The sequence below is a fragment of the Phyllostomus discolor genome, chromosome 1, assembly GCF_004126475.2.
Source record: "Phyllostomus discolor isolate MPI-MPIP mPhyDis1 chromosome 1, mPhyDis1.pri.v3, whole genome shotgun sequence".
In the NCBI taxonomy this organism is placed as follows: domain Eukaryota; kingdom Metazoa; phylum Chordata; class Mammalia; order Chiroptera; family Phyllostomidae; genus Phyllostomus; species Phyllostomus discolor.
In genome coordinates, this window is record NC_040903.2 from 146,057,682 (window position 1) to 146,183,760 (window position 126,079).

Consider the following 126,079-nt stretch of genomic DNA (forward strand, 5'->3'; position numbering starts at 1 on the left):
TTTCTGGAGCCCCGAGATCTCCCTGAAGGGAACAAACCCATTGGTTTGTTTGAATCCACATGCGCCAGAACCCTCTCAAGTAAAAGAATGTGTATGTCCCATTTTACTGCGACTATAGTTTCTAAACCCAACATTGGGGTGTAATTATATACCACAACAGGACTTGATATTTGAAAATTAGATGTCCTTTAAAATCCTGCATGGCTAGTCACTGAATTCATATTATATATTAAGTGGAAAATGCTCTCAACTGTTATATGACATTCTCTCTTTCATGGATTCATTGTGTGCATTGGGAAAGTTCCCATTCTGCTTACTAACATGAGATCCAGGGTTTCCCAGGAGAGTGAAAAATTATTTAATGGGCCTTGTTTGACTTCCCTACACCATGTCAAATAATGAAATAAAATAGAAGTGGAGGAAATGCCATGGCTGGTGTGGCTCAGTGAACTCAGTGCCAGCTTATGAACCAAAATGTCACCAGTTCCATTTCCAGTCAGGGCACATGCCAGGGTTATGGGCCAGGTCCCCAGCTGGGGGCATGTGAGAGGCAACCAATTGCACATAGGTGTTTCTCTCCCTCTCTTTCTCCTTCCCTTCCCTCTGTCTAAAAATAAGTAAATAAAACCTTTTATTTTAAGTGAAGGACACCACCCTGGCTGGTATAGCTTACTGGATTGAGCATTGCCCGATGGATTCCCAGTCAGGGCACATGCCTGGGTATTGGAGTCAGGTCTCCAGTAGGGAGAGCGTGAGAGGCAACCACACATTGAGGTTTCTCTCCCCCTCTTTCTCTCTCCCTTCCCCTCTCTCTAAAAATAAATAAAATATTTTTTTAAATGGAGGAGATTATTAGAAAGTATAGAAATCATCCAGAATACAAATTTCCCAGAGAAAGCATGAAAACTCAACATACTATTTTCCCAAGTCAAAGTGACAGAGTTATAAAAACTGGCATTTTTTTAAAAATTTATTTATTTCTTTTTAGAAAGAAGGGAAGGGAGGGAGAGAGAGGGAGTGAAACATTGATGTGTGAGAGAAACATTGATCAGTTGTCATTTGCACACCCACAACCGGGGACCTGGCTCACAACCCAGGCATGTGCCCTGACTGGGAATTGAATTAGCAAACTATTGGTTTGTGAAACAATGCCCAACCCACCGAGCCACACCAGTTAGGGCAAAATTGGCCTTTTTTGCACCCAAGATTGCCTCTTGCCCAAGCTACTTTACAATGAGTCTTGGGTCTTCTTTCCAATAAGTTTTATTGGATGATCTAAGCAGAGATAATGTTATGGAGCAGACTGGGGCCCATTCATGGGTTGCCTTGGTGTAAGACTGAACAATTAATGCTGGAAGGAGCAGATCTTTATTTACAATATTCCAACCTTGGGAGAGCTTAGAGCACCTCAGCTTGGAGCCCTCCTTTCCCACTAGACCCAACACTTCCCAAGATCTCCACCAGCCTACTAACCGAAAACATCCCCAAAAGTGTACCATGTTCTTATCCGATCTTAATCTAGCTGCACAAACAGTTCTCCAGTCCTTCTGGGAGAAACCAAAATCACCATCCTCATAGAGTAGCTCTCTCCTTCAGGATCTGGGGTATGTGGTTATCAGCCTCCATGTAATAGTCCACAAAACGCACCAGGTAAAATCCAGGTGTAGCAGGTCAAGATCTTGCAAGGAAGCCCTTCGGAGCTTCAGAGTCAGCTAAAGCAGGAATGATCACAGCAGCAGCATCGCTTTTCTTATTAGTCCAGGCCACATGGCCTCCTTCCTCACTATGAACTATATAGCTGCTTGCTTACATAGTTTAAGCAAGCCCCTTCTCACTTCTCTCTTTCAAATGGCATGGTTAACTCCCCTTCTCCTTCCCAAGCCATGTGGCAGAGCAAAAGAAAGTGAGAGAGGGAGAAAGCTTCATGGCTGTTATATCATCCCTCCTTCATGGCTCTTCTACTCCTTTGCAAGCCGCATGGCATATATCCCTTACTATAGATAGCATGCCTCCTCCCTCACTACTATTCTTCTTGTGGTCAACAGAGTGAATGGCTGCCCTGCCTAGTTCAAATCCCAGCCCCAAGCTTCAAACACAACCCCATTTCCAACTCCTTCCACAATGGGGTACATCTGCCCATACCCTATATCTTCTGCCTTTTTCTGGCTGCCGTTATTAGTCTTCACTGGCATGGCCCCATGAAGCAGAGCGAACTGCCTCCAAGCTCTGGTGCAGGTGCAGCAAGCCCCTAGCTACATCATGCATTAAAGTCATGCCCATCTCCCTGGCCCCCAGCACCGCTATTTAACATAACTATGAAGCTAGCCAGGTTGCCATAGATATGCAAAATCTCCCAATCCCTGTGCTCCATTTCTCCCATCCCCTAAACCAGGTTTATGGGGAATATTCTCTGAACACCATTACAATAGTGCTGCCCAAAATTATGAAGTAGGCCAAGTTTGTGCTTGGTAATCTTGCTCTCTCTTTTCTGAATCTATGATTTTTGTTTATTTTTTAAACATTTCCTTTTACCCCTTACAGGCAACCAGTTACTTCCTATTTTATCCTTGACTTTGTCATTACATCTTAGAGTGAGTGGAGAATATTTCATATTTTTTCCACTGGGCTTAATGTACTTTATAGAAAAGCAAAATTTGCCACATTGAAATGTATCTCTCTGGAATGAGAATTATTTTATTTTATTTTTTATTTTATGTTCAATTTTTTAAATTTTATTAACTTTTCTGTTATGTTTTTAGTATATTTTATTGATTATGCTATTATAGTTTTCCTATTTTTTTCTCCCCTTCATCCCCTTCTGCCATGCACCACCCTCCTTCCAGCATCCCCCTGTTTTGGTTCATGTCCATGGGTTGTACATACAAGTTCTTTGGCTTCTACATTTCCTATACTACTCTTAACTTCTCCCTGTCTATTTTGTACCTACTATTTATGCTTCTTATTCCATGTACGTTTTCCACCATTCTCTCTACTCCTCCTCCCCACTGATAACCCTCCACATGATCTCCATTTCTGTGATTCTGTTCCTATTCTAGTTGTTTGCTTAGTTTGTTTTTGTTTTTGGTGTGCTTGTTAATAACTGTGAGTTTGTTGTCATTTTATTGTTCATAGTTTTGATCTTCTTTTTCTTAGGTAAATCCCTTTAACATTTCATGCAATAAGGGCTTTGTGATGATGAACTCCTTTAACTTGACCTTATCTGAGAAGCACTTTATCTGCCCTTCCATTCTAAATGATAGCTTTGCTGGATAGAGTAATCTTAGATGTAGGTCCTTGCCTTTCATCACTTGGAATACTTCTTTCCAGCCCCTTCTTGCCTGTAAGGTTTCTTTTGAGAAATCAGCTGGTAGTCTTATGGGAACTCCTTTGTAGGTAACTGTCTCCTTTTCTCTTGCTGCTTTTAAGATTCTCTCCTTATCTTTAATCTTGGGTAATGTAATTACAATGTGTCTTGGTGTGTTCCTCCTTGGGTCCAACTTCTTTGATACTCTTTGAGCTTCCCGGACTTCCTGGAAGTCTATTTCCTTTGCCAGATTAGGGAAGTTTTCCTTCATTATTTGTTCAAATAAGTATTCAAATTCTTACCCTTCCTTTTCTCCTTCTGGCACTTCTATGATTTGTATGTTGGAATGCTTAAAGTTGTCCCAGAGGTTCCTAAGCCTCTCCTCATCTTTTTGAATTCATGTTTCTTCCTTCTGTTCCAGTTGAATGTTTATTTCTTCCTTCTGCTCCAAATCATTGATCTGAGTTCTGGTTTCCTTCCCTTCACTATTGGTTCCCTATATATTTTTTCTTATTTTGCTTTATATAGCCTTGACTTCCACACTCAATCACTTCTATGAGCATCCTGATTACCAGTGTTTTGAACTTTGCATCTGATAGGTTGGCTATCTCCTTATTGCTTAGTTCTTTTATAGGAGTTCTGACCTGTTCTCTCATTTGGGCCATATTTCTTTGTCTTGGCACAACTGTTATGTTGTAAGGGGTGGAGCCTTAGGTATGAGCCAGGGCAGGGCAACCCACTGTGCAGTGTTGTGCTGTCATATGTGGGAAAGGGGTCAGAGAGGGAACAATGCCACTTGCTTGGTTCTTGTCTCAATTTTAGTCACCTCCACAAGCAAATTGGGCCCTTCTGGTGCTGATTCCCTGATGTTGGGTTTTGTGTACATTCTAAGACACCATGGGTCCATCCAAAGGACTCTCCTGTGAGACTGGGAGTTTCTCCCACTGTCACAACCCCCACAGGTTTTGCAGGCAGAGGTTCTGAGGCTTTAGTTCCCCATGCTGGAACCCTGGGTTGTGTGGTCTGTCTCACTCCCCAGTTTTTCCTCCCAGTTTATCCACACACAAATGTGGGACCACCCAGTCTGCCAGCCACTGCCTCACCTGCCCTGGGCCTCTAGCAGCTACCTTGCTGTGCATACTCTCTGCCCCAGCTGCCCCTCTCCACCCCTCCTACTGGTCTGGATGAATATTTCTTCTTTAACTCCTTGGCTGCCAGACTTCCATATAGTTCAATTTTCTGGCAGTTCTAGTTATTTTTTGTTTTTAAATTTGTTGTTGTCCTTGTTTTGGTTGTGCAAGGAGGCAAAGTGCATCTACCTATGCCTCCATCTTGGCCAGATGTCCTGGATGATTTCTATTTTGGCTTTTATATATGTTGTATTTTATTTATTTATTTATTTATTTATTTCCTCACCTGAAGACCTTTTTTTTTTTTTCATTGCTTTTAGAGAGAAAGGAAGGGATTAAAGAAGGGAGAGCAAGAAACACTGAGAGGGAAGCATCAATTGGTTGCCTCTTGCACATGCCTAGACTAGGGATTGAACCTGCAATTTAGCTATTTGCCCTGACTGGGGATCAAACCTGCAACCTTTCAGTTAGGGGACAATGCTCCAATCAACTGTACCACACTGTCCAGGGCTATATGTTGTAAGTATTTTAAAACAGCATGGAAAATTTTATATCATAGATCTATGCTGCTCAACACAGTAGCCATTAGCCACATGTGGTTTTTAGACCCTCGATATGTAGCTAGTGTAACTAAGGGACTGCATTCTTAATATTATTTCCTTTTCACTTTTTCTTGTAGTTTTAAAAGACAACTTTACTGAGGTATATTTTACACATACTCATTTCAAGTTTAAAATACAATGATTTCTTTTAGTAACCTCACTGGCTAATGCAACCATCACCATAATTCAGTTTTCAGACATTTTCATCCCCAATTTTATTTGCTTTAAACTTAAATTTTAAAGGAGGGGGGTGGGGCGATAGGAGAGGGTAAAAGGAGGATAAATAGTGACTGAAGAAGTCTTGACTTTAGGTAGTAAACGCACAATACAATATGCAGATGATGTATTATAGAATGGTACACTTGAAACCTATATAATTTTTTAATCAATGTCACCCCAATAAATTCAATAAAAATATTAAAGAATAAAACCTTTCTACCATTGCATTATTTTAAAAATTTAAATTTTAATACTAATACTTGATTCAGTTATTGGAAACCTTTACTCACAGAAGCTTAATAAGGCTTTCTTTTGCTCTTCAGCATTTGTTAGAAGGAAAGGGACTTAATGGTCTCTTCTTATTGTTTGAATCTGCCAATTGAAATGCAGGCTATCATGTGGTTTACCTTTCTTTGTGATATTATTGTCCCAAATTCTGCATTTTATACATTCCCAAAGTTTACCAGCCTTTGACCTTTTGCTATACCAGAAGGGAATGGTAGTCAGGGTTCTTTGGACCTGAGGTAGTAAGCAAGAGAGTAAGTTCTGAGGTTTTAGGCATCTGTATATACACTGAGATGACAAAAAGGCAGTATTCTGGGTGGAATTGTGGAATAGGTAGTAACAAAAGATAAGTTATTCTATTGGAAATATTTCTCAAACATTAAGACGGGTGTCCAAAATTATGTATAAAAAAGTCCCTGTGTAAATTGTATAATGATCAGTCATGTGAAAGATAATTACTATATGAAATGTAATTTCGTAGTTGAAAGAATCTGGGCCAGATAATTTATATATTATTTTTATAACATTTAGATATTTACTCAAAAGATCAATTTATTCCATAATAGTAAAATAAGCACTAATTATGAAATGTAAGACTTATCAACTGAAAAGCACTTTGTAGCCTGTACAAAGATTAGCATAATGAAAAATGACCCCAGGATAAAATCTTATGCTTCAAAGCCAGAAGGAGAACAGATGGCAAGTGTGTTTAAGAAGGCTTAACCTATAAGAAACCAGATTTAGGTCATTACTACAATGAAAATTAAAAGGTGAACAAAGAGACAAAGGAAAAAATGGAGAAAAACACTAGTAGTGTTGACATAAGAACTGTCCAAACCTGTAAGAATTTTCATGAGTTTCTTTGAGCCCAACTGACAACATTTTCTGGGAAGCAATATCTTAACAGATTTTGAAAATGGCAGTTTTACCATTTATTTTATACATCAGAATCAGAGGGTAGTCTGTAAGGGGGTTAGATGAAATTGATTGATGATACATCAGAGAGGCAGGAGAAAGCAGAGCAGGGAAATTTACAAGATTGGATAAAAAGTTAATAGACACGTACCCTTTTTACAATGGTGGATATAGGACAGGTAACAATGAATATTTATAGCACATAGCCTTCACCAGGTAGCTCAGTTGGTTAGAGTGTGGTCCTGATATGCCAGAGTTGCAGGTTCAATCTCTGGTTAGTCATATATAAAAATCAACCAACGAGCTCTGGCTGGTGTGGTTCAGTGTACTGAGTGCTGGCATGTAAACTGAAAGGTTGCCAGTTCAATTCCTGGTCAGGACAAATGATCAATGTTTCTCTCCCTCTCTTTCTCCTTCCCTTCCCCTCTCTCTAAAAAATAAAATAAAATATTTTTTAAAAAAAGAATCAACCACTGAATGCATAAATAAGTGAAACAACCAATGGATGGTTCTCCCTTCCTCTCTCTCTCTCTCTCAAATCAATAAGCAAAAAATATTTTTGAAAATTTACCACACATAAAATAGGATGAGGGAGAACAAGATAATAGGAAGGGGTTCTGTGGTCTCCAGTTCTGGTTGGAGATTGTGCCTTGAGGGGTCTGGAAAAGGGGATTACTTTGACAGGCTAAAGGTATGCTATGTTAGATGCAAAAGACAATACACAAGCTCAGTTAAGGTAAAGATTAACCATTGTCAAAAAAGATAGATACCTAGGACTAACTACCTGACAGGACCTGCTTTTATTAAGAAGTTTCAATTTCAGACCATTCTCTGTTGCTACTTTCAGTCCCTGAGTTTGTAAGGCCTGCCATGCAGGCCTCTTCTGAGCTTGTCAGATTTAGTATGTGGCCCCTTTTTCATCCACAGTAGGAAGGGGTAAAAAGAAATTGAGGAAATAAAGAAATAGAAAGTCTTTTTAAGTAACTTATTTTTATAATATCTCTTTGAAGGGACAGGGGCCTATGTTACATGTCTCAAGGCACCGAGGGAGGAACAAAATTTCATCTACCCTCAAGGTTCTTCTGGCTGGTCTAATAATCAAATAGAAAGGAGAAAGATTAGCAAGAGCCAATAGCTAAAGTTAATACATATACATGTAAATTTAATACATACATGTGTATACTATGTAAGACTGAACATAATGTAATATGGATGTTACATTATAGTTGCTTCACTGCTGATTAAGGAACACATTTTTTAAAAAGATTTTATTTATTTATTTTTAGAGATGCAGAAGGGAGGGAGAAAGGGAGAGAAACATCAATGTGTAGTCGCCTCTCGCATGCCTCCAACCAGGGACCCAACCCACAACCCAGGCATGTGCCCTGACTAGAAATTGAACCAGTGCCCATCTGGTCCGCAGGTTGCACTCAATCCACTGAGCCACACTAGCCATGGCTTTATTTATTTATTTTTTATAGAGAGGGGAAGGGAGGAAAGAAGAGGGAAGGAAATATCGATGTGCGAGCAAAACATCTATCAGTTGCCTCTCGCATGCCCCCAACTGGGGACCTGGCCCACAATCCAGGCATCTGCCCTGTCCAGGAATCAAACTGGCAACCTTTTGGTTCACAGGCTGACACTCAGCACTGAACCAAACCAGCCAGGTTGGAGGGCATTTTTTACAATAGTTTGTTTCACATACATTTTGCTGCTGGTGAAACTCCGACCCAGTCAAACACATAAGTAAAAAATACATTTGATTTTTCCATTAGTTTTTAACTAAGCAATTGAAAACATTTTGTTGTTATCTATCCTGAATACACCTATTTGCTTGTGCCAGAAAACATTGTATATGTAAATGACTGTGAAATAAGAAAAGATTTTTAACCATGGGAAGAAAAATAATTAGGATTTTCCACTTGGGAAAACCTTATATTTATTAATAACTGTGTAATGGTTACATGTATGCACTCTAAAATTAGACCTCCTAGTGTTAGACTATTTAGCCCCACTAGATGCACTGACCTTAAGCAAATTAGTTCACTGTGCTTTAGTTTCCTCATCTTTAAAATGGGGATAATAAGAATTAATCATAACTCATGACACCCTGGCTGGTGTAGCTTAGTGGATTGAGCACGGGCCTGTGAACCAAAGGGTTGCCAGTTCGATTCCCAATCAGGGCACATGCCTGGGTTGCAGGCCAGGTCCCCAGTTGGGGACATGTGAAGGGCAACCACACATTGATATTTCTCTCCCTCTCTTTCTCCTTCTCAATAAATAAGTAAATAAATACATAAATAAATAAATAAAATTAAAAAAATAAGTCATGACACCATAAAAGTCCTGGAGGAGAACATAGGCAGTAAAATTCCAGGTATTCCATGCAACAATATTTTCACTGGTGTGTCCCCTAAAGCAAGGGATATAAAAAAAAAGAATAAATAAATGGGACTTCATCATATTAAAAAGCTCTGCACAGATAAAGAAAACATTAGCAAAATAAAAAGGGAACCAACTATATGGGAAAATATATTTGCCAATGATGCCTCAGACAAGGGTTTAATCTTCAAAATATATAAAGAACTCCTGTAACTCCACACCAGGAAGACAAAAAACCCAATTAAAAAATGGGCAAAGGACCTGAATAGGCACCTCTCCAAGGATGACATACAGAGGGCCCATAGACATATGAAAAAATGCTCAACATTACTAGCCATCAGAAAAATGCAAATTAAAACCACGACGAGATATTACCACATACTTGCCAAAATGGCCATTATTAATAAATCAACAAACGACACCTGCTGGCAAAGTTGTGGAGAAGAGGGAACCCTAATGCACTGTTGGTGGGAATGTAGACTGGTGCAGCCATTGTGGAAAACAGTATGGAATTTCCTCAGAAAACTAAAAATGGAACTGCCTTTGGACCCGATAATTCCACTGCTGGGATTACACCCTAAAAATCCCGAAACACCAATTCAAAAGAACCTATGCACTCCAATGTTCATATTAGTGTTATTTACAATAGGAAAGTACTGGAAATAGCCTAAGTGCCCATTAAGTAAATTAGTGGATCAAAAAACTGTGGTACATTTACACAATGGAATACTACACAGCAGAAAGAAACAAGGAGCTCCTATGTTTTGCGGCAACATGTATGGAACTGGAGAGCATTGTGCTAAGTCAAATAAGCCAGGCGGTAAAAGACAAATAAATACCTTATGATCTCACCTATAAGTGTAACCTAATCATTGAAACAAAAAAGCAAGCAAAATAGAACCAGAGGATCAGAAACAAAGAACAAACAGACAGTGACCAGAAGGGAGCGGGGGAAAGAAGGGGAAGGGTCAAGTCAAAGAACATGTATAAAGGACCCATGGAGAAGGACAATGGGGAGGGGACCAGTGAGGTGGAGAAGGGAAGAATTGAATGTGGGAGGGGGACTGGATAGGGCAAGGGAGAGCAATGAGGGAAAATGGGGACAACTTTAATTGAACAACAATAAAATTTTTTTTAATAAAATGGGGATGATAAAATTACCAAATAAACTAATTTATGTCAAATACTTAGAAAAGTGCTTAACACATGATATGTCCTCAATGAAAGTTATCCATTATCTTTATTATTATTAATATGAAGTGGTCAGTAATACTTATAATCAAATACTACTCAACCTCAAAACCACTAAATGGATGTCCTGATTCAGATTTTTTTAAACACTCTAATTTTTTAAGCTTCATAAATAAAGACTTTTTTGTTTGTTTAATTTTTAGTTCTTTGTAAAAAATATTTTACATATTTATTTTTAAAGAAAAGGGAAGGGAAGGAAGGACATATTTATACATGAGAGAAACATTGATCTGTTGCCCCCCAACCAGGGACCTGGTCTGAAACCCAGGTATGTGCCCAAACTGGGAATCAAACCTATGACCTTTTGGTTTGGGGTGCAATGTCCAACCCACTGAGCCACAGCTGTCAGGGCAAGCTTTTGTTTTTAAGCTCAGAGTTCTGGTCATTAAGAAAAAGAGATGAATGCTAATATTGTTCACACTTCTTCTGTCTCATTGAAGGATATCAATTTTCAGAGAAACTCTGATAACATGTAGTTAATTTTTAGCATTCATAGGTACAGTTATAGAGGCCCTGTATAAATCACTGTCTTCCAAAATATCAATTGATAGAAATATTTAATACTCCCAGATAGGAGTTTGCATTTTCACTTAAAAGTCACTGAGATTAAAAAGCAAAATTCAACTGAGTAATATCTAATTGGCTTTGTTAAACAATTCACAAATGAGGCAGTGCCTCCCACCTATCAACTAGAAGGGCTTATGGAAGGGGTGTACAAAATGGAAGTTTTTATAGGAGAAAGGCTGGGGCAAGGAAGCTATTAACCAAAAGAAAAGAACAGATAATATGTGAGCTGGGACATCTTTTCTTTGGGAAAAGAAACCCAGAAGGCTTTTTATCATGCAGATAGCCTCTTCTTTTTATGGGGATGGAGAAGAACCCTGTGACAGATTACTTTACTGGTACCTCAACAGGATAGTCCATACTGGATGAGTAAGATTATGTTTCTTGGAGAGGTTGAAATTGCATTTAGATCAAGTATTAATTCTAGTTTTGGTATCATGGGCTTTTAGCACAAGTGACATCATTTTGGGTCTTTGTGGTTTTCTATTTTATTTTATTATTTTATTTTTATTATATTTTGTTTTATTTTTAAAGATCCAATTGGTTTTATTGAATGTTTTCATTAATTGGGAAACACCCCATCTAGTAATCAGAAAAGTGTTCTTAGGTGTTGTACAAAATGTATGTGTTGTTGGTGAAATGGCTGTGGTTTTCTCTTTAATAAGACAATAGTGAAACCCTGGCTGGTGTAGCTCAGTGGATTGAGTGTGGGCCTATGAATCAAAGGGTCACTGGTTTGATTACCAGTCAGGGAACATGCCTGGGTTGCGGGCTGGATCCCCGACGTGGGGCACGTGAGTGGCAAACACATATTGATGTTTCTCTCCCTCTCTTTGTCCTTTTCTTACTCTCTCTGAAAACAAATAAATAAAATCTTAAAAATAAGACAATAGTGAAAAACTAAAAACAACCACAGAGGATTGGTATTTATTATTTTAATTTTTAAATTTCTTTAGCTTTTTATTTCTTTTTTCTTACATTATTGCTATTACTTTTTTTAAAGATTTTATTTATTTATTTTTAGAGAGGGAAGGGAGGGAGAGAGAGAGAGAGAGAGAGAGAGAGAGAGAAACATCAATGTGTGGTTGCTGGGGGTTATGGCCTGCAACCCCAGCATGTACCCTGGCTGGGAATCGAACCTGGGACACTTTGGTTCCCAGCCCGCACTCCATCCACTGAGCTACCGCCAGCCAGGGCTTATTGCTATTATTTTTTAATCTTCATCCAAGGATATTTTTTTCATTGTTTTTAGAGAGAAAGGAAGAAAGAAAGTGAGAGACACAAACATCGATGTGAGAGAGAGGCATTGATTGTATGCCCTCTGATTAAGTGCACACTGACTGACTGAGGATCAAACCTGCAACCTAGGTTTGAGCCCCGACTGGGACTCGAACCCCTGACCTTTCAGTCTATGGGACAAGGCTTCAACCAACTGAGCTGCAATGGCCAGGGCATATGAAATACTTTTTAAATAAACTGCAATGTGACAGTTGAGCTGAGCATTAAGCATGTTAAGGATATTTTCCCTCTGATTACTTATTCAAAGTTGACAATTTGGAAAATAAATAACACAAGGAAAAAAAAATCACACGCAGTTTCTCCATGGGGAGAGAACCATTATTAACACTTTAGTATACTTTTTCTTACATGCTTTTCATTTTTGCTATTTAATTTAGCCTAAAGCAATACTCACAGGCATGAGGCAAAACAAAAACAAAAACAAAAACAAAAACCAAACTCAATAACAGTATAGAAATGCATACAACTGAAAAAAGCTGTTACCCAAGTTCACTGCCACCAATCCAATGCCAACAGGATGCCCACATTTGGGGTGTGGTGAAGGGGAATTTTATTCAAGTGAAGCTGCTCAAGAGTTACAGCTTCTGCATTACAGCCAAAGAAGGGGAAATACAGTTTAAAGTGTGCTCCACAAAGACCTTGGTGAGGCTGGCTTATATAGAATGAAGGTCCTGCCTGTGGTCCCTGAATGATACATTTCTATGCAAATGAGGCCTCCAAATTCAAACAGGTTGATTGGTCCAAATAGCACTATTTGCAATTGATCAGAACTGCTCATTCTGATTGGCCATTACTGGTCTGCTCAGATTAGTCTTTATTGATGTGAATAAGGGTATAGCTGTGAAGTTCCAATTAGATTGAGAAGATTTTAGTCTCATTGGTTCAAACACAATACCAGGAGCTTCTTTATAAGGGTCAGATCAGATGGTTAGGAATACAGTGCAAGAGGCTTGACTGCCCAGTTTGTGGTTTTTCTCTGAAATGCAATGTGGAGTACATGAAAGGCCCTCTGCAAACAACAGCTGCTAGACCCTGATTATAAATTTGGGACCAGTCCACCATAAGGAGTCCTTTTTTCTTTTTAGTTTTGTATTGATTTTTTAAAATTTATTGATTTTAGAGAGAATGGGAAAGAGGGGGAGAGAGAAAGAAACATTAATTTGTTCCTATTTGCATTCATTAATTGACTCTTGTTATGCGCCCTGACCAGTGATCAAACCCACAACCTTGGCATATGGGGATGATGCTCTAACCAACTGAGCTATCCAGGGAAGGCCGACAAGACAAATTCCTTCTTAGGGCTCAATAAAGTAAACATTTTACTCCCCAAATGTATGTTGAAATAAATTTGTAGGCTCAAGATGGAGCTGCTCCTGCCAGGGTGTCCCCTCAGCAAACCTGAGTTTCCTCTGCTTGACCAGAAATCCAGTCCTCTAATCACCAAGGGCCATACAACTCTCAGCACTTTGTTGTTCCTTGATTTTTCTAAGATCAGATAATCAACTCCAGACATTATACCCTGTTTCTGCTTTGCCCTTTTTTTTAATTTATATTTTTATTTTAATTGTTGCTCAAGTACAGTTTTCTGCCTTTTACCCCCATCCCAACTTACCCCCCCAGCCTTCCCCACCTCCCTCCCATTTCCACCCCACCTTGTAATTGTCCATGTGTCCTTTAGACTTGTTCCTGCAAACCCTTCCCCTGAAATTCCCTCCCCCACTCCCCTCTGGTCACTGTTGGCCTGTTCTCAATTTCAGTGTCTTTGGTTATATTTTGCTTGTTTTTTTTTTTAATTAGATTCCTGTTAAAGGTGTGATCATATAGTATTTGTCTTTCACCGCCTGGCTTTTTCCTTTAGCATAATGCTTTCCAGCTCCATCCATGCTGTTGCAAAGGGTAGGAGCTCCTTCTTTCTTTCTGCTGCATAGAATTCCATTGTGTAAATGTACCATAATTTTTAGTTTCCTTGCGAATCTCTCTAGAATTTGTAACTAATTAAAAACTAATGCATCAAACTGTATGCACATATACCTATATCTCTTAAAATGTATACAGGTATATTTGCATTATCAAATGTTCTGCACCTTGCTTTCCCTAACAACACAGAAATCTCCCTCATTCCTAGTAGAGCTGGTCCTATTCCATTGCCTGTACAACTGCTATAATATAACCAGAGGGACTAGCAGGGGACAGACGACCTGAGTGAGTTGGTGGGAGACAAGCCATTTCAGGATGAAGGAAATCAAGTCCACAGATTGAGGTGGGGGAAGGGGGAGACAGTAGGCCAATTTGATTGCCATGTATAGGATGAGGGGGCCAGAGGATGGGTATTTCAGGCTAGCATTTTAGATTTGCTTTACTTTTTGTACTGGAGAGGAATAGGGAAATTAGTAGGTTTGGGTGAGATATGGGTTGTCTTAAGATGGGCTTGACAGGCCAAGTGAAGTTTTCCAGGAGGGAGTCTAGAACTGAGAAGAAATGAGGTTAGAAAAACTGCAAGGCTGATTAGTTTTCTACACATGGCTGTGTCTTCACCATTCCCTCCTCGCTCTAAGAAAACTTTTTATCTACACCTAACGATGGAAGATTCGCTGGGTGACTCTCCTTACTCCTAGGCCCTAAGCTAAGGCAGATCTTCACCAGTCCGCTAGCTACAAAAACCCCACCCTCCTTCCCAGCCCCCGCGCAGCGGGAATTCTAAGATTTGGGAGGTCCTTCTATACAGCGCTCTAAGGAGCAAAGATAGGATACCGCAGCCGCCAATCAGACCTCCCAGATACCCGGATGTGAAGAGGTACGCGATACAAAGGCGAGTTTTTACCCTGCGCTTCCTCAAGTGCAGTGGCCAATAAGCATGTCTTAAGAGATGAATGACAGGAAAAATAACCAGTTATAAACTGGTTTTTCTCACGCATGTGGAAATTCTTTTGCTTAGCCTAACCCACTACTGTTGTGATTGGATAGAATTGTGAAGGGCGGCATAATTGTCTAATTAGAAGCGGGAGCGAGAAATAGTACAGCCAATAGGAAAATTCCCAGTAGTGGGGCGGGGATTAGGCCTTCTCCTCGGCGGCAGAGGAGACTCGGGGGCCATTTTGTGAAGAGACGAAGGCCGAGCAGTTGTGGCCGCATTTCTGACCTCCATCAGCAAACGTCTACTCCACGTAGTACCCGGGAGTAGGAGATTCCGAATCGAATCTCTTCTCCCTTCTCCCTCCGGGTAAGTGGAGAAGACGGAAGCAGGGGAGACGGCCTGGATTTCTTAAGGGGGGGGCGCTAGGGGGTGTTCAAGGAAGACGAGGGAACCTTCCCCTCGGTTATCAGGCCTCCATTTATTCTATTTTGCAGTAGGGGATTAGGTCTTATGCGGAAGACAGTTTTGTAGGCCTCGTCCCTTGTGTAGAGTTAACGTAGTGTGCTCTAGGCCACCACCAGCAGGGGAAATGCCTTTTTTTTCGTTTTCTGTGTTAACGGCTGCTTCCCTTTCGTGTTCTACGGCCATGAGGACTCGAGAGAGATCACGAAAGGGAAGATCGAGACTGGTTAATGCAGTTGAAATTCATATAGGGCTGATGCCAATTTAAAAATTGGGCGGGGTTTGGGGAAAGAAAATTACCAAGTAGACGTTGCACCGCAAGCCTCTAAATTCTAGAGCGTACCGCAGGGCATAAGAATAATATAACAATAGATTTAGGTATTTTACTGATGAATCTTTATTTTACTTCTCCCTCTGAGAAAATGATGGGCTCCAAGTTGTTTTTAACTGTTTTTTCAAAAGATTGTAATCTCATTTCTATATTAACAGTAATAATTAAAGCTGACTTTTTATCTGCAGGTTACAAATCACTTGAAACATAAGTTAGTGGAACTTTGCTTGAGGTGGGTATTACTATCTTTCTAAGACAGAAAATAAGGCATAAGGTTGTTGGTTGCCAAGGTCGTATTAAATCAGGAGCAGAACTAGTAAGGACTGTGACCACTACGTTAGTAGTTTTACTCAGCTATTGGAATACTAGGCACTGAAAGTACTGTATTTGAATCCTTACAAGAAGTTGATTACAGCAACCACTGGCAGTGACTGGAAATTTCCAAACTGCATTTGGGAAAAATGTTTAACGAGAATTATATTTATTAGTATAAGGTCCTAAGATGATAAGCTTAAAGTTTGATTTTCAGGATATTTTGGCATTAATTTTCCAAACTACCTAAATTGGCAAGATTCATAACTGTACTTTCAATTAAGCAAGTATCATAGTGCCTACTTTTTGCTAAGTTTATCAAAATCACAGAGGTTACTAAGTATCACATTCCCTTGTACAAGAAATCATTTTTTAAAAAATCATTGGGTAAGATTGAGTTGATTCTAATTTTCATGTCTTAGTTTCACAAATAATGTTATTAACAAGTGTAAATCAATACTGCAAAGTAAATTCACCCCTTAAACTTAACTTGATGAGAACTAAAAGTGCTCTTTTTCTAGATAATGTAATAGGGATCAAAAGCATTTCCTTAAACCTCAACGTGTATATTATTACATGGGCTTAAAACTAAAGTTTATTACTGAAGAATTGTTAGAAATGAGATAAGGGTGGTAATTGCTTAATTTAGGTAATTGTTTACCTAATAAAAGTAATGTTACAAATAAAGAGTATTGTCAGGAATTAATATTTAAGAGCAGTTACTGGTGAGTTGAAATTAATTGATGGGTACTTTACTTGCCTTGCTTGAGGTGTTATATCAACATGTACCAAGGTAACAATTCCTTTGAGTTAATGTCCACCTGGAATGATATGGCCACAGACTTAATATCTGAAACAATTCTAGGTGTTTTCAAGTAGGTGTGCATTAGCAACATTTACATGTTGGACCTAGAGGAAGGGTTTAAGAAGGATGACTAAATTACAGGTCTTCTGACCTTTCTGATGCCACGGGAATGCTTGGTGGTGTTTCCTATTCCTTCTGTAGAGAATTCAAACCTAGCTTATATTTGTAATTAGGTCTCCAGAGGGTTTCAGATAGCATGCAACCTTGTTGTGGATGGAATTACTGTTAGTAACAAGTAATAAATTCCAAAATAATTACGATTATTCTAATCATAAAGATTATTTTAGCTGGTGAAATTGTGAGATGTTAACTGGGGAATATAACAGTTGAAGGAATCTTGAGCTAGGAGTTAAGATAACTGAATTTTATTCCTCCCCTGCTGATTATCTGTCAGGCAAATGAGTTAAACTTTTTGGATTTCAGAGATAGATAGATGTACCTGACACAAATGAGTTATAGGTGTAAGAGATTAAAATAGAAATTTAAGCAATTTCTTTTTTAATTTCTGGTTTCTATAGCTCATTTGTTGCCAGAAGGCTGGAAATGATATGAAATAATTTTGCTATCAAGGCAGTTTTTGTATGTCATTAATAACTGCCTTTAATAAAATTATTTCAGTCTTTAATTTTATTAGTAGTTGTCTTTGGGACAACTTTATAAGTATTTGGTCATATGTAATATGTATATGCATTCATTCTCATTGGGATCAGGGAAGATTATGGTTTTGTACATAATTAAATTTGCTAGAGAATTGGATTGGTGAGAACCAGAACTACTAGATGCATGACTGCATGTGTTCTTTTAGATACTGGAAATTTGGGGGTTATATAAAGGGGAAAAGGATTACTATTGGTGTATTTACCATGATAGGTTATAATTTTCCTGGATTTATGTGAATAATATCAGGAACACATACAAAGCCTTGGTGCCCAACCCTGCTGTCAGTACACTGGAAGAATAAGGCACTTTGTTTATAAAGAATTAGTCTTTAGGTTAATAGAAGTTCCTTGTTAAAGTCTTCGCAGGTCTTAAATATGCACTGACATCAGAATCAGCAAGAGGACTAGTTAAAATATTCTGGGCTCTTTAGCCCCAGAGTTTCTAATTAAGTCAGTCTGGAGTGGGCCCTGAGAATTTGCATTTCTAATAAGTGCCATGTGATACTAGTTGGCAGACCTCCTTTTGAGAATACCCCTTTAGAAGGGATTCAGACCTCCCAGAGGATTGTCAAAGTACAATATAACTATAACTTAGGTATATGGTTATTTACAAGCATTGGAATTATGAGCTAAAGTAGTTTGTTTTTTCCAATCTCGCCCAAGGATACGCTTTTAATTTATTATTAGAGAGACAGGAAGGGGGAGAGAGAAATATCAATTGGTTGCCTCCCATATGCACCCCAGGGATCTAACCCAAAAGCTAGGTGTGTGCCCTGACCGCGAACCATACCTGCAGCCTGTAGGTATAAGGCATGATGCTCCAAACAACTGAGCTTTCCAGCCAGGGCAAGTAGTTGGGTGTTGGTTTTTTTGTTTGTTTTGTTTTGTTTTTGTAATGAGTGGTAGCTCATCAATTTATCGTAACATCTTGGGAGACAAGTTCTTGACTTTGAAAGATGTCAAAATTTTTTAATATTAACTGCTTTTTAAGTTTATGTCTTGTGATGCATGTGCAAAGAATTTGTAGATGAGCCACAGAGTGAGTTTACATATTATGAAAATATTAAGTACCTGGTTCAGGCTATGACTCCAAGAAAGGCCATTGACTAGACATTCCAAACACTGACTTGAAGGAGTTAACATTCAAAAGGGTGTCCATTTTTCTACAACTTTTTCTATAGTTTGTACATTTCCAACTTAACACATCAATCCAAGTGTAAAAGTAACTTACATGTTAGGCCTAAACTGGTCTGCTTTAAAAAAATTTACAGTTAGAATTTTAGACTTAAAGTATCTATTCCCATTGCTGTAATTAAATTTTTAAAAAATTTTTATTTATTTTTAGAGAAGGGAAGGAGAAAGGGAGAGAAACATTGATGATCTTTTTCCTCTTGTACACAGCCTGTACAGGGATCATTCCCTGACTAAGGACCAAACCCACAGCCTAGGCACATGCCCTGACTGGGAATCAAACCAGTGACATTTCACTTTGTGGGACAACACCCAACCAACTGAGCCATACTAGTCAGGTCTCAGCTTAAAATTTTTTAGTTTACTGACATTTGGAGATGAGGATAAAACCTCATGGCTGAATATTGAAATGTAAGTGCAAGTAGTTCATTCTTATTTACTCAAAGACCTACAATCTCACTGTATGTAAATCTTGTTTTCACTGATGACACAGCCAGTCTGTCATGAATGTTGTCTTATAATTCATTCTTGGAATTAGCTACATATACTAGTCTATAATAGTGGTACCACAGAAACAAGAAATTTCTTAAGGAGCATAATTTATTTTTCAAATGTTTTATGACATTAAATATTTAGTAGCCATAAAGTTTTTTTCCCCCTTCATCTCTGGTTTTTCGTTCAGTGAGTGGGATATTGTGCTCCTTGTTTAAAGTATCTTGTTACTGTAGAGCCTATCAGGTGTTGTGATTTGTTCACTGATTGGATTTGAGACTAGATGGTATCTTATGCATCTTCATGGTAGGACATTTTCCTTCGGTCTGTATTGTAGGGAAAACTACATGGACTTAAAAAAACCTGTGAATTTGCTTACCTTCACTAATCTTGATAAGCTCACTTCTTTATTTCTGTTGGCCTGGTTTTTCTATATTTCCCTTGCCCAAACTCGGATCAAGATGAATGTTTGAACTAAGACCTTATATGAGACCCTTAAGGGAATACATGTGCATATTTTAATTTTAGTTACCTGCTTACTGATTTTGGAGAATTGTGGAGACAGTCCCTGGTAGAAGTGATTCTATAGAGGCTCTCCCCATCCCAGTGAATGTCATGCTTTACCAAAATGTGTTAGATGCAGTCAGTGGACAGATGTTTCTGTCTTGGGGTTTAGGGCACAACATTTCTGAGGAACTCTGACTCAATCTGTCCCTTCTCCTTTCACAGGGCAGCAAGGCGAACCCCATCCCTACTCACTGGAGCTCAGCTTTGATTTTTAACCTCCCTATCCCACCCTTCCAGAACACACACATTCCCATTCCAAACTGATTTTATTAAAAAAGACAAAAATCCATTTTAAACATAATGATGCAACTTGGTGTGCACTACGGCAAATTTACAGGTGTTTTTTTTTAATTGTTTCCAAAAACGGGACTTGGATTTAAGATGTAATTTTTAAAATTTCTATTTCTATTTTTCTGCAGCAGTTGGGTTAGAGGAGGAGTCTTTTAGCCTCTCATAAACTGACCTCTCTACTTCCTCGTGTATTTTTAAGATTGATTGATGATGTGGAAAGGGCTTTGCTTGTCTGCTACTGAGAACTTTACCCTTGCGGTTTTTGTGGAAACTGCTTTTGGAAAGAGAAAAGAAATGAACTTTACTGACTTGACATTTTTGCACCTCCCGTTTTTCTAATCTGGGCTATTTTTATTTTTGTTTTTTTACAGTGAGATTTTTTTGATCTTCAGCTACAGTAAGTTATTCCAATTTTTTTTTAACATTTTTCCTGACTTTCCGCTGATTTCCTTTTTATTGTTGTTACTAGTTACTATTATTTATTATTATTATACTTATGATGGTGATGATGGTGATGATAATGACTGATGATTTTTAACCCGATTAAAATCCAGTTTTTCTGAATGTTCATAAGAATTTCTCCGGCCTCCTAAATGACTTTGGAGTTTTGCATCTTGGGAGAGAAAGTGATGGCATTAGCATTTTTAAGTGGATTGATCACATAAACCTTTTCTCTCCCAACCCCACCCTTGCCCTCATCCCCTTCCTCACGCTCGAAAGAATTTTACTGGCTGTTTAAGTCTGTGATCTTATTTTTCCTGATCTTTAACTTAACTGTTTTAGAGCATCTCTGGACGTCTGTATTTTTAATTTTTTTATTTTTGTTTTTTATTTTTAATCTTTCATTTGTTAAATTTTTAAACTGTGCTTCAATAAAATGTGTGTGGTACTACTTAACACCTATGAAGGTGATGGCATTTTCCCAGAAAGCCATCTTCCTCCTGTTTCCCTTGAAATCCCATCCTGATTTTCCTGTACACTACCCCTTCACAAACCACAAGCTGCAGCAACATGGATGCCCAGCCTGGAGCAGCAGCAGCCAGGATGACCTGGAGCCAGGGGGGCCTTCGGAACAGATGCACACCCTTCCTGGGTGATGGTAAGAGGTGTGAGGTCCACTGGTTTCATTGTGAAGACTGGGAAATAACACCAGTGTAAGTTTAGTTGAGGTGTAGGTGATAGCTTCTGGGAATTTTAGGGTTAATCCCTTCGTGTGTTTGCGAGTATCTCAGACATGTTTCCAAGGGAGGCCACTACAGTTTTTTTGTAAACTAATGGAATTAGGAGTATCTAGGTAACTTGGGCTGACTGAGAATTTTTGATAATTGAAAAAAGCAGCTGCACGTTTACATATACTTAATGAAATGGCTTGTTTTAATGATTAGCAACAAAGTGGTTCTTTACTGAACCACTGTCTTACTGTTGCAAATTAATAAAAATTTTCTGTCATTTAGAGTATTTCTTGGGTTTGTGACAACAATTTTGGATTGTATTCTATTGAGACTACTTATTAAAATTTAACAGGAATCAAACCACAAGCTTGCTGTAATATTAAAATGTTGTCTCACTGGAAGGTTTTTAAAAAAGAAAAGGATAGGAAGGCTTTTTAACCTCACAAAGCAGGGAAATCCCTTTAATCTTTGTATACAAATCTAGGAAGATCTAGAGTTGACCTCTTGCAGTAATGACTTGTGGCCTAGCTAGATAATGGGCAATAAAGTGTGTTCCTGAGGGTGATAGGAAGGAGTGAATTTGGTCTATTCACAGGAGTATTGTAGAGATTAGTAAGAATGTGGATAGCCAGAGTTAAGAATTTTTGTAACCTATAGTATTTTACTGACAACAGTGGAATATTTTGATATCTCTAATAGATTTTGAGCTGGGGCAGAATGATTTTTAAAGGCACATCAGTGCTGTGGTACTAGAATCACGTACTCCCCTTACTTGTACTGAAATGGTAAAATCTAGTTAAAGTGAACACTGAAGGCAGCCTTAAAGGGAGACAGAATGGAGGAAAAAGGTTAGGTAAAATTTCCTGAGGTTATCTGGAAAAGGAATGGAAATTTATCTTTTATTAGGACCAAGTTTTATTAATACTCTCTATTCTATGAAATCTGTTAAGCCGTTCTCTGTTATTTTGTGGCTGCTGTTCACTATAGGTTTAGTTTAATTTAGTCCTTCCTAATTCTACCAATGCATTACTTTATGGGTCATATTATTCTGGTTTTGGAGAAACAAAAGGCGTAATAGTCTCAGACTCGGTCCTAGGGAGGGAGACAAATGAGTGAGATTTGTCATATGATTGGAGGTAAATACAGAACCTATAGAAACATGCAAAAATGGGTGCCTAATTATTAAGAGGTCAGGAAACACTAAGAGAAAGGGAGCTAAAATGAGTTTTAGAGACGGCCAGATTATAAATGTTTTAATGTTGTGCCAAGGAGTTTCTATTTTATCCAGGAACCAGTGGTCAGCTATTGAAAGATTCTAAACTGGGGAATGACATTAGATATTTTGGTGTGGAAATGGCTTAGAGGAAGAGTAAGATTTGAAGTAGGTGATAAATGAGGAAGATACTAAACTACAAGGAAGAACAATGATCCCAAAAGCAGTGGTATTTGGATTAGAGAGGATGAGTAACTTCAGGAGGATCTGTGGTGGGTGTGATACGAAGAGTGGGGGATTTGGCTTGAAGAGTGGGGGATTTGGCTTGATGGCCAGCGTTGCAGCTTCTGGGATGAGGATAGTTGTTAGGTAAACAAAAGGGTTAGGGTTAAGAGTAGGAGAAAGCTGTTTAAACAGTGATCTTTGAGATGTTCATGGACACTCAAGTAGAGATGTTACATTCATTAAACATGTGAGTGCTTATTCTGAAAATCATTAGGCATGTAGAGATGACCAAAACATACTGTCCCCTGCCCTCTTTGGTATTACAGACCATTGAGGAGAGAAATAGTGAAATAACACTTTCATAATCTACTGTATTTTGCCATGTATAACCACTCACCTGTGCATAACACACACCCACATTTTCGTACACATTATACATGGGATTATTGTACCCATGTATAGTGTGCTTCCTTATTTTTTCCTCAAAAAATTGGGCAAAAAGTGCGCATTGTACCTGGCAAAATACGGGTAGTTCCATGAAGTGGAAGGACAGGGTGAAATGATGGTAGGGGGATCAGATTTACAATGTGGAGGTGTGAGTTTTCCACCAGTGAAGAGACCCTAATGGAACTGATGGAGAAATTGAGATCTGTAAATGGATTACCATATCTGAATGCATATAATGAGAGAAACAAGCCTCACAGCAAGAAACACTGCTGGAGAATAGTTGCTAAAAATGCATAGGATAATACCAGGCATAGTGTACAGGTCCTAATCAGGTCCTGTTTAAGATCTAGGTTATCTGTTGAAGGACTTGGGATAATGGAGAGATCTGATACCTTTGGAATTTGCTTCTGGCTGTTTTCTGGAGATTGTTAGTAATAAGGACAAAGTACAAGTATTACAATAAGTTACAAGACCTACTGGAGTAGTTGATCGCTTGAAAGTAGTGATCCTAGGCCTGAGGTTACTTGCCCTTATTTTTCAAATGAGTTTTCTTTGTCTGTATTAATTAGGGAACATAATTTATTTGAAGAGGATAGGTTGGTCAGGCTGTTTCTTATTATTGGTTGTTTCTCTGTTGGGTGTCAAATTCATTTTCACCGAGGGCCACATCAGCCTCATGGTTGCCTTCAAAGGGCCAAATGTAGAGCCTCTTGCCCCTAGTTGAGTAGTTACACTTAAACAGTCTATTATTTCGGCCCTTTGAAGGCAGCTGTGAGGCTGTTGTGGCCCCCCTGTGAAAATGAGTTTGACACCCCTGCTCTTAACTGTTGGATCGGGTATGATATAATTGTTTCCCAATAGAAAGGAAAAATGGGGTAGAACTTGAAATCCTTTCTTTTGGATGTAATAATCTGGACATTTTATGATGTGTTCACTTAATCTGCATAACCTTATGTAAATAATATTCACATTCTGGAGATGTGAATGTTGAAGTGCAGAATTTAAATGATTACATAATAAATGGTAAAGCATGGGTTCAGTCCAGACAGTTAAGCCTGGAGATTTCAACTTTTAATCATACTTGATTGACTAGTTTACATATGAAGTATTTAGTACCCCCCCAAAAGAAACTGCTTTGGACTTTTAAAAAATCTTTAAAGGGTTTTAAACTAAATATTGATAGCATGAAGAAGTGACAGAGGTGATAAATTATTGAGGCTAGGTGGATGTAGCTTTGTGGTATAATTTTATAGAATTTTTGGATTTGACAGCATTCTTTTAGAGAAGTAAATGTATCTAAACATTTCTTTAGTTAATTGTATTTATGGGTTTTTGCAACAACCCCAGAGGGATGTTGCTAAATCCACTGGTCATTTTTTAATCCTCATCACTCTTGACCTGTTGGTGTGACTTGACTAGTCAAGTCACTTTTCTCCCTGAAATATATATATATTTTTTAATATTTTATTTATTTATTTTTTAGAGAGGGAAGGGAGGGAGGGGGGGGAGAGAGAGAGAGAGAGAGAGAGAAACATCAATGTGCGGTTGCTGGGGGTTATGGCCTGCAACCCAGGCATGTACCCTGGCTGGGAATCGAACCTGGGACACTTTGGTTCCCAGCCCGCACTCAATCCACTGAGCTACGCCAGCCAGGGCCTTGAAATATTTTTTACCTTCAGGTTTTTCGTCTCCCACTTGGAGTTCCTTCTGTGGTTCAGTACTTCCACTTCCCTTTTCTGTTCACACTCCTTGGGTCATTTCATTCAGTCACATGATTTTACATACCATCCGTAAGCTGACGATCCATCCGTTTTATCACCAGCTTGGGTTTCTATTTTGAATAACGCATAGACTTATCCAGTTACTTATCCATAAGTATATTAACTTAAAAGTCCAAAACTGGGACTCCTGCTCTTCCTTCAGACCAATTGCCTCTGTGTTGTTACCCACTTCAGTTCATGAAACTGCAGTTTTCATGACATTTAGGCCAGACTTTGGTTAGCCTTGACTTTTTTTTTTGTCCAATGCCTCATCTTTGGCCTTGTAGAAAATCTTGTCAGCTTTTAAAATACAACGAATTCACCACCTAGACTGCCATTGCTTGTTCCATTTTCAAGCCACCATTGTCTTGTGCATTGTTGCAATAGATTTGTTTCTTTTGCCCCTCCCCACCAGTGTAGATCAATCCTGTTAGAATGGAATGCTTGAAGTTATGTAAATGTCTAATCACTGTTGTATACCTGAAACTAATACAATATTGAATGTCAGCTGTGCTTGGGGGGAAAAACGGGAAAAGGTATTACTTGCCAGATGTATTACCTGAAAGAGTTTCTGCTTGGAACTCATGTAATAGCTGCTTATTTCAGCCTTACAGTCAAAATTTTTATTGTGATTATCAAGACACCCTATGTGATCCCTTGTGCCCCTCCTCCCTTACTAATAGTACTTTTTGCTCCAGTCACATGGCCTTTTGCTGTGTCTTGAACACACTAGATGTTCTTATCTCAAAGCCTTTCCTTGGGATTTTCTTCCCCCAGACATTCATAAAGGTTCTCCAATTTTAAGTACTTAAAAGCTATGCGTGATATTTTCCCTCGTAGTGTTTCAAGCTTGCCCCTGTCCCCAAACACACTAGCACTTTTTCTTTTTTTTTTTTCTTTTTAAGATTTTGTTTGTTTATTTAGAGAGACGGGTAAGGAGGGAGAAAGAGAGGGAGACAAACATTGGCCTGCAACCCAGGCATGTACCCCGACTGGGAATCTAACCCAACAACCATTTGATTTTCCAGGCCTGCTTTCAATCCACTGAGCCAAACCAGCCAGGGCTATACTAGCTCTTTTACTAGATCACCTCTTACAGAACTTTATTTTCTACTGTGTAAAAATGGGAAGCAACATTGATTACCTCTGGGCAAGGGAAAGGACTTAGGAAGGTGGAAGGAAACTTGCTCTGTGTGCTTAAAGACTGATACAATGAGCAACACAGTGTTATTTTGCTTCTAATTTAAAAATTTGTAGAAATATTTCAATTCTTTTAGTATTCTGGGTATAAATAGTATAACTGCAGGCTCTGTCATAGGGCAGAAGTTAATAGCAGTTTTGGTAATTTAAAAATAGCCTTAAACGAGGTTTGGCTGTGATGAAATGAGTTAACATTTGAGGGCATAGGCTACTGTGTTATGTGTGATGGGGCTGTAATCAAAATCTGGATGAACTTTTATCTTTTTTTAAAAATTACATTTGCCAGTGAGAATGTATAGCTGTTTCTAAGAGATAGCCATAACAAATTAGAAGGACATCTGACTTCTTTCTTCCTACCTAATATGATTTCCAATTTCACCAGTCTGAAATATTCTTCCTTTTTCCCATTTAGATTAACTTATGACTTTTGATTTGATTTTAGAAATGAAATACTGTAGCTCTGGGAGTTAATGGAATCAGTCTTTGGCTTTTCTGACTAGTTTAGAATAAAATTTAGGAATAGGTTAGTGGAGTACATGTTAAATGGAATTTTTCTAGTCCCCTTAGTAAAATTCTGTATTCTGCAAATGATACAATATTCATAGTGCACTATCATTCTTTGTATTAATCCTTTAAGCATAGTCATCTTCATGTATTTTTTTATTTTGGTATTAACTTTAAAAACTTTATGGCTAAAATCAGGGTAGGAAAGTGTGCCTTCCAAAGAAAAATGTTCCCATTTTCCTTGAAAGTGTGTTGGCTTCTTAAATTAGAATTATGTATTTATTTGTGCTTTAAGTTGTAGTTTTATAAGAGGAAGACTGATCAACTGACTTAAAATGATACGAGGTTTTAAAAGAAAGTACTCCACCTTTATTTTACCTTTAAATTAAGCAAGCATGCATGTTCATATAACATTTAGAAAATGCAAACCAGCCCCATAAAAGGGACATATTTCAACCAGCCAAAAGTAAAAGTTTGGGGTTTTTGCATTTATAGACTTTTTAAAAAAGCCATGTCATACAAAGTAGCGTTTTTTTACTTAACATAGACATAATATTAACCTAAGATCTCTTAAAATTTTAATAGCTACATGTGCATACATAGTGTACCATGTTGCCTACTTGTAGTACAGTATTTTACTTAACTAAAAGTCTATTGTTGAGTCCTTATGGTTTCCCACAATATTTCCCTTTTATAAACAGTTTCATAAACAGTTGTATAGTCTTAAACTGAAATTTTCTAAATGCTATTATTTTGTAATCCAGAAATAATTGTTCAAGGGCATGCATGTTCTAAAAACTTTTCAGTCTAGGTTGCTTTCTGAAAAGGTAATAAGTTTATCCATTTACTGGCAATGTGACTACTAATACATACTTTTTCAAGTTGAGGGGAATACACTTTATTTTTTATTTTTTATCCTCACCCTAGGACATGCTTATTGAGTTTAGAGAGAGGGTAAAGGAGAGGGAGAGAGGAGGGAGAAACACTGGTGTAAGAGAAACATTGGTTGTCTCTCGTACATGCCCTGACGGGGAATAAAACCTATGACCCTTTGGTTTATGGTGTGGCGCTCTGATGACCAACTGAGCCGTACAGCCAGGGCATTGACTACTAATAATTAATTTCTACTTTTGTGAATTATCTGGATCTTTTGCTTATATTTACAGGGTTAGACACTGAATTTCGGTGTCAGTAGTGTTTGATAAGTACAAATTGAAGTATAAGAATGTTTTATAGGTAACAGATACGCGAAGTGAAAAATTGTTACCAGGTTGAGTATATTTCTGTGTGTAGTTTGAGATTCACATTCAATTTTTATTCTCAGATATGTGTGTGCATATGTTTGCTGCTATCTTGTTTATATTGTGAAAAATTTCCAAACATAAAAGAGAATTTTTCATTCTTTAACAAGCCCTCAGTAATCTCGTTTCATCTATACTTGGCATCTACCCCTCATATTTTGAGGTAAATCCTTCATATATTTCATCAGTATTTCAGTATGTATTTTTAAAAGGTAAGGACTTTAAAAACATAACCACAATCATCATTTCACACCAGAAAACCCCCCAACTTTTAATAAATATATTGTAAGCCTAAGGTATTATTTTGAGGACTGAGTATGGCATTCCTAATTGTTTTATTTCAACAGGAGTGGTAATATGGATAATGATGGTTTTTTGCTTACATGTTTTTTACTTAGTCCTTTCTGGAATTTGGGGAGTTTTGTTTACTAGAGATAAGTTTTTAAATAATTGAGAAAGAATCCCTGACCAGGTAGCTCAGTTAGAGTATTGTTTGATATGCCATGGTTGAGGGTTTAATCTCCAGGCAGGGCACACATCCAAGAAGCAATCAATGAATGAATAAATAAGTAGAACAGAAAATTGTTTCTTCTAAATTCAGTTTTTAAAAAGCGAGAGAATTCTGGCACTGTTGTCTTCATATTGGTAGATAAAAAACAAGTTCAGGATAACAAAAGATAGAATTCTGCTATATATGCATTTTACTATTAACTATACGAGTTCAGAGTATAATTATATGTTTTGGCTGCTTAGGTCTGAGTGATGGAAAAAATACAGTAATTTAAGTTAGATTTACTTTTTATTTATTTATTTTTCTTTTTAGAGCTGTCAGGGAGCGCAGGGGAGAGGGGGAGAGAGGACATTGATCAGCTGCCTCTCACAGGCCTCCTGTTGGGCCTGCCACACACTTTGGCGCATGTGCCCTGACTAGGAATTGAACCAGTGACCTTTTGGTTTGTGATACAATGCCCATCTCACTGAGCCACACTAATCAGGGCTGGATTTACTTTTTAAAATTACTTGTAAAACATTTCTTTTAAAGAATTTACTTTTTTAGAGAGAGGGAAAGGGAACTAGAAAAGACATGGAGAAACATTGATTGGTTGCCTCTCATGCTCCCTGACCAGATATGAAACCTGCAACCCAGGCATGTGCCCTGACTAGGAATCAAACTGGAGATCTTTGGCTTTGTAGGACAGTGCCCAACCAACTAGGACAAACTTGTCAGAGCTCCTTATAGAATTTTTTGTTGTTCTGGTCCAAAATGTATTTGTTTCCTTTAAAGATTTATTTACTTTTAGAGAGAGGGGAAGGGAGGAAAAGAGGGAAAAACATCAATATGTGGTTGCCTCTCATGCACCCCCCACCTGGGACCCGGCCCACAACGTAGGTATGTGCCCCAACTGGGGACCAAACCAGTGACCCCTTGATTTGCAGGCCACTGAGCCACACCAGTGAGGGCACTGGTCCAAAACCTTTTATTCACAATTATGAAATTTAAAAATATATGGCAACAAAGTTTTTCATTAGTTTAATAGATGGGGAGACCAAACCTGACCTCAGTTGATGTGAGATTGTTTACATTTTAGTGGCTCTGCATATCTGTTATGGAAATGTTAATGTAAATGCTTGATTTGATAGTTGGGTGCCTCCCCAATCCCATTTGGGTGTCACACAGCAAGAAAGCATAATATTACATTAGTAATATATGAAAAAATTCTGATTTTTCTGAACATGTCTCCAAAGCACCATGGTAGACTGGAAAAGTATACATTGTTGGAGCTGAATACTCAGCTTAAAGGAGTTTACTGATATAATTGAAGCTTTCTACAAGATGTTAAGGAAGTGGATGTGTTGTGAATAAGTATTGTTGAATTTTGCTACTCAGAGTATGGTTTGTGGTCCATCATCATCATCATCACCATCACCACCTGGAAGTTTCACAGAAATACAGAATTTCATTCTTCATCCTGGAATTATTATGGGCACATTTTAAAGGGAAGCGCTGGTCTATGCCACTTTGCTCCTTTTTATTGGTTACTTAGGAATTACAAAATTTTGGTGGACTTCCTGGCAAGAATGTTTTTGATGTTTGAGTGAGGGGATTTTGAGGATCAGACTGTAGCCACATTTTGTGTAAATTTGAAATAATACTGTACAATATAAAAAGACAATTTTATAGCCCTGGCTGGTGTAGCTCAGTGGATTGAGCGTGGGCTGCGAACCAAAGCATCGCAGGTTCAATCCCCAGGCAGGGCACATGCCTGGGTTGCAGGCCACGGCCCCCAGCAACTGCACATTGATTTCTCTCTCTCTCTCTCTCTCTCTCTCTCTCTCTCTCTCTTTCTCCCTACCTTCCCTCCCTAAAAAATAAATAACTAAAATCTTTTTTAAAAAAACAAAATTTGAACTAATGACTTTTCCAAATTACAGGTACAATTAAGTAATTCCAAACAGGCAGACTGGATAAATGGTGATGACACTTAAGCTACTAATTGGGAATAAATGCCATGTTGAAATATGTGTATTTTGAATGTTCTGTGCTCTTTGGCAAATCATATGCAGTACCCGGTAAAATGTGATAATTTATAATTTCTTGGTGATAAATGATAGCTGGAAAGAGTCATATTTGAAAAATAATCTTGTAGTTCAAGTTGTGGCTGTGACTATAACAGTTATGACCATTTTTCCTTTTCCCCAACTAAAGAAAATTATCTAAACATAGAAAACAGTATAATGAATTTCTATGTACCTTCCACCTAAATTGCCATGTTTGCTCCCCCCCCCCTTTTTTTAAATTTTATTTATTTTAGAAAGGGGACAGAAAGGAAAAAAGAGGGAGAGAAACATCAGTTGGTTGCTTCTTGTATGCATCCTGTCCAGGGACCAAACGTGCACCCCAGGTGTGTAGCCTGACCCGGAATTGAACCAGCGACTTTGTGGACAGTGCCCAACCAATTGGGCCACACACTGGTCAGGGCTGCTTTCCTTTTGATGTATTTTGCTGAACTATTGAGAGGAAAGTGCTAATTTAAGACAAAGACCTAATTTTTTTTATCATCACCTAAGGACAATGCTTATTAATTTTTAGAGAGAGTGAAGGGAGGGGCAGAGAGGAGAGATGTATGCATTGGATTCTTTCTCCTCCTTTCCCCAACTGGGGAATTGAACTTGCAACCTAGGCATGTGCCCCGACTGGTAATTGAACCCTGCAACCTTTCAGTTTTCAGAATTTAGCTCTAACCAACCAAGTCAAAAAAGCCAGGGCAAAGAACTAATTTTTTTTTATCCTTGTCTGAGGACATTTTTTAAAATATATTTTATTGATTATGCTATTACAGTTGTCCCATTTCCCCATTCACTCCCCTGCACCCTGTACACCCTCTCCCACCCACATCCCCCCCTTTAGTCATGTCCATGTGTCATACTTGTAAGTTCTTTAGCTTCTACATTTCCCATACTATTCTTACCCTCCCCCTACCTATTTTCAACCTACAATCTATGCTACTTATTCTCTGTACCTTTTCCCCCTCTCTCCTCCTCCCACTCCCCTGTTGCTAACCCTCCATGTGATCTCCATTTCTGTGGTTCTGTTCCTGTTCTAGTTGTTCGCTTAGTTTCTTTTGGTTTTGCTTTAGGTGTGGTTGTTCATAATTGTGAGTTTGCTGTCCTTTTACTGTACATGTTTTTTTTTAACCTTCTTTTCTTAGATAAGTCCCTTTAACATTTTATAAAATAAGGGCTTGGTGATGATGAACTCCTTTAACTTGACCTTATCTGAGAAGCACTTTATCTGCCCTTCCATTCTAAATGAAAGCTTTGCTGGATAGAGTAATCTGGGATATAGGTCCTTGTCTTTCATGACTTGGAATATTTCTTTCCAGCCCCTTCTTGCCTGTAAGGTCTCTTGAGAAATCAGCTGACAGTCTGATGGGAACTCCTTTGTAGGTGACTGTCCCCTTATCTCTTGCTGCTTCTAGGATTCTCTCCTTCATTTTTACTCTAGCTAATGTAGTTATGATGTGCCTTGGTGTGTTTCTTCTTGGGTCCAACTTCTTTGGGGCTCTCTGAGCTTCCTGGATTTCCTGGAAGTCTATTTCCTTTGCCAGACTGGGGAAGTTCTCCTTTATTATTTGTTCAGATATGTGTTCAATCTGTTGCTTTTCCTCTTCCCCTTCTGGTACCCCTATAATTCGGATGTTGGAACGTTTAAAGATGTCCTGGAGGTTCCTAAGCTTCTTGGGTTTTTTTGAATTCTTATTCTCCATTCTTTCCTGTTTGGTGGTTTTTTCCTTCCTTCTGGTCCACTCTATTGTTTTGAGTCCCAGTTTCCTTCCGTCACTTTGGTTCTCCATGCATCTTCCTTCATCTCTTTTATGGTAACTTGCATTTTTTTTTTCATCTAATTTGTGCCCAAAATCAACCAATTCTGTGAGCTTCCTGATCACCAGTGTTTTCAATTGTGCATCTGATAGGTTAGCTATCTTTTGGTTGCTCAAAAGGATGAGTCCTGGGGCATTGATCTGTTTTTCTGTTTGAGACATGTCTCTCTCTCTTTCTCTGTCTCTTTTGTTTTTGGTCTGGTCACTCCTGTTACAGTGAGGGTGGAGCCTTAGGTGTTCACTGGGGCTGGGCACCCCAGTTGCCAGACTGTGACGTTGTATGTGGGGATGGGGGTGGAGGCGATGGCGGTAGCTCCGTTCTCCTGGGACCTCAGTCCCTTCTCTCGGATCCTGGGTTGTACACTGCCCCAGTCCACAATCGCTGCCTCACTGGGTCCGCCAGCTACCGCTGGCGTACTCAGGGTCCACCCGCTGGGATCTTGTGCGCCCCAGATGCATTAACGCGCTCCCTCCCCCTTGCCTTATGCACCCAGTTCTCCCTGTTCTCTGCGAGCCATGACCCTGCACCAGGCTGCTTGTCTCCGCCCCTCCTACTGGTCTGGATGAACGGGTCTACTTCAACTTCTTGGCTGTGTGACTTTCATTCAGATAAATTCTCTGTCAGTTCTGGGTGTTATTCTGCCTATAAATTGTTGTTGTTCTAATCTTGGTTGTGCGTGGAGGTACGGTGCGTCCACCTATGCCTCCATCTTGCCAGAAGTTGACATTTGTAATTGCATTTAGAGAAAGATACATTTTTATGAGAGAAGCATCAGTTGGTCGTCTCTGCAATCTAGGCATGTGCCCTCATGGGGAATCGTGATGCTCCAGCCAACTGAGGCACAACTGTTAGGGCCAAAGACTTAATTAGCTAACCATGAATATCTAAAGCAGGGGTGTCAAACTCATTTTCACCAAGGGCCACATCAGCCTCACAGTTGCCTTCAAAGGGCTGAATGTAAATTCATCTCCTTAACAATTAAGGAGTAGTTACATTTATATAGTTGTAAAATTATTTTGACCCTTTGGAGGCAACCATGAGGCTGATGTGACCCCCGGTGAAAATGAGTTTGACACCCGTACTCTAAAGAGACTACTCTTCCCTTGAGTAGGTGCTTGTACACTGACCATTTTGTTACTCTTGTTTACATGTTTTCAGTTATATTAGAAATTATAAATCCTTCATATATTTTTGTTTATTCACAATTTTTGTAAATTGATTAGGTCCTTTTAATTTCCATTCAAGATATATTGATTTTACTGAAGTAATTTTGAAATGTTGATTTTAGGGGATTTTTTCCCTGTGAGAAGCAGGAAATTTTACATGTTTCTAATGTTTATTTGGTACTTTAGATTTAGGTGTTTGTTGATGGGGAGTTTTACTATATAGAAGCTACTTCATTTAAGAATTTGATGGACTCTAAAATGCTGGGGGGGGTTTCCCCTAAAGTCTGATGCAAAACTGATAGAAATAGGTGACTAATACTCAATAACAGCAACTTGATTGTGAAGATTGAGAATGTAGAGAGAGATAGCTGTGTGTTAGGACTTTAAATAAATGAGAGACCCCAATTATTGAACACAATACTCAGCGAAATTTTTGGTGCCCTGGAGATGATTATTTTCTTGATTGTATATAGTTCTGAATTGCTTTTGAGGAAGGGAAGTGAGTGCTTGACTTTTCCACCTTCTGTTTAAGAGTTTATAGAAAAGCTTTGCAGACTGTAGTCCAAGCTATTTCTCATAATCATTACATTCCAGGGTAGCATTAAGCTGTCTTTGCATAGTGAGAAATTATAAAAGCAATATGTTATTAAGGAAAAATTTGGGGAAATGAGTGTTTAAACTTCACAATCCTACCACATCATGAGATACCTAACACTTCAGTGTATAATCATCTAGATAACTATATTATTGCATGTGCTCTGTAACCTCTTGAACATCTCTCAGTGTTAATATGTTGTCATTTAAAAGTAATTTTTGCTATTAGTACACAATTGAATTGATGTGCTGAAGTGAAATTAATTTAGCCAGTCCCATTGTCATGCACATTTTCTAATTTTTTACTGTTAATATGGCCACGTTCTTGTTTCTTTCAGATGAGTTCTCAAAAGTGAGATTATTCAGTTAAAGAATATGCAGAGTCTTCAGGCTTTTGAATAAAAAAAGTTCAGGTGGCCTCTGAAAATATACCAGTTTATACTGTCAGAAATAATGTATGAAAAGGACCGTTTTAATTTAAAATGGTTTTATTTGGTAGGTGAGAATGGTATTTGGTTTCATTTATGTTTCATTTATAGTGATGTTGAATTTCTAAAAATCTCCATGAACTTTTGGTATTACTTGTTAGTCACCTGTTTTTGTCTCTGGCCCAGTTTTTGTGGTATGTACCAATAATAGTAAATGATCTAGTAGTAGCAGCAGCTGCAGCAGCAACACTTGAGTTGTACCAGGCTCTGTGTCAGTGTTTTCTGTACCTTCATTTATACCCATCATGTGAGACAAATGATACTCATTTTACAGTTGAATGATCTGATTTTTGATGGGATTGGCTTGCCAAGGGAAGTGTTTGAGCTTGGAATTGAAACAGGTCTGTTTGACTCCAAAGTCTCTGAACCCGTAACTGTAAGGATGCATTTGTTTAATTTTTAAAAAAGATTTAAATTTATTTTTAGAGAGAGGAAGGGAGTGAGAAAGAGGGAGAGAAATGTCATTGTGTGGTTGCCTCTCATACGCCCCCTGATGGGGACCTGGCCTGCTACCCAGGCATGTTTCCTGACTGGGAATTGAACCAGCGACCCTTTGGTTCACAGGCCTGCAGTTTAATTTTCATATATAGTATTAAGGGCCTGAATTGTGGACAGACATATTGCAGACATTCATCAATTCTTTTTTCGAAATTTGTGGTGTATTTTAGTGTGGGAATGTTTCGAGTTCTTTTTAGGACCTTCTTAAGGTTAGTCATTTGTAAATGAAGTTTGGTCAGGTAGACATGGCTTGAATTTGTGGGGATAGGTAATTTTGTATCTATCTTTTCAGTTTAATTTCTTAAACAGGCTTTACCTAAACTTGTGCCTCATAATTTTTTACCTATTAACCCAGGTCCTGCTCAAAACCAAACCAGGGTAGACCTTTCACTGTATAGAAAATGTGTAGAAGGGCTCCTTAGTCTACGTTGTCATTAACTGTTGTTCCAGAACTAATATATTACATGAAAAAAAATCTGCTATTGAAGGAAAATTGTGTTGATCAAATTTAAGAAAAGTGACTTGGATGAGATTCCTCAGGGTATGTTGACCAAATCAGTAAAGGATATATAATTGGGAGAGACTGTTACTATTACACACAATAAAATCAAAGTCTGAAATTTTCTTTAAGCTAGAGCCAGGGAATAGGATAGATATAAGACAATAAAATGGTATTGGAAATGTAAAATTCTGTCCTGTGCTTGATGTAAAGAAACTCAACAAAATAGATGTCCAAATACAGGAACTTAACATGTTTTAATAACCGAACAAGAATTAAAGGTTTTACTTAAGAGTGATTTCTGCATGTGGTGACAGTGCCAGAGTTGGCAGAACTAATAGCATCTTGATAGTATCCAGAATGTGTTCCACTCCTGCAAGAGCAGCCACTTTGGACTGCTGTGTTCCAAAGGACATTAACAAATGAAATAAGGTGTAATAACTTATTTTCATAGAAAATGGTCAGGATAATGAACAGTTTGAATGAGATGTTTTAAACAAAGGAAAAATAATCCAATCGCTGATGAATGGTTAAAAGAGAAGAGCTAAGCCAATTAAGTTTTAGAATTCAGTTTTCAGGTTGTGAATTCCTTGGCTTTTCCTGGCATTTGAAGAGGCTTGGTCATCAGTGAATTAGCAGTGATGTTTTAAGGGAAATTTAACATTCTTTGAAGAAATTAGAAGGCACTGAGCTACATGATTTAGTTTTTGTATCATTGAAATTCTGGGAATGTTTTTTGTAAAGACCTTCATTTTAAAATTTTTCTTGCTTTGTATTACCCATTTTTACTTTGAAAGGAAGAGTTTTTGTGTTTTGTTTTTTTAATTACAGAAATGTTCATTGAAGAAAAGTTAAACCTGCAAGCAAAATATTTCCTTAAAACCTCAGCACTAAGCCCTGGCTGATGTGGCTCTGAAAGGTCACTGGTTTGATTCCTGGTCAGGGGGTGTGCCTGAGTTGAGGGCCAGGTCCCTAGTTGGGGGTGGTTGAGAGGCAACCATTTGATGTTTCTCTTCCTCTCTTTAAAAAATAAAACAAAACAAAACAAAAAACTTCAGCACTGAGAGATAACCACTATTAATATTTTGAAGTTTTGGTCTATTCTTTCTCATGGATAACTACTTAACTAATATGTTTTATACTATATTTTTACTAGTATGGAATTATTACTATATTTGTTTTAGAGCTTACATTGTAAACATTTTCTACTCAGGAAATTTATAACATGTTTCTAAGTGGCTTTCAAATATTTTTTTTTGTCACGGGATTTTCGAAACTTAGAGTCACAGTTTCTCTTTCTATGCCAAACATAGAATCACCTAAAATTTATTTAACGTTGTCAATTGCTTAATTAATACAAGTAAGTAGACCCTGCCTATTGTTTGGCACTTATCCTCTAAGAATTTCCATGTGAACCTACAGAAACGTGTACTAGTTTACTTAGTTACAGCAGTGGAAGTGCCTGTTCCCTTCTGCACACCATTCGATTTTCATTCTTTTGTTAGCAAATTTGACAGGGAAAAAATGTAATTTTGTTGTTTTCTAGGAACATGTTAAATTGTGTGACCTGTCATGCATCATTTTTCTATTTGCTATAATAGGATCTTTAAAACTTATTTGAACAGGTAATGTGTTATATGTACATATGTAAAATAACACCATTCCCATTTCAGCCTCCATGTTTTGGTAGCAGCTGTCTAGATTGGCGTGTTTGCTGTCTACACCTCCCCCCCCCCCCCATTTTTTTTTTTTTTCTGAGTGGTTTTAAAGTTACAGGCTTAGTATTTCACTTCGTTACTTCAACATGGTTGTCTCTCTTCAGGTACTATCAAAATAATTATCAAAACAATAAAAATTAACATTAATTCAATATTATCTTGAATGCAGTCCATGTTAAAGCTCTCTAGTTGTCACCAAAAAAAAAAAAGGTTTCTTTGTGTTAATCCCGTATCCAGTCAGGTTTCACATATTGCTTTCTTAATCTAGTAAAAGCCCCTTACTGCCTTTTTGAGGAGTTGCAACCACTCATGTTATATAATGTCCCCACAAACTTGAAGTTGTCTGTTTTGGGGGGTTTTTTGTTTGTTTTTTTTTTTTTTACTACTACTTTTTAGAGTGAGGGAAAGGGACAAAGAGCGTCACATCACATGTGAGAGAGAAATGTCGATCGGGGCATTGCTTCTTGGACATGCTGTGCCCAGGCACCAGATGCACAACTCAAGGCACATGCCCTGACAGGATTCAAACCGGCAGGCAGTCTTGAGCTTTTCGGGACAATGCCCTACTAACTGAGCCACATAGGTCAGGGCTGAAGTTGTCTGTGTTCCTGTATGTATATTCAAGTCAAATGTTTTTCCAAATATCACAGAGGTGGTAGATATTTCTTATTTTTTCACATTAGGAGGCATGTGATGACCTCCAGGTCCCCATTCCTTTATATAATCAGTCAGTAATTTGTTGGGTAATACTTTGAGATCATATAATTTGTTTACCGTGACACAAACTTTCAGTCAGTGATTTTAGCATTGACGTTTGCCTGAATCAGTTCTTGATGTGATGTTTACCAAACATTTTTAAGTGGTATTTTTAAATCTTTTAATTTCAGTATTTTCTTAAAGCAACTTTTTGTGCTTATGATTTGTTTTTTATGCCTTTTATCTGTTATTATATCTTTTCGGGGACTCCTGAGATTTTTCTTTAGGGTTTAATGTATGTTTTTTTACATTTAAACTTTGATCCATCTATAAATGGTTCTGGTGCACAGAGTGAGATTTGAGATTAGTTCCCCACCCCCCTTATTTTTGGATGGCTACTTGGTACCATTTACTGAATTAATCATTTCCCCTATTTATAATATTTTGAGTATTGTCTTAGTTTTATTAAACTTTTTAAAAGGCTTTATTTACTACAAGAGAGGAGGGGAACGAGGGAAAGAAACATCGATATGCAAGCAGTTGGTTGCCTCTTGTACGCCCCCAACTGGGGATCTGGCCTGCAACCCAGGCATGTGCCTAGACTGGAAGTTGAACCAGTGACCTTTAAGTGCACAAGTGGGCACTCCGTCCACTGAGCCACACCAGCCAGGGCTTAGTTTTAATGATTAAAATGAGCAGTTAACATAATTTATCTAAAAATTGCCAACTTTGGTGTGTGTGTGTGGACTGGAAATGTCCTAAGAATACAACTGTACTCTGTTTTCTCATTCTGTAGTCTTTTTTTTTTTTTTTTAAGATTTTATTTATTTATTTTTAGAGAGGGGAGGGAGGGAGAGAGAGAAAGAGAGAGAGACATCAATGTGCGGTTGCTGGGGGTTATGGCCTGCAACCCAGGAATGTACTCTGGCTGGGAATCGAACCTGGGACACTTTGGTTCCCAGTCCGCGCTCAATCCACTGAGCTACGCCAGCCAGGGCTTCATTCTGTAGTCTTAGCATGATATTCTACCTTGAGATCATGTCTGGGTTTTGTTCTTTCGTTCTTTCTTTCTTTCTTTCTTTCTTTCTTTCTTTCTTTCATCATATCTGTGTTTTGATGAATAATAAGCTTTCAGGATGGAGCAAATTAATATACCTTGTTCTTTTTGTAGACATACAGGCAGGTCATTGCTGGCCTCTCTGAAGAGGCCAGAAGGAAATAGTTGATGTGCAATAAAGATATACATAGATCCCTGGCTGGTGTGGCTCAGTGGATTGAGTGCTGGCCTGTGAGCTGAAAGGTTGCTGGTTCAATTCCTAGTCAGGGTACATTGCTTGGTTGCTGGCCAGGTCCATGGTAGTGGGCGTACAAGAGGCAACCACTCATTGATGTTTCTTTCCCTCTCTTTATCTTTCTCTTCCCCTCTGTAAAAATAAATAAAGTCTATTGTTTTTTAAAAAACGATATGCATAGAGAAAAATTATGGGCTATATAAATATGAAAGTAGTATGGGAAAGGGTACCAAAAAGGATTTAAAGGGACAAAATAAGAACTCTTTAAGTGTCAAAGAACAACAGCTCAGGTCGGATGATGATGCTGTAGGTGGAGCAAATACAGTGTCCAAAAGCTGAGAAACTGTTGACAAATTGTGAAAGACAGTGTAAAATAGAAAGTCTTTGGACTCAAAGATCAAATGTCTTTTTTAAAAAATGGCCAACTCATTGCTGCCATCTAGTGACACTTTGTCTTTTAAATCATAAGGAAATAGCAGATTAGGCATATGGCAGTTGCATCTAATTTGAATTAAATGTAGAGTCTAGTCTAGGTTTTAAGAGATAGTAATGAAATTATAAGTTAGGATTCTAAATTTCCTAGTCTGTGGCAAGTTACTACATTTTTTGCTCTCTAGTTAGTATGATTTAACATCTGATAAAAGCCATACTTGGTGACATCATCCAGTTTCTTTTTTTGAACCAATATATAATGTTATATGAGTAAGTACAATGTGATTAGTCTGGGAATAGGGCGAACAGGTAGAAAACTGGCTGAAGTGCCCAGTAGAATCATCTTACGGCTTGTTTACTTACTTTCTGCTCCCCCTCACTTGCAGTAAATATGCCCAGATACAATATCGAACACACTATAACTAAGTGGCACTGGTTTGTCGAGTATTTATCTTCCATCCCCTCAATCTCTTTCCACTAAAGATGGCATAATAGTTAGTGGCCAGTACATAAAGGCAAGGGAGCTGAAGGCTTGATTCCAATTACAAATTGATTTGGCCCAGCTCCCAGCAAATTCCAGGACCTTTGTAACACGTGTTTCTGGACCATTTGAACCATGTATTTCTCATACTTGTCAGCTCAGTCTGCCTTTCCTACCTTGCTTGGTACCTCTTCCTGGCAGAATTGTCTTGACATTTAATGTAAACTTAGAAATGGACTAGTTATAAATATTTCCCAAGTGTTTAGCTAGATTAACAGTCCAAGATAGGGTTGCCTGTCTTAAGAGGGCAGTCAGAATAACTCAGATTTGAGAATGAACATCTGGAAATACAATTCAGAGTTTTGTTTTTAGGATATGGCTGGTATGTTAGAAGTGTAGGAATCAACACATTTCTTTATCCACTAATCTTGTCTTTTACACTGCCACTAAAACCTGTTTTTATTGCTTTTACATAAAATATATGATAAAATAGCCACATAGATTCTTTGGTGTAATAAGGCAGTAAAAGTAACTGAATACTCCTGGGTTTTAACTTTTACTATCCGGCTAAGAAAAGCCTTAGTGATCCTTTGATGATAAAAATCATGGGAATAAGAATCTGGGATGAAAAAAATATATAATAATACAGATGCATGCATGCACACTCAAGTATGAGAGGCTTTAGTGCTGCCACTCAGTAACCTTTAGATAATAGTCTCCTGCCCGCTCCCCTCCTCCCTTTTTGTACCCTGGTAGAATTCTGTTTTTCCGGAAACCATATCCTCTTGATCTCCACAAGTGAATTAAACAGGATGTAGAGTAAACTGGGGGACAGTTTATGTATTGACTTTACTCAACTAATTTTAAGAAAGAAACATTCTGTTTTTTAATTCTATGCACTTTAATATTGAGTTTAAGAAATAATGACTTTGTCTTAAAATGAATTTGACTTTAAAGTGGCTGCTGAGAAAACTTAAAGGCTGTAACTAGACTACTTTCATCTTTGAGGAATTAGAGTATGTAGGATGTGCAAGAAACTTTGGATAACTTAAAACATGGGAGACGTTAGAATTTGTATACTATATACTAGACCTGTGAACTGTACATTATTCTCCATCAAGATACTAGACTATTGGTTAACGTTAAAACTAATTCATGTAGATTAATGTCATTTCATTATTTTAAAGCATTATTAGACTATTAGTACATATATTGGTACGTTTCTCAAAACATTTGAATGCTTTTATAAAACAAAATTTTAAAGCCAGAATTTTTTTAAGGTTTTATTTATTTATTTTTAGAGAGGGAAGGGAGGGGGAGAGAGAGAGAGAGAAACATTAATGTGCCGTTGCTGGGGGTTATGGCCTGCAACCCAGGCATGTACCCTGGCTGGGAATCAAACCTGCGACACTTTGGTTCGTAGCCTGGGCTCAGTCCACTGAGCTACGCCAGCCAGGGATTAAAGCCAGAATTTTTAATATTTGTTAATAATTAACCAGAAGCAGCGTACCCACCAAACGTTATAAAATATTTTTGCCATGTTTCCTAAGCACAAAGTTTATATATATATATATATATATATATATATATATATATATCCTGTTATATATTGTACAACTGTATACTGCTTTCTGACTTAAATATTTTTTCATAATTTCCACATTTAAAATGATTTGTAGATTTTCTAAAGACGGCAGTTGCTGGTAATTAGACTACTGGATTATTAAACATTTATTTTTAAGATATGTGTGTAGAATATGACTATGTGCTACATATCTATATAAGATAAAAAGCAAAAATTGACCCATTCCTTCTGCAGCTTGCTTTTACATTTGAAATCTGATATATTTAAGACTATGCCATTTGGTTGGATTTTTAAGCTGGTCAGAGCAGTCTCTCCCATTTCTCCCTTTCCTAGTACTTTAAAAAGTTAGGAGAAATTAGCCTTGGCTGGCGTAGCTCAGTGGATTGAGTGCAGGCTGCGAACCGAAGTGTCGCAGGTTTGATTCCCAGCCAGGGCACATGCCTGGATTGCAGGCCAGAACCCCCAGCAACCGCACATTGATGTTTCTCCCTCTCCCTCCCTGTCTCTCTCCCTCTCTCTCTCTCCCTCTCCCTCTCCCTCTCTCTCTCTCTCTCTCTTCCCCCTCCCTCCCTCCCCCTCTCTCCCCCTCTCTCCCCCTCCCCCCCCCCCCTTCCCTCTCTAAAAATAAATAAATCTTAAAAAAAGAAAAAGAGGAGAAATTGGCCTTCTTTATCAGGGCATATTTTCCAAAATGTAAACCTTTATGACCCATGAAGCAATCTCAAATATATTCATTTTGATCTGTACCATTTCTGTTAGTCTATTTAAAAAACACTATTGAATTATTATAAAGCAAAATCCCTTGTAACTACTAAAGTTGGGGAAAATAGAACTTAGCCAGCAAGGTTTATACTTTAGAATGATCCTGTGACAGTCTAGAAATAAATGGCAGAACACTGAAAGAAAGAAAATGTGATCCAATGATTTTACACCCAGCAAAACTGACTTACAAATATAAGGAACAAAGGCAAACTGTAATAACATGCAAGAACTGAGAACCTATTCTTATGAGTTCTTTCTAAGTAGTATATTTGAGATAAACTTGGGACATCATGGTACCTATAAGATAGAACTTACAAATATCACAAAAAGACATGTATAGAAGGGTCACACATGAGTCTAAACAAGTCTTTTTTCCTAAATTCCTATGTCTGGATATACAGATGACAGAAAAATATGTGGAATTGTACTAAGTATGAAATTTCTGAAAAGGTAGACTGGGAATTGCAGGTCAAATGCTCTGGATTCTTCAACATACAAATTTTAAGTTAAAGGGATGGGAGGGGAACTCATGAGGAGTTTTGAAAGACATCAAATGTTTTAATGTTAAGACTGTACTGTCCAGGAATACACATTTAGATGATAGAATTACTTAAAAAGGAAGAAGGGGATAAATACAGAGCAGTAGTTACTTTTGGGAGAGAAAAAAGATTGAGAATGAAATGATGGATATGGGGCTTCTGTGTTAGGTTTAAGATTACAATTGCAGAAACTAAGCTATTCTAGTACCATTGGACCTTTTTACTGCAGTACCTTGTACTCACTATTGGATCAGGCAAAACACTCCTTTTCTCAAAATTGGTTCTTTCCAATAAATACTAGCAGGATATTTTGGGACTCAATTTCTAGGTCTTTTAGACTCCTAGTTGCTTCTTCCTCAGTGATAAACCGTGCATATTGGCTTGCCTTTACCAGCTTGCATTTTGGGAGTTTTAATTGTGATACCTTGACACCCAAGTTTGTTGTAAATACTGTCCATGGGTTTTTGGCTTTATTATGTGGTTGCTTTTATGTAAGGATTCAGAAACATTCCAAAACTATGCCACACTGTTGCTGCTTTCTTCCAGGAGTCCCAGTAGTTTATGTGCATTTAGGGTACTTACCATTTTTTTCTCCCCCTAATAACCAGAGATAGGGTGAAGTATGACCCAAAATCATTTGGTTATCTCTAAAACATTTGGAAATCTGTTCTTTCACTTTAATAAAAACTTAAACAATAGTACTGCCCTGACAGGTGTAGTTCAGTGGGTCGGACATCATCCTGCAAACCTGAAAATTGCCAGTTCAGTTCCTGGTCAGGGCACATGCCTGGGTTGCAGGCCAGGCCCCCAGTTGGGGATGTATGTGCAAGAGGCAACCAGTTGGTGTTTATCTCCTTTCTCCCTCCCTTTCCCCCTCTCTGTAAATAAATAAAATCTTTTAAAAGTAAATAAACAGCAATACCACTAGAATCATCTGTTCCCCTTTGCTCCCTAAAGTGGCTCTGGTGCCTGGTACTTAGCAGATTCTCAAGAAATGTACAATGAAGACAGAGTAATTTGTAGTAACTCTTGTTTAATTCTTTAGGAGGATGTGTTTCTAGGAGTGGGGTTAATGGATGTTTGGGGTTCACTTGTCTTTACTATTGTATCTTGATTAATTCTTATAGTAACTATGGGCATTGAAAGCTAAACTATTGACCTTAGCCCAGCTTTTGAAACTGGGATCATTATATTATTTTTTCATTAACCATTCATGATTTTTGTATTGAATTTGGAAACCATGTTATCCAAAAAAAATGAGAAAGTCCTATCCTTAAATTTAGAAATGACAACCATTGGTAGTACCTTTTTATTTATATGGGAGAGAGACTGATTTGTTCCACCCATTAATGCATTCACTGGTTGATTCTTGTATGTGCCCTGACTGGGGATCAAACCCAGAACCTTAAGGTATTGGGACAATCCTCTAACTAACTGAGCTACTGTGCCACGGTTATTTTGTATACCTGCATGTCTCTCTACCAGTCTTTTCAAATGGGGGTCATTGAGAGAATTGAGCCCTAATACATTAAGGCAGCAATTTGCTGAAGCACACTGGTGCACCACAAGAATTTTTAAAGCATGAAATACCTGACTATTTAGTTAGGGGTACTGGCCTCAAATGACAACAGCCAGCGCAGTAGCCGTCCATTGTGAATGAATCAAAATTATACCTTTTTTTTGTTGTTCAAATTGACTAAACTATTTTTTGGTGTGCCACAGAATTTTAGTAATTAATTAGTTTATATGTGCCATGAGATGAAAAAGGTTGAAAATCGCACCCTAAGGCATTTTTCGTATGTAATGAATTTTGTTCTGTATAACTTGGTATTGGCTATGTAACATATTTGTGAAAATTGAGAAAATAATTATTTAAAGCCATTTCTGATTTGTGGTTCAAAGAAGTATATGTGAAGGGGATGAGTATACATGAAAGGGATATAAATTTAATGTCGGTTCTTCGGTGTTTTCACTTAATATTCAGTATGCTGGTGGCAGGTAGAACTACCCTGTTTGGTAGGTGTATATTTTAATTTCTCAATGTTATAAGGATTTTGGGCAGTCACACTTAGGTTGAAAGGCTATGGGTGATTCTCACTGCCTACTGTGGGTAAATTTGTATTGTTTAGTCTAAAAAATGATTAGGAACTACTCTTTATAAAGCTATAGTTTAGAAACAAAATAGATTGTCTTTTGAATTTCAGAGAAAATAGGGAAAAGCAGTTCTTATATCTTTCAAATTAGTATTGCTTATGAAATGACTAGATATTTTAAGGGTCAGAATGGGAAGGGTCATGTATAATTGATGTTAACTGCTTATTATATATGTATATATGAGGCATTTTAACATAATCCATGAGAACTAGTTTGTTGTGATTTCTCTTGAGAATTGGAAAAATAACATCAGGCACTGGTATCTTTAATCTTAAAGACTGTTACTCTAAATCTAAGGTGGATCTATCATAATAACTTTGAGTTTGGTGGTTGAGTGGCAGGGGCAGGAGACATACAAAAGCTAAAACAATGCCAAAACATTAAGATTGAACCTACCATACATAAAGATAATTTTTGTTTCAAAATGGCCTGCGGAAATTTGTGCTCTTTTCCTTAGTTCCTGTGGCCTTTTGATTTCATGCAGTGTTTGTTATCACCATCCAGTATTATTACATGTCCCAGCTGTATTTTGTAGGTTATTACATAAAAAGGAAGTAAAGAGCCATCACATTCTATAAAAAGATGATATTATACTTCAGGTATCTGGCATATTGTAAATCAATTGAAGTTCCTGGAAATAAGTATTTCCAGAGTGAATGAATTGCCTTTTTCTAATAAGGTTAATTATACTTGAAGGGTATAGTGTCAGTTGTCCACATTAATCTAACTAATGGTTTGTGGGCAGAATTTGGAGGTTTTTTTTTATATTTTTGGGAGACTGAGTGAGACTCTAGTAAAAAGCAATGTGCAAGAAAATGGAATTGTTGATAGATGACAAGCAATCGTTAGATTAACATGACTGGGAAGGTAAAAAACGAGTAGAAATTGTTGGTAGAGAGCTTAGGGCGTTCTAATTTGCTTGAGGCCTTTAAAACAGAGGAGTCATTTGGAATCAATGTTCAAGAACATTGTGTTGCCAAGAGTCAATGAAAATTCTTTTGTCCCCTTAAAAGGATGAGTCGAGTACTGTTCAAATAGACTAGAGAAGGGAAAATTGAATTTCTATAAGGGGATATATTCAGGGGATGTAAAATGTGAATAGTAATAGACTGAGGTTGACTGCTGTTGCGCTCTAGTCACAGTGGTTCAAAATAAGGGTAGAAAAATTTTTATCTTGTTTTTAGCATCTTTTCACCTTTATGCATTTTTTTTCTTCCAGTTTCAGCTTTGTGAGGAACTTTATCATCAAAGACAATGGCCAGCAATGTTACCAATAAGACAGATCCTCGCTCCATGAACTCCCGTGTATTCATTGGGAATCTCAACACTCTTGTGGTCAAAAAATCTGATGTGGAGGCTATCTTCTCAAAATATGGCAAAATTGTGGGTTGCTCCGTTCATAAGGGCTTTGCCTTTGTTCAATATGTTAATGAGAGAAATGCTCGGGCTGCAGTGGCCGGAGAGGATGGCAGAATGATTGCTGGACAGGTTTTAGGTAAGATCTGGATTGAGTTAATTTTTTCAGTGATTATATAATTCATATGTAAGAACTTTCCTGTTTGTATTGTTTTCTCTCCCATGCCATCAATTTTAATAGCCTGAAATATTCTGGATGTTGTGGCTGACTTCAGTGTAATAAAAATGTTAGCTTTATAGATAGAATGGGCTAAATATGGATTTTATTTGTTGTTATGCCATGTTGAGTAGTTGAGACTAGATAACCCTCAGTTGGTAGTCTTGAGTAAGACAGAGGAGGTAGGAATGCTATTTCATAAGGTACAGTTGCTGCCGTAATAAATGGCTATGCCTACTGCTTACAGTGGACTGGAGGAAGTCCATATAGCCTCCTCACTCATGGGCTCCAGAGTCAGATTGCTTGGCTGTGTATTGGGGCTTCACATTGTATATCGGGCAGCTTATGTATTTTGGCTGAGTCTTAAATTTTTTTAAAGATTTTATTTATTTTTAGAGAGGGGGAGGGAGGGAGAAAGAGAGGGAGAGCAATATCAGTGTGTGGTTTCCTCTTACATGCCCCCCCACTGGGGAGCTGGCCCGCAACCCAGGCCCATACCTGACTAGGAACCAGACCAGCGACCCTTTGGTTTGCAGGCTGACACCCAGTCCACTGACTCAGACCAGCCAGTGCTTAAATTTTCTCTTCTATTAAAATGGAGTTAGTAGGACCTCAGAGTTTATACTTGGGGTTGTTAGGATAATTTAGATAAATTTAAAGAATTGAGACCATTTGTGAAAAGCTTCTAGTAGTTCAACATGTTTTAGCAGTGTAAACTCTGGTTGTGTAGTTTTAGATAGTAGTTTAATCAGTAAGGGTCTTTTCTCTGATGTACCATGTTCAAATGTTGAGAAATGAGGTCTGAGCTCTGCTTAGTTTATACTCTAAACTTCAGACCTTATTACCTATTAAGACTCTTACAGATCCTAAGTATGTATGTTTCTAATGATTATAGAACTTCATTTTCTTGAAATTTTTTTTAATCCTCATGCAAGAATATGTTTATTGATTTGAGAGAGAAAAGGGGTATCAGTGGAAGGTAGAAACATCAGTAAGTTGTCTCTCATATGAGTGTACCCTGACCAGAAATTTTTGAATCTGCAACCTTTTGGTGTATGGGAAGATGTTCCAACCAACTGAGCCACCTGGCCAGGGCTTTGGAATAATTTATTAATTGCTTATGAGTTTCTAGGATTTGTTGTCAGTTGTATAATTTGATATGGTTTATTATTTTCTAGGATGTGAATATTATGGAAGCTGAAATGTTTGTAAGACAAGTCCATTTCTGGTCTTTGGAACACTGTGGTGGCTTAAATTTTTGTTTTGTTTTCAACATTTTCCAGGAGTTTGTATTTAGTGTGGGGTTTTTTTTGTTGTTGTTGTTTGTTTTTTTAAAATTTTAAAAATTATTTTACTTTTAGAGAGACAGGGAGGAAGAAAGAGAAACATCAGTGTTTGGCTGCTTCTCGTGCGCCCCCTACTGGGGAACTGACCTGCAACCCAGGCATGAGCCCTGACTGGGAATGGAACCAGTGACCTTGTGGTTTGCAGGTCACTGAGCTACACCGTCCTGGGCTGTATTTAGTGTTTTAAAAATGCATAATGTACAACAAATTTGAAGTCTGACTTCATATTTATCAACATTTACATAGCTTCTCTTCAAGTTGGAGTAAATTTTTTTCCCCTTAAGCATTCCCATGTTGACGTTTCCCTATAACAGAACTCAGAACCTCAGCATTTCATGATTATAACATTTAATAAATGTTTACAACAAAGTGTAGAAAAGTCTCAACAGCTTTTGAGACCATTTTGGTCTGGATTTTTGGTTGTAGATTGTTGATGACTTATAGCTCTTTGATTCTAGAATACAATTTTTGTATAATTTGTATTTTATTTACAAATATTTCTCAAATGCTATATTTTAAAAAACCCCAGTGGCAGTGGATTGCAACCCAGACATGTGCCCTGACTGGGTATCAAACTGGTGACCTTTCAGTTCTCAGGCTGGCGCTAAACCCACTAAGCCACACCAGCCAGGTCAAAAACCTTATAATCTTTAACATTTAAGATAGAGCAGTTGTAATTGAGAATACACAAGAAATTTTCATTATCATTTGTCCTTCACTCAAACAAAGTACAGGAAAACTCTATGACATTTATAAAATTATGGTAGAAATGAACTAAGACAAGTTTTGTGAGACGTCTGAAAATAAAGCCACATTTTTAAAATTAATTTCTCTCATAGAAATTTTTTAACACCAAAGCAAGAGAAAAATCAGCCTGTATGTTAATGTACATCTCACTTAGATGAACAGATACCAACATGTGGCTGATCTTATTTTTATCAGTCTTTTCTGTTTTCACAAAATTTTTTGTTGAGTGTTTTTAAGACTTCAGTATATATCTAACAAATGAAAACTTTTAACAAAATGCAAACCCCACTTCCATACACACATTAAAATATTTGTAGTGACATTTAATCTGTTGGAGGAGTCTCTAGTGTTTTCCCTCAATCTAAACTGATTGCTTCCTTGTGACATTATTTTTTCTATTCCTATTTTGTATAGTGATCTGGAGTGATGCTGTCTAGTAGAAACAATGTGAGCCATGTATATAATTTTTAAATTTGTGAACAGCTTTATTAAAAGAAGTAAAATAACAAATGATAATTATTTTAGTAATATACTTTAACACCCAGTACACCCAAAATATTGTCATTTTGTTATGTAATCATTGAAAAATATGATTGGGGCATTTTACATTCTCTTCATACAAAGTCTTTGAAGTCCAGGATGTATACTTCAGACACTTGTGGCTATAGCTTACTGTCTTGGAGTCTGCAACTCTAAAGACTTGATTTAATTCAGATTCTATTTCATTTGCTGAAAATATTTAATGTGTAGTGTTATGCACTTCATACTGTACAACATCAGATGGCCTAACGTGGTTTATCATTTTTGGTAAGATTAAGAAAAATTTATCACCTGTCTGTGATGAAGTTCCCCATGCTTAGGTAGTTCATTGGGGGTTTCAAATAGATTTTCTAATCCCTTTTGCACTACTGTAATTTTTGTAAACTGAACAGCTTGTTGTTAATATTTGATTTTTCAGAAATACTCTTCAGCCCTGACTGGTATGGCTCAGTGGATTGAGCATCAGCTTGCGAACCAAAAGGTCGCTGGTTTGATTCCTAGTCAGGGCTCATGCCTGGGTTGTGGTCCAGATCCCCAGTTGGGGGTGTGTGGGAGGCAGCTAATCGATGTTTCTCTTGCTCACTTTCTCTCTTCCTCCCATCAAAAATAAATAAATAAAATCTAAAATAAAACAAAAAAATACTCCTCAAATTGGAAAGGCAGGATAAATCTTTTCAAATTTTGGTGTAATTAGTTGATGCTTATAGCATCCTTTAAATATAGTCATTGCTTTCGTTTAGCGTCATTATGAATTCATGTATTTTAAATAGGTGTGCTTTTAGTCTGTTGCAAATCATTCTTAGGAGCTCAGAATATTTTAGCCAGTGGATCATCTTTAACTTGGTCCCTGTATCCTTGAGACTTGCCTAATGGAATAACGTATTATTTCCTCGTTTTCTGGCACCACAAGATATTCCAGGTCATGTGGTATGTATCTTGACCTAAACTTGGAATTTGCCACTTTCGCCAAAGAACCTTGGCTCCTTTTAATAGGAATAATTTAGAAACCACCATCTGTGTATCAGGAGTGTTTATTTTTACTGCATTTGAATTGCTACTGGCTAGATTCAGTGAGCAGACAAGGGGGTACTTAACACTTTTAAGAAAACATAATTTCATGTGTACTTTGTGCCACAGTTTTAAAGTAACGGTACCTGTATTTTTACTAAAATTAAAATTACTAAATACAATTTATGTATGACTCAGTACTATAGTTTCAAATCACATGAAATAATTTCTTTTTATTAGATTGTGTAATCAACCTTGATACAGTTCTATTTTAAATTTTTTACATCTTAAAATTGTTTTTTAAAAATTTTAATTCTGTAATGTTATAAAAACTTATGATTCCAAACTCAAAACTGTAAAAGCAGAGTTGTTACAAACTTTAGATGTTAAAACTTAGATGTGAGTTTAGTGAACCAAGAAATTAAGACTATTAATAAATTGTTTAGTAAGCAAATAGATAGTGTACTGTCTTTTTTAATTTGTCATTTGATGAACTGAGTTTTGGAGAGCCTAGCCATTGGCTAATTGATTTTTGACGAAATTGCCTCCTTTGTTAAAGAAGGGAGTCCATTGAACTCTTGTTTGGTAGGCAGTGGATAGTAGGGCAAGTAGTTGGCCACTGGCATGGGTATTTTAAAAATTAAATGTTGTAAATAGAAATTAGGGTGGAAAAACTTTGCTTTTTTTATTTCCTTTTTTCTCTGTGTGTGGTTTTGTACATAAAGGGTTTTTGTCTTTCATTCCTCACTGGAGAATATGTTTGTGGATTTTGAGAAAGACAGAGAAGCATCAGTTGGTTGCTTGCCATATGTGCCCCAACTGGGGATCAATTCCACAACCTTTTGGTATGTAGGACAATGCTTCCAACCCACTGAGCCACCCGGGCAAGGCTGCATAATCTTAATGAGCATTTTTTGTGCCAGTTTACAGTTGATTAGAATAAAGATTTGCCTTCAGGAAAATTTAAGGGTATCATACATTAACCATATTAATTCATGAACTGCCATATAAAATCTCTGGAATACATTCATTTTTAATATATTTGTGCTAATTTAAAATTCATGGAATCATTCCTACAAAGGCAACCATTAGTTATTGATACTTTTCTCCTGTGAATGAGTGAACAGAATGGGGTTCTCTGAATGGTGATAGTTTCATTGAAGTAGGAGCTGAGGTGGGGAGGTACCAAAGATATTGTGTTATGTGTAATGAATGCTTTTTTTGCTAGAGAACAGAGGACGAAGGAATGGAAGATTAAGTCTTAGCCTTATAAAAATTCTTGAATTTTTTAAATGTGATAAAGAAAGATGAGAGACAGTGTTAGACTTTTGATTTATATGACTTATGTACACTTAGCTGTATTATGAGAGCTCCCCTATCCCTGATTTATGAGTTGTCACTAAAATTTTTTGTTCCTGTTTTTTGTTTTTGTTTTTTTCAGATATTAATCTGGCTGCAGAGCCAAAAGTGAACCGAGGAAAAGCAGGTGTGAAACGATCTGCAGCGGAGATGTACGGGTCAGTACCAGAACACCCTTCTCCGTCCCCTCTACTCAGGTCCGGAACTTTATTGTTTATAACTGCATTGTGTCCATCAGTGGGCATCTTCTCTATCTGTTTTTCTGGGTGTGGGGAGGGTTAACTATTGTATATTTTTCTGAGTAAAAGTAATGCTTTATTAATTTCTTGTTAATGTATCTCCTTTTTGCCCATTTCCCAGAGAATTATTATAATTCTTTGGTATTTTTTACTATTAAAGAGTAATTTGGTATTTATAGCACAAATTAAATTCTTTAAGAGGAGTTTAGCTTCTAAGAAGCTGGGGAGTAAGAAAGGGAAGAAGGTGGCCTAAGAATGTTTAATTTACTATTGTAATTTTCAGTGTTCTTATTTTTAGCAATTATGCTATGTGTTGAAATTTTAGCTAACTTTAGCCTACATTTGCTATTTGGCCACTGCATGCTCAGTGGTGTAAGGTACTTGAAATTTAATGTTGTTATTTGAATGATTGTGGATTATTCCATGTTAATCAGTTGATCTGTTTGTTGTGGTTGGTTTGGCATGGGGGATTTTCCCCCCATCTGCTGTTGTGAATTGATATTAACAGCTCCAAATTAATACTTTTTGTTATTCATTTTTCAGCTCCTCTTTTGACTTGGACTATGACTTTCAGCGGGATTATTATGACAGGTATGTTCAAAGTGTTTTGTCTATCTTGGTAAAAAGCCACCTAGTGAGAACCATTTTATTTTTCCATTTTGTAGTAATGAACATTCCATTTGTAGTAATGAGCAATACAAACATTTCAAACAAAGCCCCCTCTTTTTGCCAAACAAAATGAAAATACTTTCCTGCAAATTGTCAGAGGTAGACTAGGTAAAGTGACATTTCTATTGGTTTCAGAGAATCAGTATATCTTTCAGTTGTATTGGAACATGTCCAATATTTTCTGGACTACTGTTTTTCTTGACACAGCAGATGTTTTTTGTTTTGTTTTAATTTGTATGCCAAATAAAAGGACTAACTGACTTGCCTAATGATGAAATGGGACTTAAATACTAATGTAGTTCCATTTTCTTTTCATTAATTCCCTATTGCGTACTTGCCACTTAACTTTGCATTGTATGGCATTACAGCAAAACTAAAGTTATTCCTACCCTTAAATATTTTATAGTGACCTGTAAGCAATCCAAATAATAGAAAATAGGATACAGTCAGCAGGTATAGTGAATTAATACAAATTTCTTTAGGAGTTAAAGTGTTAAGATTTGTATTACAGATTGGAGAATGTGGTAATATAGTTTTAAAAGGTAAAGGGGTTTGGAATAATGATTATGATTTCTTCTTGTGCCTTCAGAACAGCATTAATATTTGTTGGAGATTCCTGAGAAATAAAATTAGAAGATGTATGAGTAGGGATAGGTTATGGGTGGCTTTTGAATGATGGATTTAGATATAGGAATTAATTATTGAGGAATGGCACGATATGCAAAAAGGATTGGTATGATATTGGCTTCTGATATATTAGTCTTCATGGAATGTTAAGGAAACATTAGGTCTGTTTGGTTTGGTACTTTTGAAACTGCATTATATGTAAGTATTTGAGCTTATTCATACATTGGGCTTGATAAATGAGCATGTTTTTCCTCTCTGAGAAATACCACATAGACTATGGTAGTTGTTAAAAGGACACAAGAATTAAGACTGGTAAAATTGTTTGGGTCTCCATTGTATAATTTGAATCTCTTTCATACAGCACCAAGTGATTATTTCATTTGTCCTTAGAGATTTCTTCAGATTTTTTATGTTTGAACACATTTTGAAAAATAATTGGATTTGTACTTTGAAAAGAATAAAATATAAAAATGGCAGGCCTTACAGTTGAGAGAACAGATACAGGAAAACTTGGTCATTGGTGGAGAAACTTGAAGGCCCTGAAACGTAGTGAGTGTGTCTGAAGCAGCTGTTCTTTACCCCACTCCCTTCTTGCACATAGATCTCTTGGCTACGTTTAAAAGATACTCGTGCTCAGTTACACCTGTAGAGATTTATATACAGCTGTTCTAGGTAGGCTCTTTATGAGTGTATTTTTTCAAGCCCCGAAGGAATTCTGTGTCCAGGTAGGATTGAGAATCATTGTTAGCTAAGAAAAGGAAGTTTTATTTCTATGACTTTTACCCTATTTCTTGATGTCATGGCTTCTTTTAGGAAAATTTTAATAACATGAATTTTTAAAAAATTTTTATTTATTTTTTGGAGAGAGAGAGAGAGATTAGATAGATATCAGTGTGTAGTTGCTGGGGGTCATGGCCTGCAACCCAGGCATGTACCCTGACTGGGAATTGAACCCGCGACAGTTTGGTTCAATCCCAAACTCAGCCCTTTCAGCCCGCGCTCAATCCACTGAGCTACACCAGCCAGGGTGCTACATACACTAATTTTTTTAAAATAATTTCTGGGGTATCATGGAGTCTAGCATAAGAAACTCCATGTTTAAATTCTGTGTATAGAAATTTTAACTCTAATTCTATCTCCATGAGAGTGGTCCTCTGAAATTTTTCTTTTAGTTGTCTTAGTAAGGCAGCAAAACTTTGTCCCTATCATCTCACTGTAAATATGTTTGGGGAAAAAATCCTTTTAAGTGAGGAATTTCACAAAACTTGATAAAAAGATACAACAAGGAATAGCGAAGAAATTAAGATGTTTGCAGAACAAAATCTTCACATTGCTTACCACTGCCTTTTAGTTCTAAAAATTGGTGGCAACATACTGTTGGCCTCACTCTTCAGTTTTTAAAGAAGAGAAAAAAAATTCTGAAGGCTAAATGGAGCAAGCAGGTAGTAGCTGTCAAAGAGCTGATTGAAGTACTGTTATCTGGTGGAAAAATGAATAGGTTTAGTGAAGAATGGAAAAACGACTAGGGAGAATGGTGTTTGTTTCCTCTCAGAAGTCGTTTTGAAGATACTTTATTAACAAAGTAAGGCTAAGATTTTTGTTATTATCCTAGTGATCCTAAATCAACTATCTAGGAATTTTTATTTTAAAAAGATGGGAAATTCTCTCTGAGATATTGCTAAAAGCTTTTGAGCCTGGCTATGTTAATGGAGATTAAATTATTGTCTACTTACTCACTTTGGTTCTAAGCATGTCCTTCAGAATATGAAATTCACATACTAAATATTTTAAAACAGATCTGGCTTTGCTTTAGATGATTTCTTTATTCAGCTTTCTGGGGTCTTGAGGTTTAATGCCTATTGTTATGTTTAGGAAGGCAACTGATAATGAAGCAGAGAAAAGAACACCTGAGAAATCTAGGGACTTGTCATTTAGCAAAACAGATCATGACCAAAGCCATATGCATCGTATTTTTCAGACTATAAGACACACCTTTCTTTCTTTCTTTTTTTTTCCCTTCCCCAAATTTGGGAGGAATAATGGTTGTTAATGCTGCTGTTGAGTTCTGTTTACATTTACATTGGTGAAATATTGTGTTATTTATGTTATTAAATATTTTATCACATTTTTTGCTTCAAAATTTTTTTCCTATTTTCCTCTAAAACCTAGGTGCGTGTTATGGTCCAAAAAATACAGTAATCTGATTTTTTTTATCCCTAAAATGGAAATAATAGTGCCTACTAATACAGCTGCTATGGAGACTGGAAAAAACATAAAAGATGAGAAAATTGCATTATAATGACCCCAAAATATTATTTACATTCAGGAATTCCCAGTCATTTTAGAGCATGAGGATTTCTGTTTATCAAATGCCCCACGGATTCTTACATGCTAATGTTACTACAAATTACACTTCTGAATTAGTATTTTATTAACCCTATTAATACATTATTACTACTATATATTTTGTTGACACTAGTTACATATCAAAATGAAGGGAATCATGGGCACCCCACCACTCCCCCCCAAAACTAACACCTTTAGCATAATTAGGGTTATGTGTGACAACAGTTTTTTAAAGTAATGCTTAGTGAAATGAAGAATGGTTGGCATTTGTTTTTTAAACATCCTTTTTAATAGTTATTTCATTTTATTCTATTATGGAACATTTTCAATTCAGATATATAAAAGAACAGTATAGCAGTAAAAGCTAAAGACTACTATTATAAACAAACACTATCATTTACACTTAAATAATAAAATCCCTTAATCTGATCAATTTTGCAGACTTGGTTCTGCAGGTTGTATTTTGTGTTGTTCATCATGTTTTCCTCTACCAGCTGTATTTCCTGTGAATTAGTAGATAAATTTGGCGGCTTGATCAGATTTGTGTTGTGTTTTCTTTGTTTCTTTAATTATCATTATTATTATTTCTTTTTTGTTATAGTGGAGTTAGGGGGAGTAGACCAGAATGCGTCATAAAGGTATCATGCCCTGTAAACATTATTAGCCTGAGTTTTGACAGAAACTTGAAGAATGTAGGCATTGTTTTGTGAGGAGAAACAAATTTTAAATGTAAGGGAAGTTATTAATGACCTTTTGTTAGGAGAATTGCAGTGATTTGTATTTTTGCTTGGATATTAATGGGTGTTAGTGATCAAGTCCCAAAGATTGTAAATACCTTTGAAACTGGAGGATAATCAAATGATAAAATTTAGATCTGAGTTCCTTGTATTTTAATATGCTGTCTTCTGAGAAGGAGACAACAGAGGATTAGATTCTGCTGCCGCTTGTACCTGCAGTAAGGTTATTGATTTTTGATGGGGATGGGGAGTTAAGAACTATTAACCTGAAATTATTAAAATTACCTTAGTTTGAGCTGTGGCTGGTGTGGCTCAGTGGATTGAGTGCCAGCTTGCAAACCAAGAGTCACTGGTTAGATTCCCAGTGAAGGGCACATGCCTGGGTTGCAGGCCAGGTCTGCAGTAGGGGGTGTGGTGCATGAGAGGCAACCAAATATTGGTGTTTCTCTCCCTTCCCCTCTCTAAAAATAAATAAATAAATAAAATCTTTTTTTAAAAAAAAGATTACCTTAGTTTGGAAGAATTTTAATGAGAATTTTTGTTATTACTATCTTGTGGAATTTTAAATTCTAGTTGTTACAGCCATTTCTCATGTTACAGGTGTGGAAGTTAAGAATTTTAACAAATTGTCAATGAATGTGAAACTACCATTTTAAATAGATTTATTAGTATCTGACACCCAGATGTGCTGTCAGCTATTTCAAATATATTATAAACTCTTATCATACGTAGTTTATAATTACCTAAAGATTAATTAACATAATTTTTTGTGGTAGGAATATAAGCCCAAAGTAGCCTTTGCTTTTAGGATGAATATTTGTGGGGGGTTATTTATTAAATTGGGCAAGTTACATAAGTCACCCTTCTGTTCAAAACATTATTTATTGACGTTAAAAGTCTGCTAAATCTAGAAGCTCCTGACAAAGATCCAGTTCCATTTTATGTCTTAGTTGAGAGTCTTATTGCTTCTAGAAAAACTGTTGCTTGAAGCAGCTCTTGCGAGAGAACTTCTGTGAGCAGTTTCTTTGAAATAACTTTGCAGTAGTTTCTTTTTCAAATTCTTCAATTTCTGTAGTTAAATTTTTTTCACATTAATTTTCATTCATTCACTTATTGATCATTAGAAGGCAGTATAGTATTGTAGGTGGTATAGTATATACCAGCACACCATGATTAGAAAGAGGAATGAATTTATATCTGCTCACAGATCAAATATGACATGTAAATAAATGACCAGCAATATAATATACAGTGAGGAAAGTACTGTGAAGTTAACAGGGGATGTTATGTGTCATGCATTGTACAGGATTGTCTCATAAAAAGATAAATTGTGTTATCCTTCGGGTAGCAATAAGCTTCTCTGTTGAGATTCAAAGCGCCCCATTTAGTTTCACAAAGGGCTATATTTGAACTTGCCTTTGGTGTAATAAGTATAGGGGGCTTTTAAGCAGAAAGAGTGAGGGTACAACTTTAATTAAAGATGCAAAGTTGTGAATATCTCTGGTGTGTTTGGGGAGGCACCCAGCTATAGTTGGAAAGAATGAGGGTTGTAAAGGGCTACTACGTATGGTGCATTAAGGAGATGTGTGCTTAGAAACAGCCCAGTGGCTAGCAAAGAGAAACTGGAGGAGGGGAAGGTGTTAAGTGTTGCAGTTATCATTGTAATTGTTGGAATGGAGAGGTAAACTGGTCTTAGTGTGATTTATTGGGTTACAGTTTTGCAAGTGGGTGCTTTGGGGAGAGGAGTCAAACATAGCTGAGGTTTTCTTTTATGACTAGGTTTATGCCATTAAAGGTTACATCAAGGAAGGTTAAGGGACTTGAGTTGTTAAGAGGTGTGGGAAACCAGCAAATTCTTGTTGATTGTTACCCTACAGGTCTTTTCCAGGAAGGTATACTGATCAAAATTAGAGAAAAATAGTTTGTACAGTGGTGGACACGAGTTTCCATTGAAAGGGCAAGATGGGTGAAAGAAGCTAACCATCATATTCCTTAAACTAATACTTGAGGCTTTATTTTGTTTTAGGCACACAAAGTTTTGTTTATTTTTGCATTTTTTATGTTTTAAAGATTTATTTACTTTTAGAGAGAGGAGAAGGGAGGGAGAAAGGAGAGAAATAGTAATGTGCAAGAGATGTATCTATTGGTTTCCTCTCAGCTGGTGACCTGGCCTGCAGCATAGGCATGTGCCCTGACCAGGAATTGATCCAGCTACCTTTTGGTTCACGGGCTGGTGCTCAGTCCCCTGAGCCACACCAGCCAGGTCACAAAGTTTTAGGTTTTAGATTAAACCAATTTTATTGAGGTTAGAGGAGCTGTTAGTTTGCACCCACCCCTGCCCCTTTACATTTTTCTGATATTCCTGAGCAGCATTGGACTTAGTTGGAAAGCCATGTGATTCAGAGAACAAGAGGGTTCTTGCCTCCTTGGAAAGGCTAAGAGATGCCTCTTCATGCATCACTTAAAGTGGCATAAATGTCACTTTAGGCATAAGGTAAAATTTTACATTTGCTTAGAGCCCCCTTGTTGGTTGTATCTTTCTTGTAGGAACCTGATTATGTTAACAGTTAACAGGAGGATTTTAGATGAGGGCATAAGATTAATTATTTCAATATAAACTTGATTATATATGGACTTAATTTTTTGACAGTGGTATGTTCTTTATTTCACTTAGCAGAGTGTTCTTATTTCTGTTGTTTCCTGGATTCTTGTAGTCAGGAGACATTTTTTGGAGGGTATGGATTTGAACTTCAACCAGAAAATCTGCTATTTGGCCCTGGTGTTCTGGTTATATTACTTATCTAATTCAAAGGTAGCTTCTGCTGTTTTAGGAATCTATTGTGTTTTAGGTCATTCTTTCGTCCGGATAGACCTTGTCAAGTTCTATGATGTTGTATCCACCCCCTTCCCCTTTTAAAGATTTTATTTATTTTTAGAGAAGGGGAAGAGAGGGAGGGAAACATCTGTTAATTGCTTCTCCTGCCACCCTGACGGGGGACCAAACCCTCAACCCAGGCATGTGCCCTAATTCTCACCAACTCCCCCCAAATTTGGCTTTCTTGGGATATATAATTCACATACTTACAAAAGTCATTTTAAAATATACAGTTCAGTTTAGAATATTCAGAGTTGTGCAGTCATGACTATGATGTAATTTTAGAACATTCAGTATGTCTTTTGTGACTGATTTCTTCCACTTAGAATAATATTTCATGGTTCAGCCATATTGTACTATGTATTTGTACTTCATTCCTTCCTATTACTGAGTTGCATTTTATGATATGGATGGTACCACATTTTATTTATTTACTCATTAATTTATGGATGCTTGAAATGTTTCCACATTTTAAATAATGCTGCTGTGAATATTTGAATATACATTTTTGTGTTGGCATATGTTTTCATTTCTCTTGAATATATACCTAGGAGTAGGTCTTAAGATAATTCTGTGTTTAACCTGAGGAACTGCTATACAGTCTTCCAATACACCTGTAACATTTTATGATCCTATCAGCCATGTCTGAGAGTTCGAATTTCTTCACATCGTTGCTGACACTTGTTTTATTATCTTTTTTACTTAAGCCATTCCAGTTCAAGGATTAGTATTGCCATTGTGATTGTGATCTGTGTTTTCTTAACTTGATGCTGAGCATATATGTGTTCACTGGCTATTTGTTTATTTTTGGAGAAATGTATTCAGATCCTTGGCCTGTTTATATTGGGTGGTTTTTGTGTCATTAAGTTGTAAGGCTTCTTTATATATTCTGGATATAACTTAAATTTTTTTATTTTTTTGATTTAATCTTAATTGTATATTTCCATTACCATTTAATCCTCTTATAACCCCCCCCGCCCCCCGCTTCCCCCAGCAATCACCTCACTGTTCATGTCTATGTTCATGAGTCATTTTTCCTTTTAGCTCAATCCTTCCACCCCACCTCACTCACATAAGTTTTTGGATACGATATCTGACACAGACAGTTTTGAAGTTTATTACTGTTTTTTAGTTTATAGTGTCACCGTTGTGCTTTGTGATCCTAGGAGATGTGTAACTGTCAATTTATACTAAGGACATTAATTTGGTTTGTAAGGATTATATATTATAGACTGAAAAAATAGTCTTCTAGGTGCTCTTTGGAAGTTACGTCAAGGAAGTAGATAGATGTCTTTGGAAGCAACAGACTCTGCAGCAGTGCCGTTGAGAACTTTCTGGTGATGTAAATACTGTATCTGCACTGTTGGTGTGGTAGGCATTACCCACATCTGGCTGTTTTGCACTTGAAATGTGGCTAGTGTGACTGAAGAACTAAATTTTCTATTTAATTTACCCACGTTAGTAATGACTACTCAGGTCTAGAATGCTGCAATTGTAGTCTTAATGGGTTGGGTGAATTGTGAATAATGTTTAGTGTGAGAATTGTAATGACTAAAGACTGCCCTTCAGGCAAGAAGTTAGAGAACCCAGACTGCCTTTTGGGAACAAAGCTGACAAGGACTTTTGAAATAGTATCCAAGAAACTAATGGGTTTTTTCCCCAGGAAACGCAGAAGGTACAATTCAGATAAATAGGATAAGATTGCCTCTTTAATGAAGTGTGCATGTGTCAAAAGGGCAGAGGAATGAATTGACAAATGTTGATAGTTTAATCATCCAAGGAACAAGAAACAATATACTGGAGAGAATTTGACTTACTCTTACAGTGATATGTGTATTATTACTGAGGCTAATGAAGTTTAACAAGGAGAACAGATTATTATGGTACAATTCATCTGTGGAAATTTGTGATTTTCCTCAGAAGAAGCAGGACATTATAATAGTCTCTAATCACATCCATTATAGACACAAAGCCTGATTTTTATTTTGCAGTAAATAGCTTGAAAACTGATCCAGTTTTATGGAAGATTATTTATTTGGCTTATTTTTTCCTGAGTTTTCCTCAGGGTAAAACACCCAGTAGTCTTTATACTAGATAAAAGGCAGACTAGTACTCCCAGCAGTCCAGCTGTAAGGATAGGTTGGGCTTGTTAACTGTTATTGATAATGTAATTTGTGATTAATTCTTTTCTAGAAGTCAGTTTAGGAAATTGCTTATTTTCTCAAATATTTGTTAAGACCTGGCTTGTGTGTCTTAGTGGTTTGAGCGCCAGCCTGTAAATGATCCAAGTTGCCAGTTTGATTCCTGGTCAGGGCATATAGCCTGGGTTGCAGCCCAGGCCCCAGTTGGGGACGTTTGAGAAGCAGCAGATTGTTTTTCTCATACATCAGTGTTTCTCTCCCTCTCTTTTTCCCTTCTTTCCCCTCTCTCTAAAAGTAAATAAAATCCTCCCACTGCCCAAAAAACTCCACTGAATATTCGTTAAGAACTTACTATGAGGCATTATTGTGTGCACTAGGTATACTATAGTGGAAGGCCTATGAGAAAATGAATGTGTTGAACACAGCATGTAGAGTATGTTAAGCTATTAAATATCGTCAGGTTTTCATCTGAATAAGATGAGAAGCCATTGGTGACTTTTGAGCATAGGATTGAGGATCTTTTTTGTATTTTAACAAAATTATTCCGAGAAAGAATCGCTGATGAAATTATCTAGGCAAACATTTGAGGGAGGCCTAGGGAGTGACAAGAGTGGTAAGAAGTGGTTGGATTTTAAAGTTAAGGTAGATAGATTTGCTTACAGATTAGTATGAGGGCTAAGGAAAGATCAAAGATATCATCAAAGTTTTGGCCTGGCAAACTAGAAACTTGGAATGTACAGGCACTGATGAAGGAAGAACACTGAAAGAACTAGACTGAGAGGTAAATCAGTTGTGGATGTGTTAATTTAGGCTCCTTATTAGATATGTTTAAGAGATGTTAAGCAGGCAGTTGTTTCTGCTTATAAAAGTCATGCAATCATAAAGATGAGTACAGATGGAAAAGAGATTATGGCAACTTTACAGACCAGGAAGATGAGGAATAAACAAAGATGGCTGAGCATCCCACCAAAAAAAAAATGTTGGAGAAAAACCAGAAGCACGAGTGTCCTGGAAGCTATGTGCATATGTGTCTAAATAGTAGAGGAGGGTTAACAGTTTCATATAAATATTTAGAAATGTCTGTTTGTTTTAGCAATTTAGAAAACATTGGTGACTTTGACAAGAGTAAGTTTTAATAATGGTGGGGCATACACTTTACAAGAAGATTCAAGAGAAGAAAATGGAAATACAGAAAATGGGACGACACAAAACTTTTATGTACAATAAGATACATGCTTTCAGTGTACAGTTTTGACATGCATAGCCATGTTACCTGCTGGTGAAGTTAAGTTACAGATGGTGCCATATCTCCCAAAAATTTACCACAAAGCTCCTTTGTTGTAGTCAACTTCTCTCTGTTCTATTCCTTGGCAACCACAAATCCATTTTCTCAGCTCTTCAGAAGAACTTTTATTATAAATTAAATGAAAGGACCTCTCTTGATAAAAAGAGAATATAGGAATGAATGGACTTATATGTTCTTAATATGATCTATAAACAATATTCTTCATAAATACTTCTATAACTGCAGCTTTTTAAAAAAAATTGGACCACTCTGTTCAAGACATAATCTTTGTACAAGATTCAAAGTGTGACATTTTGGAGAGTGTGTGTTGAGAACATCATGACAAATGAGTGCTGTTGTAAATCATTGGAAATTTAAGGAGTCAAGAAGAAATTATCTGGATGGAAGGTTTTGTAAGCAGAAGCAAAGCTAGGAATTTTAAAAAATATGTTTCTTAACATAGTGTTGGGTCTAGTCTTGTTTCTTTTTCTTTTTAAGATTTTATTTATTTTTAGAGAGGGGGAGTGAGGGAGAAAGACAAGGGAGAGGAACATTAATGTGTGGTGGCCTCTTGAGTGTTCCCCTGCTGGGTACCTGGCCCTCAACTCTGGCAGGTGCCCTGACTGGGAATAGAACCAGCAACCCTTCAGTTCACAGGCCAAAACTCAATCCACTGAGCCACACCAGCCAGGGCCAGTCTTGTTTCTGAAAGGATTGGTCCTACAATTTAAAGCAACCTGTGTATTATCACCCAAATTAGTTTTTGTTTAGAAATTGTTCCGCTGAATTTTCAAATTGTTTTCTCATGAAACATTTAGTTTCACATTAACATAGCTTCCCAATCAAGACAAGTCATTGTATTTTCTTAAAGATGCAGCTTTTCTTTCTTTCTTTTTTTTTTTTTTTTTTTAATTTGTAAAAGGGCATGCATCTTCAAATGAGTACACATTTAACATTTCACTTTTGTGGACAGCTGTTGTAAATACATCAGTGGGATAGTTTTTAATCAAATATGTCTTTGAATTAGCAAAAATATCTCTCAGTACTAATATCAATTCTTTCTGAAAGAATTGTTGATTTGCACCATTGGTTCTACATCTTTTGGGGCTGCTCATTGATTCCTGCTCTTCAAGGAGTGCATGTTCCTAAACCTTGATCATTATTCTTTGGGTAACATTCTTAAACCTACTGAGGCAGTAGTAACCTCTGTTTCCATATTTATTCTTTAGTTACATTTTTAAAAAATAGTCTGGGTGCCCTTGTATATGGAATTAGGATCCTGTACTTTACATCATACTGGTTATTATTTAGTCCCTTTATCATTTAATTAAGCAGTACTTGCTGTTTTTAATTTAGCTATCCTGAAGATAGATGATCGATCTATATCCTTAATGCATTATTGGGTAAAGGCAATACAAAGTTGAGGAACATATCTCTGGCTGGTGTTACTCAGTGGGTTTGGCGCCGGTCTGGGAACCAGGGGGTCGCTGGTTCCATTCTCAGTCAGGGCACATGCCTGGGTTGCGAGTCAGGTCCCCATTGAGGGGGGGTGTGTGAGAGACAACCACATATTGATGTTTCTCTCCCTCTCTTTCTCCCTCCCTTCCCTTCTGTCATAAATAAATAAGATCTTTATTGAAAGAAAAATAAGTTAAGGAAGATAAAGTGCAACTGTGCAAATTTACCTTGGCAATTGGTACTCCATCCATAGGTTACCTTAGCAGAACACGTGTAACTTAATGCTTGTTTTCAGTTTGCATTCTGTAGAGCTCATCAAGGCCAGCATGTTTGTGAAGGCATGCCTCAAAATAACTTTAGACATTGTCTCTTAATTTAGGTGAAGAAAACCACAAATTATTTTTAAAATTTGATAATTCATTTTTTAAATTACCGTCTCTTTTTTTTAAAGATTTTTATTTATTTTTAGAGAAAGGGAGGGAGAAGGAGAAAGGGGGAGAGAAACCTTAGTGTGTGGTTGCCTCTCGAGTGCCCCCAACTGGGGAGCTGTCCTACATGCCAGGCATGTGCCCTGATTGGAAATTGAACCAGTGACCCTTTGGTTCCCAGGTCTGCGCTCAATCCACTGAGCTGCACAAGCCAGGGCAAAAAAAATTGATAGTTCATTTTATTTTTAGACACAAAAGAAGAATTTCAATGGCATCATGAAAACGGGGAGCATTGGGTCCTTTGTTGACATGCAATTTTATATTTGTATTGTAATATAAACATGTTGCATAGACATTTTTAGCACATTTTTTTCCTTATATAATTAAGGCAAATTCAGTCAATTTACTTGTAAGATGAACCTTTGAGATTTAATGAAATAAATACTATTGAAATTATATTGGGGGAACTTCAAAGTTTTTGGTTTTTATTACTTTGTATGTTAAAAATAATTTTTATTATGTTCAAAGATACCAGTTATTAAAGGTGTTGATACTTGAACAGTTTGTTTTATCCTCATGTAAGACCATGCTGATTGATTTTTTAGAGAGGGGGATGGAGGGAGGGAAACATCAATGTGAGGGAGAAGCATTGATAGGAGATGGGCTGCCTCTTGTATGTGCCCAGACTAGGGACCAAACCCTGCAACCCAGGCGTTTGCCCTGACCAGAGATCGTGCTCACTACCTTTTGGTCTGTGGGACAACACTCCAACCAACTGAGACACATCAACCAGGGTGACACTTGAACAGTTTTAGAAACTCTGGTATTCATGAGTATCATAAGTTGATATTCTGCTCATGCAATATAACTGCTTAGATTCAGTCCACACAAGGCCAGATATAAGTAAAAGTTGAAAGTCCTTTTCTACAAAATTATGTAATATAAGTATATAATGTTAAGGTTGTGTTCTGAAGGTTTACTCTGAATGATATTTTGGGAAATCTATCATTGTAGATTGTCACAGGTTGTAGCACATTGGCAAGAACCAAACTTACAAAACTTTTACAGTAGCAGATCTAAACTCAGTGCTTTAGTTTAATTTCAAACTTTTTTATTTATTTACTTTTTTTGAGAGAGAGAGAGAGAGACATATCAATGTGCGGTTGCTGGGGGTCATGGCCTGCAACCCAGGCATGTACCCTCACTGGGAATCGAACCTACTACACTTTGGTTCGCAGCCCACGCTCAATCCCCTGAGCTACACCAGCTAGGGCCTAATTTCACACTTGTGAAAAATATATATTTTTATTGATTATGCTATTACAGTTGTCCCATCCCCCCCCTTTATTCCCCTCCACCCTGCACACCCCCTCCCACGCACATGTCCCCCGTTTAGATCATGCCAATGGGTCATACATGTAGGTTCTTTGGCTTCTACATTTTCTGTACTATTCTTAACCTTCCATTATTTTCTATCTACCATTTATGCTACTTACTCTCTGTATCTTTTCCCCCTCTCTTCCTCCCTGATAGCCCTCCTCGTGATCTCCATTTCTGTGATTCTGTTCTATTCTAGTTGTTTGCTTTGTTGTTTTTGGTGTGGTGGTTAATAACTGAGTTTGCTGTCATTTTGCTATTCATATTTTTTATCTTCTTTTTCTTAGATAAATCTCTTCAACATTTCACATAATAAGGGTTTGGTGATGAAGAACTCCCTTACCTTGACCTTATCTGAGAAGCACTTTATCTGCCCTTCCATTCTAAATGAAAGCTTTGCTGGATAGAGTTATCTGGGATGTAGGTCCTTGCCTTTCATGACTTGGAATACTTCTTTCCAGCCCCTTCTTGCCTGTAAGGTTTCTTTTGAGAAATCAGCTGATAGTCTTTCGGGCACTCCTTTGTAGGTAACTGTCCCTTTTTCTCTTTCTACTTCTAGGATTCTCTTCTTATCTCTGATCTTGGGTAATGTAATTATGATGTGCCTTGGTGTGTTCCTCCGTGGGTCCAATTTCTTTGGGACTCTGAGCTTCCTGGACTTTCTGGAAGTCTATTTCCTTTGCCAGATTGGGGAAGTTCTCCTTCATTATTTGTTCAAATAAGTTTTTAATTTCTTGGTCTTCTTCTTCTCCTTCTGGCACCCCTATGATTTGGATGTTGGAAGTTTAAAGATGTCCTCGAAGTTCCTAAGCCTCTCCTGATTTTTTTCGAATTCTTCTTTCTGTATTCTGTTCTGGTTCAATGTTTATTTCTTCTGCTCCAAACTGTTGATTTGAGTCCCGGTTCCTTCCCATCACTGTTGGTTCCCTGTACATTTTGCTTTGTTTCTCTTTTCATAGCCTTCATTTTTTTTTTTCCATCTAATTTGTGACCATATTCAACCAATTCTGTGAACATCCTGATTACCAGTGTTTTGAACTCTGCATCTGATATGTTGGCTATCTCTTTGTCGGTTAGCTGTATTTTTTCTGGAGCTTTGATTGTTCATTTGGGTTGTGTGTGTCTGTGTGCTCCTTACATAGTAAGCGGAGCCTTAAGTATTCACCAGGGTGGGTACCCCATGTTGCTGCCTTGTGGTGTAGTATGTAGGGGAGGGGTCCAAGAGGGAACAATGGAGCTTGCTCCACTCTGTCAGTTTTCAGTCACTTCCTTGGCTACCCACTAGCAAATTGGGCCCTTCTGGTGCTGATTCCTGGGTGGGTGGGTTTGTGTATGTTCTAGGACCCTGTGGGTATCTCCAACGAACTCTCCTGTGAGGCTGGGAGTTTCTCCCACTGCAGCCTTAACCCCCACTGGTGTTTACAGTCAGAGGTTTGAGGCTTTATTTCCCCATGCTGGAGCCCTGGATTGTGTGGTCTCTCTTGCTTCCCGGTAGTTCTCCTGATTTATCAGGACACAAATGTCAGACTGCCCATTCACCAACCACCACCTTGCCGGTCCACCAGCTGCAGCCTTCCCTGCCCCACACCACAGTCTGCTGTCTTTGCTGGGTCCACCAGCTGCTGCCTTGCCCACCCTGGTCCTCCAGCTGCTGCCTCCCTGCAAGTCTTCTCCGCCTAGCTGCCTGTCTCTGCCCCTCCTACTGGTCTGGATGAGTGTATCTTTAACTCCTTGGTTGTCGCACTGCCATACAGTTAGATTTTCTGGCAGTTCTGGTTTTGTTTGTTTGTTTGTTTTTAAATTGTTGTTGCCCTTCTTTGGTTGTGCGAGGAGGCATGGTGTGTCTGCCTGTGTCTCCATCTTGTCCAGAAGTCTAATTTCAGACTCTCTTAAGTGAACTTTTAGTGTGCTGGTTTTCATCTATACTTGCTCGTCCTGATGGCTAAAAAGTTTGTGGCAGGAATCTATCATCAGTTGGGAGTTTACATCAGGAAAACCTGATCTTTTGGCTCTTAAACTTCATGAACTTCAGCAGTTATGTCACATTGTTTTCTTTGGTTTTCTCTATATGTTCCACTGTGCTCATTTTTTTTTTGTCCATTGGAATCATGTTTATCTTCACTTTCTTAAAATCATTTTAGTCTTACCATGGATTTGTGTACAGTTTTCTCTGTACCTCTCTAAAGATAAAGCATGTTTCTCAGAAATAAGCGCATTGTGTTTTATCTAGATTTGGTCCTGATTAGCTCAAATAGAGTGAAATATTCCTTTTGTTTTTGTATTAGTGGGTTTTGTTTTTTTAACTTTTTTATAAAAGAGTTCATTTGTATAATTTTAGCATACAATTTCAGGGATTCTCATTCTAAAGTCCAAATAAAGTACCTTATAACAACAATCCCTTTTCTATGATCATCAGAGACAAGCAGTAATAAAATCAAGTGCATTTTTAAACTGAATTTGATAAATTAGTAAGTACTGTACTGGGAAGAAAGTAATCTTACTAGATTGCTCTTACTTATAAATTATTTCATGTGTGGTTTTTTTTTTTGTAGGCAATAATATCTGACAACTAGTTTCTTAAATTACCTACTTGATAATTAATATACCTAAAATAACTTTTAATGTATCTAAAATTTTAAGACAGAAAACATCTATGGTATGTTAAATGTCCCCAGGAGAATATAGATTTTCACTAATATGTTGATTATAGTTGTTCATTGGTAGTGATTGAAATGTATTATTAGAGTTTTTGAGACCCAAAGATCATTGTTGCATCTAATCATTTAAGAAACTTGCCTTTGAAAACCTGTGATTTTCATTTAGTTAGTTATTTTTTATTCCAGAGAGAGGGAGCGGAGTGGAAGGGGAAAGGAGGGACAGAAACAGCAATGTGATAGAGATACATCAGTTGGTTGCTTGTTGCACACACCCAAACCAGGGACCAAACCTGCAGTCTTTCCTTTTGCAGGATGATGCCCAAATTGACTGAGCCACCCTGGCCAGGGTGAAAACCTGTGTTTTTAATAAGTGCCTTGTAATGTTTGTTTTAGCTTGGAGAGTCACACTGAGGTTCTTTGACTTATCTGTTCAGGTAATAAGTAGCTAATATGTGTCCTGAAATGTTTTAATTTCTTTAAAATGGTATTTTAATAATCTTCATTCTGACTAGATTTTATACCAATAGTGTCCAGATTTCTTATTTAGTATGCAGTCATGGTTCTCTTGGGCATTGTGTTTGTTCTGGTAATAACGAGATTTTTATGAAGACTTTTTAATGACTTGGGATCTGTCAATAAGGGATCAGCAGCAGCTGCTGCTGCCTTATGTGGCTGGCTTACTACATGGCTTTCTCATAGGAAAATGGTTGGTTACTTAATTTGTAGCTGGTTTTGAAGCTGTCATACTGAGCTTGCTATTACCTATCTTTGAAGGGTTATCACAGTAGTTTTGGTTTTTGTCTTTGTTTTCTCAGCCTTGTGTTTTCAGAACCATGCAATTCAACATTTTTCGAGACAAGGTCAACTTTTGTGAAGCAGCAGTTCAGTTCTTTGGCACTGAAAGTCCTTCAGCATTACTGGTTGATCTTTTTAAATATATTTTTCTTTTAAAACTAGAGTGTTTGTTTGGCTCCTGTTTGTGTTCATGGAGTCTTGCACAGACTCAAAGCTGCATTTTGTGCCTCTTGTTTTAATTATATTTTATTGATTATGCTGTTAGTTGTCCTGATTTTTTTCCCCTTTTCCCCCCACTTCACCTAGCAAACCCAATTCCCTCAGGCAAATAACCCCACCATTGTTGTGTGTATAAGTTCTTCGGCTACTCCATTTCCTATACTGTACTGTACCTCCCCATGGCTGTTTGGTACCTACCTATTTGTACTTCTTAATCCCATCACTTCTTGACTCATTCCCCCACACTCCCCTTCTATCTGGCCACCGTGAAAATGCTCTCCATATCCATGATTCTGTCTCTGTTCTTACTGTTTGCTTAGTTTGCTTTTTAGATTTCAATTGTTGAAAGATACGTATTTTTTGCCATTTTTTTGTTCATAGTTTTGACTTTTTTCTTAAATAAGTCCCTTTAACATTTCATATAATAATGGTTTGGTGGTGATCATCTCCTTTAGTTTTTTCTTGCCTGAGTAGATCTTTATCTACCCTTTGATTCTAAATGACAGCTTTGTTGAGTAGAGCAATCTTGGCTGTACATACCACTAACTTCTCTTGTTGCTTTTAAGATTCTCTATCGTTAACCTTGGCATTTATGATGGGTCTTGGAGTGGGTCTCTTTGCATCCATCTTGTTTGGGACTCTGTGCTTCCAGGACTTGCATGTCTATTTCCTTCACCAAATTGGGGGATTTTCTTTAATTACTTTTTCACATAGAGTTCCAATTTCTTACTCTTTCTCTTTTCCTTCTAGCAACCCTATGATGCAAATGTTGGGCCTCTTGGAGTTGACCCAGAGGCTGCTCATACTATCCTCATTCTTTTTTTTTTTCTTTTCTTTTTTTTTAAAGAAGCTTCTTTATTCTTTTTTTTAAAAGATTTTATTTATTTCTTTTTATAGAGGGAAGGGAGGGAGAGAGAGACACACACACACACACACATCAATGTGTGGTTGCTGGGGGTTGTGGCCTGCAACCCAGGCATGTACCCTGGCTGGGAATCGAACCTGCGACACTTTGGTTTGCAGCCTGCACTCAATCCACTGAGCTACGCCAGCTAGGGCTCACTATCCTCATTCTTTAGATTCCTTTTTCTTCTCCTTGTTCCGATAGGTTGTTTTTTGCTTCCTCATGTTGCAAATCATTTATTTGGTTCTCAGTTTCATCCATTCCACTGTTGTTTCCCTGTGAATTGTTCTTTATTTCAAACAGTATCCTTTATTTCTGACTGGATCTTTTTTATGCTGTTGAGGTCCTCACTAAGTTCCTTGAGCATCCTTACAACCAGTGTTTTGAGCTCTGCATCTGATAGATTATTTATCTCCATTTTGTCTAGCTCTTTTTCTGGAGTTTTGATCCTGTCCTTTCATTTGGGCCATGTTTCTTTGTCTCCTCATTTTGGTAGCCTCCCTGTTTTTGTTTCTATGTATTAGGTAGAGCTGCCTTGACTCCATGTCTTGGTAGTGTGGCCTAATGTAGTTGGTGGCCTGTAGGTTCCAGTGGCACAGTCTCCCCTATCACTCAAGCCGTGTACTTGAGGTGCATCCTTCGTGTGGGGTGAGTTCCCTGTCTTGTAGTTACGCCTTGATTCCTGTTGGCAGGTCAGTGGGAGGGATTTACTCAGACCAGTCAGGTACAAGGATTGGCTGTGACCACTTTACTACCACCTCCACCCTCCGTGGAGGATCAACTGTGCAGGGGCAGGGTGGTGGCACTCCTATGGTCTATAGCTGTCCTAGCCTTGGGGTTTCCCTAGTGGTGCAGGCCAGGGTCATCTCTCAACTGTGTTTTGCCTTGGGCCACCCTATCTGGCTATAAAGCAATCCGAGATGGCTGCTACTTGTGCTGGATTTGGAGATTCCTAGGTGAAACTGAGCTGTGAATCTAGGCTGGCTGCTGCTAGTGGCAGGCCTGGGACTCACAGAGTTTGAGAGGATTTAGGAAGTTTTGAAGCATGAGCCAAGACCAGCCATTCGTGTTGAAAAGCAGCTTGGGTAGGGGCAGAGTCTCTGGGGATCTTCAAGGAGGGCAAAACAGTGTTAGCCAGGTTGCTGGAATCTCATATATGGCACCAGCTTGCTGGCTCTGCGGGGAGAGTTTAGAAAAGGGACAATGGCCTCTGTTTACCTTGATGCCAGAAACTTCATTCAGTTCTCCCTTCATACCACTAGTGCTTTTCAAGTTACTACTCCAGTGCTGGAACTCAGAGGGAGTGAATCTGAGTAGGTGAGTCCCTGTGTGGGTTCTTTTTTAAGAGGAACTGCTTGGGACATCAGCACTTTCTTCCACCAGCTCAATCCCCATTGGTTTTTGCAGCCAGAAGTTGTGGGGATTTATCTTCCTGGCACTGGAACCCAAGTCTTGGGGGCCTGGGGGGATTGAGACTCCTTGCTACTAAGATAACTCTCCCAAGTTTTATCTACTGCTTCTCATGGAGTGGATACCATTCTGCTTCTGCACCCTTCTAGTCTGGATGGATGTGATTTATTCAATTCTGTAGTTGTCAGACTTCCATTCAACTCTATTTCTGATTGTTCTGAGTGATGGTGATTCTAAGTTTTAGTTGTAATTTTTATGTGGTTATGTGAAGAGGCGAGCCATGTCTTATCTACACTGCCATCTTAATCAGAAGTCCTGTGCCTAGTTTTTATTATAGCCTTGTACCTGAGTCAGGTGAAATAGTGTGGTTCAAAAGGGAATTCCAGTGCCATGAAATACAGGGAATCTGGAATGCCTGGCTCACTGGTTTGGAGGTTGGTACCAATTAGGGTGAGTAGGTTGGGGGAGGTAGGTTAGATTCAATCTCTTAAATCCAGTAGGACTGGGGTATGAGCTGTTTCATGCCCCAAAATCCAGATAACTAACTCACTTTCATTTACTTCTAGAAATTACTTTTCAAGTATTTGTCTTGCACAAAGGACAGTAATTTCTGAACACTTGATATTTTAGTTTCTGAATCATTATACTCAGGAGAATTTTAGGTCAAAAGAGGAAGAGCTCTATAAAATAGTGAAAATTTGTGTTAATTCCCATAAATTGATTAAAACTGACAAATTAACAGCTTAGTTGACAGTTATCTACTGAGGAGAAATTAAGTGCCAAAGCCTTCCTGCTTTTGAAGCACAGATTTTCTTATTTCCTGGGCCTCAGACTTAATTAAGTGTTCCTTATTGGAGCTTAAAACAAGACATTATGTGAAGGTTTTCTTAACCTTCCACATCATGGATTCTTTGGCACATGGCAAGTCAAGTACTGTTTGGTTTCAAGGGGAAAATGGTAGGTTGGTCAGTGCCTAAAAACTGCTTAAATGAAGGCTAGTAAATCATTTTATCACTTGTTTTACAATGTGTATATGCTCTTCCTTAAGAAAATGTTCCTGTCACAACCACTTCTAGAAAAAGATAAAGTATAACTGTGTTGGAACAGGATGGAAACATTTTAGATTGGGTTGAAAAGAATACAGAACTATCTATGGTTCTCTGCCTGTAACAGTTTCAGAACTGTTGAATATATCATATCTGTTCCTTAAAACATTTGAAGTTAGGTAGAGAAGCAGTTGGCAGATTGTTTTTATTTTATAGAATACCTGGGCTTTGGAGTTTAGTTAGTTACTAGAAGGTACAGCAGAAGATGATTTATTTCCCCTTACTGGTGTGTCTTAACCTTGTGCTGCCACAAGCTTTTGTAGAAATGACACGGAATGTAGAGACTGTAGAATTGGTGTTCTTATAAGAAGTTTTTGGTTAAACTTTGAAGTTTGTCTTTACCAAATATACCAAGCAGTAACTTGGGAACTTGGGTGTATCTTCAGCAATTGCTGGGATTCTTACCAGTGGAAGCAGCAGTTCAGTAACCAGTGGTTTGATTTGATTTGATTTATTTTATTTTATTTTATTTTTTGGAGAGCAGAATGTATGCTGGGTAATGGATTTAGGTATTAATGATTAGTGAATAGTGAATGACTGACAATATTCTTTGCTCTTTTGGAGTTGAGTAGAGCTTATGCTTAAATGTTGTTAGAATTGGTAGTGGTATTTTATACCCAGCTAACATGCATGAGATGGCTGTTTGTTTTTATAAACCAGAAATGGTTAATACTGTCAAGTTTTTATATGGTTCACCCTAATAGTCACTAGTAATGATGATTTTTTATGCTTCTGTGGTACAGAGATTAGGAATTTAGCTAATAATATGTCTGTTCACAGACTCAGTTAATTGCAATCCCATTTTGTGAGTATGTACTTTTGGCTTACATGAATTGTTTATTGTAGCATATATATGAAAAGAATAAGGGCAAGATAAAGGCCATTCACTGTAAAAAAAAATAGCTTTGTTAATACTACAGAGGAACCTTTTTTATGTCCAATGCATAAGGCCATCCAACTATATCATTTGGTGTTTGTGTGTATATATAGCATTTTCTTGAAGAAAAGTAGCTTAGGTATTTAAAATATCAAAGGAAAATTTTACTGGCCTTTTGAATGAAATTAGCAAAAAAGAAATAATTTAGACTATATAATAGATATTAATTTATTTTATAAGTCACTGCTCTTGGATCTTGCTGACTTAATTTAGTTGTGAAGGCATTCTGTTTTCTTCTTATCCAATAGGATGTACAGTTACCCAGCACGTGTTCCTCCTCCTCCTCCCATTGCTCGGGCTGTAGTGCCCTCGAAACGCCAGCGTGTATCAGGAAACACCTCACGAAGGGGCAAAAGTGGCTTCAATTCTAAGAGTGGACAGCGAGGATCTTCTTCCAAGTCTGGAAAATGTACGTATTATTATCACACCTTTGTGGTGTTTCTTCTGTGTTTCTTCTGAAAATAATGCCATTAGTGCGCAGTTTTCTGCAAATGCCTTTGCATAATCAAAATAATAAAAGAGAAGATAGTGATTAAGGGAGCAATTCTAGACTGCCCTCTATCTTTATGACCCTGGTAATTTGAATGAAGTTATTAGACTTTAGGGAGTTGAGGCACCTGTTAAATTTATCAAATATACGTCAGTAAAACTACTGAGAACGTATTTTAAAAGGGAATTAAGGTCTTGAGCAGGGCGGCAAAAGTTAGAATGTTACTGGTAAGGAAGTAAGCACATTAGATTCTGTTTTCCTTTTTCAACTATAAAATATCAAAGGTCTCCATTACTGAGACAGCCTGACACTGGTGCTGTTTCTCTCCAGGCATCTCCTGTTGACTACTGGTGTATAATGTGTAGTGGGAATGTGTTTGATTACTGGTAGCTTCTGGTACACTTGATTCTTATCTATTTTTGTTTATATTAAAAGTGAAAGGAGATGATCTTCAGGCCATTAAGAAGGAATTGACCCAGATAAAACAAAAAGTGGATTCTCTACTGGAAAGCCTGGAAAAAATTGAAAAGGAACAGAGCAAACAAGGAGGTAAATGTTACTGCTGCTTCTGGGTATAGAGTTGGGTTTGTACCTAAGAGAATTGAAAGTATCTGTTGGAATAGTGGGGTGTAAAGCAATTGAATATGAAACTTGGGGAGTTTAATTGGGGAAGGGCATTTGTGTGGGAGGATTTAGACTTGTGCTGCAGTTCTGTGATTACTAGTGGGGATTGTCTACATCCTGGGGACATTACTTGGCCCTAGACAGACTTGTCCTTCTCATCCGCAGTAGAGATGAAGAATGATAAGTCAGAAGAGGAGCAGAGCAGCAGCTCCCTGAAGAAAGATGAGACTAATGTGAAGATGGAGTCTGAGGGGGGTGCAGATGACTCTGCTGAGGAGGGGGACCTACTGGATGATGATGATAATGAAGATCGGGGGGATGACCAGGTGAAAACCACGGGAAAGGAAAGAAAGAGGTGGTGGAGGGGGGATCAGGGACACATGGAGTGCCTCTAACTCCATCCTATTTGTGTCTGTTTCTCACAGCTGGAGTTGATCAAGGATGATGAAAAAGAGGCTGAGGAAGGAGAGGATGACAGAGACAGCGCCAATGGCGAGGATGACTCTTAAGCACATAGTGGGGTTTAGAAATCTTGTCCCATTATTTCTTTACCTAGGCGCTTGTCTAAGATCAAAATTTTCACCAGATCCTCTCCCCTAGTATCTTCAGCACATGCTCACTGTTCTCCCCATCCTTGTTCCTCCCATGTTCATTAATTCATATTGCCCTGCGCCTAGTCCCATTTTCACTTCCTTTGACGCTCCTAGTAGTTAAGTCTTACCCTGTAATTTTTGCTTTTAATTTTGATACCTCTTTACGACTTAACAATAAAAAGGATGTATGGTTTTTATCAACTGTCTCCAAAATAATCTCTTGTTATGCAGGGAGTACAGTTCTTTTCATTCATGTATGAGTTCAGTAGTTGCTTCCCTAACTGCAAAGGCAATCTCATTAGTTGAGTAGCACCTTGAGAGCAGCTTTGAGTTAGAGGTGTATGTGTTAACCCCGTGTATGTAGCATACCTGGGGCTCTTCAACACAAATGTAACGATGTATTTTTGTGAATGAGAGTTGGCATGTCAAATGCATCCTCTAGGAAAATAATTAGTGTAATAGTCTTAAGATTTGTTTTCTAAAGTTGATACTGTGGGTTATTTTTGTGAACAGCCTGATGTTTGGGACCTTTTTTCTCACAATAAACACATCCTTATTAAACCAGGAATTTGGAGAGAAAAACCCTGGTTTTTTATTTTTGTATTTTATAATTGTTTATTTCAAATTCTTTTGTTTCACTGTGGCCTCCACAACACCCCTAGAATGTATATTTTTCTTTGAGTCTTAGTCACTATTATGCATACCAATGCACACTGCTCACATTATACTTCATTGGGGCGGGTGTTCTTATTAAGGAGACAAGGAACTTTGGTGTGGAGTGGAGAGTGTTGCAAAATTGCTTTTGTGTCCTGATGGAAAAAGTTGGGAAATACATTAAGCCTTTTCATCAATGCTTTGTGGTCTAGTTGGTGCCCTTTTTGAGATTTTTGTTGTGCTAAATTGTTTCATCCTTAAATAGATGAGGTTTGAACATGTTAAGATTTTAGGGAAATTGAAATAACTGGAGAATAAAACTTATTTTCTTCCATTTTGTCCTTTTAATTGCTACTTATCAGCCCTATTTATTTCCTGGATTCTGAGGTTTTTTCCTTGGTGTTACTGAAAATAGAAAAGTTCTTTCCCAGGTAACTATAGTGAGGGTTATACATTTATTTTACTTCCAATTAGTTCAATCCATATGAACTAACTTTTTGTGCCCCTCTCAATTAATTGCAATGATTTTATATTAACAGGTAATAAAGCAGAATAGAGGCTGAATTATGGACCGCCCTTAGATCTGAGATCCACAGTATAATAGTAGTTTGTGTGTTAATTTGGTCAAAAATACTTTTACCCACCTTGTTTTCTAAATGTCATTTCATATACTACACAAACTCACTTCTGGCACATAACTAACTCATGAGAAAATAAAACTGGAAGCTTAGAAAGGGTTAAAGCTCTAAAGCTCTAATAAAACCTATTTAGGATTATAATGTTAGCCATCGGTATCTAAAAGATACTAGACTGACCAATTAGTCCAGGCATGAAAGTGTCCAGTTTTAATTCCATTTGAAATCAAATATTGGAAGAAACTGGGGAAAGGCTCTTTTTTAATAGCTAGAGAAATGGTAATACACTCTCAGAAAATCTACATGCACACAAGATTATTGATAAAAGTACCAGGGTGAGCCTAGGTTGTCTTGATAGGGAAGAATCATTTTATACTCTAGATCTTAGGCTATTAATTAGGCTAAATGTCTTCATAGTTAAAAAGAGGATTCCTAGTATATTTTAGTTCAGATATTACCCTAACACCTGAAGCCTGCAAAGATTGTAAGATTAGTACCATTTAGTGCAGGATGTAAAGCCTCTTACAGAAGGAAGTAGGTATAACAAAAGAAAAATATCGCCAACAGGAACAAGAAGATTGTGGTGAATTGGAAGGGAATAAATGAGGATTGAGAATGTAATGGAAGGAGTAGAAGCAAAATGACTATCATTTGAGCCATACAGTAACCATAAAATGTTGGAGGAATCTGTTGGACATTTCAGCAGCCAAGTCCAGGACCATGACAAGGAAAGTAAAACAACAGATGACAAACTGTACAAGTAACTAGTGTTTAGGTAATGTAGATGAAATGGTGGTTTCATTATAGAAATACTTGGGGAATAAGAAATAGCCATGTATTTAATGAGATTGGTTGAAAGATTCACTTTGTTCCGAGACTATGTAGCTGGCCTGTGATGCACTAATTTTCAGGAGAAAACCACAAAGTGTCATGATTAACTGTGACCTGGGAAAATGAAGGACTTAGCCACATAAACATTCCTACTGACATCTGACCTTTTATGTAATAGGAGGAAAATTAACTACACCAGCAATTTTCAACCTTTTCCATCTCGTGGCACACATAAACTAATCCCTAAAACTCTGCGGCACACCAAAAATGTATTTTTTTGCCAGGCTGACAAGAAAATTGGTATAATTTTGATCATTCACACTGGATGGCTATTGCTGTGTTTGTCGTTTTTTTATTTGACAATCTATGGGGGGGAAATGTCAGAACCCCCTGACTATTTAAATAAAGCGTTACATGTTTTAAACATTCTTGCAGCACACCAGTCGAAAAAGGCTGAACTACAATAATGTCAAACGGAGTGTGAATATTTGGGCCCTGATTCAGATCACTTTGACCAAGAACATGCATTTCAGTTGAATTTAGCAGGACTAAAGAAACAGCACCCTAATAAATAAAGGAAACCAGTTAACAGTAAAACAGCTATGACAGAAGTGAGAGTGACCAGTAAATAAGTTATGTGTAATACGCAAAGTATGGACTAAATAACTTTAGAAGTACCTCAGTTTATCAGTGCTGTACCTTAAAGACTACAGCATCGATTATACTGCGGTGTTTGACTAATAAATGGTCACTATGTTGGAGAGTTTTTACTGTTTAGAAAGAGTGGTATAAATTTAAAATGTAGTCAAATTACAGAGAAAGGGCTGGATACAGATTTATATCTTGACTGGGACGAGAGAATTCCAGGTGTTTGAAGGAGACTAAATTAGGGGTGTTTGGATTTTTGTTAAGTTAATCCTAATGAAGTAAACTAAACCAAAGAGAAGGCCTGAAAACAGCATGTGGTTGTATAAGTGGCTTTAGGGGTTAACAAAGAAACACCCCAATTATGAAGAGCAGAATCTGTTTATAAAGTGTTAGAGTTAGTCCTCTTCACTTCCCCACTGCTTAAGTTAGAAATACAAGACAATGGGAAGAGAGAAGGGATAGTATGATGGGGTAAATGCCAGCCAAAAACGGTACCTAACAGGAGTTGAAGCCCAAGACAAATCAGGTTAAGGAGGCATGGTTCTTGCCATTCCAGTCCTGAGCATGCCATACTATTTTTTTTTTTTTTTAAGGTCACACAGGAATAAAAGCTTGAGTGAAATAAGTTGTTTTGAAAGAATGGCAGAAATTGACTTGTACAAATATATTACAGGCCTTTCACAAACCTAAAATTGTAATTAGAATGATTATATTAGTATTCTATCAGATTAGTTGTTGAGTGTTTCTCAATCTTGGTTGTGCATTGAAATTACCAAGGGAGCTTTAAAGTCCTGATTCCCAGGTGTGTGCACCAGACATTGTCTTGGTCATTGGGATTCTGGCATCATCATTCAATTGCTGTAATTTCAGTTTGCTACTGACATGGGGAACCACTGCACCAAGAGGCAAAACGTTGTGCCCTTTCTGTAGTAAATATGGTAGAAGGGAAGAATTTAAAAAGGGCTTTCAGAGAGCTTATCTGTGGGTGACTACTGATACAAAAGTAAAAGAATGCCCATGTAATGTGTGGCGTGTGTTGAGTGCTTGTAGTAAGAAAAAAAGCATAGTGGTGGTGATTTTTTTTTTATAATCTGTTCAAAGGGTGAGAGTATCTGCATTGAAATCTGTGGCTAAAGTATAGAAAGCACCTAGGGAGGTATGTAGAAAGGAGTAAAGGTGAGAAAGAAGCTAGTGTTGAGGGAGAGACAAAAGTCCTTACTGTTTGAGGTTTCAGGGAAATGTGTTAAAGCCCAACTTGATTGGCCCACCACTCTTGAAACTACTGTACTTCCCAGTAGAATTTTCTGTGATGATGAAAATGTTCCATAATGCATTGACCAGTGTAGTTAGCCCTGTGGCTAGTGTGACAGGAGTTGGATACAGAGACTGGTTACTAATTCAGAATTATATGAACAAATGTGACGGTTTCCAAGGTAATTTTATGTGCTGAGTACATTGAAAACATATTTCTAGGACCTATACCTTAACTGAAGATTTTAACCAGTGTGAGGACATCTACAGCTGCAGGCCTAGTCCATGTTGGTCACACCTTTATAACAATTTAAGTGGGAACCCATCTTGTCAGGTATTACCTGAAACCCAAGGCAGGTATTACCATTTACAGAGGGTTTTATATGTGCATCCAGTGTGATGCTTGGGTAAGCATTTAAACTAACGTTGTATATATAGTCTTGAGTCTCATATGGTCCTATGACAGATGTGTGAGAGTAGTAAACTCCTGTGTCTTAAGAGTTTTCAGAGATTAAGTACCTTGTTTAAAGCCCCATAGTTATTAAATGGTAGCACCAACATTTCAATTTACGATCTGATTTAGGGTTTTTGCACCTTAGAAGGAAATGGTGTGTTCTGTACCCACTTCCTGAATCCTAGAAAATGATAGACTCTAGGATACCAGCACCTTCTCAAACTTCAAAAGATTCTCACCATTTCTGTTATGTACCAGAGTGGTTTCATAGATTTAACAGCTGCAAAAACAACAACAACTAAACAAAACAAAAAACATGGAAAATTGCATAAGAGCTGAAATGCTATTTTATGCAGCATAGTTGAGTTTTAGAAATGTAGCGATCTAGAGTATAGTCTCTTCTATCCATTTTCCTTAGCTCTTCCTGGGGCATCCAGAACTGTTATTTTAAGCCTTTTCTTCTACCTAAAACAACATAAGCTTTCCAGTTTTCTTGTAACAATCTCTCTATTGGGACAATACTCGGATCACACAACTTTGGCCCTGTACCTTGATGCCTGTGTGGCCCATTAGAAGCCCCTGGCAGTGTCATTGCAAGAGAGTCCTAAGAAAGATTGATCTTTATACTGAAAGGATCAATTAATGGGAAAGGGGTTCAATGACATGAATTGACTCAGCTTGCCACAATAATGAATTTCTGGTGTGAATTTGAACATGAGTGGTGGGGATGGGGTGATGTGAGCCTGAAAACCTACCTGTTCAATGACCCAAACTTCCACCCATTTCCATCTAGCTTGGTCCTTGGTTAACATCTGAAGAAGCTACTTGCTCCAGAGAGGTGTGAGATAACTTCAAAGCCCCTCTTGGTCCTGCAGGGGGAAATTACCCAACCAGGGTACTTAAAGGTTCAGGTGATCTGCTAAGTAGCCAGCCAGAGCCAAATACCAGTTCAACCTCATGCAGAATATTTCTCTCCCTATTTAGACAGTACTTTTTGTTAGTTTCTTCATCCAGCCAATACTGCTCCTTCCCCAGAACTTTGAGCTCTCCACAAAAGCTGTTGGGTAGCAGCAGCTAAGTCATTCCCAAGGTCCCAGTAACCACTGGGGTTTGGTTGCCAGAAAGTTGACTATGTAACTCCTGGAAGTGCTGTGGTCTGCTCTGTCTTTGGCTGGTCCCCACCCTGGCTGGACTGACCCCTCAGCAATTTTCCAGCATTCTCTCTGTCTGCCTTGAGCAGAAAGAGAAGCAGCCCTTGGTATATATCCCATGGGAAGTAGCAGTCTCTTCACTTCCCCACCATTATCTGACTGCCTCGGTGCCTTGGTGTGCTGTTAACTGTTTTCATTGTCCCTCTGACCTGGACATACAGTACCGATCCATTCTGCAACTACCTGGGAACATAGCCTGGGCCTCACTGTCTGCCCCTCAGCGTGTGGATCAGGCTCGTGGCAGCACTCCTGAACTTCATGTTAACTTACCTTCTTAAGCACTCACCTGAGAATAAGAATATACATCTTTCCTTGAAAATATGAATGCCCCCCCAACAAGCAGAGTCCCTCACTTTGCCAAAGAGTCTGCAGTCTTCATGTATATGACTCAAAGGTTCATTTTCCCTACATCTCTACAGATGTCAGGAAGCATTATCTTAGTTTGGGTGTGTCTTGAGGAATTCTGTTTTAACCTACACCAAGCCTCTTGCCTGCCTCCTGTACACTGATTTTTCCGTTTGTCTTCCTTGCAGTGCCCTTTAGGTATCATTTCTTCACTGGCAATTCCATAGCCATGTCCTCCCCTACCCTGCACCTTTTTGCAACTTTATGGTCATTTTCAGTTCCATTCTTCAAAAATTTTGTGCTTAGCAGCTTAAGGAAATTTCCAGGCACAACATGGCCTGGAACAATTTTCAGTTGCAACGTGGGCACACACCTATTAACAAAGAAATGGACTAGTGAAATAAGGCTAATGACCAAGGTTAACAAAATGCATTCTCCTGTATTTAGCTGATGTAAACACACGAGTATACTTGCTCAGGTCAGAAATAAAGATGACATGTTCTATTTTACAGCTGTAATTAAAGTTCGTTCATGTGCATTCTAAATATCTGTTCAATTGTTTTCATCTTGACTGCTGCCATCCCAGTCCAAGCTACCAGCACCTTGCCCCTGGCTCGCTGTAGTAACCTGTCTGTCCACATCCACAGTGATCCTTTTCCACTCACTTCACAAAAGAGCCATAGTGATCTTTTCAAAACACACATGGCACTTCTCAACCTAAAACCCTTTTGGCTTCATTGCCCTTAGGATAATGACAAACTTAAAGTTTATGTGGCCAGAAATGGCTCCCCTTGCTCATCTGCCCAGCCTAACATATGCTCCCTCTTCCAAAGCATATTGGACTTTGTCCCTCTTACTCTTCTCTCCCCCTCCATCTTTGTTCACCTATTTGATTTCCTAGTTAACTTCTGTTCATCCTTAGAATTGAGCTCAAGTGTTGTTTCCTTCAGGAAGCCCACCCCACCTCTCTTAAGTAGGTCAATAAACTATGCTACACCCAGGATGGTAATAGCACTAATTACCATTATACTCATCAGTTTGTATATTTGATATGTTTTCCTTATTAGAGTAGAACTCGATAAGCAGGAACCACATCTATTACTGTTCATTAATATCCCAAGTGCTTAACATAGTGTCTGAAACATAAATATATGCCAAATGGGAAAGGGAAAGGAAGAAGAGGAAGGCTAGCCCAAGGTGAGAAAGTCTTGAAAAGAGACCGCAGCAGGAATGTCAAGGCTGAAGAAGGTCAACTTACAAAACACACCTGGTGGTGTAATGCCTTGTGCCTGTCTCAAGGGGGTGCATTCTTACAGGTGAATTTCAGTGGCCCTGTTTTCATTGTAATGTAATTTCACACTCCTCTCCCAACGTCCACTTCCAACAAATCCCTCAATAATTTGTGTCTGATACCAAGGATGAGAGAATGGACATTATCCAAAAAAGGTGATGTGCCCATTGCAATTCACTTATCTTTCAAATACTTTTAAGTCTGATTTCCCTTAAGAGTCCACTTTCCCCTTAGCAGCTCTTCTATCTAGTTCCTGCATTGTATAATTTTTAAAACTACAGTATACATATAATAAAATGCATATACTTAAGCATATAGCTCGATGGAGATTTACAAAGTGAATATGCCTATTTAAACACCATCCTGCTCAGGGTAGAGAACGTTACCAGCACCCCAGAACCCTCCTTTGTGCCCTCTCTACTTGTTACCCCACTTGGCAACCCCTACTCTGACGTCAGTCACCATAATAGGTTTTGCTCGTTTTTGAGTTATATGTAGATGGAATAGTACCTTATTGTTGACTTTTGGGCTTCCCCTGAAGTGGAGTAGTTTGGGGGGTGATTCCAGGAGACGATGAGGTGGTGAGAAAAGTGAGTCAGTTTTGGAGGGAAATCCAATATAAGAGTTTGTTACTGAGATTGGATACTAATGCTTCCCAGAATTGGTATTCCTTTCTAAAGGATGGGAGAACAGGAAGCTGGAGTATTTATGTACTGGCTCCTGTTCCCCATTGACTGAGGGGTGCTGCCACAAGGAGGTTAACTTCCCTGCAGTTCTGGGCTATAACTGATCTTAGAAGGCTCCAGCAGCATCGAAGGACATTTGGGTTTTCAGTCCGGGAAAATACTGCTATGAACATTCTTGTACATGTCTTTTAAGAACATATGTACAGCTTCCTGTTAGTTATATAATCAGATGGAATTGTTGGGTATGTGTATATTCAGCTTTAATAGATATTTCCAAACACTTTCCCAAAGTGATTGTACTAATGTATATTTTCACTACCTGTAAATGAAATTTTAAGTTGTTCCACATACTTGCCAGTGTTTGGTATTGTCAGTCCTTTTAATTTTAGGTTTCCTAATGGGTGTGTAGTGGTTTCTCATTTTGTGTTTATTTCCTTTTTGGTAAACTTCATTGCAGTATAGTTTACATAAAGAAAAGTATATAAATCATGTGTTCAGCTGTACTTTTCACACACCGAACACAGACACACACACACACACACACACACAGCAAGAAATCAAGAATCGGAAGATCACCAGCACTACTGAAGCCCCATGCATGTGTGCCCTCTCCCCACCACTGCACCACCATGCCAATGACCTCCACTGTCCTGACACCATAGGTTCTTTTGGCCTGTTTTTGAACTTCAAATAAATGGAATAATATGTAGTTTTTTGTGTCTGGCTTCTTTGACTCAACATGATGTCTGTGTAATTCATATTTGTTGCATGATGTGGTTTGTTCATTCATACTGTTGTGTAGTATTACATTGTATAAATATACTGCAATTTATTCACTTTGTAAATAGGCATTTGGACTTTTCAATTTTGACTATTATGAATAAAGCTGCTATAAACATTCTAGAGCATTTTTTTTATTGTATGTATCTGTATCTCCTGGGTAGAAACCTTAGAGTAAAATGACTGGGATATAGAGTTTTACTCCACACATCACCTACCTGCTATTTTCTCCCTTAATTGTAACCATTCTCATAGTGGTGTTACATTTTTTAAAAATCTTTGCTATTTTAAAAATAAGGTTTTTAAAAAAGATTTTAGTTTTTTATTTTTAGAGAGAGGGCAAAGGAGGAAGAAAGAGGGAGAGAAACATCAATGTGTGAGAGATACATAGATCACTTGCCTCTTGCACACCCCAAACTGGGGACCTGGCCAACATCCCAGGCATGTGCCCTGACCGGGAATCAAACCAGTGACCTTTTGGTTCACAGGCTGGCACTCAATCCACTGGGCCACACCAACCAGAGCCAAGAGTAAGTTTTGATGTTGGAATAATGCTAGACTTACAGTAACAGTAAAGTTGCAAAAGCAGTAGTAGAGACCTCCTTGATTACTCATTGTTCAATTTCCCCTAATGTTAACATTTTAACACTACCATGGTACACTTGTCAAAACTGAGACACCAACACTGGTACATTAACACTGAAATGCAGACCCTACTTAGATTTCACCAGTTTACACGTGTGTCTGTGTGTGTGGTTCTGCACAATTTTATCACATGTATAGATTCACGTAACCACCAACACAATATACAGAACTGTTCCATTATCACACAAGAACGCTTGTACTATTTATTGTCACACCACATTCTTCTTCCACTACTGCCCCTAACCCCTGGAAACCACTATCTGTTCACTATAATTTTGCCATTTCAACTAGTTTTATAAATGGCATCAAACACTATGTAATCTTTTGAAAATGACTCTCCCGAAGAGGGAATTTCAGGGGGGAATGGGTAGGGATTACAGGAACAAATTTGGAGGACACATGGACAAAAACTAAGGGTGGGGGGTAATGGGGGGAAGGGGGGAGGGTTGGGTGGAGGGGCTGGAACGGGAGTAGGGGGCAGAAAACTGTACTTGAACAATGATTGAAATAAAAAAAAAATAAAAAATAAATAATAAAAAAAAGAAAATGACTCTCCCCTACTCCCACAGAGTAATATGTGCCCGTAACCATTATATTATTACATTGTTACATGTATCAATGTTTGTTTCTTTTTATTGTTGTGGGCATACCAGCTTGTTTACCCATTCATCTGTTGAAGATATTTGGGATGTTTCCACTTTGGGGCTATTACAAATAAAACTGCTATGAATATTTCTGTATCAGTTTTTGTAAGTTCTCATTTCTCTGGCTGTGGTGACTGGTGGGTAGTGTATTAAGTATATGCTTAGTTTTATAAGAAACTACCACACTGTTTCCAAGTTGCTAAAATTATTTTACATCCTCACCAACAGTGTATAAGAAATCCCAGTTTCTTGACATTACCAGGATTTGGGATTATCACAAGTTTTTATTTTTACTTACCTAGCAGGTGTGGAGTGGATTTTTGTTTTGTTTGTAGTTTTTGTTTGCTTGTTTTGCATTTTCCTCATGGTTAGTGATGTTGGTCATCTTTCATGTGCTTATCTGCCATCCATATATGCTCTTTGGTGAAATGTCTATTTATGCCTTTTGTCCATTTTATTATTAGATTCTTTTTAATTGTTGAACTTTAAGAGTTCTTTAGGTGTATATTCTAGACACAGGTTCAAATGTTTTCTCCCAGTAATTTTATTTTTTTAAAAGATTTTATTCATGCATGCATGCATGCATGCATGCATTCAGACAGTGGAGAGGGAGGGAGAATGAGGAGGAGAGAAACATTGACGTGTGAGAAAAACATCCATCAGTTGCCTCTCACATGACCCAGATGAGGACCTGGTCCGCAACCCAGGCATGTGCCCTAACAGGAAATTGAACTGGTGACCTTTTGGTTCAAAGGCTGGTGCTCAATGAACTGAGTCACACCAAGTGGAGGTCAGTCATTTCATTATTTCTTTGGTATTTAATTGTTTATTTATCAAAATAAACTTCTTTTTCTTAGCTCAAATATTCATGTTTCATAGTTCAGGAACACAGGTCAGTGACAACTTTCCATGGAATTCACCCCAAAGAAATTCTTTACATTCCAAGATCACTTTGCACTCTGAAAGATACCAGCCTTCTTCATCTCCTCAAAGTCTTTCCTGGAATCATAATTTCTGCAGAAATCTGCATATGCCTTCTTTCTTTTTTCAGCCAGACCAAACTTACAGGAAGCTACAACCCCCAGGGATACAAGCATAGCTCCAAAAAGATGAAATTGCAGATGCTTGGCCAAGAGGCCACACATCTCAGGTTTTGTCAAAGCACTGGAAGACATGATAGTTGTATTCTCAACACCAACGTCCTTGCAGATGGAGAAATGGGTCCATTTAATTATTTTTATTTTTTATTTTTAGAGAGAAGGGAAGGGAGAGAGAAGGAGAGAAACATCAATGTGTGGTTGCCTCCCGTGCACCCCCAACTGGGGACCTGACCTGCAACCCAGGCATGTGCCCTAACTGGGAATCCAACCAGTGACCCTTTGGTTCACAGTTCGGCACTCAATTCACTGAGCCATACCAGCCAGGGAAGACCCATTTTATTCTTAACACAAAAACGTTTAATTTTGATGAAATCCAATTTATCATTTTTTAAAGTTGTATGGGTTATTATAGGGAATCTGTCAGAATGGCAGTGGGGAATGTAGCCCAGCCCCTGATGCAGAAAACTGACAGGGAGCGAGTGGGCACACAGGACCCACACCCACAGATAGGTTCTCCCGTGGGGAATCAGGCCTGCATTGTATACCTAGGCTGCTATGAAACTTGCTTTTGCTAAAACTCCTTTACCCTGGATTGAGGCAGCAAATGTTTACTGCATATCTCTAAAGTAACTTCCTAAAGTCTGTGCTAAACCTCCCAAGTATGGAGTGTAACCAATTCAACTACTTTTCCCCTTGATCTACAACATCCTTCTCTTTGAAATAATTAGCAACATTCTTTCCTTTGTTATCTGTAAAAGATAATCACCTACAGCAAACCAGTGCCTAGTAAATGAGGACCATCCTCGATCTAATGTACCCAGAAAAACAATAAAAGCCTGTCCAGGCAGGGGTCAGGGCCCTCTCTCTCACTTAGAGAGCAGCCATGCCATCCCTTTTTCTCCACAGGACGTCTGTAGTCCGTGTGAATTTGTTCATTGCAGCCATAACACATGGATCCCAGGGGCTGGAGTCTGCATCAGGTTATGCTTTTATTTCTTTTTAATTGTACCTTTTGATTATGCTATCACAGTTGTCCCAATTTTTTCCCCTTTGTCCCCCTCCACCCAGCACCCCCACTCAGGAAATCCCTACACCACTGCTTATGTCCATGGGTCATGCATATAAGTTCTTTGGCTACTCTATTTCCTGTACTGTACTTTACATCCCTATAGGAATTCACTAACAACTTATTGTACTTCTTAATTCCTTCATCTCCTCACCAATTCCACAATACACACGTCCCATCTGGCAACCATCAAGACACTCTGCATGTACAAGATTCTGTCTCTGTTCTTCTTGTTTGCTTAGTTTGGTTTTCAGATTCAATTGTTGATAGATATGTATTTGTTGCCATTTTAATTTTCATAGTTTTGATCTTTTTCTTAAATAAGTCCCTTTAACATTTCATATAATAATGGTTTGCTGATGGTGAACTCCTTTAGTTTTTTTCTTGTCTGGGAAGCTCTTTATCTGCCCTTTGATTCTAAATGATATGTTTGCTGGTTAGAGCAATCTTGACTGCAAGTCCTGCTTTTCATGGCTTTAAATATTTCTTGCCAACCCCTTCTATCATGCAAAGTTTCTGTTGAGAAATCAGCTGACAGTCTTATGGGAATTCCTCTGTAGGTAATGAACTGCTTTATCTTGTTGCTTTTAAGATTCTCTGTTTATATTTAACCTTTGGCATTTTGATTATGATCTGGAGTGGGCCTCTTTGCATCCATCTTGTTTGGGACTTTCTGTGCTTCCTGGACTTGCATGTCTATTTCCTTCACCAAATTAGGGAAGCTTACTGTCATTATTTTTTTCACATAAATTTGCAATTTCTTGCTTTTTCTATTCCCCTTCTGGCACTTCTATGACATGGGTGTTGGACTGCTTGAAGTTGTCCCAGAAGCTGCTTACACTAGCCTCATCTTTTTTTTTATTGTTATTCTTTTTTTTTTCTTGTTCTGATTAGCAATTCTGCTTCCTTATGTTTCAAATCATTGATTTGATTCTTGGCTTCTTCCTGTCTACTATTGTTTCCCTGTAAATTGTTCTTTATTTTAATCCATGTATCCTTCATTTCTGACTGGATCTTTTTGATGCTGTTGAAATCCTCACTAAGTTCCTTGAGCATCCTTATAACCAGTGTTTTGAGTTCTGCATCTGATAGATTGCTTCTCACTTTTGCTTAGTTCTTCTTTTTAAGTTTATTTTATTGATTATACTATTAAAGTTTTCCCAAATTTTCACCTTTTATCCCCCCTTCACCCTGCACCCCCCCAACCCTTTAGCATTCCCCACCTTAGTTCATGTCCATGGGTTGTATACATAAGTTCTTTGAGTTCTGTTACCTATGCCATTTTTTACCTCTCCCCATCTATTTTATGCCTACCAATTATGCTTTTTCTTCCCTGTACCTTTCCCGCCCCTGTTCCTCCCTTCCCCCTCCCCACTGAAATCCCTCCATGTGATGTCCATTTCTCTGATTCTGTTCCTGTTCTAGTTGTTTGCTTAGTTTTTGTTTTCATTGTTTTTCTTTTTTTTTTAGGGGGGGTGGTCATGTGTTGATAGTTGTGTTTGTTGTCATTTTACTGTTCATAGTTTTGATCTTCTTTTTCTTAGATAAGTCCCTTTAACATTTCATATAATAATGGCTTGGTCATGGAGAACTCCTTTAATTTGACCTTATCTGAGAAGCACTTTATCTGCCCTTCCATTCCAAATGATAGCTTTGCTGAATAGAGTAATCTTGGATGAAGGTCCTTGCCTTTCATAACTTTGAATACTTCTTTCCAGCCCCTTCTTGCCTCCAAGTTTTCTTTTGAGAAATCAGCTGATAGTCTTAGGAGCACTCCTTTGTAGGTAACTCTCTCCCTTTTTGTTGCTGCTTTGAAGATTCTCTCTTTATCTTTAACCCTTGGTAACTTAATGATGATGTGCCTTGGTGTGTTCCTCTTTGGGTCCAATTTCTTTGGGACTCTCAGCTTCCTGGACTTTCTAGAAATCTATTTCTTTGGCCAGATTGGGGAAGTTTTCCTTCATTATTTGTTCAATTTCTTGCTGTTGTTCTCCTTCTGGCACCCGTATAATTAGGGTATTGGAACGTTTCAGGCTGTCCCAGAGGTTCCTAAGTCTCTCTTCATTTTTTGAATTCTTGTTTCTTCATTCTGTTCCAGTTGGATGTTTATTTCTTCCTTTTGCTCCAAATTGTTGCTATGAGTTCTGGTTTCCTTCCTGTCACTGTTGGTTCCCTGAATATTTTGCTTTATTTCATTTTGGGTATCTTCCATTGGTTCTTTCATTTTTCGGTCAAGCTCAGTCAGTTCTGTGAGCATTTTAATTACCAGGGCTTTAAATTCTCCATCAGATAGGTTGGCTATCTCCTCATTGCTTGGCTCTCTTTCTGGAGTTTTGCTCTGGTCTTTCATTTGGGCCCCATTTCTTTGTCTCACAGCACCTGTTAAGTTGTAAGGGGGTAGGTCCTTAGGTATTCACCAGAGCAGGGCAACCCTCCTTGCTGCGCTGCTGCGCTGCCTGTGGGGGAGGGGCCAGGGAGGGAACAATGCAGCTCTCCTGTTCTGCTCTATCCCACTTTCCAACAAACTCTCATGTGAGACTGGAAGTTTCTCCCACCACAGCAACCACCATAGTCCACAGTCAGCGCTGAGTCTCAGTTTCCCATTCAGTCAGCCCCACCTGCATGGTCCACCGCCTTGCTGAGTGTTCTGTCCATCTGTTGTCTTACCAGTCTTGTTGTTCTGGTTGACTGTTTAATTCCCTGGTTGTTGAAGTTTCATGCATGTTGGTTTTCTGACACTTCTGTTTGTTTATGGATTTTAGATTGGTTGTTATCCTCTTTTTGGTTATGCAAGGAAGTGAAGGGTTTCTACCTATGCCTCCATCTTGGCCGGAACTCTGTTTAGTTCTTTTTCTAGAGTTTTGATCTGTTATTTCATTTTGGGACATGTTTCTTTGTCTCCTCATTTTGTCATCCTCTCTGTTTGCTTCTATGTATTAGGTAGAGCTGCTTTGACTCCCTGTCTTAGCAGTGTGGCCTATTGTGGTAGGTGTATCCTGTAGCGTTCTGTGGAAGAGCTTCCCCTATCACCCAAGCTGGGTACTCAATGTGCGCCCTTTGTGTGGGCTGAGTACACTCTCCTCTTGTAGGTGAGCCTTGGTTACTGTTGGCAGGTCAATGGGATGGATTTATTGCAGCCAGTCAGCTTCAAGGACTAGCTGTGACCGCTGACCTCCAGCCTCCACCATATTTGGAGCATCAGTTGTGCAGGGGCGGGGTGGTGATGCTCTGACATGTCAGTAATAGTCCACGGCGTGCATAGGCTTTAGAGTTTCTCGGTTGTGCAGGCCACGGTCAGCCCCCACCTGTGTTTTGCCTGGGGCCAACCTGCCTGAGTTACAGAGCAATCTGAGATGGCTACTACTTCTGGTGGGCTTGGAGATTCCCGGGTGAATCCAAGGTGTGAATCTAGGCTAGCTGCTGCTAGTACCAGACCTGAGGCCACTTAGCAAGAGGTAGAGGGGATGGGAGCTCACTGAGGCTGGCTGTTGCTTGTTTGATAGGATTTAGGAAGTTGTGAAGCATGAGCCAAGATCAGCCATTCAGTTGGAAAAGTCACGGTTAACATTTTGGGTGGGCCTGTACATTCAGTGGGCCAGAGTCTCAAGGGATCTTCAGAACAGGGCAAACAATGTTCGTGAGGTTGATGAAGTCTCAGATATGCCATCCACCTGCTGGCTCTGTGGCTTTGTGGGTGGAGGGCTCAGAAAAAGGACAATGGCTTCTGCCCACCTTTCTGTCTGGGAGAAAGCTGTCCCCCAGTTTCTGCCTTGATATCAGACACTCCAGTTCCTCCCTGTATACTGCTGGTGCTTTTCAAGTTGCTACATTGGTTGTGGAGCTCAGGGGAAGTAAGTCTGACTAACTTCGTGTGTGGTGTCTCTAAGAGGAATGGTCTGAGACTCCAGAAGTTTCTCCCACCTACTCAATCCCCACTGGTTTTTTTGCATCCAGAAGTTATGAGGACTTATATCCCTGGCACTGGATCCCTGGGCTGAGGGGCCTGGTGTGGGGCTGCAACTCCTCACTCTCGATATCCCTCCCAAATTTTTATCCACCTCATGTGGATGTGGGACCAGCCTGTTCCACATCTCCACCCCTCCAACCAGTCTGATGGGAGCATTTTGTTTAATTCCGTAATTGCTAGACTTCCATTCAACTAAATTTCAGATGGTTCTGAGTGATCAGTTGTAATTTTGATGTGGTTGTGAGAGGAGGTGAGCCATGTTTACCTATGCTGCCATCTTGACTGGATGTCTTATTATGCTTTTAGTACCATTTCTAAGAACTCTTCACCACAACCTAGGCCCTGACGATTTTGTCCTGTGTTTTCTCTAAAAAGTTTTATAGTTTTACATTTACATTTAAATCTATGATCCATTTTTAGTTATTTTTTTGTATAAGATTTCAGGTTTAGACTGACTGTTTTTTGTTGTTATTTTGGTATTTGTTTTTACCTATGGCTGTTCAACTACTCTAGAACTATTTGTTGGAAAGACTAACCTTCTCCCACTGAATGGCTTTGGCATTTTTGTCAAAAAATAAATTGATCACCCTGACTGGTGTCGCTGAGTTGGTTGGACATTATCCCACAAATTGAAAGTTCACCAGTTCTATTCCCAGTCAGGGAACATGCCTGGGTTGTGGGGTTCAGTTCCCACTGGGGCACATATGAGAGGTTACCATGTTTCTCTCCTGCTCTTTCTGTTTTCCTTCCTCTCTCAAAAAAATCAGCTGAGTGTATTTGTATGGGCTATTTCTGGATTCTCTATTTTGCCACATTAATCAATGTATCCATCTGTCCATATTACCCTTTTATAGCTGTAGATATATAAAAAGTTTTAAAATTAGGTAGGATTATTCCTTCCAAGCTTATTTCAATTCCATCTCTATATATTTTAGAGTATGTTTGTCTATATGTAAAAATTCTTCAATTATGATAGTAAACATGTTAAATCTATAAATTAATTTGAGGAGAATTGACATCTTTACTATGTTGCGTCCTCTAGCCCATGAACATGGGTGTCTTTCCATTTGTTGAAATCTTTTATTTTTTTCAGTAATGTTTTGTAGTTTTGAGCATACAGATTCTTTACAGGTTTTTCTAGATTACTAAACACCTAAGTATTTAGGAGCAATTGCCAATGGTATTGTGTTTTAATTTTAATTTTTACATGGTCAATTTCAGTATATAGGAATATTTCTCTCTTATTTTTTCAATTACAATTTACATTCAACATTATTTTGTATTATTGATAGTTTCAGGTGTACAGCATAGTGGTTAGACAATCATATACTTTACAAAGTGATCCCTCTGATATGACCAGTACCCACCTGGCACTAAACATGGTTATTACAATATTATTGACTATATTCCCTATGCTATATTCTGTATACTTTACATTTGCATGACTGCTTTGTAACTATCAATCCATACTTCTCAATCTCTTCACCTTTTTCACTCACCACCTTTCCCTCTGGCAACCATCAGTCTGTTCTCTGTATCTATGAATCTGTTTCAATTTTGTATGTATGTTTATATTGTTATTTCATATATAAGTGAAATCATATAGTATTTGTCTTTCTCTGGCTGACATGTTTTACTTAGCATATACTTCGCTCTTTTTTTGGAGAGGGGAAGGGAGGGAGAAAAGAGGAAGAGAAACACTAATGTAAGAGAAAAACATCAATTGGTTGCCTTTCTTATGTGTCCCAACCAGACAAACCCACAACACAGGCATGTGCCCTGACCAGGAATCATACTGGCAACTTTTCAGTTTGTAGGACAATGCCCAACCAACTGAGCCACACCACCCAGGGCTATATCATTCATTTTTATATTTTGATCTTATATCTTGCAACCTTATTGAACTCTCTAATTCTACTTTTCTTTTTTGTATCTTCATTGAGAAATAAATGTTCTCTATACATTGAGAATTTTGTAGATTCATCTACCAAGACTGTCATGTCATCTGTAGATAGGGACTGTTATATTTCATCCTTTCCAATGTGTATGGTTTTTGTTTCTTTTTCTTGCATTATTGCACTGGCTAGAATTTCTAGTACTATTATGTATAAAGGTGATAAGATCAGACACCCTTGCTTTGTTCCCAATTTTAGGAGTGGAGTATTCAAATTTTTACCATAACTATGATATTATTTGTAAGTATTTTTGCAGATGTTGTTTATCAGTGTGTTCACCAACCCAGAAACTCATGAACCCTGCTGTTTAGAGATTTTTATGGAGGTTTCATTACTAGGCATGCTTAATTAAATCATTGGCCACCTGTGATTGAATTAAATCTCCAATCCCTCTCCCTTTCCCCAATGTTAGGTGTAGGACTGAAAGTTCTAACACTAATCACCTTGTTAGCCTTTCTGGTCACCAGCTCCCATTCTAAAGCTGTTTGGTCTCTCACCCCTTCCATGAATCATCACATTTACATACAAGAAGCACTCTTTTCACTAAAGAGATTCCACAGGATTTAGAAGCCCTGTGTCAGGAATTAGGAAGAAAGCCCAAATATTATTTTTATTATATCAAATATATATACTATATAACATTACATATAATATAGTATATTATATAGTATATAATATTATATAGTACATAATATTATATTATATAGTATATAATATAGTGTGTATTATATATATCACATATTCTCTCTCTCTCTCTCTCTCTCCCCAACATTTTGTTTTTCTATCCATTGGTCAGTAGACACTGGGTTGCTTCTACCAATTGACTATTGTGAATAATGTTGCTATGAACATGTGTGTGTGTGTGTGTACACACACAGGATTCAGGGTCCAGCACATATAATGCCCCTTTTTATTACAGAATCATAAGCATGTGATTCTGTAACATAACAATATCACACTCAATCTCACCATATGATGTTTTACACAAAACATTCAAATTAAAACTATAAATTATTATACCCACATTATTACCCTACCAACAACACTCAAACATATGTTACTTCTGCTGGACTCTGTTCATATATTTTTCTTTCTCAACTTTCATTTCTTGTAGACAGGTACTTCAAAGTGAAAATGTTGGACCATATGGTAATTCTATGTTTAATTTTTTGAGGAAGTGCCACACCATTTTTTTATGGTGCCTACACCATTTTAAATTCCCACCAGGAATGCCTGAAGTTCAAATTTCTCCACATCCTCATCAACACTTCTTTTACTATTTCTACTCCTCCTCCTACTCCTTCTTCTCTTCCTCCTCCTCCTTCATCTTTTCCTCTTCCACCTTCTTCCTCTCCTCCTCCTTTTTTTTGTTAATAACCATCTTATTAGGTATAAAGTGGTATTTCAATGTAGTTTTGATTTGCATTTTCCTAGGATCTTTTTTTGTGCTTATTGGCCATTTGCCTGTGTTCTTTGGAGATGTCTATTCAAGTCCTTTGGCCATTTTTATTTGGGTTGTTTGTTTTATTGTTGTTGGGTTATAGGGATTCTTTATATGTTCTGGATATCAATTCCTTATTATCTATATGATTCTCAAATATTTTCTCCTATTCAATGGGTTGCATTTTCACTTGTTAACAGATTCTATAGTGGTTTTAGTGTATCTATTTTTATAGTTATTTTTAGTGGTTGCTCTAGATATTACATACTATACACAAAACTGATCACAATCATCACTTTGAGTGAAATTCTGAAAACTACCTTATTTAGATAATGTTGCCCTCTTTCTTTGTAATATAATTGTTATAAATATTACTTCTACAGAAATAAAGAACCACATCAGACAATTTTATTTTTGCTTCAACTATCAAACAGTTTTTAAACAACTCAAGAAGAAGATAGCAGCTTTTGCTGAGTAGTCAGTTGGTTAGAGCATCATCCTGATATTCCAAGCTTGTGAGTTTGATCCCCAGTCAGGGCACACACTAAAAGCCACCAATGAATGGATAAATAAGTGGAACAAATTGGCCACTTCCTGCCCTCTCTCTCTCTCCATGATTAATAAAATTTTTAAAAAATCCTTATTTAAAAAGGAGTCAAGATGGAGGTATAGGTAAACATGGCTTGCCTTCTCACACAACTACAGCAAAAATTACAACTAAATTCTTAAACAACCCAAAATTATCAGAAAATTGATCTGTGTGGAAATCCAACAACCAAAGAACTAAAGAAGTCACATTCATCCAGACAAGTAAGAGAGTGGAGCTGCAGAGACATGGAATGGGTGGTCCCACACCCACATATGGTAGATAAAAATTGGGAGGGATACTTCAGGAGCAAGGAATCTCAGTCGCACACCAAATGACCTAGTCCAGGATTCTAGTGCCAGGAAGATAAGTCCCCATGACTTTTGGCTGTAAAAACCAGTAGGAGTCGGGACAGCAGAAGAAACTGTGGGATTCTCAGGTGTCTCCTCTTAAAGGACCAGCAATGGTCTTAGGACTTATGCCACTTACTCCTGCTGGGTTCTAGCACCAGGACAGCAGCTGGAAGGGCACAGCGGTGTATGGGGAGAAACAAAAGTGTCTGGCATCAGGGTGAGGGCCTCCCAGACAGAACTCCAGAGGGCAGGCAGTGGCCATCGTTCCTTTTCTGAGCACTCCCCCACACAGAGTCACAGAGCAGCAACACCATATCTGAGACTCTAACAACCTGGCTCACACAGGTTGCCATGCCCTGGCAATTAGCTAAGGCTCTGCCCCAACAAACATATGGGTTTGCTTTTCTATAATATCCCATGTTACTAAGACAGGGAGTCAAAGCAGCTCTACCTAGTATATAGAAACAAACACAGGGATGCTGCCAAAATGAAGAGACAAAAATATATGACCCAAATGAAAGAACAGGTCAAAACTCTAGAAAAAGAACTAAACAAGGAGATAAGCAATCTATCAGATGCAGAGTCCAAAACACTGGTTATTAGGCTGCTCAAGGAACTCACTGGGCACTTCAACAACATAAAAAAGACCCAAGAAGAAATGAAGGTTACATTAAGTGAAATATAACAAAATTTACAGGGAATTAACAATAGAGTGGCTGAAGCCAAGAATCAAATCAGTGATTTGGAACATAAGAAGGCAAAGAACAACCAATCAGAACAAGAAGAAAAAAGAATCCAAGAAAACAAGGATAGGGCAAGGAGCTTCTGGGACAACTTCAAGTGTGTCAACATTTGAATCATAGGGGTGCTGGAAGGAGAAGAGAGAAAGCAAGAAATTGAAAACTTATTTGAATAAATAATGAAATAAATCTTCTCTAATTTGGTGAAGAAAATAGACATACAAGTCCAGGAAGCACAGAGAGTCCCAAATGAGATGGACAAAGAGGCCCACTCCAAGATATATCATAATTAAAATGCCAAAGGTTAAAGATAAAGAGAGAATCTCAAAAGCAGCAAGAAAAAAGCAGAGAGTTACTTACAAATGAGTTCCCATAAGACTGTCAGCTGATTTCTCAAAAAACAAAACAAAACAAAAAAAAACAACTTTGCAGGCTAGAAGGGACTGGCAAGAAGTATTCAAAGTGATGAAAAGCAAGGACTCACAACCTAGATTACTCTATCCAAAAAGGTTATCATTGGGAATTGAAAGACAGATAATGTACTTCTCAGATAAGGTAAAGCTAAAGGAGTTCATCACCAACAAACCATTATCATGAAATGTTAAAGGGACTTATTTAAGAAAAAGAAGATCAAAACTATGTACATTAAAATGGCAACAAATTCACAACTATCAACAGCTGAATCTGAAAAACTAAGCAAACAAGCAGACAGAAACAGAATCATAAATATGGAGATCGTTTAGAGAGTTACCAGTTGGGAGGTGGAAGGGGGAGGATGGGGGAAAATGATTAGGGATTAAGAGGTACAAATTGGTCCTGGCTGGCATAGCTCAGTGGATTGAGTGCAGGCTGGGAACCAAAGTGTCCCAGGTTCGATTCCCAGCCAGGGTACATTCCTGGGTTGCAGGCCATAACCCCCAGCAACCGCACATTGATGTTTCTCTCTCTCTCTCTCTCTTGCTCTCTCGCTCTCTCTCTCTCTCCCTCCCTTCCCTCTCTAAAAATAAATAAATAAAATCTTAAAAAAAAAACGAGGTACAAATTGATAGGTACAGAATAGACAGGGGGGTGTTAACAACAGTATAGGAGATGGAGTAGCCAAAGAACTTATATGCATGACCCATGGACATGAAGTAAGGCAGGGGATTGCCAGAGGGAATAGGGGGTATTGGGGTAGAGGGGGGCAAAGGGGGAAAATTGGTACAACTGTAATAGTGTAATCAATGAAATATATTTTTTAAAAAGGATAGTGTACTGTGTTTAACCATTGTCCATTCTTCATTACTAATGTTTCCAGATACCTCCCTTATTATTTTCTTTCTGTTTCAAGAACTTTCTTTATCCATTTTTTAGGGTAAATTTGCTAGCAACAATTTTTAGTTTTCCTTCATATGAAAACGTCTTTCTTTTATATTCCTTCCTGAAGGTTATTTTCTCTGTATATAGAATTTAGTGTTGGCCAATGTTTCAGCATTTGATGAAGTGCCATTTCTTTATGGCCTCCATGGCATCTCATGAGAGGACTTCTGTCATTACAATTGCTGTTCCCCTTTAGGTAATGCATCTTTGCTCTCTAGCTGCTTTCAAGATGTTTTTTTTTTTTTTCATTCTTAGTTTTCAGAAATATGATTATAATGTTCTAGATATTGATTTCTTTGGATATTCTTGTTAGGTGTTTATTAGGCTTAAGCTTCTTCAGTCTCTAGGGTTATGCTTGTCACCAAATTTAGGGAAAATTCAGCCATTATTATTATTATTTGTTATCCTCACCCAAGGACATTTTTTTATTACTTTTAGAAAGAGATGAAGGGAGAGAGAAAGAGAGAGAGAAACATTGATGTGAAAGAAAATGTACCAATTGGTTGCCTCCTATATGTGCCTGGGCCAGGCAGCAAACCTACAAGCCAAGTATGTGCCCTGACTGGAAATTGAACCGGCAACCCTTCTGCGGGATGATGCTCCAACCACTGAACCACACTAGCTGGGGCTCAGCCATTATTTAAAAAAAAATTGTTTTCATTCCAATTCTATTTCTGTTGTCTTTTGGAGACACTAGTCACACAAACATTAAATCTTTGTTATTGTCCCACAACTACCTGAGAATTCTTTTCAGTCTCCTTTATCCCAGTATGTTGACCAAATAAGGTAATTTCTGTTTTCCTATAGAATATTCTGTTCACATATCCTTTCCTCTGTCATCTCCGTTATACTATTTAGCCCATCCAGTTAGCTTTAAATTTCAGTTATTATTGTATTTTGTTTATTTTTTAATTATTTTATTGTTGTTCAATTACAATTGTCTGTATTTTCTCCCCCCTCCCCCCACCCCTCACCCCCGCCAAACCTCCCTCCCTCCCTTGCTTCCACCCTCCCCCTTGGTATCAGTTATTGTATTTTTAACATCTAAAATTTTTATTTGGTTCTAATTTATATCTCCTTTATTTTTTACTGAGATTTTCTATTTTTCAGTTGTTATAAACACATTTGTAATTGCTCACTGAAGCAGTTTTATGAGGGCTGCTTTAAAGTGTTCATCAGATAATTCCAACATTTGTGTCATCTTGGTGTTCGAATCTGCTGCCTCACTGAAATCAAGGATTTCCTTTGTTCTTGCCATGACATTGTTTTTTTATGGTACCCTGGACATAATGAATATCATTTTATGCCTCTTTTATGGACCTTACTTAAATCTTGTATTTCAACAGGCCTACACTGGCACCTTGCTGCTGGGGGAAGGGAGGACACCTCTCTTTACCACTGAGTGGGATTGCAAGTCCATGCTCCCCACCCAGCCTCTGCTGTATGGGGAGAGATGCTTCATTACTGATGGACAGAGTTAGAAATTTAGACTCCTGATTCAGCCTCCACCACCACAGGTACAGAGCGGGGGCACTTTGTTACTGTCAGGCAGGGATGAAGTCTAGACTTCATTAAGCCTCTGCTGACACTGCAGGAGGAACGGTGCCTCATTAGTGTGAGATGGGGTGGAAAGTCTGGCTCCTCATTCAGTTCTGCTGACTGTAGTTTTTGCCTTGGCATTTTGCTGGAGTGGTGTGACTGTTATCAAACATTTTTCTACCCTACCAGGCCAACCCTTTGCCAGTTCTTTGGCTTAAGAGAGGATTTTTGGAGGGCTTCTTAAAAAACATCTGCCTTAAAATTTTTAATTCAGCTTGCGCTTCTGGGATTTTAAGTGGAATTGAGTGGAATCTATAGATCAAAATGGAATGAGTTTTTATAATTTTGAGTCTTCTAATCTATAAAAAAATTTGTCTCCATTTATTAGGTCTTTTCTAATTGTTTTAATATTACTTAGTTTTCAGCATAGAAGTTATGTATATCCTTCATTAGAATTTATATACTTTGGATACTGATATACATGCTATCATTTAAGATGTTTCATATTCTAATTGTTTTGCCCAATGATTTATTTTTTTAATGTGCTGACTTTGTATTCAGATCCTTACTAAGTTTACTTATTAATTCTGTAGATTCATTTTGGATTTTCTATGTATATAATCATGTTGTCTATGAAAAATGAAAGTTTTATTTCTTCTCTTTCAATACCTCTATGTTTCTTCTTTCCTTATTATATACTACTGAATAGACAATGTTCTATTTTAATGTTGAATCAAAATAGTGATAGAAGGTCCTAGATGGTGTGGCTCAGTAGATTGAGTGCTGGCCTGCGAACCAAAATAGTGATAGAAGATAACACTGTTTCATTCCTTTTTAAAAATATTTTATTTATTTATTTAGAGAGAGGGGATGGAAAGGAGGAAGAGAGGGAGAGAAACATCAATGTATGGTTGCCCTCATATGTCCCCATCTGGGGATCTGGCCTGCTACCCAGGCATGTACCCTGACTGGGAATTGAACCAGCAACCTTTTGGTACACAGGTCTGTGCACAATCCACTGAGCTACACTAGCCAGGGCACACTGCTTCATTCTTGATCTCAGGGGGAAAACTTTTACTGGCTTCAAAAGCCAAAACAATACAATGTTTTTTCTAAGGTTTTTGTAGTTATCTTTTGTTAGATTAAAGAATTTTTTAATCATTAGTTTGCAAAAAATTTTAAAATCATGAATGGGGCCCTGGCTGGTGTAGATCAGTGGATTGAATGTGGGTCCGCGAACCAAAGGGTCCCTGGTTTGATTTGCAGTCAGGGCACATGCCTGGGTTGCTGGCCAGGTCCCCAGTAGGAGGCATGTGAGAGGCAACCACACATTGATATTTCTCTCCCTCTCTTCTCCCTCCCTTCCCATCTCTCTAAAAAGAAATAAACGAAATCTTAAAAAATAAAATAAAATAAAATACTTAAAAAAAGAAAAAAAATCCTAATAAGATTCATAGAAGACTCTCAAAGTGGCAGAACCACCAGCAGCTTGAACTGTAAGACAGCAGAAATTGAAAAGGAGCCTTTCAATCCCCAGACTTCTCAGGCATGAAGCAAGCTGAGACTACTCAGCAACAAACACAGACTTGCTTTCATATAAAATGAAGGATGGGCAGAGCCAGGATTTCAGAGGTATAGCCAAAAGCCACAGAGAATTGTTTCCAGGACTTGAATCCTAATCAAAGGATTACCAACAAATACCCTAGTGGATTTCAACATTTTTATTTATCAATGACTCTTGTCTACCTGCGTTGCCCCTCCCATTTTTCCCATGTTGTTTATCTTATAACTGTCCTGGCATTCTAAGTATGCATGTAGAAGCCAGACGTAACTTGTAGGTTTAGCTCACAAGTAGGTTTAGCTAGTTTTATGATTGAGAGGAATTGTACTGGAGTGACTCTGTGTGAGGAATCATACCTGATGAGCTTTCATCCATACCTGTACATGATTTAGATCATGTAATTATGGACCTTGAGCTGATACTGTAATGGGATGTGACTTTTACGGGTCTTGGGAGGGGGTGAGTAAATTTTGCATGTAAGGTGAACATGAGTTAGTAAGGGCCAGTGGGCAGACTATGATAGCCCGTCTTCAAGATGGCCCCTCCTGATACTAATGCCTTTGTATAGTTCATTCCCATGGTTAATAGAGCTGACCTGTGTAACCAATAGGCTATTGCAGAAATTAGACTATGTCACTTCCACAAAGTATAAGGTACTAAATGTTTATTGATTTAAAATGCTAATATTTGGGATAATTTGTTGTGTGTCAATAGGTAACTAATATAATTAATTTATTTAAATTTCATTATGAACTCATGGATTAAGCATATTTGATAGACTTTATTAAATCAAATATGATTGTTAAATATTTAAGGATAGCTACTAATAGAGAGGAATCAGTAGAAGGGGAAAATATGTGCAGTGAAAAACAGAGAAAAGTTATCCAAAAAGAATCAGGAGCAGGGTCAGAGAGTGAGAGAGGAAAGAAAATTGGAATAATTATGACAAATGGAAAAATGAAAGTGAGTTGTAAAAATGAATTTAATATATCAGAAAACCCTCAAAATTACAAAAATATGAGGCAGAGAAAGATGAACAAGAAGGAGGAGGAGGAAGAGAAGGAGGGAAGGAGGAGGAGGAGGGAAAGGAGATGAAGGAAAGAAAAAAAAGGCGGTCCCTTCCAAAATAAGTCCATGTCCTTATACCCAGACCCTGTGAATGTTACCTTATTAAGAAAAAGAGCCCTGGCTGGTGTGGCTCAGTGGATCGAGCATCAGACTGGGAAGCAAAGGGTCATTAGTTTGATTCTCAGTCAGGGCACATGCCTGGGTTGCAGAGGGCATGTGAGAGGCAACCACACATTGATGTTTCTCTCCCTCTCTTTCTCCTTCCCTTCCCCTCTCTCTAAAAATAAATTTTAAAAATCTAAAAAAAAGAAAGAAGGAAAGAAAGAAAGGAAGGAAGGAAGGAAGGAAGGAAGGAAGGAAGGAAGGAAGAAAGAAGAAAGAAAGAAAGAAAGAAAGAAAGAAAGAAAGAAAGAAAGAAAGAAAGAAAGAAAGAAAGAAAGAAAGAAAGAAAGAAAGAAAGAAAGGATTTGCAAATGTAATTAAATTAAAAATCTTGAGATGGGATCATCTGAATTACCCAGGTATGCCCCAAATCCAATAACTGAGAAAAGAGAAGGCACACACACAGAGGAGAGACCATGTGAAGATACGGAAAGAATGAAATGATGTTGCCACAAGCCAAGAATACCTGCAGCCATAAAGAGCTGGAAGAGATGAGAGAGGATTCATTTTCTCCTAGAGCCTTTGGAGGGGCTATGGCCCTAAAGACACCCTGACTTTGAACCTGTAACTTCCTGAAAAAAAATTTCTATGAAGAAATAAATTTCTGTTGTTTTAAGTCACCAATGATAAAAATTTTTAAATAATAATGATATATATACAGAAAAAAAGCCAACCCTCCCAAGTCTTACCTATACAAAAAGAGATACTCTGATTAGTTAAAAGAGAAAATTCCAGATACGTGCTGTTTACAAAAGCCACACCTGGAACTTTGAATGTTGGTTCCCTAAATGAGCTTACTGTGAGACAAGCTAACAGACACAAATAAAGGACACAAATTCCTTTACCGTAATACATAAAAGACATGACAAATTAACTGCATGAAGATAGTGGCTGCATAGAGAAGAAGACACAGCTGCATTTTATCAATGTAACAATTACCCCTGTTCAGATCTCCACAGTCGTTTAGTCTCCTATTATACCATCTGACTGGGATGAGAACCCCATTCCAACCTTTTCAAAGTTGCCATTCATGAGGTTTGTCTGATTTCTGCCTAGCGCACACCAGCTCTTCTGCTAAGGCCGCTGAATTTTTACTGTGTGACAAGATAGATCTGAGGTCCATATTCCAAGCATATCACTATCTTAGAACATCTAGATTTCAGGTCTGCTTGGGGAAATTTTACAAACACAATGGCACAAAAAAGTTGAAAATAAAGGGGTTAACACTGAAGAGATGGAAAAGATATACCATGCTAAAAATAATAAAAATAGAGCTATAGTGATAATATTAATATCAGAAAATATATTTTAGAACAAAAATATTAGCAGGTATCAAGAAGGTCATTTTATAATGATAAGTGGGTAAATTTATCAAAGAGGACTGAGAAGAAAAAATTCTGAGATGTCAAAAGTAAAATTACAGTGGCAAGAGAAAGACAAAACAGCCTGTGAATAGCTGTGAACCAGCTCTAACAAAAGACTGCTCACACCCTGTATATCTGTTAAATTTAGGATTAATTCCCAGGTAGCTACTTCTGTGATTACCCACAAAAAAAAGAATAGCTGGGTGCTGTCGAACCCCAGGAGCCTTTGCTTCTTTTTTGCTTGCACATGAGTTTTGGGGATGCTGTTGTGCCCTTCCCAGAACTAGCTCCTCTTCATCTTCTCCCATCCCTGCTGTCTATAGCTAACGTAAATTCTTTCAGAACAGCTTACATCTTTCTCCCCACTACTTGATGTATAAAAACATTTGCAAAACTCCTGGATGTTGAACACACATCTTTCCTATTTAGCCATGTTGCTGGTGGTTTAGACTTCATGCCCCAAGAGTGGTCTTCTCCTTCTTCTTTTGCTAGGAATGGCTTAATAAACCGTTTCTTTTCAGAAGACTTTCAGCCATAGAAGTTAAACATTTTTGTTTAACAGGACATAACAATCTTAAATGTTTATGCACCTAATAACAGAACTTCAAAATACATGAAGCAAAAACTGAAGAACTGCAAGGAGAAATAAACAAATTTACAACTATAGTTAGAGATTTCAGTACAATCCCCTTTCAATGCTTGAGAGAACAAGTAGGCAGAACATTAGGAAAGATAGAGTAGACGGACGTGAATAACATGATCAAGCAATTGACCTAACTGACAATTTTAGACGACTCCATGTGAAAACAGCAGACTATACATTCTTTTCAAGTGAACAAGGAACATTCACCAAGATAGCATTCTGGGCCATGAAACAAGTTTCAAAAACTTCAAAAGCGTTCCAGTTATACAAAGTATGCTCTCTGATCACATGCTATTAAATTAGAGGTCAGTAACAGAGCAATCTCTAGATAATTCCCAAATATTTGGAAACAAAAATCACATACCTCTAATTTTACTATGATGTTGATGGGTAGGTAAAGGTCTCAGCTATAATTTAGGTCACAACCTAAATTGGCTAACTGGCACAGAAGAAAGGAAAACTGAAAACTTGGTTTTCCAGTGTAGAGAATTAAGTTTGGAATTAAGGAAGAGCAGTCCTGTGGGGCTAATGATCAGCAGATTGGCAGGGTTCTGGTGTGGATGCATTCCCTTCACTCCCAATCTCCCAGTCCCTGATTCCCAGGAGCAGAGACTCTTGGAGATGCTAATAATTTTGCAAACACATTAATGGGTCTACATGGGGCCAATTATTCTGACTTCCTCTCCTGCTTCCTAAACCCTCATCAATGAGTCATCATCCCCATTGGTAAGCTGTTGGGCTGGCTGCCCCGGGGAAAAGATGACTCTGGCATGTCTCTTGTCAGAGGGGGATCTGTTGTAAGGACCTTGCTAGAACACCACTGCCTCACTGCTCTCACCACCTGAGCAGTTAAAGTCGGTGGCAGGCTCTGATCCCCAGACTTTATCTTTATCGTATTTCTACTGAGGGACTGTGTTCTGACGCCCAGAGCAGTAGCTCTGCCATCAAGTAATGTGCTGTGCTGAAATTAAGTGGCTTGCTTAAGAACATCTCAAGCAACTTTGAAGGAGAAAATTCTCTGGTATTTGATGTGTTTATCATCAGGTAATACTCAGATTCTGGGAATTGTTAACTACTCATACATATTCTGGAAGGAAGAGAATGTCCAGGACAACCATGCTCCCACAGGCTGTTTTTTCCAGGACATGAAGAATTTTAGCAAGTTTTTATGAAGGACATTTACATGAGGATCAGGAAGATATGATTGCAGGGTTATCCAACCTTTCAGCATCTCTGGGCCACACTGTAAGAAGAAGAGTTGTCTTGGGACACACATTAAATACACAAACACTGATGAAAACTGACGAGCCAAAAAAAGGTTTTAAGTAAATTTACGATTTTGTGTTGGGCTGCATTCATAGCCATCCTGGGCTGCATGTGGCCTGCGGGCCTCAGGCTGGACACTCCTGAGCCTCACTGAGAAACTGTAGTGTTCCTCAAAGTGTGGGTCAGAGACCACCTGCTTCAGAATCACTAGATTTTGGGGACCCAGCTACAAATTTATGGGAATAATAGGTCTAGTTCCTTCTTCAGTGAACCTTGGGCAAGGCACTTCAATGTGTAAGAACTCTTGTTTGGGACCTTTGTTGCTTAGAGACCCTGGCTTCCTCCTCTCCATCTGTTCTCTCACGCTGCTATCCCAGGAAGAAGGCAAAGGGACAGATGTAAATAAAGTTTATTCCTCCCTGATCTACAGGTCACTTATGTTTTATTTTTTATTTTAGAGAGGGCAAGAGAGAGAGAGAAACATTAATGTGAGTGAGAAACATCGATTGGTTGCCTCCTTTGCCTTCCTGACATGCCCCAACCAGATAGGACTTGCAACCCAGGCATATGCCTTGACTGGAAATTGAACCAGTGACCTTTCAGTTTGCGGGAATATACCCAACCAACCGAGCCACACCAGCCCAGACAATTACCCTTATGGCTTTTTTCCCTAGTTTTTATTCACAGGTACAAACTGCAGCCAACAGAAATAGCAGTTATTCCAGCATCCTTTTAAAAAACTGTCAAGAGATGTCAATTTCTCCACAGTTTCTTGCTTGACTAATTTTATATTCTGAGTAATTTTTAATTTAGTGAAGATTGGAGAAGAGTGATGATAGAAAAAAGGAGAGGGAAAGGGAGAGATTGGATTTAAAGCAAGTAATACATCTGGAGGATGTGACCAGCTATCCACTGTGTTACCCACCACCCTACATGGCCCCCTCTCACCTCCCCACCTCACTACCCTACCTTGAGCAGTGGTGGAATGTTTTGTTTTCTCTGCTTTTGTCCCCTCTTTTAATTTACAGAGAAATTTGCAGACCCATTACCCACACCAAAGCAGTCTGTTGCGGAAAGAAGATGGAAAACTGGGTCTCAAGAAGTTTTACTCCACTCTTAACCATTTCTCAACTTCCTTGAATTTCTTGTAAATTATGCCATATTGAAATTTTTACAGTCATTTCTCTGAAGTCCTTATAATTTGCCTTGAAGCTGAATTGACTGTTGACACCAATGAGGCCAATGACATTTGCAACCCAAATCTAGAGTTGCCATATCACTGCAATAATGGGGTTTATTATAAATTAGCAGCTGTTGGGTTAAGAATGACTAAATGTTACATCTCAGAGATGTCAAGTACATCAGAGTTATGTTCCATATGCTCTAAAAGAAGTTACCAATGCCCTGTGTCCAAATTTGCACTTATATTTAGAGTGTTTCTATTTTATTAGGGCATATCACCTCTCTGGGCATTACAATGCTTTATTTCTTGTCACCATTCACTGTGTTCTATCAGGCCACAGTGCCTTCGTTACCTACTTGACAGCTAAAACTAGTTATCTGTATGTCCAGCTCTTTCCCTGCACCGGCCATTTGCTGATTCTGGGAAACCCACCAGTGGGACTATCATCTTTGTCAGTTCAACACAGCTCTTTCTTCTCTGGAAGCCTCCCAACATCTTTCACAGTTGTGTCATTTACTCTTGTGAGGGCAGAAGGAGGGGGCTCATGAGTGTCCTTTTCCATCCCAACCCAGTCACATCTGCTGACTTCAAAGTCTTCACAATTGGGAGTCTTCACCAAAGAGGTTAGAGCACTTACCCAACTCTAGAACACAGGGGAATTCAGAAACATGGGTGGCAGAGTGATGTGTGCCCACCTGCCTGCAGTGAGCACGGAACGCTGTGGATGGTTCATCGAAACACAAGAAAAACATACACAGAGACAACCAGGTCCTGTGGGGGAATAGGGACAAAATGGCCACCCTCTCTCAAGTAGGGAGAGCTCCTTTGGCCACCCTCTCTCCTGGAGGGCTCCCCATGTCCATACCCAAGCAGATTTTTATTGAGAAAACAGACTTAGTTTGTGGATTCACAGTCTGGCAGAAAAGATCAAAAGATGTAGGCAATTTACAAAGGTGGGGACAGAACTCCTGCTGTGATTCTGGGCAAGGTTTGGGGTTTTTAACATATGAAAGGGCTACAGGTTCCAAAAGTTTCCTGCCTGTGCTTTTAAATTCAAAGTTAATAACATCCTCCAGCAAACAGATCTCACAGGATCTTGAATATTCTATGTCCCAGGTCTGATTACCCTGGGGATCCGCTGTTTCTGGTCTGGGCTGTTTTGCCCCTGCAGGCCTGAGAAGGGCAGGAGACAGAGGCAGCCAGGATTTCTCACATCCAAGAACAAAGACTCAGGCTTTGACAAAGCCAAGGGGGCAGGGGTTGATGTCCATCACCCCTTCATCTCCACAGCCCCGTGAGTTTCTTCCCAGAAGCCTCCACGTGATCATGCCTTAGGCATTTCCCTCCGTGGGAAATCTTACCCGTCATTGGCTAACTGATCAAGCTAGGAGGTTTCGGCACAGAACAGGCAGCGTTCATGCCAGGGAAATAAGTTTTTGTCTCCTTAGTGGCTCCTGGTCCAGAGGTCTTTTACTCAGCCTAAGTCACAGGGTGTTACAGCTTCCTGATACCAGGCAGGACGGCCCCCAACAACAGAGTAACCAATAGAACAGAGGAGAATGTGGTATTTAGGTGATGCAGCTACAACCTTATTCATTCTTTGAACAGAAAAGGCATTTTTACAAAGCCCCAGTCCTGGGGTGGGGCTGTTTCTTCTCCTGTGGCCACAGTGGCCCTTGAGTTCAGTGTGATTCTAGTCACTGGAAATGACTGCCTTTGTGAAGAAAGGGTGGCTGATGCTCTTGAGCGCAGGGTCTCAGTTTGCTCTTTACAGCCCTACCTCATCCCCATCTCTCTACACCCCCAGCCCTCATCACCTTTAGAACTTACAATAGTGCTTGGCTTATGCCAAGTTCACAGAGGCAGTTTTATCGCTGAGCCAATGAACCGCCCTCGATTCCTCTAGAACCTTCTGAATTCCTGTTTAGTCACTCTTGCTTAGTACCTGTGTCTCTGTCCATATTATTTGGTCATCAATTGCTTGCCTAATTTTGTTGTTTCATTTTATTATGTTTAGTTACGTGTTGTTAGGTCTATCCCCCTACCAAGAATAATCAAAGCTGACATTCTTTGAAATTTTCCCATGTGACAGGCTTTGTTTAAGTGCTTCACATGGATTAACTCATTGAATTTTTACAACAATGTTTTGAGATTAAAGCTATTATCCCTATTTTACAGATGAGAAAACTGAAACTCAGAAAGGTCAAATAACATTCCCAAGAGAACACAGATAGTTTGTGGCAACGTCCTGGCTTGGAACCTTGGCAGCCTGACACCAGAGCCTGTGTGTTTAAACATGAAATATACTATCTTTGAAACACAAGCTTCCTGAAGTGAGACACTCTTGAATTCCTGACGGGGGAACAGGAAGCTAAGCATGTGGAAGGCTGTCAATATATATTTGGTAAGTAATTGTTTCATTATTTAGAACTTTTTAAGATCCCTGAGAGACTAAATTTTGTATATTTCGTTTACATTTTCCATTGCTGCTCAAGTAATGCTTCCTAACTAATCTTGTCTATGACAGAGTTCCATCTACAAAACCAGACTTCCTCAGTAAGACCAATCCTCAGAAGGCTGTCTGCAGGTCAAAACTATACCCAGGGACACTCCTTGGGTGTGCCACCTCATTTCTGGTGGTGTTCACTTTTCATACCCCAGAGCACTTGAGAAAGATGGAAGAGGCAAACCTGAGCCATGAAACTGAGTTTGAGCTCTTGGGCCTCACCAGTGACCCCCAGTTGCAGACACTGCTCTTTGTGGTGTTCCTGGGCATGTACATCATCATTCTGTTGGGGAATGTGATTATGTTCCTCCTGATCCACATGAGTGCCACCTTGAATACACCCATGTACACCCTCCTAAAAAGCTTGTCCTTTTTGGATTTCTGCTACTCCTCCACAGTTGTCCCTCAGACACTGGTGAACTTCTTGGCCAAGAGGAAGGTGATCTCCTATCTTGGCTGCATGGCTCAGCTGTTCTTCTATGCGGGTTTCGCCACCAGTGAGTGCTATCTCATTGCTGCCATGGCCTACGACCGCTATGCTGCTATTTGTAACCCCCTGCTCTACGCTGTCACCATGTCTCCTGAAGTCTGTGCCTCTTTGATTGCAGGCTCCTTCAGCGCAGGATTCCTCAATTCTCTTATCCACACAAGCTGTATCTTCAGTCTGAACTTCTGTGGTGCTCACGTGGTCACTCATTTCTTCTGTGATGGGCCACCCATCCTGTCTCTGTCTTGTGTGGACACTTCGCTGTGTGAGATCTTGCTCTTTATTTTTGCTAGTTTCAACCTTTTGAGCTGCACCCTCACTATCTTGGCTTCTTATCTCTTAATTCTCATCACCATCCTGAGAATGAACTCAACCCAGGGCAGGTTCAAGGCCTTTTCCACCTGTGCTTCCCACCTCACTGTTGTGTGCCTCTTCTATGGCTCAACACTTTTTATATACCTGCGCCCCAGGTCCAGCTACTCCCTGGCCCAAGACCAAAGAGTTGCAGTGATCTACACAGTGGTGATACCGATGCTGAACCCCCTTATCTACTCCTTGAGAAACAAGGATGTGAAGGAAGCTTTAAAGAAGCTTTGGGGCAGGAAAATAATGGAATGATCTTCTCAACTCATTACCACATATCTGTAGGAAGCCGAGGGCACTTTATCTTATGTGGTGCTAATCTGAGCATGTTCCTACACTTGCCCAGTGAATAGTGCACATGCTCTCTGATCTGCAGGTGTTTCTGTATCAACCTGCTGGCCTGCCATAGAGAGTTGGTGGTGTCATAGAGACTAGAAAGAAGTGAAAAGGGAGTGTCTGCTTGTTGCATAATGGAATCCCTTGACAAGATTTAGTCATGCCTGTGTTCAGATGATTCATTCATATGTCTGTATTTATGAATATTTTGTTCCATTATTAAAAACTGGCATTTATATTCTTCATAAGAAAGTTTCCCCTTAACTAATTTGAATATCTTGGCTGCTTGGGGGAATCCTTCCCATTCTTTACAGTCTCCTCTTTGTAAAAAATGACTCCTTGGCATAACATTTTTTAAAAATTCTTGAATTACTTGAATGATACTGTAACAACTTCAAAAGTTCACATGATGTTTGTCTTTGTTTACTTTTCCCCTGGCCAAATAGCCACTTGGTCACTTTCAAACTGTGTAAACTTGGGCAAATTACTTAACTTTTCTGAGTCACAGATGTCTCGTCTATTAATTGCTGTGAGTTTTAAATCACTCAGTTAGATACTGCAGGTAAATCATTTAGCATATAATAGTCATTCATATGTTCCCTCGCCTTTTCCTTTATACCAGTGCCCCTAGGTTCTAACAAAGTGAGAAAGAGGACATACTCTGCTTTTTTCAAAGTCTTGTTTTTCCTGCTAGTATTCTATTCTTGGTAATTTCTAAGTTGTGATTGAATTGAACTAATCATTTTCAAATAAGAAGAATCAGGTAGAGGGAACTCAATCCTGCATAATATTCCTGCGCTCTCAGTCCTCATTGATAAACTTGAGGAATATAAACAAGGCATGCTTGGCTAGTCCCCTTGCAAGGGGAGACCTGCCCTGGTTCTATGAATCCATGTCTCAGTCAGCAAAGTCTGCCTAACTCTGGAGTTCAATTTCATAAAGACCATTTCCCCAGATACAATCCATGTGCTTTATTTATCCTTTAACAGTAACACAAGTGATATTTTGCTTTCTATCTGATTATATTTTATCCTTGTTCTAAATTGTTCAGAATCAGGAGGGAAAGAATGGTGCACCCAGGAAAAAATCCTGAAACTGAACTTTTCCCTGAATTTAATGGCCATTTCTCCAGTTATCATAGAGTTTACTGTTAGCCTTTAATAATTAATGTTCATCACATTAAGTATAGTGATACTCTTTTGGTACTAATTAAAGATTTTATTAGAGGTGATGTGGTATGGCTGATAAGGATGTGGGCTCTAGAGCTACACTATGTTGGTTTAAATCCTGGCTCCATCATTTCCACATGTGTGACATTATTTAACCTCACTGAGTTTCAGTTTTCCTTTTTGTAAAATAGAGATATAAGAATTATAGCAATACAGTTGTTAGGAGAATTAAATAAGGTAATGGAAGCAAAGCCTTTGGAACAAATGCCTGGCACATGTAATTTTTCTTATTAGAAATGGCTGCTAGCCCTGGCTGGCATAACTCAGTGGATTGAGCGCGGGCTGGGAACCAAAGTGTCCCAGGTTCGATTCCCAGCCAGGGTACATTTCTGGGGTGCAGGCCATAACCCCCAGCAACCGCACATTGATGTTTCTCTCTCTCTCTCTCTCTCTCTCTCGCTCTCTCGCTCTCTCTCTCTCTCCCTCCTTTCCCTCTCTAAAAAAATAAATAAATAAAATATTAAAAAAAAATGGCTGCTGAATCTTTATCGAATGGCTTTTTAATAATTCAATATAGTCACGTAATCTTCCTCCTTTATTATGTGCCTGTGGTAAACTGAAGACATACATTTCCTTATGTTAAGCCATTTTTGTTTCTTGGAATCCTACCTGGTCATGAAATGATTTTCTTTTATTAAAAGAAATAGACTACTGGATTATATTTGCAAAGATTTTATTTAGTCTTGGCATGTATATTAAAAAATAAAGTTGGTCTATGGTATTTTTGTATTACCTTTATTATGTTTTAGTATTAAAGGTAAACTAGTTCTATTAAATTTAAGTTCTTTCTTCTTTTCTTAATTTTTATTTTCTTATTTTTTTTTACTTTTTAAAATATATTTTATTGATTAGGCTATTACAGTTGTCCCATTTCCCCCCTTTTATTCCCCTCTGCCCTGCATACCCCCTCCCACCAGCATTCCCCAACCTTAGTTCATGTCCATGAGTTGTACACATAAGTTCTTTGGCTTCTCCATTTCCCATACTATTCTTAACCTCCTTCTGTCTATTTTATGCCTACCAGTTATGCTTCTTATTCCCTGTACCTTTTCTCCCATTCTCCACCTTCCAGCTGATAACCCTCCATGTGATCTCCATTTCTGTGATTGTGTTCCTGTTTTTGTTGTTTACTTAGTTTGTTCTTCATTTGTTTGTTTGTTTTAGGTTCAGTTGTTGATAGTTGTGTTTGTTGTGATTTTACTGTCCATATTTTTATCTTCTTTTTCTTGGATAAGTCCCTTTAAAAACATTTCATATAAGGTCTTGGTGATGGAGAACTCCTTTAACTTGACCTTATCTGAGAGGCACTTTATCTGCCCTTCCATTCTAAATGAAAGCTTTGCTGGATAGAGTAATCTGGGATATAGGTCCTTGTCTTTCATGACTTGGAGTATTTCTTTCCAGCCCCTTCTTGCCTGTAAGGTCTCTTTTGAGAAATCAGCTGACAGACTGATGAGAACTCCTTTGTAGGTTACTGTCCCCTTATCTCTTGCTGCTTCGAGGATTCTCTCCTTCATTTTTACCTTGGCTAATGTAGTTATGATGTGCCTTGGTGTGTTACTTCTTGGGTCTAACTTCTTTGGGACTCTCTGAGCTTCCTGGATTTCCTGGAAGTCTATTTCCTTTGCCAGAATGGGGAAGTTCTCCTTTATTATTTGTTCAAATATGAGTTCAATCTGTTGCTTTTCCTCCTCCCCTTCTGGTACCCCTATAATTCGGATGTTGGAATGTTTAAAGATGTCCTGGAGGTTCCTAAGTTTCTCCTCATTTTTTTGAATTTTTATTTCTTCATTCTTTCCTGTTTGGTTGTTTTTTTCTTCCTTCTGGTCCACTCTATTGTTTTGAGTCCCAGTTTCCTCCCCATCTCTATTGGTTCTCTGTGCATTTTCCTTCATTTCTTTTATGGTAACCTGCATTTTTTCATTTAATTTGTGCCCCAAATCAACCAATTCTGTGAGCTTCCTGATCACCAGTGTTTTGAACTGTGCATCTGATAGATTGGCTATCTCTCGGTCGCTTAAAATGATGAGTCCTGCCCTGGCTGGCGTAGCTCAGTGGATTGAGTGCGGGCTGGGAACCAAAGTGTCCCAGGTTCGATTCCCAGCCAGGGTACATTCCTGGGTTGCAGGCCAGAACCCCCAGCAACCGCACATTGATCCCTCTCTCTCTCTCTCTCTCTCCCTCCCTCCCTCTCCCCCTCCCCCTTCCCTCTCTAAATAAATAAATAAAAATTTAAAAAAAAAATGATGAGTCCTGAGGCATTGATCTGTTTTATGTATGAGACATGTCTCTCTCTCTCTTTTTTTTTGGGGGGGGGGTGTGGTTGCTCCTGTTATGGTGAGGGGCAGAGCCTTAGGTGTACACCAGGGCTGGGCACCCCAGTCACTAGATTGTGATATTGTATGTGGGGGCGGAGGCGGGAGGGAACAATGGTGGTAGCTCCATTCTCCATGGGACCTCAGTCCCTTCTCTGGGATCCAGGGTTGTGCACTCTGCCCTGTTCCACAATCGCCGCCTCACTGGGTCTGCCAGCTGCCGCTTGTGTACTCAGGGTCCACCCGCTGTGATCTTGCATGCCCAGGTGCCTTATGCGCCCCCAGTTGCCTTATGCGCCCAACTCTCTCTGCTGTCCTCACTGTGACCCATGCCTGGCTGCTCCTCTCCACCCTTCCTACCAGTCTGGATGAATGGGTCTACTTCAACTTCTTGGCTGTTTGACTTCCATTCAGATAAATTCTCTGTCAGTTCTGGGTGTAATTCTGCCTCTAAATTGTTGTTCTAATCTTGGTTGTGCGTGGAGGTACGGTGTGTCCACCTATGCCTCCATCTTGCCAGAAGTCCAGCACCAACAAATTTAAAAACAAAAATATAACCAGAACTGCCAGATATCAAACTGTATGGAAGTTGGACAACCAAGGAGTTAAAGAAGAAACATCATCCAGACTGGTAGGAGGGGTGGAGATGGGCAGCCCAGGCGGAAAGGACTCGTGGCAAGGCAGTGGCTAGTGGTTCAAGCCAGGCAGCAGCTGGAGGGCCAGGCGGTCCCACATTTGCATGCAGATGAACTGGGAGCAACAACTGGGGAATGAGACAGACCATGAAACCCAGGGTTCCAGTGCAGGGAAATAAAGCCTCAAAACCTCCGGCTTAAAAATCTGTGGGGGTTGCAGCAGTGGGAGAAACTTCCAGCCTCACAGGAGAGTTCATTGGAGAGACCCACAGGGTCCTAGAACACACACAAACACACCCACCTGGGAATCAGCACCAGAAGGGCCCAATTTGCTTGTGGGTGGTGAGGGAAGTGACTGAAGGCCAGCCAAGAGCCAAACAAGTGGCACTGTTCCCTCTCTGACCCCTTCCCCACATATAGCACCACAACACAGCCAAGGGGGTTGCACCACCCTAGCGAATACCTAAGGCTCCGCCCCTTACATCATAACAGGCCTGCCAAGACAAAAAATATGGCTCAAATGAAAGAACAGGTCAAAGCTCCAAAAATAGAACTAAGTGATGAAGAGAGAGCCGATCTATCAGATGCAGAGTTCAAAACACTGGTAATCAGAATGCTCACAGAAATGGTTGAGTATGGTCGCAAAATGGAGGAAAAAGTGAAGGCTATGCAAAATGAAATGAAGAGAAATGTACAGGGAACCAAAAGTGATGGAAAGGAAACTGGGACTCAAATCAATGGTTTGGAACAGAAGGAAGAAATAAACATTTAACCAGAACAGAAGGAAGAAACAAGAATTCAAAAAAATGAGGAGAGGCTTAGGAACCTCCAGGACAACTCTAAATATTCCAACATCCAAATCATAGGGGTGCCAGAAGGAGAAGAGGAAGAGCAAGAAATGGGGAACTTATTTGAACAAATAAAGAAGGAGAACTTCTCCAATCTGGCAAAGGAAATAGATTTCTAGGAAGTCCAGGAAACTCAAAGAGTCCCAAAGAAGTTGGGCCCAAGGAAGCACACACCAAGGCACATCATAATTACATTACTCAAAGATTAAAGAGAAGGAGAAGATCTTAAAAGCAGCAAGAGAAAAGGAGACAGTTACCTACAAAGGAGTGCCCATAAGACTATCAGCTGATTTCTCAAAAGAAAACTTGCAGGTAAGAAGGGGCTGGAAAGAAGTATTCAAAGTTATGAAAGGCAAGGACCTACATCCAAGGTTACTCTATCCAGCACATGCTATCATTTAGAATGGAAGGGCAGATAAAGTGCTTCTCAGATAAGGTCAAGTTAAAGGAGTTCTCCATCACCAAGACCTTATATGAAATGTTTTTAAAGGGACTTATCCAAGAAAAAGAAGATAAAAATATGGACAGTAAAATCACAACAAACACAACTATCAACAACTGAACCTAAAACAAACAAACAAATGAAGAACAAACTAAGTAAACAACAAAAACAGGAGCACAATCACAGAAATGGAGATCACATGGAGGGTTATCAGCTGGAAGGTGGAGAATGGGAGAAAAGGTACAGGGAATAAGAAGCATAACTGGTAGGCATAAAATAGACAGAAGGAGGTTAAGAATAGTATGGGAAATGGAGAAGCCAAAGAACTTATGTGTACAACTCATGGACATGAACTAAGGCTGGGGAATGCTGGTGGGAGGGGGTATGCAGGGCAGAATAAAAGGGGGGAAATGGGACAACTGTAATAGCCTAATCAATAAAATGTATTTTTTTTTTTAAATCCTAGGAGGCACAAGACAATACAAACACATTTCTATTAGTCATTAGAGTGATGATGTCAATATACTTGCTGTAGCTTCTGGAAAATTCCTCTGTATATTCATAAGAGAATGACAATGAAAAAGGAAGAAAAATCTTTATAATATTAGGAAAATAGTTTTGGCCTCTTGAACTTCCTTTGTGAATCACTGTTGAAGGGGCGACAGAGGCAGTATGATACAGTGGTTAAGTTCATGAGCACTAGAATAAGGCTTGTGGATGTAAATTGGTTCTTTCACGTACTGGCTGGGTGATATTAATATGTAACGTTAATATGAACATCTTGTGCTTCATTTTCCTTATCTGTGAGAGGGATAATAGTGCCTGCTCTTAGGATTCTTGTGAGGATTAAGTGAGTTAAAAAAAAACTATAAATGTTTCAGACAGTGTCAAGTACACAGTAAACATGACAAAGGTACATGTAAATATTATTACACATGAAGGCATTATTATGATTAAGTGCTACATGATTGCACATAACTGCTATTTGCTCAGGCCTCCCTTTTTATTAAATTTGTTGGTAACATTGGTTAGTAACATTACATAAATTTCAGGCATAAAACTTTATAATACAGTATCTGTATACTCTATTGTACATTTACTACCAGAAGTCTAGTCTCCTCACATCACCATGCATTTGACCCACTTTACCCTCTTCATCCTCTCCCACCTCCCTTTTTCTCTGGTAACCACCATTCTATTGTCTGTGTCTATTAATTTGTTTTCTTGTGTGTTTGCTTTGTTTGTTCACTTACTTTTTATTTTATATGAATGAAATTACATGATTCTTGTCCTGTTTTGTTGATATAGTCCACTTAGTATAATGTCCTGAAGATTTATCTATGTTGTCACAAACTGCAATATTTCATCTTTTTAATGGCTGAGTAGTGTTCCACTGAATATATGTACCAGATATTCTTTATCCAATCATTCATCAAAGGGCACTTAGGTTTTTTCCATGTCTTGGCTATTGTGAATAATGCTGCAATGAACATAGGGGTACCTATATCTTTATGAATAAGTGTTTTCAAACTTTTTAGGTAGATACCCAGAAGAGTAAATGCTGGATAATATGGTAACTCTATTCTTAATCTTTGGAAGAACCTCCATGCTTTTTTTCATAGTGGCTATACCAGTTTACATTCCCACCAGCAGCACATGAAGGTTCCTTTTTCTCCATGTCCTCTCCAGCATTTATTTCTTGTCTTATTTATAATAGTCATTTAACCAGTATGATGTGGTATTTCATTGTGTTCTTTTTTAAATTATTTATTTATTTAGAGAATAGGATTTCTTTTTCTTTTTTGTTAAGGTTTTATGTATTTATTTTTAGACAGGGGAAGGGAGGGAGAAAGAGAGAGAGAGGTATCAATGTGTGGTTGCCTCTCACATGCCCCTTATGGGGGGCCTGGACTGCAACCCAGGCATGTGCCCTGATTGGGAATCAAACTGGCAACCCTTTGGTTCTTAGGGAAGCACTCAATCCATTGAGCCACACCAGCCAGGGCTAAATTTTTTTTTCAATTATAGTTTACATTTAATATTATTTTGAATTAGTTTCAGGTGGTACAGCATCATAGTCAGATAATCATACACTTTACAAAGCGTTCCCCCCAATGTTTTCAGTACCCACCTGCCACCACACAGTTATTACCCTATTATCGACTGTCTTCCCTATGCTGTACTTTACATCCCATGACTATTTTGTAACTACCAATATGTGCTTCTTCATTGTGGTTTATTTTTATTTTTATTTTTTTTTTATTTTAATCATTGTCAGGCAGTGAAAGACAAATATCATTGTGGTTTTGACTTGCATTTCTCTTTTAGCTATATCTGTTATTTCCCTTATAACTCTGTATCAGGGATCTGTTGTTCAGGTCCCTTTTTATGAACTTGAACCCCCGTATCCTGCAACCCAGTGTCCAGCTGTAGTCACAGGTCACAGGGTGCAACAAGTTTTCTAATTCCTTCCCTGAATTCTTTTTAAATTCCCTGAAATTGTTTGTTACAATATATTATAAACACAACTTCTGGTCTGTACCTCTTAATATGACTTCATTGCACCCTATTCTCTTCGCTTGCCTTTCCCTTTTTGAAGGGTATCTCTCCCCTACTATATTTCCTTGACTCTGTTAGTCATGCAAGAGATTTTTCTAAGTACATGCTCATTCATCTCTCTGAAACTCTCTTCTTCCTTTGCTTTAAGTTTCCAGATTCTTTGGTGTTATTTACCTTTAAAACTCTAACTTACCATTTCTCCCCCAGCTAGTTTCCATTTAAGAGTTTTTGGCTCAATACAAGGATAACCTTTCAAATATGTTTAGAACCCAAAATTCCTCACTGAAGATGACATTTTGAAAGTGCAGTTTTTAAAATCTACTTATAATCACCCCACTGAAATATAACCGTTAATAGGTTGGCACATATACTTCCAGGAGGTTTTGTTTCCTATGCAACAGGTGTTTTTTTACAATGAAATTGGGATCATTTAAATACACTGTTTTGATTTAATAATATATGACTATATGGTAAGCACTCTTTTATTTCATTAAATATTATTCCATAGCATGTTTTAAAAAGGATTTGAGTAATCCAGGATTATTGTAGAATAATTAGAACATCAGTCCTAAATGACCAACCAATGGACAATAGACTAATTTGATTTTTATCCCCCTATCATACAAAATGTGGCCTTTTGTCTGGTTTCTTTCACTTAGCATAGTATTTTTTAGGTTCATCCATTTTGTAGCATAATGGAACAAGAAATATTCCATCATATGGACATATACCACATTTCATTTATCCGTTCATCAGTTGATCAACATTTGAGTTGTTTCCACCTTTTGGCAAATGTGAATAGTGCTGCTATGAACATGTATGTGCATTTTTTTGTTTGATCACATGTTTTGTATGTATCTATGAGTGGAATTGCTGGACCATATGGTAATTCTTTGTTTAACCTATTGAGGAACTGCCTAACTAATTATTTTCCACAGCAGCATTTTATATTCCTACCAGCAATACATTAGAGTTCCAATTTCTCCACATCATTGAAAACACTTGTTATTTTCTATTGTAGTTTTTATAGCTACAGGTGAAGTGGTAGAGTGGTATCTCATTATGATTTTGAATTGCATTTCCCTAATAACTAATGATGTTCAACATCATTTTCATGTGCATATTGGGCATTTGTAAATTTTTGAAGAAATGTCTATTCAAGTGTTTTATCCATTTTTTAATTTGATGCAGTGTGTGTTTTACTTAGAAATATACCATGGACATCTTTTACTCCTCGCTATTATTATTTTTTTTTTACAAAAGTTTATTTTTAAATGTACAGCAGGCTCCAAGACAAAACTTGATTCTAGCTATAGGTGGCAACAGATGTTATGACAGGGAATCCAGATGTTAAAACTGGAATGAAATTAAGGATTGCTCCAGGTACAATGAACAGCTCACTTTTGCAAGATTTCTTAATTCCACCTGCAGCCAGGAGCCTTTCACTGTGGCTTTTGCTTTTAGCTCCTCAAGTTTCTTTAGTTCCTCGTTTTGTTTCTGCTTGAATGCCTCATCTTCCTCGCCCATCTCCTTGGCCTGCTTCTTACCACCTTTGTGTGTGGCCACACATGGCACCTGCCACTTGTTACCATTTTTGTGCCAGTTTAATATTTCATTACCTAGGTTTATTATACTTTAAATATCAATCCCTTGCTGTTATTTACACTGTTTGCACTTATACATTTTTAAAATTAATGCTGTAATAAATGCTTCAATAGGAATACTCCTTCAAGAGTATTCCTTAGAAAAATTCCTAGAAGCAGAATTGCTGAGCCAAGGGTAGGCAATTCTTTTTTAAAATCTTTTAAAAAATGTATTGAGAGAGAGAAAAAGAGAGAGGGAGAGAGAGAGAGAGAGAGAGAGAGAGATATTTGTTGTTCCACTTAGTTACGCATTCATTGGTTGCTTCTTGTATGTGCCTTTACCAGAGAGTAAAGCTCACTTTGGTGTATTGGGACGATGCTCTAACCAACTGAGCCACCTGGCCAAGGCAAGCATAGACAATCCTTAACCTGTAGATATATTAAATGGCTTCCCATTATGGTGTACCAATTTACAGTCCTATCAGAGGTATAAGAGAGTGCCTATTTTAAAAAAGATGTTATTTATTTTTAGAAAGAGGGGAAGGGAAGGAGAAAGAGGGAGAGAAACATCAATCTGTGGTTACCTCTCATTTGCCCTGCATGGGGAACCTGGCCTGCATCCCAGGCATGTGCCCTGATTGGGAATTGAACTGGCAACCCTTTGATTTACAGGTGGGCATTCAATCCACTGAGCCACACAAACCAGGGCAGAAAGTGCCTATTTTTGTGTGTGTGCACTCAACAATTGGTCTTATGCATATAAAAATGTTAATGTGTCCCTGGCCAGGTGGCTTGGTTGGTTGGAGTGTTGTCCCCTACTCCAAAAGGTGGCGGATTCAATCCCAGGTAAGGGCACATACCTAGGCTGCAGGTTCCATCCCTGGTCAGAGTGCATACGGGAGGCAACTGATCAATGTTTCTCTCTCATATAGATGTTTCTCTCCCTTTTCCTCTATCTAAAATCAATAAACCTTTTTTTTAAATGTTAATAAGGTGATTGACACAAACTGACATCGTTTTAAATTCCATTTAATCACTATAAATATAAATCATCTTTCATAGATTTATTGGCCATTTAAATGTATTTTTTATAAATTGGCTTTTTAATATCAATTTTTCTATTCTTTTCAATGTTAATATTAACAATATTTTAGCTTTATATTGCTCTGTCATCCTTCCTTAATTTTTCACTTGAACTTTACCTTTATTTCTTGTCATTTTTTGGATATAAAGTTTAAAATTTCAATGTAAAATCAATTGCATTTTTAGTCTCTGCCAGTGGTGTTATATTCAGAAAGATCTCATCTGCCCCAGATTATATAAATATTTATTTATGTTTTTCTCATATTTTTATGGTTTTGATTTTTTTCTATTTTAAGTCTTTGTTTAGAACTTATTTTAGTGTGTGGTATATGATAGAAATGTAACTTAATTTATATGCAAACAGTTATGCAATTATTCCAACGTCATTTATGCTTTTAAAAAGATACATATATACAATGGATTATTACTTGTCTATGAAAAAGAATGGCATCTTGCCATTTGCAACAACATGGATAGACCCAGAGGTTATTACATTATGTGAGAAAAGTAAAACAAGGAAAGACAGTAACATAGATTTCACTTATATGTAGAATATAAAAAAAAAAAACAAAATGAATGAACAAAAGTAGAAACCAGCTCATAGATACAAAGAACAAATTAAATTGATGGTCACCAGATGGGAGGCAGGTTGGCAACAGGGGTGAAAAAGGTAAAGGGATTAAGAAGTAGAAATTGGCAGTTACAAAATTGTCATAGGGATGTAAAGTATAGCATACAGAACATAGTCAATATTATTGTAAGAACTATATATGATGTCATATGAGTACTAGACTTATTGGGGTGATCACTTGGTAAGTTATATAACTGTCTAATAACTATGTGGTTCACCTGAAACAATATAATATTGTATGCCAACTCTAATTAAAAATTTTTTTTTAATGCAGAAGAGACAAATCAGCCCTGACTGGTGTGGCTCAGTGGATTGAGCGCTTGCCTGCGAAGCAAAAGGTTGCTGGTTTGATTCCCAGTCAGGGCACATTCTTGGGTTGTGGGTTGGGTCCCCAGTTGGGGGAGTGTGTGAGGCAAGCAACTGATGTACCTCTATCTCTCCCTTTCTTTCTCCCTCCCTTCCCCTCTAAAATACATTAATAAATAAACTTTTTAAAAACAAGAATCAGTTTACAATTAACTAATAAAAAAAGTGGCATTAAATATATGTTATATATCCCTGAGCTCTTTTTGTCCCCCAATATTCTGTTCATTTATCTGCTTATTCTGGTGCTTGTACCACAGTTTTAATTTTTTATTTATAATATATATTAGTATCTGACAGACCTGGACTCACCTTATTATTATTCTGGTTAGATCCCCTTTTCTTTTTGAAGATTTCATTTACTTTCAGAGAGAGGGGAAGGGAGTGAGAAAGAGAGGGAGAGAAAAATCCAAGAGATACATGGATCAGTTGCCTCTCACATGCCCCCTACTGGGGATCTGGCCTGCAACCCAGGCATATGCCCTAACTGGAAATCAAACCAGTGGCCCTTCTATTTGCAGGCTAGAACTCAATCCACTGAGTCACACAGCCAGGGCAGGTGCCCTTTTCTTCTTTCTTTTCCTTTCTTTCTCTCATCATTTGGTTATTCTTCCAAATGAACTTTAGAATAATATTTGAGAACAAGGTAAAAAGAACTTGAAGTAGCAGCTGTGCAAATGAAGAACTGTCGTGAGTAGTATTATGCTGTAGCTTTTAGGACCCAGTTGCAGTTTGAGATCAGGAATTTGTTGTGGCACCATGTCTGAGTGATTTTCTCCAATGGCACCACTGTTGTTAATGTTTTAGCAAAGACTGAATGACTGTTAAAATGTTCCACAGAAGTTCCTCTGTTGAGTAGGATGCCTTCTAAGGTTCTTTCTTAGTCTACTTTCATTCATTCAGTAAATACTGAATGTCTCCTATGTGCCATTCACTTGGCTAGGTTCTGGGGTTATAAAGATGTATAAGACACAGTTCTTGCTTCAAAGGTGGACATATGATAACTTCAATTGCATGGGAGGAAAAATTTGTCTTCATCCTCTTAGGTTTGGTAGCTGTAGCTCAAAAATTGACAAAACCCAAGTCAACATGAGAAAAGACATGTGAATTTTATTTGACATTAATGTTTTAATTTTTATATGCATGGAAGGTTCACAGAAAACAAATAAAGACCCAAGGAGGTGATTAGACACAGGAGATTATATACTATTTTAATACAGGGTGAGAAATTGTGAAGAAGTGACAAGACAAAGGAAAAGGGATTTGGGCTTCTAGAGGTGGAAAATTGTGGGAAAGTAAATATATGGGGGAAATCGATGGAAGATAAGGGTTATTTCAGTGCTGACCCTTCACAGTGCTGACCCTTCACAGTGCCGACTCTGCCTGCTGTGATGATGGTTGTTTTTCTTCCTCCTGCTATGGGAGAGGAGGAAGACCTCAGGGAAGCTTCCCCAAGTAGATGAGGATTGAGCTGAGCCTGAAAGGAGCCATGCCCATAGTGATACAAAGTGCTGGTGTGGGGCTAGCACTAGACTCCAAAGCTTGATTTAAGTCTGGAAGTAACATATGTGCCAAAGTGAGATGTTTCAACTTAACTGTTTTGACACGATATGGTTCTGACATCCCATTAGTGTTTTAATTGTCTTAACTTCTCACTGCTGTGTGCAACAAACAGCCCTGACCCCCATCCAGCCCATCACTGAGTCAGTGTTGTCGTCATAAGCATCCTTAGGTTATTCAGAAAGAAAAAGAAAAGGGAGAGGGTGGGGCTCAAAGATGGGGTAAAGTGTTTATCATACATATTAACACTTAAAAATTTTTTTGAAGGCTGCATGCCACCTTCCTCTCAGATTGCTGTCACTGAAGAGTTATGTGCAAGTAAGGGGATGTGGGAGACGACAGTGGAATGACAGGCAGGGGCCAGATCACACAGGTTATTACACCATTTAAAAGGTGATGGGGACCACTAAGGACTTTTAAGTGGGGAAGCTAGTGGTCACATTTATGTGGCGAATGTAAAACATGTATCTGAGAAGGACAAGCCTGGAGGCATAGAAACTATTTAGGAAGTTTTTCCTGTGGTGTCGGTGAAAGGTGGTAATGAGAAGAGGACTGATTCAAGAGCAGCATGAAAATCTGTAGTATATGGTGAGTAACTGGCTATGGGAAATGAGGGAGATAAGTTATTTATAAGTAGCAGACATTTATGAAACTTAGGAAGTGATTCCCCTGATAAGTCATTAATACATGGCACCATACGTAGTTATTAAAATATTATTATTTGAGGAAGAGGACTTTAGCAATCAGCTTGTGTGACCAAGTGATAACACCAGTTAAGAAAGAAAATTCAGCCCTGACTGATGTGTCTCAGTTGGTTGGACATCATCCAGAAAACTGAAACACTGATGGTTAAACTCCCAGTTAGCGCACATGCCTGGGTTGCAGGTTCAGTCCCCGAGAGGCAACCAGTTTCTCTCCTTCTCTTTCTCCCTCCCTTCCCCTCTAAAACTAAATAAATAAAATCTTTAAAAAATAAAGATAGAAAATTCAGAAATGGGAGTAGGGGGTCAACACAGGGGGAGGATTTCTGTTTTTGTATGTGTAATATAGACAGTTCTTATAGGTCTCTAAATACAAGAATCTTGGAGAAGTTAGAAATTAGGTTCTTGAAATTTTTCTGATTATTTCTCTCTGAGGCACTGGTATTTGAGGAGGGAGGCTATTTAGCTCTAAAGGGGAAATTTAGAAATGCATGGAGATTTTTGATTGTCACACTGATGAGAAGTTGTGCTACTGGTATCTAGTGGTTTGAGGTCAGGCATGTTGCTAAACATTCTACAATGTACGTGGCTGCCTTCCACAACAACGAATTATCTGGCCCAAATGTCAGAGTGCCACAGTTGATGAACTCTGTTCTGGGGACTAGCAAAACACTTTACACCTTACTTTAGAGTTTTGCTGAAGGCCAGTCATTTACATTAGTCAATAGGAATGGGTCAATTTAAAAACATCACTGCCACTAAGAAACCAAATCCTAGTGTTAGAGAAGACGTTCAAGGTCATCTATTTCAACCATTCAGCTGATATTTGAATACATGCTTCAATAACCTATCAGGGCAGGAGAAGTGCATCCATGAAATACCTCTAACACATCTAGAGGTTCAGAGTACAATTTCAAAAGAGCTCATCTTTGGAAAAGTGTTCAGTTTCTTCTTTTTTGGGGCCTCTATAACAAGTAATGATTGGACCCAGCTTCACTTCTGAGGTTCACAAAGAACAGTTTCTCTTCATCATAATTATCTTTGAGATTTATAAAGCCATCAGTCCTGTGTCTTCTATGTCACGACTTTCTTTGAGTCCTCTTGCCTTCCCTAAAGCATAAGAGTAGGTGCATAGCATTTTCTTTATACTAAAGGAAATACATAATTATAAAAAAGTAAAATAAATTAAATTGTACCTTGGAATCTGGGACTTGGGGGGAAATATTTTAAACAAGAAAACTTTACACAGGCAAGGTAAAATAGACAAGCATTAACAAAGACAACTCATTAACTCTGGACAGAACATAGGTAGTTTCTGGTAAGAAAAACAAAAGTTGAAGATAAGTAGAATCAAGAATAACATGCAACATAAAATACATAAAATATAAATGAAACAAGGCAGGAAAATGTAGGCAAAGAAGGAGAAACAAAAGAAA

At 38.2% G+C, this 126,079-nt stretch overlaps 3 protein-coding genes across 24 annotated transcripts; 2 read left to right on the plus strand and 1 right to left on the minus strand.

Moving 5' to 3' along the window:
* Positions 1-15,015: 15,015 nt before the first annotated feature.
* HNRNPC (heterogeneous nuclear ribonucleoprotein C) lies at positions 15,016-79,296 on the plus strand. Of its 22 annotated transcripts, XM_036030676.1 has the most exons (12): positions 15,024-15,171; positions 15,787-15,830; positions 19,847-20,021; positions 20,347-20,372; positions 20,977-21,074; positions 46,304-46,579; positions 51,740-51,854; positions 52,440-52,487; positions 74,089-74,276; positions 74,793-74,906; positions 75,147-75,307; positions 75,407-76,562. In XM_036030676.1, the coding sequence occupies exons 6-12, from the start codon at positions 46,339-46,341 to the stop codon at positions 75,488-75,490; spliced, it is 951 nt and encodes a 316-aa protein (XP_035886569.1). In that variant the 5' UTR covers positions 15,024-15,171; positions 15,787-15,830; positions 19,847-20,021; positions 20,347-20,372; positions 20,977-21,074; positions 46,304-46,338; the 3' UTR covers positions 75,491-76,562. The 22 variants fall into 22 exon arrangements, with proteins under 22 accessions (XP_028360065.1, XP_035886586.1, XP_028360068.1 ...); XM_036030735.1 differs by having other exon boundaries at positions 15,023-15,171; positions 19,847-20,372; positions 75,150-75,307; XM_036030743.1 differs by having other exon boundaries at positions 19,847-20,372; positions 51,740-51,815.
* A 7,171-nt stretch (positions 79,297-86,467) lies between these two features.
* LOC114490344 (cytochrome c oxidase subunit 6C-like) lies at positions 86,468-86,864 on the minus strand. The gene has a single exon (XM_028504325.2). The coding sequence runs from the start codon at positions 86,822-86,824 to the stop codon at positions 86,597-86,599; it is 228 nt and encodes a 75-aa protein (XP_028360126.1). The 5' UTR covers positions 86,825-86,864; the 3' UTR covers positions 86,468-86,596.
* Positions 86,865-105,244: 18,380 nt separating this feature from the next.
* Positions 105,245-112,158, plus strand: LOC114490269 (olfactory receptor 5AU1). Its single transcript, XM_036030792.1, has 3 exons — positions 105,245-105,597; positions 109,181-109,406; positions 109,530-112,158. Exon 3 carries the CDS (start codon positions 109,678-109,680, stop codon positions 110,611-110,613), a length of 936 nt encoding a protein of 311 aa, XP_035886685.1. The 5' UTR covers positions 105,245-105,597; positions 109,181-109,406; positions 109,530-109,677; the 3' UTR covers positions 110,614-112,158.
* Positions 112,159-126,079: the final 13,921 nt, after the last annotated feature.

Excerpts from the sequence above, each read along its gene's own strand:
- HNRNPC (XM_036030693.1), top strand. The coding sequence starts at position 46,339 with ATGGCCAGCAATGTTACCAATAAGACAGATCCTCGCTCCATGAACTCC. Across the intron at positions 51,855-52,439 it reads TCTCCGTCCCCTCTACTCAG|CTCCTCTTTTGACTTGGACT; the intron begins GTCCGGAACTTT and ends TTCATTTTTCAG. Across the intron at positions 74,277-74,792 it reads TTCTTCCAAGTCTGGAAAAT|TGAAAGGAGATGATCTTCAG; the intron begins GTACGTATTATT and ends TTATATTAAAAG.
- LOC114490344 (XM_028504325.2), bottom strand. The coding sequence starts at position 86,824 with ATGTCTTCCAGTGCTTTGACAAAACCTGAGATGTGTGGCCTCTTGGCC.
- LOC114490269 (XM_036030792.1), top strand. The coding sequence starts at position 109,678 with ATGGAAGAGGCAAACCTGAGCCATGAAACTGAGTTTGAGCTCTTGGGC.